Below are 144179 nucleotides of genomic sequence, written 5' to 3' on the forward strand. Positions count from 1 at the left end.
ACTGAGACAGATTTTCATTGTTATTTTTAGAAAGATTTTTTGCTAAGAGAAATTTAAACATTGACATATTTTTCATTTTTATTTCAGATTTTCTTTAAGGAATGCTTTCTCAACCATTAATATAGTTGTTTCTGGGAGAGACTTTCATATCTGGTCAATGTCATTAATATTATTTTGTATTTTTACTTGGAATAAATTAATTTTATGATGCTAATTCTTTAAAAGTTTATTTTTTTCATTTTCAGTTATTTTTGAAGCTAAAAAACCTTTGTAATATTGTTACTAAAGTGTCTAGTTTTTTGAAATGCAAAGCTTTATGTATTAACTTGCTGATGTGGTTTACAATGGTGTGAAAATGGTTGGATATGTGAAATGATTGAAAAACTGTAATGAATAATTGGGCAATAAAATTACAGAATGAAGCAGGAAAATGATGTGATATTTTTTAGAAGCTTTTTCCTTTATCAGAATGATTTAGGAAGACAATAGGGATGTCACAGTACCAGTTCGCTGTCTAGATTTGTACAACACCAATGTTAATAAAACACTGTTGCTGTTGTAATTCACTCCAATCTGTAGAAATAACAGGTCTACAATCTTGGCTGTTTAGCATCCTACCAATCTGCTTCCTCACCATTACCATGGGCACATCCAGTACTGTTGCACAGTGGGTGCAAGGATGAAAAATATAAATGGAACTACGCAGCATTAAGGCTTGGCTAAGTCACTTCTTCCGTACCCAACCATCCATCCTCTTTTTTGTTTTGTTTTTTAACTATTCCCTCTTAAATCTCTCCTGAATGGCTTCTGGGTGATCTGCCATGCTTTTATTTATTTATTAAACCTGTCTTTCATGCTGCATTTCCCTGCGCCTCTTTACATGGTAATTCAGAACAAATGGAGGAAATTGTATAGTATCTCCATAATGTTATAGTGTACCATACAGTGTAAGTTTTTCATAGTTAGTGCTATCTAATGCATGTATAGGAACCCTTATTACCTGATCTGAGCACTTTTTTCAAGCTGCTTGTATATTTCTCCCTTTCTTGTGTTAGGCCTCTTATAGCATAAGAACAGCATCCATTGCTGCTATAAAAAATAACACTGCATCATTTTTTGTAGTTCATCTCCATCTTTGCCTGTCCTTCCATTTACTGCAATACTAGCAAAACCTCTGTGTGGAAGCTGGATACTGTTATCCCTTCCTTTACATCAATGTTTCTCAGACTTGGCAACTTGAAGATACTGTATGTGGACTTCAACTCCCAGAATTCCCCAGCTAGCTTGGCTGGGGAATTCTGGAAGTTGAAGTCCTCACATCTTCAAGTTGCCAAGTTTGAAAAACCTTGCTTTAGATCCTGCAACTCAAACTGGTGTTACATAAACAGACAATACAATGGCCTTCTCCAGATACATCCGTGGTCAGATTTTTATCTGTTTTTATGAGGACTTCAGCTGAAGGGAAGCTGTCCCATAATCTCTTGTGGAAATATCTGGAGTTGGCTTTTGTAAGTTCTTTGTAAGTAATGTACAGGCAATTTCAAATAGTAAAATTTAGACTCTAGATTCTATGGTTGGAACATTCACAAATTGTAAAAGCATAATACAAGTAGAAGTGAAGGAGAATTTTTCTCAAATTCCTGCCAGAATGGAATGAGGTGAGTGTGTGCTTATACACTCCTGCCTACACGCTTGCCTTGTAGGAAGGCAGGGTTAAAAGAAAATTGTATTACAAATATGCAGTTATTACAGATTTCATTATCTTTGTTAGAGTAGTACAAAAATACAGTGCTTTACTGGGAGAAAATCTCCTATGTTAATATTTCAGTATTGTGACATCTCTACTTGCAAGATACGAGTGAAAGATTAGTCACAGATTGATTTTTTAAACTATTTTTGTTAAACCTGCCTTTTATGTAGTTGCTTTTTACACCAGTTTGTATAATGTCAGCGTTCCTTTTTTTTCCCACTTAAAAAGTTCTCTTAATTTCTACTGTTGTAGTGTTTCTGTCTTAACCATAGAGTCTGCTCTAATATTCATGCTATGATTTACTCCTGAATAGGAGAAGAGCAAGAGCTGTTACGTTGTTCTGCACATTTTAAATTTATTTAACATTGTTTAGCAACAAATAGATATTCAGGGTGCTAATACAGGAAAATCATTTCTGCTTTTTTTTTTTGCTGGTTTGTTTCTGGATGTTGTTCTGTTGGGGTATAAAGTATTAGGTATTTGTAATTTGCTGTCTAAAATAATGGAGATGAGTGTTCACAGCTAAGATCTCTGTACTTGTTTTTTTTTTTCAACTGACTAATTTTCATTGTATCATATCTTTTATTACATGTTCTCTTTAGACTGGTTTTGCTAGTAACCCTAAAAGGCTTTTACCTTTTATTTTTTACTTTTTTGGCTTGGACTAATGCTTTGTATGGAACTGCAGTACTGTGACTAAACATGAAGCTCCACGCTGCTATTGCTTACAACTGCTTCAACTTTGTAGTTTGGAATTAATTTTTTTTCTGTAATAACTTATTAAATCTAGTTGTATGAAGTACGGAAACTTGTCATCCTTTGAACATTTAAAAAAAAAGCAACGGGGAAGATACAATCGAATTAAAAATTGGAAATTTAATGAACACACATCTTTGGCTACACATTACACTTTAACAAAGTACATATTTAAATAGCGTTTTCATTATCGTTTTACCTATTGCTAGAATTCATCCAGAGCAGGCGTTACCAACCCTTCAGACCTCAGGGACCACTAAATTCATATTTTAAATCCTGCGGACCACTAATATGAATTTTTTAAAAAGATAAATAGTATTTAGTGCAATATAAAAAATACAAATAATTTTTCTGCGGATCACCAACATTTTCTCGTGGTCTACCGACCATCGATTGGTGATTGCTGATCCAGAGCATTTGACACCAAAGCTTAGTTGCCCAAATGCAAGAGGCATTGTATCTACTTACTAGGATCCTAAGAGATTATCAAGATTACCATCATTTTGTTCTCATTTCTCTTGTCAGATGAATTCTGTACATTGAGGAAAAAACCAAGTGTGTTTGTTGGAAGAGGAGGAAGATAGCATACTGCAATTTTGCAATTGCTGAGAAACATCATTCTGTTCTTCCTCAGCAAAATTTCATAACGCTACTTTATTTCTCCACCCTGGAATTCGTTTCATAGGTCCTTGTGTTAGACTTCGATCACAGAGACCTATTGAGACAGTCATGGGGCCTCAGGAGCAAATTGCCACCTCTCTGCCTAAAAGCAAGAGTTATAAAGAAAAATAATAAATGGAACCATTGAGGTTATAACAGTGAGAAAAGGCTGTAAATCTTTGCCTATCAATTCCTATAGTTGAAAAACAATATCTAAACTCTCTTAAACTGTTCTGAACTTAGACACTTGTGACTCCTATCCCCTTCTGTTAACTTTATGCAAGGTCTAATGATAATTCTGTAGGTCAAATTGTAATAATTATATTTTAAAACAATGGAGAAACACATGAAGACAGTGACCAAATGAGAAATTGCCTTGTCTATTTGTTTTAATTAATTACAATCTACTTCGCACCTAGAAGAACTGAAACAATATAGATACTAAACTTTTCATTTAACCGTTTCCACTTGGCTTTCTTAAAACTATTACTCTTAATATGGAAACCTGAACTAAAGAGTCCTAGGCAAGCAGAAACATGTTTTTACATGTTGAGAGGATTAAATAAAAGTGCATGTATATAATATATTTGGATGTTCAGGAAGCAAAATTTGGCTTTTATTTCAACTACTAATGTAATTTTTTAATTAAAAAAATTAAGATACAAACTCCTGCCTACCCCAAAAAAGAAATTTTACAAAAAAACACAACAAAATTAGACAAAAACATTTTAAAAATGTGAATTAAAAGGACAAAAAACAAAAACACATAACTATATATTGTTTACAACAATTATACCTTCCTCCCCTTCCGAATTAAGTCCAGGACTTAGAAACATCTATATTTATTTGCATCCAGTTTTACCAGTTATACATCTATTATAAATCTAAAGAAAAAAATAGTTAACAGGTAAACCAATAGCAAAGTTAAACTTCAAAGCTCTGTTAACAATCTATTATTGTAATTGACTCTCAGAAAATCTACAACAACTCCCTATCTATTATAAATCACCACAAACATTATTTCTGAACCATCCAGGATCAAATATCCTCATTTGGTTCTTAATAATAAATTTTATCCTTAAGAATTTAATTGGAAACTTTCCCAATATCTCATTTCCAAGAGTCATAAGTCTTTGTTGTAGTTTTGTAGCACCTATTGTTCAGCAAGTCTCTCTGTAAGCCAGAACACATCATTTCTTCTCAATTGTGGTCTGGTGTAAGTACAGTAAATCCGTTCTCCAAAGTTGATTTACTTTGCCAAGAAAGTCCAGTCCATCCCTCATCAATTTCATTATCTCTGAATTTCTTGTACAGATAGTCCTCCACTTACATCAGTTAACTTAGTGACTGTTCAAAGCTACAACGGCTTTGAAAAATGTGACTTATAACTGTTTTAACCTCTGTAGCATCCCCATGATCATGTGATCTAAATTCAGATGCTTAGCAATGGTTCATATTTATGACGGTTGCCATGTCATGGGGTCACGTGATCCCCTTTTGCCACCTTCCAACAAGCAAAGTCAATGGGGAAGCCCGATTCACTTAAAGCCCAGGTTACTAACTTGTCAACTGCAGCGATTCTCTTAACAATTGTGGCAAGAAAAGTCGTAAAATGGGGGCAATGTTTTTTATCTTTTGGCTGTACACTGCCCTGAGTCCCTTGGGAGAAGGGCGGTATAAAAATTTAATAAATAAATAAATAAATAAATAAATAAAATTCCCTTAACATATGTCTCACTCAACAACAGAAAGTTTGGGCTCAATTGTGGCCGTAAATCGAGGACTACCTACACTTGTGCCCCTTTCAGCCTTTTTTGACACAGCCTGCAATTCTTGGATGAAACACTTTTGCCTTCAGATTTTGCAGTTCCAATCCAGATTCTAATCCATCAGACTGCAAATCAGGTCCAACTGTTATTCTCCACCTTTGACTAATATCCTGGAATTACTTCAAAACCATTGCCTACCCGTCAAATTTTTCATTAAAGTTTTCAAATAAAGCTTTTTGAGCGAGCATTCTTTCAAAGGTTTCCCAGAGAGCTTTATCTCTTTTTTGTAGACATTGTAAAGACAAACAGGTCTTTACGAAAAGAAAAGAAAAAAAAAGACAGACATACCATAACCAAACATCCACAGAGAAAACTTGATATAAGATTTCCCAGAATATAAAGTAATAAAAAGAAATTTTCCCATCAAACGTTAAAAAAAATAAGACCAGAACTTTTGAAAAACTAATAAAAACAAAAACCCTTGCAATAAAATCCAATATAGATGTAAATCAAATTGAATAGCTTTCACTACCAGAGAGTTAGTTTTCTCACCACTGGCTTCCTTGCTGTGAAAGAGTGAAAATGGTTTAGAGTTCCAAAGTAAACAGTAAGAAAGCGAAAAAGTTTATAAAAATCCAGCAAGGGGTTAGAGGATAGATCAGCCTTCAACCAGTCAGTTCAAATGTAGATCAAAAAGTAAGAAAAGAGTGTGATTAAAACCAGGGCATGCTTGAAAAAATGAACAGTTGAAGGGAAGAGATGATAAGAGACCCGATTGCTCCTACTGAGAATTACGGTCATCGAGATCCGTCTTGTCAACTGTCCTATTCATTCATCCAGACTCTTGGGCCATTGTTTTGTCAAGAGTATACTTTACTGGAGTACTTTAAATGGTTACAAAAGAATAGCAAAGCTGGTCCTGGCAATTTCGTGTGCAAATAAAGCCATCCCCTGTATTATCAGCAAATGTCCAATTAGGTGCTGTATGCCTTCAGTTTCTTGGGCTTTTCTGCTTTTTACTTGGGTGGGTAACCTTGGCTGGCAGATGTTCCTCATTCCTTGGTTGGTGTGCTTTGGTTTCCCTTCCCCCCTCCGCATCTACTCCCTGCATTCTCCCCCGTTGCTAATGTCAGACTGTCGGTTTTTGCAAAGCTTGGCTTGGGGAATGGCAGCTGTGCCACCTCTGAAGGTACACTATCATCCAAGGGTTGTTCTGGGTCATTCCTAGAGCTCCCATTCAAATCCGGGGAGCATAAGCCATCAAATAACCATCTTTAGTGGCATAAACAGCTGTCTGGCGACAGGAGAAAAAAGATTGCCCGCTGCTCAGCACACTATTTGGAGGGAATAATTCAGCTGTTTATTATGAAAATACAGATAGTCCTCAATTTACATCCTTTGTTTAGTGACCAAAGTTACAATGGCACTGAAATCCAGATTTGCTTAACAACTGCAGTAACTTGCTTAACTATAGTAGTAAAATTGTGTGTGCCTCACTTAACACCAGCTTGCTTAGGAAGGAAAATTCTAGTCCCAATTGTGGTCATAAGTTGAGGACTGCCTATTCTGTTTCGCATAATATATTTAAAAAGGCATAGTTGTTATTCACTCAATTAAAGTAGTTAAATACAGCTCCGTGGACTGGTAGGAAAATACGGTTCATTAGATTTTAAATTTCTACAGCATTCTTAACCAATAAATCATTTAAACAATGTCAGAATACTGTTCTGCTATAATGGAGGCCATCTCCTATGATGCTTTAAAATAAATTGACTTTACTCTGGTAGGCGAACTAAAAGGAACATGGAATTTGCTTTTAATAGTTATTTTTATTTTTATTTATATACACACAGAGAACATCAGTTGCAGGTAAGAGAATGTACTGTATATATATTCTGAAACTACACACACACCTACACAGAGTGAAATGCAGTTACTAAAAGTAATATTTCTCAAACTTGGAAGCATGAAGATGTGGAAGACTCAGTCACCAACCTAGAATTCTGGGAGTTGAAGTCTACACATCTTCATGCTTCCAAGCTTGAGAAATACTGCTTTAGAGATAACTAGCTAAATTGGCTAGAGATAAAGGGGAGTACTCAAGGATAGATATTATTGAGCTCAATTACAACAGAATTCCACATGTATGTACTAGTCCAGAGTTCCCCAACCTTTCTGGCTTTGTGGACTAGTGGAGAAGTGGCGGGGGAGGGGGGGAAGAAGGGATGGTTCCACATGAACCCACCCCTCGCACACTCATGAGCTCACCTGCTGCTCCTGTGAGTGGGGATACATGTACACATTTGCCTACCACTTCTGTGGCCCAGTTCCGAAAGGCTCAAGGCTCTGTAGTGGGCCATGGCCCGGGAGTTGGGGACCCCTGTACTAGTCTATAGTTTAAAAAGAGTTGCATTTTTCCCTTGTTATCTTGTACTGAGATATGAAAATGGAGTTTAAAAGGCTGATTATCATGGTTTTGTACAGCTTCGCATGTGAAATTTCACTCTATAGTTCAGCGGTCACCAACTGATGGTCCACGAGAAAATTTTGGTGGTCTGCAGAAAAATTTCTTGCATTTTTTATATTGCAATAAATCAGGGGACCTCAAACTTACGCCCCCCGGGCCGGATACATGCAGTGAATGTTTGTGTTGCTGCAGGGAGTCTCCCCCTTCAGGATCTTCTTGTGTGGGTCAGAGGGGGGCAGAAATTCCAACTTGGGGTCTGCTTCAGCCTCCTGGTGCAGGGCTTTGGGCAGAGGCTGGAGGGAAGCGCCGCTGGCGGTGAAGAGCCAGAGGGCCTTGTTCCAGTGGGACTGCATCATGGCCTAGAACTGGCTGACCATCTCAGCCCACTGAGCCTCCAGGTGCCTGTACCTGGCCTTGCATTCCCACAGGTCTTCCCTCTGCTTGGAAAACCTATGCTCATAGTCCTCAGTGAGATGCTTCTACTGAGCCTCCTTCTTGGTCAGATCCAATTTGAACTGAGCTGTTTTGCCAACTCTTTCTTGTGGTGGCTGCTTAGCTCCAACAACTGCTTCCTATTGGGGCCCTAAGGAACCTGGGCGGGGAGGTGAGGAATTTTGGCCACGCCCACCCAATCAAATGGCCACATAGCCACGCCCACCCAGCCGGTCATTAGGCAGATCATATTAGTGGTCCAGGGGATTTAAAATTATGAATTTAGTGGTCCCTGAGGTCTGAAAGGTTGGTGACCCCTGCTATAGTTAATAGTAAAACAAGTGTGTTAATGAATACACCTTAAATGAAAAAAATAAAGCACACGGGAAGGCTTTCCTCAAGAAATGAAGCCATCGAACATCAGATCCCACTGGGACGGACTGTAATATGAAACCCTATAGGTACCATTGTAAAATCTATTCCAAACATCTAATCATTTTTTATCCGATGGAGCCAATGTAAGTAAAACAGAAGGGAATTAAGATGTGACTGCCCTTGATTAAGCCAATATAGTTTAGATCCAAAAACAGCCTGAGGCTCAGCCTTTAGAGAATAGGTTTTGCCTAACAAAAGAAATGATTCATGTTCATTAGACCAAATCGCTTCATTTCTAAAATGAAATCTGGTGTTATAATCTAGTGATCGAAGAATATAATGTGGTAACTTAATTTCAAAAGACTATTCAACTTCATGACTAGCACATTTTTTTAATATTAGTTTTTACAGAAGTTTTTTTTTTTAATGGAATAAAATACAAATCTGATTAAAAAAGAAAGTAAAGAGATAGGTAATAGAAAAGTAGTGAAAAAAAGAAAAGAGTTGCTGTCTTTTTCCTAATCAAGTCAATTTTGTCATCTTTACATATTCTGCCGTCTTCACCTGTTTTCCTCCACTGCTGGTATTTCAATCTTTCAATTTTGTGTCCATAGTAATCTTGATGAATAAGCACATCTTAAAGAAAAAGAATCCTCCACCCCAGCAACTTTCCAAATTTGCTCAATCAGCTTCCAGCAGACCCAACCAACATGTCAAAGGGGCTTATGGGAGTTGAATAGGAGGCCAAAATTTGTTTCATCCCAAATAATAAAAACAAAAGCCAGGATGAGATTCGGGGTAGAATTTCATGCTTAAAACTGATGCTGGTTTCTCTTTTTAAAAATAGACCATATTTGGTCCCCAGCAAAGAAAATTCCTCATGCTGGGGTCAGGGACGGGTTTAGGAGGCCAATTTTTTTTCCCAACCCAAATGCTAAAAAGGATGCTGGGACCAGATTTGGGGTGGAATTTCATGCTTAAAAATGGTGCTTTGTAAATTTATCCATTCCCTATCCCAAACCAAACTAGCAAGCTTCATTTTTAATACCATTTTCTTACCTGCTAGAAACAATGCCATCCCTTGGATGTCATTGGTATTTTCTGCAGCTATTTTTGGTTCCCTGCAGAGCTTGTAAAACTCAAACCTGCTGAGCTCCTGCTGGCTGAACGGAATACTAGACTTGTCTAACAGGCAGTTTCATTGAATGAAAGCATCCATGGGATAAAGGGGGAGGGGGCTCTTAATTTGCACGGGTTTAATATAACCAGATGGGTTTTTAATGGTTGAATTTTAATGTCGTAAGCCACCTGGAGTCACCGTGTGTGAGCTGAGCAGTCAAATAAAGATGTTTAATAAATGGATAAACAAACATTATAGATTTAACCATGTGCACGGATTAAGCAATCTGTGTTTTCCTGTATAAAGAAAAGAGGCATGAACCTACTCTTGTTAAAGGATAAGTTGATCAATACAAAGAATCCCAGTAAGGATTCGGTTACTTTTGCAGGAAAACATGGCCTTCACTCTTGAAAAAGTCCTTGAAATACTTCCCATAGATGATATCGGATAATGCAACAGGTACAAAATGAAGCAAATGAAGTAATAAATAACTTCAACCCATTTCATTACAAAGTCCCCAGTTAATTGTCCATCTATACCGGGGTGTCAAACTTAAGGCCCGCAGGCATGATCCAGTCTGCAGAGTGCTTAGATTTGGCCTGTGGGACTACCCTGAAAACAGCAAAGGACTGGCCCACAGTACCTCTGCCAGTGAGAACAGAGCTGGCAGAGGGTTGCAGTGATAAATAAAAGTGATTGAACAGCTAAGCCTTATTTTCATTGCAGAAACACAGAATTTAGCTACTGCACAAGCGATAAATGGTTTTGAATCTTCTAGAAGAGGGTTCATATAGAAACCGTCTGGTTTTCCTGAAAATTTACAGATTAGGGGCAGAAAAGAAACAGATCCGATCTTGTAACTCTGAAGTGTTTATAATGTACTAATTCACGTGAAATAGTTTCAGTCTCCTGGTTGCCATATGGAGATTGGGACTATGCATGGTTAGTGGCATTTTGGAGTCTCTGCTTGGCTTTGAAAAATGTTATTCTCAGTTTGGGGAAAATTAGAATTTGTAGGTATCTTGCTGGTTTGCAAGAGCCCCTATTCATTCAATTTATGCCATATTGTCCCTCTATTAAATTAGAGATGAAGATCTTGGTTCAAAAGTTACCTGCTAATTCTTCATATTTTAAAATCATACCTATTGAAAACAAAGAATAGATCACTCCAAAGTTTAATTTTAAAAGAAGTAACATCCTCCCTTGAAAGGCTCTTGCTCATTAGCAATTGCCTAAAAATTCCACTGTGGTTTAACGATGTTTCCTAGTTAGAAAGCATAAGACTCCTAAACTTGTTCACTTGTGAATACTTTTTATGATGAATTTTCCAGGCTTTCCAACAGGAAATTATGTTGGTCTAGCTGAATAAGCTTAATGTTGGATCTGAATTGCATTATCTACAGCCATTAGTTGAATGTGGATCCTAGTTAATGCAGTTAAAGGTCAATCCTTGTTTTAAGTCAAGATTAAACCACAAATGCTTTTGATGGTTTTGGTACCTTTGCAATTAACTCTACAATATGTTGCAGATAAAACTTTTTTTTACATGAATCAAATGTATAACAGTTCAGCTGATGAATTCCAGCAGAGTTGAACTTGGATTACTTTTTAAGGGAATGCTAAGTTAATATGACAGCAAAGGCTAAGAAATCATCAATTTGGTTGCTGATTGCAGTGTGTTGGCTTGTTTTAGACAGGAATAGCTTTCTTCCAGGCTAATCAAAGGATGAACTTCGAATTTCAGAATCAAAGTCGAAGCCAGTATATCTCAATTGTAGCAACTTGAAATGTGTGGATTTCAACTCCCTAGCTAGGGAATTTGGGAATTGAATCCACATGTTTTCAAGTTACCAAGCTTGAGAAACAATACACTAAACCAAGCCAGTAACTTACTCATAATTCTGCCAATACATTAGTTCAAAGGTCATTGTTTTGCTCATCCATAGTCTCCAGCCCCTACCTCCAAGAAATGGCCATAAAAACCTTGGACCTGAACAGCCACTGCATCCCTCACCCCTCACCCTTGACCAAGACAGCAGCTGATGGGGTTTGCCTGCTGCAGTAAGGGTGGGGGAAGAGGTGCTGGTCCTGTCACACTTGTCAGTCACCACTTGGCTGGAGAGACTAGCTTGTCCAATCCCTTCTTTTCTCCAGTTGTCTTTCTTGGAACCCTAGGCAGTTAAATGAATTTTGACAATGTCACCCAAAAAAACAAGTCGATGTAAATGAAGCCTTGCATCTTACATTTGTGATCTCTTTTGAGTTTCTCCACATCACACTGGTTCCACCAAGCCATAGTTAAACATGCAGGTATGCTTTGTCACCAAACTGAGCAATGCCACTTTTGTCATCCTTTCTGAAATTTACCCGTTTGAAACCCTTTGGGGGTGTCTGCTTTCCTAGCTGTCAAAAAACCCATCATTTTTCTGCTTGGAGAAACATTTTCCTCATCGAGATGTTGGATGGAAAGGCGGGTGAGAGGTAGAACTGTGTTGTTTTAATTAAACAGTTTGCATCTTTCCTTGCAGTCCATTGGATATGCCTCAAATTAGGTATCAGCATTAAGGGTAGATTATAGGCATCAACATTAACAATTCCGCCTTTATGTTGGATTATTTTTGTTTTATAAATCTCAGGGAGGCGGCCAAGCATTAATAGGATGGCAACCCTTGCTCTAAGAGCTATCAAACTTTTACACCAACCTGTCCTCTCCTGGCCTTATAATTATAGGAAGCAATCAGTGTCTGATCTCATCTTGTGTATTTGGAAATGTTTCTCTTCTGCCCAAAGCAGCAATGATTGCATTTCAATGGAAGAAACTATCTATGGAGAGAATCATTTAATTATCAGCAGAGGTGTATATGGAAGGGGCAGAGCTTGCAGCCCACAGTTTTCACAATTTCAAATTCTTGTGGATGCTGCTAATTGCAAGCCAATCTTAACTACTGTATTCACTTTCTGAGAAAGATGATTAAAGTGGTAATAGCCTTGCAACTTTGAATGCATCTTCATGCTATTGGTTTAATCCAGCTGCTTTAATTGCTGCCTTTTCTTCCATTCAATTATCAGAAAATGCTTAGACAAGTCCCTGCAGTTTTCTTTGCAAGGATTTTTAGAATTAGTTTGCTGCTGTATCTTAAGGCTGAGAGAAAGTGACTGGTGACTTTGTGTCTAAGACTGAACTAGAACTTTCACTCCCTCCTGGTTTCCTGCCTAATGCACTTAACCACTATACCAAACTGGCTTTCAGCTGTCACCTATCCATAGTATATCTAGTATATTATTGATATTTAGTTATCAATAATTCTGGTTAGAATTTGAGGAAGAAGTGACTTTGCTACTTTTCCTAGACCTCTCAGCAGTTTGGATACTAATTGAGCATGATATCCTTCTAGACCAATTGATCCTCAATCTTAGCAACTGTAAAATACTGTATGTGGACCAACTCCCAGAATTTCCCTGTGAGCATGAGCCTAGACTATGAGGATTAGGCTTTGGAAGTTGTCTTCTCCAGAGGGTTGATTGACACCAGTTTATGTCTTGTCAATTTATATGTACTGCTCCACCATGGTCCTTCTTGTTATCTTATACTATCTGCTTGGAACTGCTAGGGAGATCTGAATTTTTGGAATCAAGTTTCATCAATATACTGATAACATCTAGGGCCCTTTAGAAATTAATTTTAATGTAGTAACTAGCACTACTGAACATTCTTAACTTTGGTAAGGGGAGCAAGTTGAAATTAAATTCAGACAAAATGGAAATACTTTATGGAAAACTGATGGAGATGTTTTGGACAGAGATGTATATTTCTTGGAAGATCAGATAGAATATGAAGGATCCTCCTTGATCTTCAGTTGAATATGGAAAAGGACAATTTTTACTTGACTTGTGTACCAATTACAATTCTTTCATGGTTAGTCAGAGTTGAACAAAGTGATAGACGCCTTGGTGATTCAGTCTTAATTACAGACATATGGGGCTATTCCTCAATGAGTTTTTGGAAGCTGCAGTGCAAAACATAGTAACCAGGTTTTTAAATAGTGCAAGATCCAGGGATTACAGTTTCCCTGTACTGAAATATTGATATTGGTTGCTTATTTCTGAGTATAATTGATTGATTCTTTTAAAATTCCAATAATTTACGCTTGTCTTCTGAAAATGCCCCTTCCATCAGAAGGTTGTTTATTTGTGATATAAAGGGGATTCATGTTCTGTACTGCTCCAGAGTTATAGAATGCACTCCCAATCTCTCTGCATGTTGACATTTGTAAAGATACTTCTTTCATCAAAATTTTAATTAGCAATATTAATTTTTCTGTATTTCTGTAGGGTTTTTTAAACTTTTAGCCATTAAACACTTTGTTGAACAGGAAGGCATTGTATAAAACGAATTAGGAAAATATTGATTGGATGACTTTGAATTTTACAGCAGGGCAGAAATAAAATCTCCATTTCCATCAAATTATGCTTAAGTTTATATACCTTGCTAAAAGAATCTGAACAGTACAACATTCCCATAAAGGAGAAGTGCTTCAGTTTCCTGGTAATTTGATAGTAGGCTGGATTGCTGGATTCTACACAATCTTCACATACTTAGGTAAATAAGCAGATAAGATATTCATGGTATCATCTTCAACTATCAACAAGCCTCATTTTTCTGTATAACTGATGTACATAATAGCACACAACTTTCTCCCACTATCGTTGAAAGCCAGATGTCTAATGGTAAGGAATTCAACTGTAATTCAAAGGGCCACGAGACCATTAGGTTTCCTATCCAGAAGTAAAGTTACAACAGCATGGGCACTGGAGATAAAATTCACCAGGTTCAAAATCTCATGCCATTTCAAAGTTAAGGTATACCGTGTCCTCTGAGTTGGAGCTATTGGTATTTGTATTGTCTATTAGATGACAATTTAGGACAAAGAGATAGAGGAACAGAGAGAAAAAAATATTTTACAACTGAAAAACGAAAACTGGGAAAGCGACCAAAAACAGTAATTAATTGGGAATAACTGCAAATGGCTGTGTACAGTTTAGAATTATGTATCTCTGTCCATTGAATAATGCAACATAACAATACCACTTTTCATAGGGAAACAGATATTCCATTTTGAATATTAATGATGTGCAAATTATAAGTAACAGAACTGGTTATTCATGCACAAGAGGCTTGTGAAACCACAAGAGTGGTTTCAGCCACTCTGGTTAAGAACTAGAAAATTACTACCCACATATCGCAGAGGGTGGCCAACTTCAAACAATGGTAGGCAATGTAGAAAGAGTCAGCTGGAGGTTTGTGTTGTAACTTGCCAGCCCTCACCAAGGATGGCAATGCAAAATGGAAGCCCTCTTTCTAGCCCACCAGGGAACAGAACCATGGATACAAAGTCAAGCAAAATTTGTCATGTGCTTCCTGTAATGTAATTTTTCTGTAAGCAAAGAATTATAATAGAACAATGGTCAGGCAAACAGGAGCATCATCAGGTAAATCAACACAGCAGGAACTCCATGAGGTAAATCACAGAATACACTGAAGAAAAAGGCGGGAAAAAAGGGAAATTCCCCCTCCACACCCACAGCAACCAATCACAGTGCAGATTGCCTCACCCAGGAGCCAACACTCTTCAACCAATCAGATATAACTGTGTGTTCTGGCTCACTGCACAACCCCACTGCTCCAGCTACCAAATTTAAATATTTTAACATTTTGTAAGCATTAAAATATTAAAAGCATAATACAATATTAAAATCCACCACTAGTACTACTGGTACCTAAATTTAGACCCATTTTTATCCTACTGAACTGTTCCATAAAACGTGGAATAGAAAAGTTGGATCGCTCAAGCTGGAAAAGTGTTACCTGCTACGGAAACATAGACAAGCTATTTATCAATCAGAGACAATGTTTTTTTCTCCTTCCATGGACTTATAACATTTATAAACCAGGATGCAGGAAGAAAAATGTCACAAAACATATAAAAGATCAATAAATGCCAATTTGGCTTTTTATTTTCTTTTTTTTCCCAAGGAATGCTAGTTTAATGTTACAGTATGGCAGTTTGTATATCAGCTGAAATATGACACAGGTTCATCATTCATATCTGAGTGCTGAAAAACAATATTGCTCCATAAGCCAACAGGTTACTTTTCCTCTTGAAATCTTTAAAAATAATTACTTAAACATTTCAGAGGCCTCAAAGCTGTTCAAGCTCTGATGCTGAAGTGCACACATGCTCAAACCTTAGATATGACATCTATACATATACTTATTTATTAAAGAGTTTATGTAGGTTTGTCTTAAAATATTTAGAAAACGGCATATGCATTTGGTACAGACATCTATACACAGACATGTCACTACTGACTCCCTTTAAGAATACATTTTAAAAAATGTACAACTGTTAATTTTACTCTCCTTTATTACAGCCTCTTTAAATTTGTATTACATGATTTCAGTTCAACATTTTATTCTCTCGGATGCAGAGTATTTCTAAGAGGTGTTTTTTAAGCTATATCCCTAAATAAAACATTACTCTTTTTATTTAAGAGGATCGTGCACTAGTGCATTTGGGTATTTTTCCAGCATGGATTCTTAATTTTATAAGAACTACTGCTGGAAAAGTTCTATTTATATATTTGCTCTTTTACAAAAAAATATAACATCGAAACCTACTGCATACTTTAGATCTCTGAGCTGACTATGCTCTTGCCATTATATACACCCACAAACACTCATAAAAATAGCACCCTCTAAACAGGATGTAGAAATGGCCTGTTAGCCATTTTCGGTAATTTTATTAAAAAGTCAACTGCTCTCAAAATGTCAGAAGACTGAAGAGCACCACATACTTAAATATATAAAGGTGGGAACTGTAGCATTTGCAAAGCTCAATTAAATCCTCAGTGTCTTCCAGTATGCTTTGCTGTTATTATGTCAATGTACAACCTGAAGTGAACCAATTATTCCAAATAGCTAAACCAAACATTCCTATAGTGTACCATTAAAACAAGCTAGGTTTAAAGTAACAAAATACTCAAACTGCAGAAATGTTGAAAGGTTCAGGAAAAGGAAAATGGCGAACCTATTTTGAATGAAAGTGTAATACTTAACAACATATGCAAAACTATAAGAATTTATAATTATTCTGGAAATTCAAAGCTGAACTGCAATTTAGAATTTTAACAATGTAAGTATTTAAGACTTAACTATCCCAACAAAATATGTTGGCTTTATGCAGAATATCAGTCTTCATCTTTTTTTCATGTGATGCTAGAAGTCCACTATAAATGTTTTGAAATATGCTGAATATCAGCTGAAAAAAGAAAAAAAAACCATAAGAATGGTTATTTGAGTGAGTGCATAAATTTTTCCAGGCTATATTCTGAATCATACTGTTCTTGATCCCAAAGTTCTCCAAGATTTTCAAGGACTGACTTCATGGTTGTTTTCCCAGAAACAGAAGAGGCACCATCTGATTTTTCAGTTTTTCCATCCTTAAAGATTTGGAGGAACAACATTAAAGAAAAAGAAATTCCCCTCCACACCCACAGCAACCAATCACAGTGCAGATTGCCTCACCCAGGAGCCAACACTCTTCAACCAATCAGATATAACTGTGTGTTCTGGCTCACTGCACAACCCCACTGCTCCAGCTACCAAATTTAAATATTTTAACATTTTGTAAGCATTAAAATATTAAAAGCATAATACAATATTAAAATCCACCACTAGTACTACTGGTACCTAAATTTAGACCCATTTTTATCCTACTGAACTGTTCCATAAAACGTGGAATAGAAAAGTTGGATCGCTCAAGCTGGAAAAGTGTTACCTGCTACGGAAACATAGACAAGCTATTTATCAATCAGAGACAATGTTTTTTTCTCCTTCCATGGACTTATAACATTTATAAACCAGGATGCAGGAAGAAAAATGTCACAAAACATATAAAAGATCAATAAATGCCAATTTGGCTTTTTATTTTCTTTTTTCCCAAGGAATGCTAGTTTAATGTTACAGTATGGCAGTTTGTATATCAGCTGAAATATGACACAGGTTCATCATTCATATCTGAGTGCTGAAAAACAATATTGCTCCATAAGCCAACAGGTTACTTTTCCTCTTGAAATCTTTAAAAATAATTACTTAAACATTTCAGAGGCCTCAAAGCTGTTCAAGCTCTGATGCTGAAGTGCACACATGCTCAAACCTTAGATATGACATCTATACATATACTTATTTATTAAAGAGTTTATGTAGGTTTGTCTTAAAATATTTAGAAAACGGCATATGCATTTGGTACAGACATCTATACACAGACATGTCACTACTGACTCCCTTTAAGAATACATTTTAAAAAATGTACAACTGTTAATTTTACTCTCCTTTATTACAGCCTCTTTAAAATTTGTATTACATGATTTTCAGTTCAACATTTTATTCTCTCGGATGCAGAGTATTTCTAAGAGGTGTTTTTAAGCTATATCCTAAATAAAACATTACTCTTTTTATTTAAGAGGATCGTGCACTAGTGCATTTGGGTATTTTCCAGCATGGATTCTTAATTTTATAAGAACTACTGCTGGAAAAGTTCTATTTATATATTTGCTCTTTTACAAAAAAATATAACATCGAAACCTACTGCATACTTTAGATCTCTGAGCTGACTATGCTCTTGCCATTATATACACCCACAAACACTCATAAAAATAGCACCCTCTAAACAGGATGTAGAAATGGCCTGTTAGCCATTTTCGGTAATTTTATTAAAAAGTCAACTGCTCTCAAAATGTCAGAAGACTGAAGAGCACCACATACTTAAATATATAAAGGTGGGAACTGTAGCATTTGCAAAGCTCAATTAAATCCTCAGTGTCTTCCAGTATGCTTTGCTGTTATTATGTCAATGTACAACCTGAAGTGAACCAATTATTCCAAATAGCTAAACCAAACATTCCTATAGTGTACCATTAAAACAAGCTAGGTTTAAAGTAACAAAATACTCAAACTGCAGAAATGTTGAAAGGTTCAGGAAAAGGAAAATGGCGAACCTATTTTGAATGAAAGTGTAATACTTAACAACATATGCAAAACTATAAGAATTTATAATTATTCTGGAAATTCAAAGCTGAACTGCAATTTAGAATTTTAACAATGTAAGTATTTAAGACTTAACTATCCCAACAAAATATGTTGGCTTTATGCAGAACATCAGTCTTCATCTTTTTTTCATGTGATGCTAGAAGTCCACTATAAATGTTTTGAAATATGCTGAATATCAGCTGAAAAAAGAAAAAAAACCATAAGAATGGTTATTTGAGTGAGTGCATAAATTTTTCCAGGCTATATTCTGAATCATACTGTTCTTGATCCCAAAGTTCTCCAAGATTTTCAAGGACTGACTTCATGGTTGTTTTCCCAGAAACAGAAGAGGCACCATCTGATTTTTCAGTTTTTCCATCCTTAAAGATTTGGAGGAACAACATTAAAGAAAAAAGAAATACATGTTAAAATCTGTGTTTATGTTTATCTATGTGGCAATAATATGAAACTACTGGAAATCATTACTTAAGCAACAAACTAATAATTTAAAATTTGAACATTATGAGATATATCAAAAAAGAGCATTCACAGTTTCCTTGTCATAACGGTCTTAGTGATAAGCAACTCTTCAATGGAGAATGCCTTAAATTTCAATGGAATCATTTAAACTTCAGTGGAGAATGTCTTAAAACAGGGGACTCCAACCTTGGCAACTTTAAGACTTGTGGACTTCAACTCCCAGAATTCTGGGAGTTGAAGTCCACAAGTCTTAAAGTTGCCAAGGCTGGAGACCCGTGACTTAAATGATTAAATAAATGTTATCAAAAACAAAATACCTCTCATTATTTGTTGCTCATTTTTAGATCTATTATGAACTTTATTTTATTAGAATTATTAGGTTTAATATTTGCTTAACTTCAGGGCAACTGTGGGCAGCTTATACTTTAAGAGTAATAATATCAAGAACAGAAGACACTGTATATGTCCAGAGAGAGCACACTATATATCTTACAAAAACACAAACCGAGCCTAATTACTCTACCCCTAGAAGAACATGCAGGTTTTTAGCAACATTTGGGACTTCAACAGGATGGGAACCATGGATCTTCAAGGGGGTCAAGCAGTACAACAGATAAGAACACTTCCTTCTTTCTAACATCTGGTTTAATTGATGGGGTACAACTGTATCAACTCTGCCCACTATCTTGAGATGGGCAGAAACTATTGAGGAAAAGCAGTCCCTCTAATAACCTGGCCTTACGGTATGAAGCCAGGATAACCAGCACCATGAACTGCACATGGAAGATAATTGCTAGCACCTACAGTTTTGAACACAGAGCGGTCTCATACTGAGGCTGCCCATCACTATCCATGCTGCTACACTGAATCTGCTGCAACTTCCAAACGGTCTTTAAGGGTAGACGTATGCAGAGTACATTGCAACAGTCCAGCCAAAGGTTACTAGAGCACGTGCAACCATTTAGTCGGCTGCCCAAACAAAAAATAAAAAAATGAGGCAATTAGCACATAAGAGGGAGCTGTGCAGAGACAACTCCCAGGTTGCAAAGCCATCTCAAATGGGGAAGTGCAGCCAAGGCTAAAGGGAATAACGCCAGATCCATATAATCCTTCTCCTCTCCTCCTTCCCCCCACTCTCTCTGACAATTGGGTCTGACTCCCCATCCAGAGCCACATAGCCTCCAGACATTAAGACTAGACCTTGGTGTATCACTTTGCTGGCCTGGGCCCAAGATGTATATCTGAGTATAATTTCCATACTGATGATATGGGAGCCCGTCTTGATGGATGATCTTCCCCAAGTTTCATGCACAGGTTATACAGGATTCAGTCGCCCCAAAAATCTGTATCTTACCTTATCCAGAGTGAAGAGATCAAGAAGCTGATCTGTTCCCATGCTCTGAAGACTGGTGTTTTCTTGACTGATCACTGTATTTGCAATATTCATTTTGAATTTTTGAAGACCCATTATTTTTTCCTCCAAGGTTCCCCTTGTTATCAAGCGATAAACATTAACAACACGTTTCTGCAACATAGTTAATATTTATGTGTATTTAATGGAAATGTATATATACGCCAGCTATAAAAAAATCATTACACAGCAAAACAAGGCATCTAATTAGAGGAACAAAGAATTATTAAATAAATGATACACATGTGACGTTTATACAAACCTTGAATGTAGAAGCAGTAAGAACAACAAACTGTGCTTAAATATTTTTCAGAATCATCATTTCATTTGAGTGTTTCATTTGTAAAATATAGTTCCTGTCTTTGCTCTAAAGTCTTTCAGGTTTGATCTAGTATTTTATGACATAATGTTGTAAATAAAAGTATTTTAGTAACAAATTAAAAGAAAATAAAAACAAAAAAACAAAACCCTAAGTTCCAAATGATTCACCATGTATATGGCATTGGTTTCAGAAATTTCAGGCAATCTTTGATTAATTCAACTTATCTTAAATGAGCTGGGTTAATCTTTTTTACCTGTCCAATACGATGTGCTCGATCCATTGCCTGGAGGTCTTTCATTGGATTCCAATCATGTTCAACAAATACCACGGTATCAGCTCCAGTCAAGTTAAGGCCCAGTCCACCAACATGAGTAGTAAGCAACAGCACATCTATGGATGGGTCATTGTTAAACCTGTCAATTAAAATAAACCCAACATTGATTGCAGAGAAAATGAAGATGTCACTTCTCTATTTCTATCCTACTGTTGCTGGCTACAATGCTTAAGTTGTAGCCCATCTAATCTAAAACACTGATGTTCTAGCAGGTTGCTGTTATTATACTATCCTACAAATAAAGGTGGAATTGAATCATTCGGTTATTTTGTAGTGCATCGTTTCTAATGACAGTTCCACTTGTGAAATGAAAGATTAACAGCTGTTTATTGAAATAAGTGAAGAATTAAGTGGGCACTTTCATATATGGAAGAGAGCCAGAAAACTAAGACTATCCAGAAGATTAAGAATAAGAGAATTTTGGGCAGGTGAGTCAAGAAAGGTTAGCATTTCCCTCCCAGCAATCACCTCTGTCCCCAAATGTAGTAATGAGGCTTTCAAAAAAATTAACTGGCACCACAGAAGATTTTTGAAGTTTCGATAAGATATATATACACACACACACACACACACACACACACACACACACACATGTGTATATGTATATGTATATATACAGGTTTTGCTCTCTGACTGATAGCTGATCAATTTTTTTCCTGCCAAATTTTTTTCCTGCCAAATGATGTGAATTAAAAGTTTTCAGGTTATATGGGGAACCAACATGGACCATATTAAGTCAATAGCTCAGGGGTTGCCTATACCTGCCCTAGAAGACCTAGGGAACACCACCACCTCCAAAGCTGAGTAATATTACCCCTTTCCCCGGAAACTAGTTTTAAAAAACCAAGATAATTGAGAATAGAGACAGTGAAATTCTCTAAAAAGATATTTTACCCAGTGACACTCAAATCCATTGTCGATTAGTAGCAATGATATAAAATACGTTCAACTGTTTGGAAGTTGCCACCAAGGATTTGTGCCACCATCATATGGGCGGCTAAAGGCAATCTTTCACTTTTAATTAAATGTCAGCTTCATGAAATTTCAGCCAAGCTCTCTCAGCAGGAAAACATGAGGACATGACATTTTTTCTGCCTCAGCTTGTCTACCTCTATTGGAAGAGCTTTTATTTTTCAAATACAGCTCTTGCACTCTGAAAGCCTTGGTTGTGATGAGGGGTTACTACAAAGAGCTGAGCAGCAGGTTTCAAGGATATCATTGCTGGCTGTTTTCTCACCCTGGGAAGGATCACAGCTGGATTTCCTTCTGAGAAGGTGGGGATTTGTTTTTTTCTTAACGAAGAATGTGTTGCTCTTTCTTCCTAAGGCAGCATTTTTTAGCCCTCTTGGGAAAGAAATACCTCTACATCTCAAATATGGAGTCAAAGAAGCCACAGATCTGGATGTCCCCGAGATTAAGTTTCGTACTGAGTATAGACTTGTCTTATCCACATTCCATATAAATGGTCCCATCTATACATTCCTTTACATTAGATCAGAGGTGGGTTTCAGCAGGTTCTGACCAGTTCTGGAGAACCGGTAGTGGAAATTTTGAGTAGTTTGGAGAACCGGTAGTAAAAATTCTGACTGGCCCCGCCCCCATCTATTCTCTGCCTCCCGAGTCCCAGCTGATCAGGAGGAAATGGGGATTTTGCAGTAACCTTCCTCTGGAGTGGGGTGGGAATGGTGATTTTACAGTATCCTTCCTCTGCCACGCCCACCAAGCCACACCCACAGAACCGGCAGTAAAAAATTTTGAAACCTACCACCGCATTAGATAGTAGGGAGGAAAGATTTCCCAATTAGATACCAGTGTTCATATGGAACATATGCTGATGGAAAAGGGTAAATAATATACAGGGGCCAGGTAAGATGAACACTTTAATGTTCTACCCAGGTGAACAGCAAAATCACATCTATTTCAGTGAAAAAGGGAGCTGGGGAAACACAACTTTGAGTAGATCTAAACAATCAATGTTGGCTTTACCGTGAGACGATTGAGTGTCTCTGACCAGCCGGTATGCTGCCATCTAATCGCAGGTAGGTAACAGAGGGTAAGTGAGGCTTCAGAAGGTCATGTTCTACTATGTCCAGCATGCTCTTCAGTTGACAGAAGATGAGAATTCGGTGTTGGGCAACTATCGTTTCAGTGCCGCTCTCTGGAGAGCCACCATTTCCTAAGCCACAGTCAAGTAATAGCTTAAAGAACAACAACAACAACAAAAAAGATCAGTCAGCCAGCTTCTCGAGGCCTTTTCTTCACAAGAGTATCCAAGAAACTTTTACATACTGGTTATTGTATTTCTAGCTCATTTTGAGCTTGGTTTGGTTTACCGCAATGGTGTCAAACTCAATTCCATTGAGGGCCACATCAGGGTTGTGTTTGACCGGGGGGGGGGGGGAGTGGACGTGTCCGGGGTGGGTGTGGCCAGCTCGATGTCCTGCACCCCATATGTGGCCATTTTTGCTGGCAAAGGGCTGCAGGAGGCCGCCGCAGCTGAAAGAGGAGTTCAGGAGGGCCATACACAGCCCACCTGGGCTCTGTTTTTTATTTATTTATTTATTTTATTTATTATTTAAATTTCTATACCGCCCTTCTCCCGAAGGATTCAGGGCGGTTTACAGCCAAAATAAAAAAATCAATATAAAAGTTAAAAACCAATTTAAAAGCAAAAATTCAAAGTTGGCTGGACCATTTAAAACCAATAAAAACCCCATTTAAAACCATTTAAAAACCATTAGGCCAGTCCTGCGCGATGAAACAAGAATGTCTTTCGCTGTTTCCAGGGTGGCCCAGATCTAAGCACCTCGCGGGCCTGATCCGGCCTAAGGGCTTTGAATTTGACACCCCTGGCTTACAGGGAAAAGGCTCAAAGTCACACATTTGGCCACTTGGCCTCAGTCCAAGATCTGAAGTATTATAGGGCACTTGCAGTTACATTGTGATTGTGGAATAGTAACTCAATGACAGTGGTTTTTTTCCCCTTGACATTCTTGGTATTTAAGGACCAGGAGATTTAAAAAAAAAAAAACTCAGCTTCAGTGAGGTTCCAGAGACTAGTTTAAATGAAAACCAGCTGTGTGACCTTGGGCCAGTCAGTCCCTCTCAGCCCAACCCACCTCACAGAGTTGTTAGATGTAGAAAAAAAAATAGGAGGAAGGAGGAGTATTAAGCATGTTCATTGCCTTAAGTTATTTATAAAAATAATAAAGGCGGGATAAAAAGAAACTTAAAACTAAATGAGAATAATAATACTGGACTAAATAGACAAATAAAAAGGGACACCTTTATGTTTTACCACACCAAATTGTGAAATAGAGTTGCACTGAATCTTATATAGCAGGCTCAAAGTCTGGCATTTTTGATACTAAATATTAGCTGAGAATTATACCAAGTAGTAAATTATCTCTTCAAATTTGGCAAACACAAATAACTGAAACCTAGCTGCTATTTTTAAATAACTAAAAATTTACTATGGCAAAACTGGAACAAGACTCTTAATCCACTGGTAGCACAAACAGTTTGACTCACTTAAAAAAAGAACCTTTAAACTTAAGATGGCAACAAAGTTTTCTGTTAGTTATACATAATGCTACACATACAAAAATGTACTTGATATGCTTCATGTTGCCTCCTCCATGGTTTCATCTTAACATTTCTAGATATTCCTTTTTAACCACCAAATAATTAGTACATGGTGAAAGTTCTAGAACAGGGCTGTCAAACTTGCGGCCCATGGGCTGGATGCGTCACACGCTGGCCACGCCAATGCCCAATTAATGAAGGGGGGGAAGTCACGATACGTCATGTGACAACGCTGTGATGACACGAGTTTGGTACCACTGTTCTAGAAGCTAGCAGAAGTATCTCTTGGAATATATTTGGAAGAGTCTTTGTCTGGTAAATCAAATACACCATCAAGGATTTGTCCACCTGTTTTAAAGCAGAGAGTTTAGGTGCATGCTGGATGTCACGAAGAGAAGAATTCTCTGCTCCAAGCTTCTCCGTGATCCTTTTATGTTCTGGGTGATGAGGAGTTAAAACTAGCGCTGGATGGTTGCACAATTTCCTTAAATACTGCAGTGCCTTTTAGAAACAAGCAACAAAACAAGAAATGAAATAAGCATAAGATTTTCAAGGTACATTTACTTCCTACATGGCAGAACACAATATGCTGCTGTTAAATGTGAAACTCTTTGCAAAAAATGAGAAGAGATGGGTAGTTTGTCAATTGCCAGCCACAGTTGATTTTAATCATTAACTAGAGTTCACACTGAGAAAGAAAAAGGCTGTTGGAAGTTTTAAATGAGGGGTATTTTAGCAGAGGGAGTAAATTATTGCTCATGGCATTATTTTCCATCCTGTATTTGAGTTTGTTCTTAACTGGCTCAGAATCTTAGAAATTCCAGTGAGCTGTTTTACTACTTTATCAAAAATGTTTCTTAATCCCGTATGTTTCTTTTTCTAAGGATACAGGCTACTATATATAGATGTGTTTATGGCTTTCATAGCTAACAAAAATATTTTTTGGATGTTTTGTTGCTGAGCAATTTGGTAGGAAATCTTTTCTAGGAGCTCTTTCCAAACAGGTTTATTCCTGTTTGGTTGGTTCTGCTTCTGCATTAATCTGAAGTTTTAAGCAATTTTACACTTATACACACATGCAAAAGTCTCTTGTTTAAATATGTCTTTTTGAAGTATTCTGTCAAAAGATGCTTTTCTTTTTTCTCTTTCATAGGTGCTCTGAAAGCTCATATTTATAAATATATTTTATCTTTAAATCTTCAATTTTACATTTATTTTAATATGTTTGTCAAGCCTTTTGCATTAAATATGAAAGGTTTCAAGCTATTTTCATGAGGTTGGGTCAGTCTGCCATTCAGAGTGGAAAAAAATCTCATGAAAATAGCTCTCTTTAACTTGATAATCATCTTTTGAAATCAAGCCTCCCCTCTGCTCACAGGCTTCAAAATCACACCTGTGGAAGTAATAGCAAAATCAGTAGCCACTGGTAGTGAAACGGAGAAGTTAGATATTTATGACCAAACTTCAAAGCTTTAGTTCAAACCTGTTACTGCCTTTTCTGAATTTTAGAAGGTGGACACTTAGTTACCTCTTTTACTTCCTTCTTTTATGGAGCCAGACTGTCCCCAAGAGTCTAGAAGTCTCATTGCCGTTCAAGGGAGACCTTATCTCCATCCAGAAAATGTAATATCTTGCAGTTTCTGACCTAAATGTTAGTCCCCCTTAATGGCATTGGTGGCTCAAGGAGGAGCCAAAGGGAACACATCACATGATCACTGTATAAAAATAGATAATGGTGCCGAGACGAACATGTAGTTTGGATTTAAATGAGAGGGAGTTGTGCAGAGTCAGCCTCATCCTCTCTTCTCAATTCCCATCTGAGTCCAGTACAAGACAGAGTCAAGACAACTGGATATAGGACAAGGCACAGTAGACGCTTTGTCCTGCTCTTCACATTCTATGATGCTTCATAACCATTGGACCTTTCAATGGTCCGACCTGGTCAAACTACCAGAGTCTGTTGTCACATGCCTGGATAAGCAGCTCCCAGTCTCACCTAAGGTTTAAGACCCATCAGCTAACCTCATCTGGTTCAACTAGCAAGATAAAATAGGGTTAAATTTAACTGTCAGGGTTTAATCCAACTTGAGGAACTTTTAGCTTACAAAGGCTTTCCATCTGCACTATTAGGGCCAGGATGCAAGTTAGATTAGCTATGTTTCTCTGCACAGGGGCGCTATGTAGGGAAAATATGTCTATGCTGAGAGGTTGAAATTTCACTCAGGCTGAAGTTCGGGGTTTTGCATCTCATTAGGTAGCAAAATAAGCAGATGCATTTCCAACCTGAAATACGTGTCCTGTAGCTTTAAGCTTTGGTTTTTCAGTCTCTTCAGTGAGTGAAGCTGCTGAAACTGTTTCATCAACATCACATTTGGCACGAGACTTGGCAAAATCTTCATAAAGTTGAACCTATCAAAAGAAACAAATGTACCAGTATGTATTATTTACAGTTACAGTTATTGGAGCCAGGTTGATGTAGCGATTAAGGATGGTTGGACTAAAAAGCAGGAGACGAGTTCTCCTTTTCCTTCTCCTTCAGGCAGAGGGAGTGCTGCCAAAAGGGTGCTTGGGCCTTTGGGCCAGTCACTCACTCTCAGCCCCCAATTCACAGAGGGTTTCTTCAGGGAAAGGAAGGGGTAACAGCATTATGTGCACCCGCTAAATTGTACAAAAGGAAGGTCAAATTGGTATTTTAACACTTGCAGCAATCTCTACTCTTTGAAATACTTGCATACTATGGGTTAACAATCTCTTTATATTTTGCCTTTATTTGCAGAGAAAGTTAAATTATTAAAATTAAAGTTAAACTATCCTACAAATGCCACTTTCTATCAGACTATTGTTTTTACAAGGAGGATTTTTGGTTTGCATCAAAAAAGATGAACTGTCGTTGGATGAGTCTTTTAAAAAGCTAAACTGATTGTATCCTCCCACTAGCAAAATGTCAAATCCTAGTTTAGCAACCAAATGCTACATCAACATGTATAGTGACACTAATAAGCTAAATTAAAACTGTAAATGTTTCTATTGTATCCTACAGGTTACTTTCATGTAGGATTCAGTGAAACCACATTTCAATCAAAATACTACCGCATTTCCAAGGAAAAAGCCAATGCAGGGAATCGCCATTTCAATTTTCCAACAGCAGAGAAGCTGCATTTACAAAATGCATCACTTTTGCTACTGGTACCTATCTCTATTTCATACATTCCCTCCATTCTCCCAATCAAACTCTTAAATGAGGTATGGGGCTGCAAAAAGAAGGAAGAAGGGACAAAAATCACAGCCGCCCCCATTTGTCAGAAAAATATAATGGATTCAATCTATCTTTGGAGGCAAACTGCTTCAGTAAATAGGGGCACAGTGGCCTAGCAGTTAAGACACTGGGTTTGTGTTCCATGTGCCTTGGCATATAGTCATGACAGACACATGACCATGAAAGCATCTTCCGATAACAGTGGCGTCTCGGCAATGAAATGGAGATGAACAACAACGCCCTAAAATCGGACACGACTGGTCAGGGCAAACTTTTACCCTTTAAATCAATAAATATAGCAGATTTTGACTTCAGAGGCAAATGGTTGCCAAGCACACTTTCAACAGTATGGGGAAAGATCCATTTAGAGCAAGCAAAGGATTTGAGAAAACCCACAAGTGATTCTTCTCTTCTGTTTTAAATGTCAATGTGATTCAAATTAAGTAACTTGCCTGGAGGGGGCTGAGAACACAGTAATAGTCTTGAATGATTTTTGGTGGAAGATCTTGCAATACATCCTCTTTCATCCTTCGTAATAAAAATGGCAGGACTTGCCTGTGTAATGCCTCCATTGCAAGGACACCTACAAAGGCCCATAAGAAAACATTATCGAAACACCTAACGTTCTTCCATTAAATCAAGAGCAGGATTCATGACTTCCTCCAAAAGGAAAGGAATTTTATTAGGCGGTGTTTCTTACCTGCCTCCTGTTCTCGACTAGAGCTCCGAGCATCTCTACTTGCCAATATGGGCTTGCCATAACGAGCTGCAAACTGACGCTCAGTACCCAAAAATCCCGGCATAAGAAAATCAAATAGTGACCACAATTCTAAGACATTGTTCTGAAAGAAAAAGATAGAAAAAAAATGTAACAATAGCAAATTGGCCATTTGCAGTAAAAATTATAGTGAATTTATTGCAAAATAGAGAAAGTCATCATTGACTGCCCGTTTGATTCCACAAATATTCTTTATTCTGACATGTTTTGCTTGGGCATGAGACATGCATTAAAAAATTAGTCCACATAAATTCAAACTATAAAATCAAAGCATCCGAAAGGAGCGCTCTGCATGAATAGAATAGAATTTTTTATTGGCCAAGTGTGATTGGACACATAAGGAATTTGTCTTGGTGCATATGCTCCAATATATAGTAATGAATAGTAATGAGAAGGTAGACATCCCTTTACAACAATTTAAAGGCCACCACAATCTCTGGAAAAAAAATGGTACAACTGTTTCAAAGATTTTCCTTACTGCCTGCATGGGTAAGTGACAGTTGTTCCACTGAGGTGGCCCATGATTCTTGGTACACATCCCTGCGTGCAGAGCTGGGAAAAACTTCCCAAAGAGCTCTACCAGCTCTTGAGGAGGGGTATCTCATTCATGCTGACATGCTTTGCACAGCAATACTTAGTAATCAACATCATGCCTAGAATTTGGCAATCAAATATGTGGATATCCAGCAACCTCTGATGAGAGATGCTTACACTATGTGATCCCGAGGTTTTGAAGGTAATCTCGCCTCTCAATACATACCCTTGGCAGAATTAAACAAGTGGTTTTTAGAAACGGAAAAATCTATTTCTCCATTACCATGAGCCTATTTAGACATGGATTACCTGGATTGGTGTCCCAGAGAGTATTATTCTGTAATTGGCAGCCAACTGCTTTATAGCTTTTGATAGCTTTGTTTTTCCATTTTTGATGACATGTCCTTCATCAAGAATACAGTAATTGAATTTAATATTTCTAGGAAAGAAGATGCCATTAATTGATTTTAGTTGTTTTAAAGCAGGAGTGTCAAACCCGCTTGCATCGCGGGCCATATTGTGATGTATCACAATGTTTTTTGCCTTCATGGAGCTGGAGTGGGCGTGGCCTGCGCAGGGCATATCGGGCTCCTGGCCCACCAGTTTGACAGGCTTGTTTTAAAGCATATAAAACACCTAAAATTAAAAAAAAAATAGCTCTCACCTGAAAAAATCAATGTCATTTCTCACAACATCATAAGAAGCTACAATTAGGTTATGTTTTTTTACATGGTGTTGTAACCTGAAAGAGACAAATCATAAATGAATTAGGCTTTTATATAGAGCATAAAACCCTACAAGCTACAAAGAAGATTTTAAAAATTCAAATAATTCCAAGAAAAGGAAACATTTCCAACCACCAAAAGTAACATTTTTAAATACATTGCTTACCTTGCCCTTTCGGTTGGAGGGCCAGTATAGTGCAAAGGATTCAAAAACTCCTTGGAACAAAATTTGCCCACTTCATCCACCCAATGACCTGTCAGAGTGGGCGGGCACACAACTAAGGATGGGAGTGGAATGTTATCAGCCATCTTAGTTCTTGCATATTCTTCGGCCCTTTGGAGAACAATAGAAGAATATTCATTCATTTATTTATTGTACTGGGAAAAAAACATTTGGAGAAATATTGAGCAGAATAACAATGCAGTCTACCTGAGATAGTGATCTCCTGCAAGAATACAGATGGACTGCAGGGTTTTTCCTAAGCCCATATCATCACACAGGATACCGTGAAGTTTGTATTTGTTGAGAAAAGCCAACCAGTTCACACCTTCCTGTAAGATATGACAAAGATCCTAATAATGTGAGAGCTGAAAAATATATATTGGACTTTTATTTACTGTTATATTTACATATGCCTTTCACTCTTAATAAAGACCATGAAGCAGTTTCCAAGTTATATAATCTTGACCATTTAAAATGTGGCAACTGGAAAATGAATTGAGAAATAGAAAATTTCAAAAAGACCAATGAAACGTGAACAACTTAGTTGCCAATCTAAAGCATTCTTCTTCAAATGGATCATTTCATCTTTCCTATCTGGAGAAGTTTTATAATAGATACATTAAAAAAAAACATAGATGAGAGCAAAGGCCTCAAAACTGTTTAACAAATGAAAACTTGTTTAGCAAATGAAAACTTACCTGCTGATATTTTCTGAGTTCTGCTTTAATTGGTACCGGAATTTTATAATTTTCTAGTTTTTTCCCATCCAATAATTGTTCCAAGAAATGGCGCTCTTTGGCTTTTATTTTAATTAAATCTTCAGACATATTTGGTGGATCTGGAATACCAGCCTGAAAGAAAAGATAGAAGTACAAGTTCAAAATTAGGGATGCGGTGGTTCAGTGGCTAAGTCGCTGATCTTGTCGATCGAAAGGTTGGCAGTATAGCGGTTCGAATCCCTAGTGCCGCGTAACGGGGTGAGCTCCCATTATTTGTCCCAGCTTCTGCCAACCTAGCAGTTCAAAAGCACATAAAAATGCAAGTAGAAAAAATAGGGACCACCTTTGGTGGGAAGGTAACAGCGTTCCGTGTGCCTTTGGCATTTAGTCATGCCAGCCACATGACCACAGAGACGTCTTTGGACAGCCCTGGCTCTTCGGCTTTGAAACGGAGATGAGCACCGCCCTTAGAGTCGAGAACGACTAGCACATATGTGCGAGGGGAGCCTTTACAAGTTCAAAATTGTATACTTTATTTGGCCAAGTGCAATTAGTGTATTTATTATGATCTACTTTCTGCTAAAAAGGCAAATTAAAGTCACGCTGTTTTCAGAGTTTGTAAAATGCACATAGTCTCAAATTTACATTAGTCAAATATTAAAGCAAACTTGCATAGTAATTTACTATCAGACTAGCTTGTAATTTAGAATGAAAGAAGGGGTGTTTTGAATGGCCAAGCAATGATGGAGAATTGAAAAAATGATAACTCTAAATGAATAACTCTTTGAACAATGCAGAACTGTGGCATCTCCATGATCATGTGATCACCAATGCCTCCGGGGTTTGCGCCGATATCCCCCCACCCAGGGGTCCGTCCGAACTTTGGATCAGACCATAGCTGCCTCGAAGGGGCAGCAAAGAGTGGGTTAACCGCCGGAGCAAACAGGGAGTTGGCAAACTCCCCACAGCTCTGGATCCTTTCCCCCGACCCATCGGGGAGGAATGCAGCACCATAGTCCATCATGGCAGCTGCACCAAAGCCGCCGTGGTTACAAGAGTGGGCAGGAGGAAGAACCATCAAGAAACAAATTGTTGAAGTTGGGTGAGTGATGATCTCACGAAGGAACAATAAGAATTCAAGAGAGGCACAAGCCTTGGGGAGAACTTGTAGATTGGCGACTAATTGAATAACAAGTGAAAGTGAAAGTCAATTTGGAGTATACACATTCGGGAAGTGAAAGAGAGAAGATAGGGCTTGGATGGAAGCAGAGCCCCATTTAAATAAAGAAAAGAAAAATAAACTTTTCCAACTAAATAATAGTTTGGAGACTCTTGGAAGTTTTAATGGATTATATTGGAAATTAAAGAAATAGGAGAAAAAAGTAAAAGAAGCTATTGAACTGTTTTTTATCTCAAATAAAATATCTCAAATCCCTCTGTTTTAAATTTATGGAATACTAAAGATATCAATAGGGTATAAGAATCTGGAAGATATAAATATAACTAAGGGAAAATCCTGGAAAATTGACCTCCACGTACCAAGGCATTTGAGAACAAAGGATCTTTGTCACCAAAATGGCTACTTATCATCTGTGAGCAGTAACTGTTTCAAAAAGACATCTAGAGGCAGAGAAAGACAGCTACAGGATTGGTTGCTGGGACTACACAACAGTTTTAGAAGAAAGTTTCAGATGGCGTGTCTTTGAATTATGGAAATTGAATTCCCTATTTAAACAAGAATCCAGAGGCAAAGAAAGTTGTAAGAATGGAATAGTAGACTATTCCCCATGGAGAAAGTTCTGTGGGTGTGGGCACACAACATTTTTTTGGAAGGAACTTATGGCTGCCTTTATAATTAGAGGCAGAGGAAAATAACAAGAGTCGAATAGCTTTCTTGTGACTATTCCCATGAGGACTGGTGTCGTTGAGACCATACAACAGTTTTAGAAGAGACTTCTAGATGGTGTCTTTGGATTATTGATTTAAGCGGAGATTCTTATTTAAGAAGAACTCAGAGGCAAAGAAGGAAAGTAAGAATGGAATAGTGGACTATTCCCACGGAGAAGGCGCTGCTGATGTAGATGCACGACATTTTTTTGAAAGGAACTAATGGCTGCTTTTAGAGTTATGTTAAGAGATTCATTTTAAAAAACGTTAATATTTATATTAAAATATGAGTGACTACTATGATAAAAATAATTGAGGTTTTGGGAAATGGAGGGAAAAATACTAGATTAAATTGAAATAAGAGGGAAATGGGTGTATTATACTGAGGAAGAATTTTTCTTTTTTTTGTTTTTGCAAATAAGTAAGGTAATGAAAGGATTTGATAAAACTTCTAAGGAAACAGTTAATATTCTGGGAGAATAACTGGGGGAAAGAATTAGTGATTACCTTTGAAAATGTTAATGTTTTACTTGATATTAAAATGGATTAGATGGATATTGATTTAGAGGCAAAGGAAGATGAGGGAAGAATGGAATTGTCTATGTGATCTCTGGGCAGTTTTAAGAAAGAGATTTTAGATAGAATGACCTCTGATTAGTAATGTAAATATAAAGCTGAGAGTGGTGAAATTATAAAACGTAAATAGAATTTATTAATGATGTTGAAGGGAATTAAGCACGGGGACTAGACTTCATTTAAATATTCTCCTGAATGGGTTGAATTTGATTTACTTCTATAATCAGATTGTGTGCAAATAAATAATTGAATTTAAAGAAGAAGGGAAATACATTGCATTAGATTATAATGTAGATGAAACTTGATATGTTTAAAGATGTTCCTGGCCAATAATTTGTTCACAATGATTTTTTTTATTATGCTTGTAAAAAAATTTTTTAAAAAATTGGCAAAAAAAAGAACCAATTCAGGGAACAAACAAGCAAACAAAGGCGGCATGTCTTGAGATACAACAGGAAAGGGTCTGACTTACCTCAAGTGGCATTAATCTAATCAGAGTTGCAAAGCATTGGGTAGCCATGAAACGGACACTGTCTGTCTGATCACTCATTCTGCCCAGAACAGGAACCACAAGCAAAACTATATAGGGAATAATTCCAACATCTAATTGCTCCATTATAGCTGTAGATTCATTGTTAAGGATTTCTTTCTTATTAGCAATAAGAAACGATTCTAACATTTCCCCCTCCCTCCCCACCAAACTTTTGCCCCTCTGGTTCCAGCTGACCAAGGAGAGGCACCTCCCTACTGAGCTCTGCAGTTTATCTACTTAGTCAAGATAAAAGGAGAACATTCCTTTCTTTTATTTACCTTGGAAAGTTATTGCTTTCAAGCAGCCAATTTCAGAATTAGGTTTTATTTAGACAAAGCTAGCCTTCGGTGGACATCCTCACACAGACAGGTTAAAAAAGAATTTAGCAAGGATACCACCCAGAGCTTCAATTGCTCCTTCTTGCTTGGTACTATCATCTATCGCTCCCAGCCAAGGAAGAACCTTTTCTAGAAAAATATGAATGGTTTCCACGGTAGCTATTTTGCTCATTACACCCACACAACGGGCAGCCATGTGCCTCACTGCAGTGCTGGGGTGTTGAAGGCACATACAAAGGTAAGGCAAGTGCTGTATTAACTGAAAAAAAAGAAACCATGGGTCAGTCACAGGTATAGTAGAGGCTACTCAAGATACTCTTTTACTCTATCAAAAGACAGCTATTCTTGTTCATTCTTAGTGTGAGTTATTCACAATACTGAATACATGATTTATCTACTTGCAATGGAACAAGGACAGGAGAATGTCAAGGTGTATTTGAAACAGAAACAGGCATATGATGGTGCATGACACAGTTATTTAGAGCCTTATTTTAAAAGACATGGTCCAATCATTGTTATGCCAGGAAGAATGGCTTTTAAAATAGCTTCAAGAATGGTTGTCTGTTAAGCTAAAACCACAACAACTCTTAAGAATTCTCTTTCAAAAGAGACAATAAGGTCGATTTAAATATAAAAATAGAACAGAATAAAAACTTTATTGTCACTTTAAATGTATACTAATCAGCATACACTAAAATGAAATTTTTTTGCATTCAGTTCTCAAAAGACAACCATTATGCAATATGCATATACCCCCCCTCACACACACACACACACATATGACACAGAGAAACATCACAGTTTAATTTGAATTTACACATATAAATGTTGAAAGAAAAAAGAATCCTGTGAGTTTACATAAAAATCATAATAATATTTTAATTGCAGGTGGCACTTTTAACCATTATTCCAAATTTAAGAAAAAGCAAAAACAATTATTATTGAACCTCAGTGAAAATGTTAACTACTTCTAAACAAAATTCAATACCAGAGTGTGAAGTCGAATATCCATAGAAGCTGCAGTTATTTCAAAAACTTGTAGAGAATTCACCAGTTCCTGGGCTGGTCCATCTCCTTTTTCCAAGAGTAACTTTCGATCTATTACAGAAAATAGTATTAGATTTTTTTTTAAATTGAAATTTTAAATCAGCCAAGCTTTTAAGAAATATACCTACCGAAGTTATTTATATCGATACTGTTCTTTAAGGACCCGACCATAGTATCCCAAAGATGTGGCAAACCGACTGCCATTTCATCACCAAAATGCTTTGCTATAGTGGATAAGGCAAATTCTGCTCCTCTCCGCTGTACAATGTAAGGCTTCTGAGCCTAGAATTTAATAAGAGTATAATTTAAAAGCAAATAATGTAGCATATTGGTATCTAATGCAGTTACTCCAGGAAAAAAAAATAAGGTGCTTTTCCAGAGTTTCCATATATCAAATAGATAACGAGAAACTGAAGTGGGAAGTATACCACAATATATCAAATACTGATCCAAATGAAGGACCAACATGGGGGAGCACTTCAGTGATATATTCTCAACTTTAAAACTGACCTATAATCCACAATGTAGCTTAGTAGATTAATATGGTATAATCAATATCAGGATTATGGCTAAAATTTTGTTTCCCATTGTTTTCTATTCACGCATGTTTCAAACTCAATGTGAAATTCAGGGCTGTTTTTATATGAGATGCTCAACAATGATGAGAAAAGGGATCAGTAAAATAACTAACACTATGATTGCTTCAAATCACAATGTTTTTTTGGTTGTTGTTGTTTTTAGTACATTTACTGTAATTTCCAAGATTTCAAATCGTCAAGCTGGGAGATGATTCTTTGTGAACGGGCTAGCAGGATTAAAAAAAGAAACACAACAATATTCACTAGCAACCTTGTTCTTTCCTTCCATTCTTGCCCTTCTCGTTCTCTTGTAAAATTGATCCTACAATTTTACTAAGAAACAAATGTGTCTCATTTTCTCAGGAGCAATGAAAGTGTGAAAGGACTGCCAGAAGGAGGTCAGTCTAAGCATGCACAAAAGCTTCCCTCATTTCCATTTTTAAAAAAAAGAAAAAAAGAAAAGAGGGAATGGGAGGGAAGAGTGTTATGGCCAAGGAAAGAAAATAGGACAATCTATTTTTAAAAGGCTGCAACATCGAGGTTTCTTTTTTACATAAACGCCATTTTGATTAGGTGCAGTTTAGCTGATGTTGACTTTCAGCAACTGCATAGGCTTTCTCCAGGATACCCTCCCACCCCGCAGCCTGATCTTTCTGGTCTTTCAACTCTGCACCCATCAATGCTATAATCAAGTCCCTGCTGATCGTTATCCTCTTCTCTTTCCTTCCACCTTTCCCAGAACCATGATATCTCAAAGGTGCTAAGTCTTCACATAATGTATCTAAGATATATTATCTGCTAATTTCAGCCTGGTCATTTGTGCATTATGAGAACTCTGGGTTGATTTGCTTCGTGATTATTTTTTTTCTTGGCTATCCTAGGTATTTTCATTAGACTTCTTTGATGCCCCAGTTCAAAAGCATTAACACTTTTTTCTTTTTTTTGCCTGCTGAGTCTTTTACCTCCATAGAAAGCCAGAGATAACCACTGCCTCCGCAATTCTGATCTTTGCAGGTATGGATACGTCATAGCATCTGAAAATCTTTTCCAAGGCTTTCATTGCTAAACCTAATCATATCTCTACACAAGTCTAGTCTATGACGTATTTCTTGACTGCTACTTCCTTTACTCTTAATAGTTGATCCTAAATGAAAAAGCTATCCACTACTTGAGTATCTTCAGTGTAAATTCTAAAGCTGATTGCTGTACTTGTTGTCTTTCGTTTGATGTTTTGGATATTTAAGGTATCTATTTTTCCTTCACTTTCATTATTAGGTAGTGAAAATCAATGAAAATTATTAGCATTCTCTAATTGTAAATCAACAGTGATCATCTTTGGAACCAATCTCCCTAATATACGTTCAGTATACAATGAAATCCCTTGTATTCAACCTTTTTCTCTGCTCCTCGATGTATACCATTCTCCCCTCTCACCACCAGAGTAGCTTGGTGCATTTTTCTAAGACAATTCAAGTTACCTATCTATTGATATTGGAGCACTGTGTAATGTTTGCAAAACTGAAAATTAAACTTTGTACCCACTTCATCAAGCTCTGCTGTTACATTTCCACTAGTGCTTGCAGGCAAATCTCCAATTTGGGCTTTGGTGGCCTTTGGTGTTGGACCCCGTCGGCTTGTGATGGCAAATGCAGCTTTTTGGTGCCTATATAGTGTAATTATACCTCTGTGCTTGGTGACTGTATGATGCATCCCATCTCTTTCAGAATTAGATCCTACAAAAAAGGTGGCAATTAAAAACACTCTGATAGAAGCAGCAGGGATGGTCACAAACATGTTCTCTTCTCACAAATTGTAATGGAAAAGGAAATTAGAGAGAAAAATCAATCTCTAATATTAATTCTTTAAAAAAACCGAACTTGAAATTCTAAGGGATTATGATCACTAGAATATTTGGTTTAAAATTCAGAGCAACATGCTGGCAGGATAACAATGAAAATGTAGGTGGCCCAGAGTCACTTGTTTTGTGAGATGAACAGATGAATGAATGAATGAATGAAGAGAGAGAGAGAGGGAGGGAGGGAGGGAGAGAGAGAGAAAGATCTGAATTATTCTGAGACAGACATAGAATTAGGAAACACTTATAAAACTTAACAAATTAGTATGAAACAGTAATTAAGAATGCTGCAACAAAAGTAGAGACACAAATTCAAATTCCTGCTTGTTAATGAAGCTCACTGGATGACTTATAGATCAATCTAATCTTTTACAAAGGGATGTGGTAGAGATTAAATAAACTAAGGAGTATCTCTGGGTAAAATGTGGGAGGTATAAAGAAGCACAGTAATGTATTAATTTTTTTTTCTTTCCTTGGCTTTACTTCTCCCACTGTTTTTGTCACGGAGAGGAGTTAATGGCTAAGTCATAGTGATTAGAAAAGGCCTCAACATGTAAAGGCTTTCATTTCACAGGATGATGGATCTGGAAAATAATGATTATTTTTCTGAGAGTATAAGTAAAAGAAAGCAGTTTCAAATTCAAAACCTATAGTCAATGGTGATTCACAAAACCAAAAGCATTCCAAAAGAAGTCAGTGAATGTTTGAGAAACATGAAAAATATTTTAAAGTGACACTTCTAAATGCTGAATACATTCATTATATGAAATAGTGTAATCATGATGTACCAATAATATGTTGAAACGACACATGACTTTACCAAACTTGCAGAACATATGTGAGATTCTAATTTTATCTTAGATTCACAGATTGTGCAAAGCAACAATGTGATCTTTCAGGTTTTGACTCAGATAGCAAACTAATTTCAATTTATGCCACAAACCCCAGTTTAGCAAGATGTGATGAATGGAGCCTAAGAATACGGAAAAATCTCCATAAGCAATTATAAAGTGAGGTTCTTCTCCAAAGCAGCTGGAACAAAATGGTGAGAATTCATCAGAGATTTTTTAAAATCATAAATTACTAAAAAAGCTTTAGAAAGCATAAAATGCTATAATGTATTTACAGTAAGCTGAGGACGTCATCTGAACTTGTTTCAACTTCTATAGCAATGTTCTATAGCAACTTCTATAGCAAGCATTGGCCACTTGAAAATGTGTGGACTTCAAGCCCCAGAATTCCTTAGCCTGCAATTTTTGGAGTTGAAATTCACACATCTTCAAGTAGCCACAGTTGAGAAGGAAGGAAGGAAGGAAGGAAGGAAGGAAGGAAGGAAGGAAGGAAGGAAGGAAGGACGGACGGAAGGAAGGAAGGAAGGAAGGAAGGAAGGAAGGAAGGAAGGAAGGAAGGAAGGAAGGAAGGAAGGAAGGAGTTTGTTTCTTTCTTTGTTTTTAAATTTATTTGCCACCCATCTCTCCATTGGGCTCCTCTGGGTAGTTTACAACAGTAGAACATAACATTATAAAAAATGTAAATATAACAATATTAAATCACTGATGCAATAAAAATAATGAAAACACAAGATGAGTGGGCAGTGGGTAATTGGGGTCAGTTATTAGTCCAATAACTCCCTCATGGAGTCCCCAGGCCAACGAGCAGGCCTTCAGGCTCTTACAGAAGGACAGAAGGGTGGGGGCAGGCCTCACCATAGGAGGCAGGATGTTCCAGAGGGGGGATCTGGAATCCCACCAGACTGAATTCCTTTACTGACTGGATCTGCAGCAGGCCTCCGCTGCCAACATGAGTAGGTTATATGAAGCAAACTGAAGATTAGCAGTTGGTCAACATACCTTTTGAGTTTTCATGGCTGCTCTGTGGCTGTGCTGGACAGGATGCTGAAGGAGTAAGATGGGGATCCACACACAGCGAGGTGCAAAGATTTTTAATGATTTTTGAATTGGGGCAGGGAGATCTTGCAATACATTGCTGAAGCAATTTTGCTATGCATAAAGCTGAATAATTTTGTACTAGTGTGTTTTCTTCTTTCTTCACAGCCTCCATCAAAGGCTTTATAACCGGATTTATTTTTTCTGGAAGCTGCTCCAAATTGACAACAGCACAAGCAATAAATGTATGCACTCTCAGCTGCAATGTTTGCCATTCCAGATTTGTTTCTGTGACTGTCATCTGAACTTGCTGTCGCTTGCTTTCCAATTGCTGTAAAACTTTGGGATTTAGGTTTTGAGTTGATGTAGCTTCATTAAAAACAGTAGTAACCTTAATAAAAAAATGTAAAAAAACCCAACGTTACTATTTTGGGACATTGAAGGGTTTTAAATCACTAGAAGCTGGTACAAACCCATATTTATTTTTATAGATGCTGATCTCTGTACTCAAAGTAATAAAAAATGCAAATGAAAACACAAAATAAAACTACACTTATGAGATTAAAAATAATTGTGGGAAGAATAGTAAACATTCATGCAATGCTCCAGATATTTAAAAAAAAATCACGACAAAACAAGTAACAAATTACTCTTAAATTACATGCAAGTGCCATATGGAAAGTGCAACCCTGTAACTAACTAAATTTGGAAAATCCACAGAGATGGAAAATCCTTCAATCTAAAACTACTTGTGCCTTGCGATGATCGAGCTCAAAATCTATTTCTTTCCATCCCCAACCCAAACACTGAAGAGGATGTCAACCGATGTTTTCTGAGTTTACTGATTTCAGTATGTGATTATCAGGAATGCTTTTTATCTACAGTTATTAATATTACAATTGACTGGGTGACAGGAAGTGGGCTAAGGCGGCTGCGGCTTCCAGGGTGTGGCAAGCAGCTCCAGAGCCATGCAGTTCTGGACCTGCTTGCTGCACCACAAGACAGGGTGAAAGGGGGGGGGCAAAAAGGCAGAGATGGGGGTGAGGGAGACAGGCAGGCAGGTGGGGGAGTTGGAGTCAGTCTCTTACCTTACTGAGACTCAGGTCTGTGAGAGACCAAGACTGGAATGACTTGGATTGGAGCGAGTCCTTAACTAATGACCAATAAAATTTACTTAATGAGAGCTGACTGTCAGGATTGCAAAATAATGTGGTCACATGACATGTTGCTTTACAACCACAACACTTAGAGTGACCCAAATTGCGGTCTGAACTGGGGTTATAAACTGAGGTTTACCTGTATGCAAAAAGATCCTACCTATTTTGGAGGATCAACAGACTTATTTGAAAAGTTAATTGCAGAGACTGGGGAACACTTTGCCACCAGAGTGGTTTCAATGGAAGTGTGAAGACTAATCTTTTTTTTTTTTAATCTACTCACCAATTCATTAGCTTGATCTATTGTAAATATGCTGCAGTTTACTTTGCTGGAAATATCAATGTTTGCATCGGTGAACAAAGAGGTAAGTTGTTTACATTCATTCTGCATCCGGGTGAAGGGAACCGCAATTTCATCATAATAAAGATGCTCAGAAAGAACTCCAAGTAAGCGTGACAGGACAGCATCGGCTACTATTTTATTTTCCTGCAAACAACCAAAATTTTACATTTTGAATGAAAATGACCTTAAAGGTGCACAGAGGATTAACTTATTACAAGTACTGAAACACCTCTAAATGATTGAACTGGTGTTTATTTGGTTTCATGATTTAAAATAAAAGTACAATGCAATAAGTCTTATGGAACTGAATACTTAACAGTAATGCACATCTAAATAAAAAAAAATGGACTTAATCCCCCAAATATCCCCAAAGCAATGTTTCAAATAGCCACCTGCTGGCTTTCTAATCTGAAGCAGTTTTTGAAAACACATGGCAGCATAGTAGCAAAGTCTATTCTTCACATGCAAAATTTAAAATGCTGCTATGCGTATTCTTAGAAGACTGTTCGGGTACTTTCAGTCTCTGCAACTAAGATCATGAATTACAGAGGTGAAGAAGCTACTTGGATGAGAAGTTGCCTCTTGAAAAAGCACCTTTGGGACAACCATGACCTGGATGACTGAGAATCTCCATAGATGACATGAATTACAGTTCTGTCAATTCCAGTCAATCTGAAAATTATCTTGCATATGGACTGTTATCTGCTGATAGGAAAAGGCATTATATCTGAAAATTATAAGCTTTATTAAACAGAGGTAGAAATGTTTTAAGTTGGAGAATATATATTTTAACGGCTGTACTGTTCTCCTACCTTCTGCAAGGCAGCCCACTCACAGATTACTAATGCCACACTAAACCTCTGCAAAGCTGACTTGGAATTCAGGTGGAAAAGCAAGAGTTGGGCAAGTGATTCCGCTGGCTTGATTTCTTGGGAAGCAGCATTCACGCTGGGATCACAAATGCAGCAGCAGAGGGCTCCAAGTAATCTGGAACAATATATTTCTGTTAGTTGGTTTACAGTGTTTAAGGCAATCTAATTCGAATCACGTATCTTAACTATAAGTTCTCTCTTGTTTAAAACATAAAGGTTTTCAAGAATAAACTGACTTAGCGGCCATCATCCGAGCTCTTATAACAACAAAATCTCTAGTTGATGGATCTTCAATGACGCTTTCGGCACCAGCTATGTATTCTTGGACCACTTCTTTGGTCTGGGGTTGAGTTGGACGCAGCTTCCCACCTGACTTTTCCTGTGAAAACAACACACCCACTGTTAAGATAGGTTCTATGTTTATGTATGTAAAAAACATATGTATGACACAACAGTGATTGGTCTCATTCGAGACAATGACGAATCTGCATACAGACGAGAGGTCGAACGACTAGCCTTGTGGTGCAACCAAAACAATCTGGAACTGAACACACTCAAAACCGTAGAAATGGTGGTAGACTTTAGGAAAAACCCTTCCATACTTCCACCTCTCACAATACTTGACAACACAGTATCAACAGTAGAAACCTTCAAATTTCTGGGTTCTATCATATCGCAAGATCTCAAATGGACAGCTAACATCAAAAACATCATTAAAAAAGGACAACAAAGAATATTCTTTCTGCGCCAACTCAGTAAGCTCAAACTGCCCAAGGAGCTGCTGATCCAATTCTACAGAGGAATTATTGAGTCTGTCATTTGCACCTCTATAACTGTCTGGTTCGGTTCTGCAACCCAACAAGAAAAACACAGACTTCAGAGGATAATTAGAACTGCAGAAAAATAATTGCTACCAACCTGCCTTCCATTGAGGACCTGTATACTGCACGAATCAAGAAGAGGGCCGTGAAAATATTTGCAGATCCCTCGCATCCTGGACATAAACTGTTTCAACTCCTACCCTCAAAACGACGCTATAGAGCACTGCACACCAGAACAACTAGACACAAGAACAGTTTTTCCCCGAAGGCCATCACTCTGCTAAACAAATAATTCCCTCAACACTGTCAGACTATTTACTGAATCTGCACTACTATTAATCGTTTCATAGTTCCCATCACCAATCTCTTTCCACTTATGACTGTATGACTATAACTTGTTGCTGGCAATCCTTATGATTTATATTGATATATTGATCATCAATTGTGTTGTAAATGTTGTACCTTGATGAACGTATCTTTTCTTTTATGTACACTGAGAGCATATGCACCAAGACAAATTCCTTGTGTGTCCAATCACACTTGGCCAATAAAAAAATTCTATTCTATTCTATTCTATGTATGTATGTATGTATGTGTATATATATATATATATATATATATATATGTATATATGTATGTGTATACACACACACACACACACACACAGAGCTTTTCTTTTTATATTTGGAACAGTAATATTTGAAATGTGCATTTTAATCAGAGATGAAATCTATGCAGAAATATAGCAGGATCCTAAATTAAATGTAATATAAACATTTTCTCCAATTTTGGAGAGGATAATTTCAAATCCAAGCATATGCATACAGATCTATAAGAGCAATAGGCTTGTAACATTAGCTGTCTCCAATTCCCACCTCTGCTCTAATGCTCTGAAATTATAAAACAGCATTTGTTATTCAACCGCAATTGCTGGCTAAAAGGCACTTATAAATATGCTGTCTTGATGCGCACAACAGAGAAAGAAATGCAGGCACAAGAACATTATCAGACAAAAGGCAAATAGGGATTTTCTTTCCATTTCCAAAGTATAAAGAGAGATGAAGCTTCATTTGCCCATTTGAGATACTTATTTCCTTCTTCATAATTACAAATGCTTCAGACTCCTCTCCTTTCAGAAAAATTAAAAGCTGTGATACTTGACTTTTTTTATCTGTTTCATCCTATGCCTAAAGAAAGAACCTATTTTTCTTCTTGTTTGAAGCTTAAAATTTGACAAATGCTAAGATTTTTAACTTGGATATGCATTTGAGTAAAATCTGTATAACATAATGAAAATATAGTATTGAAATATAGTAATGTAATTACTATATTATTCTATATTATAGTAATATAATATAGAAAATATAGTATAATTTTTGTTAATTTCAGAGGAAAGTGACAAGGGGGCCAGGAGATATCTCCATTCAAATCACTCCTAGTCTCATCTTTGGAACCAACCAAAAACTGGACAAAATTGTATCGTCACATCTGACTATTTCACTGAATTTTTGGTAGCACCATCTTAGAGTGGAGGGTGCACCCAATGGTATTACAAGATAGCAAATAAATGCAAACGCTCCTCAGTCAACTCAGCCAAGAGGCAAGCAGAGAAAGCTTTTGATTTGATAAACAAGAACCATCAGGAGGTAATTACCATGTAATTACCAAATTACATGGTAATTAATGGCATAAACTTTCTAAAGATATATAGAAATTGATTTTTTTCACCGATAGTCTGTATATAGTCTGATATAGTGTGGGAAAAGTTTTCCATCCTCTTTCTCCTCCCTCTCCTTTTCTGCCCTGAAGTCACATAAAGACCTATTCCTCGTATAGATTGCCCAGAATACTTCTAGGCAGTGACTCAAAGCAGGTCACTGCAGCAGTTAGCTCTTGAGGTCAACAGAGATGACCCATCAGACTGGCCTCTTAACTAGGTAGCTGCAAAATGGGAAGCCAAATGATGACTTGATTTCCCTAAACTATTTAAAATACTTGCAGTCTAGTGGGCTTCTACAAGCAGTCTCTACTCACATAGATTAGGTAGTGCAAATCCTAGAAAGTTAGGGCTATGGTATCACAAACTCAATTCTGAAGGTAATGGAATGGAAATGAACCTGCTAATTATTAGTCCATCTGTTTGCTACTTATTACAAGTCAGCTAGATGTAAGACATAAATCTAAGAATCTACTGAATAGGCTGGGATAATGTAACAATGGTGCATTATGGAAGAGGAATAATATGGTTTTAGGGCAGGAGGTTAACGGTTTTATGTATTATTGATTTATTTGGCATATGGCAAGTATCTTATAAAATACCACACAAGAGGCTCTGCACATAGAGATGGATGGTAAAAGAAAATGGACACTCTTGATGGGCTTCGGTTAGTGGGAGTACCAGAAGGATAAGGTCAAGCCATTAACCAATGTCATCTGCCCCTCCCACTGACAAATGACCGTCTCTCGGTCTGTTAGGATACACAGGAGAGATTTGAATTTTAAGACTTAAAGCTTATAGTTGGCAGTTGCTGCTTTTCTGCTTTATTGGGGCTTCTTTGTTATCTGTAATAATAAATTAGCTTCTTAAAGAGCTGCATCCTTGATTCTCTTGTCTTCTAGTCTTTCAGTTCAGATAACAGTCTCCGTGCAGCTTGACAGTTGCTATGGATTAAGATGTCGTACAAAAATAACTTTAGATATTATGTAAATAATCTAATCAGATCTCAAATCCAAAAGATTAAGCAAGGCTATGCATTAACTTCCCTTCTGTTTAACTTTTTATACAAATGGCATCTGTTTAAGTGAGCTAGGTATACTCTTTGTATCCAGATGATGCAATTCCATTGACAAACCTGGTAGGCCAAAGAAACGTATACTCCAAAAATGTGAAATGTTAAAATTAAAGCTGGCACAGAAAGACGGGTCTAACGCTTGTCCTGAACCATAAGTAGCAACTGCATTCTAGTTGCCCTCTAACCAAGGTATTTAATGCCAAGGTAACCATGCAAATATTTTTTCTCTTTTCAAATTTGTTTATTTGGTTAGGCAAACTGTTCAGCCCAAATTTATACAAGCAATTTTAAATACCCAGTTGTATTTCAAACCTCCATGAACTTGGGAATGATATCCACTGAGACCAGAACCTACCTATGTTCTTTAAGTTACTGACATAAACTAAGATATTTTTTTTCAACCAACCCCTGGCATTTCTAACCCTCTTTTGTGGTTTTATTTTATCCTTGGTGGGAAGGGGGGGGGAATGGAAGGAAAAATATACAACTGCAATTTTCTTTCAAAGTTTCGATCTCATTCCACCTACAGAGCTGGGATAATCATCAGAGGACAGAGATCAGATATATGAGTAATCAGAATGTGTCTTTTCTCCTGACAGTTTAGATAGAAGAGGCTTACAAATGGTCAGCCATTTATTCTTACAGGTGTAAATCAAACATACACTTTTATATTATTGTTGTTCAACCCTTTGATCTTGGATTCTACTGGAGGGGAAGGTCAGTAGTGTTCTAGTGATCAAAATGCTTCCCATTGTGTGTATTAAAAAAAGAAAAGAAACAGTGGGTTAAATTCTATTCCCACATCCTACAGGGTATTGTGATCAATTTATACAACTGTGGCAAGAACTCAGCAGGAGATCAATTTATATAACTGTGGCAAGAACTCTTATATTACTGAGAACCAATGCAGTGCAGTGATTCAGCTGTTGGATTAGAAGCAGAACATCCTGGTTCCAATCTACTGTCAGCAACAGGAGCTCACTGAGTGACTTTGGACCAGTCATTTTCTCTTAGCTGAGCCTATTTCATAGGACTATTGTGAAAAAAAATAGGAGGATGGAACACCGTGTATACTTTCTTGAGCTCCTAAATGAAAGGCAGGATACATATATAATAAATATTACTTCTCTCCTATTAGATCAATGTGTTATCAAGGATGTTGCTGAATTCAGTCATATAAATGAAGCACAGTTACTCAAAATTCATTGGACTTGCATGAAAAAACTCCAAGGTGCGCAACAGGGGATATGAAATGTTTAGGAAAAAGTATCTGTATTTCTGAGATGAAGTACCTAAGACAGGGAAGACTGGTGGGAGAGAGGAAGGGCTATAAAGATTGGCAGCCATGATGGAACTGGGCAGGTTGATGGGAAGGAAGGAGAGAAACAAGTGGTTATGAGTATCCACAGGGAAGTTGGGAGGTGTGTGGTCTCAAGGGGTTTGGCTTTTTATTTCACTTATTTCATTAATTTTTTGTTAGTTTGTGCTTATTGTAAATTTTGTGTATATTGTATACATATGTACACATGTATGTTTTCTAATTGAAAATGTGGTTCAATGTGGATTAAATACAACATGGAAAATGGGAAGGTTTTCTAAAAAAACTAAAGGGGCATAACACCAAATAATTAGAGATTACTTCTTTCCAAATATTAATTCTTATTTTTTCTTATTCTTTCTCCTCACTTCCAATACTTCCTAGTAAATAAGTTCCTGTATTTCATTCTCATCTCAAGCAATTTATTTTTTGAAAAAGGAGAAGACTAGCTACAGTCCAACAAGACAGATGCAAAATAAGCAAAAGACAATTCTGTTTGTCGCTGTTTTCCTCAATCTTAGTCCAAACTTTTAAGTCGCTTGCAACAGGCCGCCTTCGGATATTAATGTGTCTATGCCACAAAGGAAGAACAAAACACTTTTGGCTTTCTAGAATGTGAGTGACTCTTAGACAGAACATAGGAGCCCAAAAGATGAAGGGGGGAAAAAACAGGGAGTGCTTTTAAAAAGAAGCTTTTCATAAAATGCATAATCTATGGACCAGATGCTTGTTTCTTTATGCTCTGCTACGCTGTGAAGTGAAAATAATGTAAATTTTCAAAAGTACAAGGGACTTAGTCTTATTCTATGTGAAAAAATAGGTTTCACATTGTTAGACTCAAAGAAAAAAAACCCACTTGGCACATAATGAAAGACACTGTATTTTCTTCCAGTAGATAAAAATATTTGAAAGTTGTCCAGCACAATTTTAAAAAGATATGTGCTTGCAATGAATACAAATAACAGCAACAAATAAATAAAAAATAAGTCATTCAATATTATGTCAACAGTACAATTTACAGTAAAGAAATGTAGAGGAAACAAAATCAGGTAGTGTAGCCCCCAGAACAGGGGTGTCAAACTCTCAACACATTGTCATCACGTGACATATCACAATTTTCCCTTCACTAAAATGGGGAAGGGCATGGCCAGTGTGTGATATATTCGGCCCGCGAGTTTGACACCCCTGCCCTAGAACCTTACAGACACCGCGAAGTTAGTCTGAGAGTCAATAGCTACCGTATGGCAGTATCTCAAACAACACAGTACATGTGAGCGTGATGCTACTGCCCCCTCCCAAATCAGATACAAGTAAGATAATTGATTTATTTAGAAATAAATAAAAATAACACTATATTTATATACTAATTATTGTTTCCTATAGTGTATCCATACAAGCCATTTTTAAGGGACCAGAATTACATGTCCAAGCATTAGACCGGTGTTTTTTCAAACTTGGCAACTTTAAAGACATGTGGACTTCAGCTTCCAGAATTCCCACAGCCACCATGTTGACTAGGGAATTCTGGGAATTAAAGTCCACAAATCTGAAAGTTGCCAAGTTTGAAAAACACTACCCTAGGCCTTGGGAAGGAAAACATTAATTAGTGAAATACTGACATACAGGATTCTTCAGTGCAAAATTGGGAATCTCTACAAGAAAGACAAAGCCTGTCCAGCATTGCAAACAACCCATTCAAATAGGCATATAGTAGTTAAAGTCTGACCTTTAGTTTAGCTTTCACCTCCAGCAACATATTTAAATCAATAGGCAAATGAGAAGGCTGCATCATCAGGCAGAGCCAAGCTCCCATCCATGGACATGCAGCAGCTACCACATACTGTAAAGAAGCTTTGCTCAGCAGTTCAAGCCACACCTATTAAAGAGAAAGAAAGAAAGCATACATAGTCAATTTAAAGATACTTACTATTCTTAATAAGTCAGCAGCTTAAAAGCAAAACCTCTAGCAGAGGGGTGTCAAACTCAAGGCCCGTGGGCCAGATTCGGCCTATGAGGTGTTTACACCTGGCCCATGGGCCCGCCCTGGAAACAGCAAATAACTGGCCTGTGGTGCCTCTGCCAGTGAAAATGGAGCTCAGGAGGGCCACGCATACCCTCTGAGTTCCGTTTTTGCTGGCAGAGGGTTGCAGGAGGCTGTCACAGATGAAAACAGAACCTGGGAGGGTCACACAAGGCCTCCCTGAGTTCTGTTTCCGCTGGCAGAGAGCTGCAAGAGGCCGTTGTGGCTCAAAACAGAGCCTCGATGAGTGATGTTGAGTTGGCCACCCCCATCCTGGCCATGCCCCACCGGCCCCCAAGGTCAAACACAACCCCTGATGCAGCCCTCAATGAAATCGAGTTTGACACCCCTGTTCTAGCATATAACAATTATTTTAATGTGAGTTGTAGCAGGGTTTTTTTTTCAATGTAATAGTCAACTTTGAATAGAAAAGCTAAGGGTCATATCTATAATGCCGTCAATCCTAAATTATAATTAACATTGATGGAATATTTTTCTTTCTCTTTTCTAAGCCATTTAAATAATAGAATGTTAATAATTTTAAACAAATAATAGAAGCCTTTATGTGGAAATAGGAAAATGTACTAAGATTTATAATAAAGAGGAGAAAAAAGATACTTGTTATTCAATGCATGTTCTAAAACTATTGTAGAACATTATTTGTTCTTCAGTGAACAAACTATACCCAGACCCTTCCAATTACAATTCCACAGAATTGCATTTCATGCATGGTGCTCATAAAATCAAACAATTAATGCTAAAACTCAACCATCAGAAAAGATACACAGATTAATAAGGTAAGGCAACTGTAAGGCCTAATGGGACACATACCTTATGTATTAATTCTAAAATTTCTTGGTTACTTTCCAAAATGCAGAACTGAAAGATATGCCTTAACATGTCTTGCAAAATGGGAGTTAGCCAGCTTGCAGAAGTCTAATAGCAAAAAGGAATACATAAAAATTATTTTAATTAGCAGCAAATTGCTATACAAAACAGGTCAGAATTACCATACTGCAATACTTCAAGTTTAAATCACTTAAATTACTCATCTGCATTATATTAGTTGTATTTTTAAATACTGGACTGTTGTAATAATGAAAAATGCTTTGAAAGGGCTATAGAGAAAACAAAAGTGAAAAATAGGATTTCTACATAATCACAAATTAAGTCCAAGCCTTGCTCTTATACTCTAATGCAGGGGTCCCCAATCCCTGGTCTGTGGACTGGCACTGGACCGCAGCATGCCAACAACTGGGCAGTGCAAAAAAGCAAAACCCCATCTGTGAGATGCAGGCAGCATACAAAATCACACCTAGTCCAGTCCACGAAAAAATCTTTCTTCATGCAACTGGGCCCTAAAGGTTGGGAGCCACTGCTCTAATGATAGCAATTACTCACCTGATCTTGTGTAGACAACAGAGTAAACAGAGTTTCTAATGCTGCTTTTCGGACAGAAGATATTGTGTGATGAAGAAATGGCCACACACGTGGTACCAGAATTGTAAGTGACTGCTGAATACTAAAACATTGTGGAGGAGCAATAAAGATAAAAAAAATATGAGTCCATAAATTAGTCAATACATTTTGCAATGTATATTCCTATTTTTCAGGTTGAAAACATCATTATGTTGATACAAGTCAGCTTACATAGCCTACTAACTGGCAATAAGTGGTTCAAACATTTGCCTTATTACTATTTTTAAAAGCCTATTTTATGCTTTGGGAAGGTTCCTCCTCCCAAAAAACTACTCTAAAGATGTATAGAAATGTAAAAGAATTAGATAAATTTGGAGAACTAGATCTTAATTCACTGTCAGCCATGGAAGCTTTTTTGATTTGGGTTCTCTCTCAGTCCAATGTACCCCAAAGATTGGTTGTTCCAGGGAAAATGGACTAGAGTGCTATTTTACCTTGAATGTCTGGAGGAAAGGCAGGATACATATCTAATGTACAATGAATGCATTTTTATGTAAAACCAAAATGGGAATATTTATTATATTATTCAAGGATACAGAAAATAAACAACTGCAGATCATAGGAATCATGGTTCAAAGCAGTATGAATAAATTTTGCACCCATTCCATTTAGCCACGGTGGTAAGCTAAGTTTTTAAAGAAAAGCATTCAGAAAGAATTAAAAAATAATTGGATTTCACATTTAATTGAACAAAACTTGATAGGGCAGGGATTTACAGGGGAAAAAGAACTGTTCAAGGTGGATTCCCAATGTTTATGAAGAATGAAACTATTAAGCACAGAGCTGATGTTTAACTCAGATATAAAAAGTTGTGAGAAGCATGGGTGAATCCCCACACCCCCACAATACCCCAGATAAAATCGCATGTATTAAGTAGTCACAAATATAGATGACTTTTAAAGAGGAAATAAAAAATGGACAGGAGGTGACCTATCTCATGGGAGGAAGGGGTTTGGCTGAAATGATAGTGAAGAAAAATTCTATACATCATAGCATTTTATGGAATATACACGTGCCGCTTTCTCCCTGTAGGAAAGAAAGGATTCTATCTTTCCGCCACAAAAAGTCCTCCAGAAATTATCTTGATCTTAGAGCTGGCAGCAGGGTTACCATCTTGAATCATTCTGAATAGTTGAACAAGCCCTCAGTACGCAAAAGCTTGTATCATGGTGCAATACATCTCTATTGTTTATTATTTTTTACTGAATCAATTTACAGTGACTGTGGGCAAATGACAAAATAAAAAAGGTGACTGAAATAATAAGATATATCGCAGCTGAGGGCCATGCAAACACAATAAAATATTTGCGATGTGACTCCTTAACCTCCTGATTTCTCCCCACCCCACATGTCCAGGATCACAGCCAGCTTTTTAAGGGTTTCTGGGATGACAGCAATGTCCAAAACATTCCCAAAGAATCCATGTAATTTAAAAGAAAAACATTAAATTTTAAATATTTTTGGATGGTCTTGGGTACACTTATGCCGAGTATAGGAAGATGAAGTGGAGAGGAGACTGAACGCATCACATCATGTATTAAAGCAAACCTATTATCACTATTGTTCCTATCACACAATTCAAAAGTTTTTTAATTGTCGTTTTTAATCTGTATTTATATGTATTTTAACTGCCTGTGAACCACCCTGAGTCCTTAGGGAGATAGGGCGGTATATAAATTTGAAAAATAAATAAAAATAAATAAATAAATAAAACAGCTTAGGAAAAATATGCCTGCGCAAATGTATTAAAAATATTCTAAGATCCATTTTGACAGCTGAACAATAAATAAGGTTGGTGATCAAGATAAAACAAGGATATTCAACTAGAAAAATTACATAGATTACCTGCATCTTTGGACCTGAGAATAAGTTAAAAGGGATGAAAGAAGGGTCATGATGCTGTTTGTGGAAGCTGTCAGGTCATCTAAATCTAGAAGAGCATCCCACAGTATATTAAGAATAAAAGGTACCTAAAATATGAGCAGAGCAATGAAAAATGCATGAGGTCAAATATGGCACACCTGGGACTTTCTCCAGAGCCAAGCCAATACGTACAGAAATATTAGCATTTCTACTTACTTTCTCCGGCTGGAGGTGGACAAGACTCTCTACGACTGGCACCAGAGATGCTGCGGCAACGGCTCTAACATCATCATCCAAATCTTGTAGTCCTTCTGTGATTGCAGGCAAGACTTTAGGTAGCAATGTTTCAATCAGATCCTATAAAAGTAAAATCTGTTAAGCTTAGGATCCAAGGGTAAAAGAGATTTTGAGCCTGTGGAGAGAATTGTTTTCCAGTCATGTCCTCTTTCATGCTCATATCTTTCTATTCAAGAATAAGACCAACATCTTGAAACTGATAGGCCAATCATTAAAAGTAAAGTGGAGCCACCTCAAAATAAAGTTTGGAAGATATCTCTTTATGCAGTAGCTTATTCATTAAAAACAACAATTCCTTCCTTCCCCTCCTCTAAAAGGCTTGACGAATGTATGTCAACTAAGTTTATACAGTAGATTAGTTGTGGCAGTAAAATGGAAATTGAAAAATGAAGATTTGGGGAAAAAACCCTCAGATTATGACAGTCTAAAAACTTGCTCTATGCCTGATAGCAAGACAAAATAGTAGAGTGTCAGCTGGAAAAAAAGAAGAAGAAGAAAGCAAACCAATTGTTCCATCTGAGAATTTAAAGCAAATATCCCAGAAGTGAAGAATGGGAGGGAGATGAAAGTCGCAATAAGAAAATGAATAGGGAAATGTTTCTGTTTTTGTGTAAACTATCCCACAAATATGAAATCAGCTTGGGACTTTGTGGGATAGAATTAGAAGACTATTTCATATTTCTTCTCAAATTAGAAATCCTCTTATCTAAAGCTGTCTGATTAGCCGGTGTACATTTCCTGCTGTTCCATTGTTGCTTGAGCTCTTAACAAGAACACTTGCCCTAGAGGTACATGACAAATTGTGCGATTGGACCTGTTTATTTATTATTAATAAGGCAACCATTAATTTATGGTTAGAAATGATTTATGTGGCTCATCTGGAATATTAGAGAGAATTTTAAAACAAACTGAAGCTCTCAAGTAAAATAAATGTCACCATAATTATTCCCCTCTGTGAAATAAGGAAACGTTTAGGATACTCAACATATGAACCCAAGCTCCTCATATTGTATCTCCAAAATTTAGCAGCAAAAAGTGGTAATATGTTTCTGTTTTCAAAACTAAGTGAAAGGGTCACAATAGAACCTCCACATTTCCTTTTTTCTTCTTCTTAAAACATCCCAAACTAACATTTTAGGCCAGTTCTGGTCTTTTCCATATTTTAAAAAGGAATTTTGAAAAGGATTTTAAGAGTGAAAATGTACATGGAAAGTAAATTGTTCTAATTCTCACACTTAAAATGTTCCCTCCAAATGGATGATTTCAGGGTTTTTGTTTGCAAACAAATTCATAGCATGGTTTTTAAATCTTTGCATGATTTCAGATTTTAATATCCAGTGGAACATGTCCTTCTATGGGCAACATTCACATGTTAAAATAATTATTATATACAGAATAATGATGTTTTTCAATACCTCCTCATCCAACTTTGATATATTCTTCCTAAGATTTCACTCTTTAATTTCAAGCTTTTTCTTTTTCCATCTTTAAATATTTAATATTACTCAGAACCATTCTGAATATAGGTAGTCCTTGAGTTATGGTTGTAAGTTCTAATAGTCACATTTTACAACTTTTTTGTGGTAGTTGTGAAGTGAATCCGTTGTTTACTATGGTGGGATTTTGCTGAAAAACCAGAAAACTGGTATAAAATGTAGTCACATGATCATGGGCTACTGCAAATAAATGCCCCCTTTACTGAGTGCCTGAAGTGTGGTCACATGACCACAGAAACTCGTCTCAAATCATCAGAACTTCAGATCTCGGTTATAAATCCCCCTTTTCAGGTAGGTCATAACTTTGGTCATAAGCAACCGATTATAAGTCAAGGACTACCTATAGTTTAAGTTTTGTTACTTCAGTTTTGATGGTGCGAGGTTTTTTTAAAGCTTCCATGTCCAATGTTTGGCATTAGTATTTATCTGTTATCAAGAAATTCACGTATTTTTTAAAAATGGGTTCCTTTCACATAACTGCAAAGGTCAAGCAAAGCAACAAAAATTTGAAGAAAGTTTAATAGTTACCTGACGAACTGCTAAAGCATACTTTATCCCTAGAAGGCCTCCATGCCTTACTTCCCACTGCTCTTGTGTAAGTAATTTTAGCAGGATAGCAACAGTTTTATGAACTCCACTCTCATTCATATGTTTCAGCACTACTCCCAAAGTTTGAGCACAAGTTTCTCGCACAGGTGCCACTACCTGAGGTTAGAGGAAAACAACACTCTTGTAGGTGCAGTTTAAAAAAACTAGGGTGTGCATAGAAGCATTGAAGGTGCATACTTACTTCATCTGAAACAAAATCACCAAATCTGTCTAAAGCAAATACACAAAGAAGTCTGATAGCCAGATCTTCCAGCCAATCTTGATGTTGTTGAATCATCTGTTTATCAAAGAGATTTTAAATTGATGAGAAATTAAAGTATTTCCCCTTGGTATGAAGGCTCGTAAAAGCATTGTTAGAGATAACCAATAATGAAATAGGGAAAATATAATTCTGTGTTTTTTTATTAAACTGCTTTATTATAACGTGCACCATGAAAGATCACTCTGTTCCTGAGAAATTACATTTATTTAAAAAGATAAGGGCATTTATATTATATGAGAAAAGATACTAACCAAACTCCATTAATGAACAGTGCTAGAGAATTAGTGCAACTCTGAAGTGAAGACTAGATGCATACTAGTTGAAGAATTATGTTCCCCAAATTAAAAGAAAAAGAACAAAGAGGAAAAGGTCTTCTACAGTTGCAAGAAAAAGTATGTGAACCCCTTGGGATTACATGGAGTTTTGCATGAATTGGTCATAAAATGTGCTCTGAACGTCACCTAAGTCACAACAATAGAAGAACACAGTCTGCTGAACATAATACTACACAAACATTAGATGTTGCCATGGTTTAATTGCACATAACATGTAAACATTCACAATGCAGGGAGGAAAAAGTATGTGAGACCCTAGCCTAATGACTTCTCCCAGAGCTAATTGGAGCCAGGAGTGAGCCAACCTTGACTCCAATCAGTGTGATGATATTGGATGTGTTGCTGACAGCTATGCTGCCCTTTAAAAACACACAACTGTTTTGGGTTTACTGGTTTCAAGAAGCACTGTCTGATGTGAACCATGCCTCACAGAAAAGAGCTCTCAGAAGACCTACGATCAAGAATTGTTGATTTGCATGAAGCTGGAAAGGGTTACAAAAGTATCTCCAAAAGCCTTGATGTTCATGTGTCCACGGTAAGACAGACTGTCTACAAATGGAGAAAGTTTAGCACTGTTGCTACTCTTCCTAGGCGTGGTCGTCCTATAAAAATGACTGCAAGAGCACAGCGCAGAATGTTGCATGAGGTAAAGAAGAATCCTAGAGTGTCAGCTAAAGACCTACAGAAATCTCTGGCACATGCTAACATTTTTGTTGACACATCTACAATAAGGAAAACATTAAACAAGAATGGAGTACATGGGAGGACACCACGGAGGAAGCCATTGCTGTCCAAAAAGAATATTGCAGCATGTTTGAAGTTTGCAAAAGAGCACCTGGATGTTCCACAGCACTACTGGCAAAACATACTGTGGACAGATGAAACCAAAATTGAGTTTTTTGGGAAGAACACACAACACTATGTGTGGAGAAAAAAAGGCACAGCACACCAACATCAAAACCTCATCCCCACTGTAAAACATGGCGGAGGGAGCATCATGGTTTGAGGCTGCTTTGCTGCCTCAGGGCCTAGATGGATTGTTGTCATAGATGGGAAAATGAATTCCAGAGTTTATCAAGACATTTTGCAGGAAAACGTACGACCATCTGTCCGCCAACTGAAGCTCCGCAGAGGATGGGTGATGCAACAGGACAATGACCCAAAGCATACAATTAATTCAACAAAACAATGGCTTCAACAGCACAGAATACGCCTTCTGGAGTGGCCCAGTCAGAGTCCTGACCTCAATCCGATTGAAATGCTGTGGCATGACCTTAAGAGAGCGATTCACACCAGACATCCCAAGAATATTGCTACACTGAAACAGTTTTGTGAAGAGGAGTGGTCCAAAATTACTCCAGATCATTGCGCAGGTCTAATCTGCAACTACAAGAAACGTTTGGTTGAGGTTATTGCTACCAAAGGAGGGTCAACCAGTTATTAAGTCCAAAGGTTCACATACTTTTTCCTCCCTGCACTGTGAATGTTTACATGTTATGTGCAATTAAACCATGGCAACATCTAATGTTTGTGTAGTATTATGTTCAGCAGACTGTGTTCTTCTATTGTTGTGACTTAGATGACGTTCAGAGCACATTTTATGACCAATTCATGCAAAACTCCACGTAATCCCAAGGGGTTCACATACTTTTTCTTGCAACTGTATGTACAGCTTTCACATTGCCATGCTAGCTTCCATATGAACTTGTTTACTAAAAAACTCAATGAAAGGAAAGCATAAAACTTTACCATCTGCTCACCTCCCAATACACACCATGATATATTCGATTTCCATCACATTGTACTTCATGTATAAAACCAAGTAATAGATACAGAATCTGTATCAAGTTCAATCATCTTATGAAAAATTCCATTAACACAGAAACATTCTGAAGATCAGGACAAATTGATATATTGTTTTCCACTAACAATAGAGATCTTAACAACCAAAATGGAACGTTGGGTTTGATGCACAGAGCTTAATCCTGCAACAAGAGGTCCTATTTACTTTTTTGAAAAGTTGAAGACATCACACTATGAGTGTACAAATTCTGTTTCAAGCTTACCTCTTCTACAGTGCTGTCTCCCATTTTACCGCCACTTTTCCCATGAGCTTTGAGTACCTCTCTCAGTCCAACACCTGCACCATGACGGATCTAAAAGACACCGACAACCCCCCGCCCAATATTTTAAGATTCTGGAATTATAAGAACAGAATTTTTCATCACACAAGGTTTATACAAACATATATACATATACACAATCCTATCTTTTTTTTTTTTTGCTGTTAGAGCATCTAATCAGAGTTTGCTAGGATATCAAGAAAACACTGATTATTCCTACCCAAAATCTTACCTTCCATGTGATCTGATTTGGAGTTATTTTTAATGTCTTTCCCTTAAGTACTCACATTAAACAATGCAATGAAGATACTAAAGGGAAGATATGTTTGACATAATGATGCACATTTGTCATTCTATTGTCATTGTAATTAGGAAGAGATGCCTATGTTTATAAATATATGCCTATTTTTGTTAAGGGATAATTCTTCCTACAACAAATATGCAAAGGAGCAAAACAACAGCAACAGAAGAACAGATCAGATAAAATTGAGAATTTGTCAAAAGTTAAAATCAAATGAAGGCATAACAAAATAAATACTAGAACTCTCAAAACAAATCTGGAACTTAAGTGAAATCAGCATGTAAAAAGAGTATTTGGCAGGTCCAAGACTGCACTTTTTTTCCAATACCCAATCCATCTTTTGATTTAGACATATTTTTTAAATCTTAATGTTTAAACCACTAAAACTTGCATGAAAGTAGTTTGAAGTAGTGGTTAAGGGCATCCAGTTAGAAACCAGGGAACCATGAGTTATTGAACTTTCCATAATATGAATACAGCTCAACCACTGAACTGCAATGACCAATAAACAAACTTGTTAAGCAAACTAAAAATGAATTATGTAAGAAAAATATGCATATACTCCCGAAGTAATAAGGTAATAATTTGGACTGATGTTATGCCGTGGAGACAGTTTATGAAGGGAATACTCATTTATAACTGGTGGTGTGCTTCCATTATTAGAAACACTTGTTATAACTTGTTAGCTATGTTATTAGGATATTTATGTGAGCAACTGCTCCAATTATTTCACCACTTATTTTAAATTAGATTTGATCAAGTGTGTGTATATTATTGATTGATGATACAATAAGCATAAACAATTTATAGGTTGTTGTTTCCCAGCTGTGGTGCTAAAAGAAGGAATACCTGAATGCACCCATACTGTAGATTCATCTCTTCATTACAATCCAGTTATTATCAAGAATGGAGACTTACCTCCCAGGATGGATCAAAGAGATCATTACACACTTCTTCACAAAAACTTTCCAAAGGCCATTCGTTGCTCTAAAAGGAAAAAAAAAAGACTTATGATTGTAATTGTGAAGTTATGCTTTAAAAATTGAGGTGGTAGAGTGATGTATTATCATTTACATTTGGCGTAATTTGGAAAAAAGCAATTCTATACAATAATGAAAGTAATTAATGTAAGGGTTTAAGATATGCTTTGGGTTTAAAAATCCTTCTCTAGTCCCAACCTCTTCCTGCCTCAAGTGGACAATTGAAGCAAGATCTGTCTGCTCCCCGCTCTCCATCCTGAGCCTCTTCCTTACCTCTAGGTCTTGAATCTAATGGTAGGCCCAATAAGGTAGCCCTTCACTTACATTGTAATTGAGCCTGAAATTACGGTTATTAAGTCATTGCTGTCATTAAACAGGTCACCATATGACTGATTTTACAACTGTTTCATAACAGAAGTAAATACTGGTAACTGGAAAAAAAGGCTGAAAATCTTACTTACATGATGCTGCAAATGGCCATAAATGTGAACTACTTGTCAAGCATTCAAAATGTGATCATGCGACCAGAAGTCTCTCTCTCTCTCTCTCTGTGTGTGTGTGTGTGTGTGTGTGTGTGTGTGTGTACTGACTCGTAAGTATCTTTTTGGGGCTCCAGCATAACTTCAAGTGGTTGCTAAGCAACCAGTTGTTAAGCAAGCTTTAAAGGATCTGAACTGGCATGGCATGAAGATGAGCCATTCAAAATGAGAAAGCTTGCATGCCACACTTCAGCATCTTAAATTTGTCTACTTTGCTTTGATTACTATTGCTTTTAAGCGAGAGAAATCTAATGTCTACAATGAGCAGGATTTAATGGACAGTGTTATATGTTTTAAAAAGAAAATATTTCATTTCAAGTAATGAGGATGGATTTTCTGTTAATTAAATCTATTATGAAGACTTCCTGTACCTCTTCTGGAACATTATCAACTAAAAGTTTGGAGTCAGTTGCAGGTTGACTGATGATAACATTTCCAATTTTTCTTCTTTTTTCTTCTGGTTCACCATCAGTGCTGTCATTGCTAGAAAAGATATTGAAATATTTGTCAAATACTTCCATAATGATGGTCACATTATGCCAGGGGGTCCAACCTGGCATAATGTTTTAAGACGTCAACTCCCAGAATTCTCCTGGCTACGGAAATCTGGGAATTAAATTCCAGAAAGCACTGTCTGTATTTCTATTCTAAACAAATTTGCTATGATGCTATTAAAATGATTCTTATTAGGGAAAGTATTTTTTATAAACACATCAAATTATATTAGCAAATGCCATAATATGGATAAATCTGATATAAGTATTGAGAATATTCCAAGATCAGAAATTTCTAAAACTTGAAAAAGGAGAATTATAGCAATAACAGCAACAAGAATAATAATTCTTACATGCTGCCTTACTCAATTTATGATTTATCATTACACTTCTAATATTTTACTGCAGAAAATTAAACAATACCATTGGGAAAATATGGTAATAATGATTCATGTTCCAATGCATGATTCATTAAGCTAAAACATACAGAGAATAGGAGGTTGCCTTATTAGTGGAATGACTATTGAAATGCAGTGACCTGGATGTATATACTATAATTAAAGTCAGGGAAATAAGGCAAACTGAGATCAAGATCAAGAATTTTACCCATGTTGACTAAAACAGTCAACATGGCTAAAATTATAATATGCAGGGCAACGTGCGGAATTGAGAACAATGAAAGTAAATGGACAAGGTAGCTTCCCATAATATGATATCTTTAAAAGATACAAAATGAAATACAGATAGTCCTCGACTTATAATCACAACTGAGGCTGGAATCTTCAGTTGGTGAATGAATTGGTTGCCAAGTAAGATGTCATGTGACTGACTCACTCAACAATCACAATCCCAGCACTCCCAGCTGTGGTTGTTAAAATGATCTCCTGGGTCATTTAGACCAGGGGTCTCCAACCTTGGCAACTTTAAGACTTGTGGACTTTAGCTCCCAGAATTCCTCAGCCAGCTGGCTGAGGAATTCTGGGAGTTGAAGTCCACAAGTCTTAAAAGTTGCCAAGGTTGGAGACCCCTGATTTAGACAGAATGAAGTCAATCAATCAATTTATTATTACAGTCTTAGATCAGAAACAAATAAAAGCACTCAGTATATACAGAATTCTAGTATAAAATAATAAATGACAACAAAATCTATAATAAAATCCAGTGTCCATTATACATGGTCTGACTATACGACAGTTGCAATCCCTAAACTGTGTGGCCTGTTGTAGGTTCAACACTGAAAGGGAAATGACTAAACAGTGCAAAGGGTTAGCCACAATTGTTATATACGTTGCTATGGTGAAGAAGATTTGCGACAAATCCCCAGTGCTGCTGCACAGAATCTGGCCACCTGTAGTTATGGACTCTTCATCCTTAAGCAGCCACTGAAGATAGGTAGTGTCAGAGTGGCCAGGATACCTTGCATTTATTAGCAGAATATGTTTTTTTCCTAATCTCCATATAAAAGAAACATCTAAGGAGCATGTGACCCACAGTCTCAACCTCTCCTGAGCCGCAGGGACAGAGTCTTTCCATGAATGGTATCCTTTTATACTTGCCATACAGAACGGCCGATGGAAGTGCATGGCACTGTGCAAATGCAAGCACTTTCTGGTGGTTTGCTGATTCCAATGACTAAGATAGCTGGCAGGAACAACAACATATCTAATGGCATCTGGAGTCAGAAATAGCAGAGCTTTCCCTAAGTCTGCCTGCCTCTCAATGTCCTCCACCCTTTGTCTCAAGGTTTGTCTTGCTAGTTCATTGTCCATCTTGAGTATTAAAACTAGGGAGAAACCTAATTTGGCAAGTTGGACTCGACAGCCTTGATCCATGATGAAGAGAATTTGTCTTGGAGGATTAACACAGCAAGACCTTGTGGAAGAAATTTAAGCTTTAGCCAGAAATTTAAGGACGCTATACAGATTCTTGCTTTGACTTTTATCAATCCTGTCTCCAGGCACAGAAGTGCATTTGAGACACAACGTGGCATCTGGAGAATTGATCTAATGAATCTGGGTTGAACTATTTCTAATGATGTAAAACATGAAGCTATTGGTCCGAGCAAGGTCCCATAAAAGAGCTGAGCTAGTGACTTGGCCACAAAAAGCTTAATAGCAGCAGGAACATAGTATATTCCCTTTGTGCGGAAGAAATTAAGAATGGTTCTTGTTGATCTTTGGCCCAACGCAGCTGCATATTCTCCATGTGCTTTTCTTGAACCATTGGCCTGAATGACCACCCCCAGGTATTTGAAGGCTACTCTATTTTGTGGTCATTTAGATACCAGAATAAAGTTTTGGCCTTTTTGCAAAGGCCATGATCTTTGTTTTCTCATAATTTATGTCCAATTAATTGTAATTACAATACTGGAGAAGGGCTTGCAAGGCTCTTTCAAGGCCTACTGGTGTCCTGGAGAGGATCTGCATAGAGCAGGAGGGCAATGCTTCGGTACCTATTTTTTTTGGTGTGTGTGTGATTTGGTTTGTTTAGCCATTTTACCATGTCATTTATGTAAAAGTTGAAAAGCAGGGGGGCCAAAATGCACCTGTTTAACCCACTTTTGAGTTTTAACTGACTTTGAGAGGGACCCTTGCATATTATACCTCACCTTGAGGGATGTTTAAGTATGTAGGGCACATAATAGATGAAGAAGCCTGTGGTCAATTGAGGCAGCTTCCAGCTTCTCCCGTAGCTTAGTCCTAGTAACTGTTTCAAAGGCTGCCTTGAAATCTATAAAACCGCATAATGATACAGGTCTATTTGAGATGCATTTTTCAATCAGGTGATGAAGAACTAAGCACTGATCGGTGGTGCCTCTTCCCTCTCTAAACCCAGCTTGCTCTTTAGTGATCAAATTCTCAAAATCCAGCTACTCCTTTAGTTTATCTTGGAGGTGTTTGGCATAGTTTGCCGATTATGTTTAGCAAACTTATTGGTCTATAATTGGCAGGGTCATCTCTCTTTCCCTTTTTAAAAATTGGGACAATTGCCAAGCCCCAATCTTCTGGGACATAGCCAGTGGAGTCCATATAACTGAATAGCGCTGCCAGAACTGGTATCCACCACTTCAAATTGTTGTTCAGTAATTCAGTGGTAAATGAGTCAGCTTCTGGGGCCTTCCCGGTCCTGAATTGGCCAACGAGCAATTTGATTTCTGACTCTGAAACCGGGGGCCATTCAGGTAAGTCCTTCATTGTATACCTTATACTCTCATTGTACGGGTCTTTGTACATTCTCCGAAAGTGAAGTTCCCAGGTTGTAGGAGGTATGTGGACGTCTAATGGGGTATGAATTCTGTCAGAATGTCAGAAAGGCTTCTACACAATCCTTGTCAAACCATGGTTTGGAGGCGATACAGGGTCTCTTAGCTGAAAAGTTCCAGTCATGTACTAGTATTGGTTGCTGCTTACGAACTATATTTTTATATGGTTCTAGTAAATCTTGGGAAGGGTTGGCTGTAATAAAGGCTGAGCGAAGTTTTTGAAGATTGTCTTCTGATAGAGCTCTTCTCATCTTCTGGTCAAGTTGTCGGGACCATTTGACTCTACATCTTGTTGGGCCTGCTGGAGAAATTGCAAGAATAAATTGGTCCCTGAAGGGCATCTGCCAGATGAAGGGCTTCATGTATATACATAAAGATAGATGATCGCTTTCCAGGTAAGGTAGGACTTCAACATTTTCTACATAATGTAGTAAGTCCATAAAAGTTAGGATATAATCAATGGTGCTAGTTTTGGACCCTGCCATAAATGTAATCTCGCCAGGATAGTCGCCAGCCCAAGAGCCATTGGATATATATAAAGGTTGAGTTTATTCGCCATCTTTGCAAGACAGAGGCCAGCAACATTTGCTCTCTTGTCTTTAGAGAGTGTGAGGGAGGAGCTGGTTCTTATGGGAACCTCCGATGGTGGACAATGCTGGTATTTCCTATATAGTGTATAATAATCTGGTCCCAATCTAGCATTGAAGTCTCCCCCCAGTAAAATCCTGGCTTTTGGATGGTCTGTGTGGAATTTACTAATATTTGAACTCCATCCATACTGCAGTGATTTCAGCTTTTCTTACCGCTGGCGGAAGATAAACATTAATTATTAAGAGCAGGACTGAGTCCATCTTGAGTAGGGTCATAGCCATATGTTTTAGTGGGGCAATAAGAGTGGGCTCTGCTCTCAAGTTGGTAGAAATGAAAATACCCAGCCCTCCCTTCAGTCTTCCTGGGCCTCTGCCTGGCCCTGCTTCTAGCTTATGCGAGTGATAACCATTTAACAGAAGGTCATCCGTGGTCCAGGTCTCTTGCATCAAAATGATATCCTTATCTATCAGACGATCAGAATAATTTAGGCCTCTAAAATGATACCACCCAGCAACATTCCATGACATAATACTTAAGGTGTTTTTCTTGTACTGGTCCCTCATCTTTTGCAACTCATCAGGAAATTTGATTTATACAAAGGGAAGTTGTAAGGTTGTTGCAATGGATTGAGGTGTCATCACATGAAATTGGCCTTCTCTAAAAGGAGGGAAGTCCCATCTAAATCCTGTATAAACTCCTGGGAAAACTGTTCAAAGTAAGGGGTTTTAACACCAGCTAACAAAGTTTGCCATTCCAGTGCTTCTTCTCTAGATGTAGAGCAAGGGGTTATTAGATCATGTTCCATTTGGCTTTGAGATGATGACACTGATGTGGTTCCTCTCTCGATCTCTTGATTTAGTGCTGAAGGTATCATAGGATAATCACATAAGAATGCTAGCATCTCCTTCTCTACTGGGTCCTCTAATGGCCCCTGCATATCTTGGTTTCTGTTTTCCATGATCTCATATTCATGCAAACCTTTTCCTCCTGGGGGAGAAGTAAGAGGCTCAAATATTGGGGAACGAAGTAAAAAAAAAAAAAGCTGGCTGAAAAAGGTCCAAGCAGGATTTTGACAAGAGAGTATTTCCAGCAACATGAGGCATTTATAGCCAGTATCCAGAAACGAGAGGAAGATTTCTTGTCTCTGGCAGTTGGCTGCGAATGCCCCACTTTAAAAATTCTGCTGGGTTTTGGGATGAATCTTTTTCAGTCATTCCCCCAGAAGACCCGAGGAAGCTGTCTTTAACAAATTTTAAAATAATAAGATTTACATTTTTATTTTTATATATTTATTTTATAAATACAAATCAAAATATTTATAATTTTTTAAAAATTTAAAAATAAGACATCGTTGTTGTTAGTTTTTTTTACAAAATAAGAAATAGATTGTCTTAGCAGGCGGCAGTGGCTTGTGAACTTCACTTCTGGTTTCCCAATTTTGCGAAAGATGGCAGGGAAGATTGCAAATGCAGTTCACATGATCATGGGGCGCTTAGCAACCTGTCATATATAACATAACATAACATAATATAATATAATATAACATAACATAACATAACATAACATAACATAACATAACATAACATAACATAACATAACATAACATAACATAACATAACATAACATAACATAACATAACATAACATAACATAACATAACAAGAGACTTGGAAGGGACCTTGGAGGCCTTCTAGTCCAACCCCCTGCCCAGGCAGGAAACCCTACACCATCTCAGTCAGATGGTAATCCAACATTTTCTTAAAAATTTCCAGTGTTGGAGCATATGCTGTCTTATGGGTTGTCAAGTGCCCAGATCACAATCATATGAGTCTAGGACTGCTGCAACAGCTGTAACTCTGGGCACAGAATCATAAGTCCCTGGTTGTATTTGTCAGGAAAAGATTCAACAAAGTTTCCCCTGATGCCTTTTGATTTAAGGAGGTTGGACTAGACAGCTTCTAAGATCTTTTCCAGCTCTTGAATTTTTAAAATTCTATTTACAGTACCTTTTTTCATTGGTCTCTACTGCATCTTTCGATCTTTGTTTTGCAAACAACTTGGCCATTCTTTTAGCCTTATTTTTTTGTCTGCTACTCATTCCAGCTCGAAATTCTGAATCAATCAATTCCGCAGCTTGGAGGGTCTGAAAAGGTTCATAAATTTAGATATATCTGAGAGCAGCAGAATTTCATTCTGTTCATGAAAAACAACTTTCCCCCCACTCCACCTTTTGCTGCAGTTACTTATATTTCTCCCAAACTCGCTGTGCCACCAAAGAAGTTGTACGGCTTTTTAGAAGAATAGAGGCTTGAGATGCAAAATTACCCTTGGACTAAAGCTTACATCAGTGCTTTGATCTCACCAACCTGTTCTTCAAAAGAACAGAAGATGTCCCTTAATCTGCAAAATCATTTCTAGTGATAATCTTGATTGACTTTTCTAAAACAGTATTTATTGGCAGCTTGCAAACAAAGAAAAAAAAATCCACTGCATACGTCCATGCAGTTAAATAGCCTGAAGTTTTACCTACAGGTTGTTTGTGTACCAGAATCGATGAAGCTGGTGTGTAGTCCAAATCCTCATCATTGAACAAATCTTCTGTACTCATTCCAATTGCAGCTCCCATATCGAGACCAAGTTTCTTTTGAAGCAATTTCCTTTGTCGGGCTATTCTTTCTTTTGGATCCACTTCACCTTAAAAAGGATAACAGCCTATGTTCTTACAAAGCAAGTCTATATTTTTCTGAAATAAAGTACTGAACACATCTTAAATCTAAAAGCCCAAAAAAACCCTTAATAGCTTAGCTTCCTCCAGTGATCTTTACAACAAAGGAATTTTGTGCAAAGTACACCAAATAGTTCCTGATTATTGTTATGTTTGGTTTGCAAACTATATTCAGCTTTTATTGATAGAACACTGTTTGAAAAGAAAGACTCTATCTCTTTAGGAGTGCTATTATATAAGACCTGCACAATAATTTATTTTGCTGCTACGTTATACTTTTCAGGCAACTAATATTTTCAAGGTCTTATTCCATTATTAACTTTCAGTAACTTACCCACTACAGAAAAACACAAAGTTTTGAAAAAGCTTCTTCACCAATTCATACGCACCTAGAATACAGCTTGCAAAATATACCCAACTAATTAATTCAAAGATACAGGCAGAAGATTATGTTTAGAGTCTATTTTCTATGAAATGAAAGTCTCCTTCCAACGGCAGAAAAGTTTTTATACAGAACATGCATCATTCCTTCTCTGTTGTCATTCTTGGATATATCTGTTCCCCTCCTCTCTTTGAAAGAGCCCTGAAAACCTGGTTCTTCCCCCAGACCTTGAGCTTGGTCCTATGTTATTTTATTGTTTTTGAATTATTTTTCTTCTGCATGTTTGGATTTTTAATTGTATTTTACCCTTGATTTTATTGTCTGACACCCAGAGTTGTATGGCCTTATAAACTGAATAATATCAAAAAATAAATATTCTGGTCAGTAACCATAACAAGAATATTCATTCATTCAAAAAATAAATAAAAGAACACCTCCAATGAAAAATTCATTAATTCCTCTCCCTCAGCTGCCTTCTGTGCTGCCCTTCTCTGCTCAAGAGAGTTCTGGAACTTTCTAGAACCCACCAGGGCTGAAGAGAGAAGAAAGGATTGGAAAATAAGGCTTATTTCTCTCTTCACCAGTCAAGCCATCTCAAGAGCAATTAAAAAAATAATTCTGCTAAAAGGAGAAATTCTCAATCTACTCTGGTATTTCCATAATATATAAAATCAAATTAATGCAACAAAAATAGAAGACTCAATATTATTTCAAGGGCATAAATGTATTTCAAATGAAATAATTTCCTATGAAGCAATGAAAAATTACTGAGCTTTGAAAAGGAATATTCCATGGACTGTAAAATCTGTGAAGAGTAATTCTGTCACCAAAATCAGGAGCAGAAAAGGATTATTTATTTTCTATGTGAGCAGGGTGAAAATTAGTTTCACTCGCTTAGCTGATAAAGGTAGTAAGATTCTGGCAGATGTGATTATCTGAATTATTAAAGATGAGATAATGATTCAGTTAGCTGTAGAAGCACCTAAATAAAGGTATTAAATCACAAAAATAGAATTTTTAAAAAAAATTTTTTTTTTACAAATACATGAAAATAGAGTATTGCTAAGTATACAGGACAACTTGAAATATTAAGGGAAAAAATACCAGATGTATCATCCTGAACTTCAAATTCAGCACCAGCAGACCCAAGAAGAGAAGCGCCATGCTTTAAAAGTCGACAAATATCAAATTTGTCAAAACGCAACCGATCAGAAGTAGAGGTGTCTTCCACCTGATTTTCACAGCCACGTTCTAGATAAAAGTTAATAAAACTTAGAATGAGATCAGAATAAAGGACATGGCCAAACATAATTCAGGCGTTTTCTATTTTAGTTACATTGTAAAGAACTAAATATGCAAGCACAGCAAAGAAAGAGATAATGCTCCTATCAAATAACTCCTCGTTTCCCAATATTTTATGCCCAAAGAACATTTTTGATACTTGCTATACTTCTTGCCCAATTGATTTCATTGATTAAAATTTAAAAAGTAAACAGAAAGACAGCAAAGAAAAGCAGTACACCTGTGCTCCCAATAAAGCTTTAGGGACTCACATAAACACCCAAGGTGTTGTTAGAAAATGAAAGTGTCAGGTTGCATCATGCTTTTTTTTGGGGGGGGGGGAGCATGCCTACCTGCTCAGAAAAAAATAAAAAGGTAGAGGTAGAGGAGGCTTGGGGGAAACAACCTTACTGATTTGTTTTCTGATAAATGGAAGCTGAAATTAGCCACCTGCATTATTATGTCAGTCATTCTGCGAGAAAGCATCTATAGTATTTTCTCCATATTCCCAATTTGTTCCAGAGTCAAAAAAGCTGTAGATCCCTTATTATATAGAAGAGAAGAGGTCCCTTGTATTGTGTTCTTCATTAACTTGCAAGCATATTATATAGTTAAAAAGATGTTACAGGCAAGGTCTAGAAAGATTCTTGAAGTTGAAATCCATATGCACACTATATACATATATAAGCAGAATTTTGTATAGCTCTCTTTAAAGCACCTTGCTTTGGCTGTGGAGTTGGATTCCACTCCGGTATATTTTTTACTATGGCTTCCACAGCTTGTCCAGCTGCAATGCGGGAATCCCAGTTTGTGCTCCTTAAGTGTACCAATACCTTTAAGAAAATTTTTAAAAAGAGTTATTTATATTTCTTATCTTAAATGCACTTCATTTAATTCCTGACTAATATTGTGGAATTTCTGAAGAATAAAAAGCTAATAGTTCAATAAATATATAGCAAACCACTTTTAAAGATCTCCCATAAGTTAGCATTATCCATTTCCCCCCAAAAATAAGACTGGGTCTTATTTTCTTTTTGGCCCCAAAGTAAGCATTAGGGCTTATTTTTGGGAGTGTTATTTTTTCCTATGTACGGGTGGCCAACTTCTTCCGCTTGTTCGTGGCAGGGCAGGATGCCGTGTGGCATGTTAATGCCATGAGGCAGGATGGATGGAGGTGGCCCTTGCACCCTGTACCACCTTACCTCAGGGTCCCCACAGCCAGTCCATCCACGCCCCAACACCTGCCTCGCCTCACGGCTGCGGCACCAACACACTTCTCGGCCTCCTGTTCCATTGAGGCTGTGAGCAAGAAGAAGAAGTGGGCCAACAGCCACATGGGCTCCTGCTGCACATGGCTCCCGGTGCTGCAATCATGCGACAGGTGTCGGGGTGTGGATAGACTGGCTGCGGGGGCCTTGAGATAAGCAGGTGCAGGGTGCATGAGGCAGGACCACTACTCCTCTGCCTTGCCTCATGGCCATGGCACCACAACCAGACAGAATGGGCAGGCAGCCAGCTGCGCAAGCTCTTAAGTAGGGCTTATTTTGGGGGTAGGGCTTATATTAAGCACACAGGTAAAAACATGCTAGGTCTTATTTTTGGAGAAACGGGACATCAAATGCTAGATTGGAAGTGTCAATATTGATTACTAAATTTAATAAGACATTTTTCTAATTATTTGGCTTGAACGAAAGTCTCTATAGAAACCTAAACATTTTATGATTATCATCAATTATATGGTTTTTTATATTTTGTATTATTTGTTACCAAAAACCATTTTAATTAACTTAATCTTTTAATGATTTATAAATGGACCACCAAAGAAGAATCACTGTCTTTTAAAAATACTGATAATACTATTGATTAGCAATAGAAATGACTCAAAAATGAAACACAGTAGCCCAATAAAAACTTCTAGGTAAGGTTCAGCACATTCAATATCAGTTTCAAGACAAATATGCATGGTGTCTAAAAAACTATGTTCCCTCCTCAAATGGATGGGGCAGAACATTCTGTATTTTGAGAAACATTTATGGAGAAAATAATGCCATATTATTTGCTTAAACAGCCATATGATCCCTTAAGTTTTTCTGAATCTAGCTCCCCAACAGACTCTAATCCCACCCATTTTAGAATATAGCTCTCACAAGGCCTAACACAGCTCTCAAGTTACAGAAATTCTGCACTCATAATAAATAAGACCAATGTATAAATGTGTAAATATTTCATTAAAATCTCAATGCGCTCCTCAATGCTTAGAACGTTCGTTCAGTGATAGAATGCTACAGAAAATACAATCTGGCCTTTGAGTGGGAGGAATAAATCCAACACTGTTTTTTTTCTGTTCAATCATATCCAATTCTCAATGCTATCAGGACAACCCCTGTAGTTTTCTCAGCACGGCTTTTTAAAAGTGGTTTGTCATTGCCTCCTTCCAAGAGTCTAGAAAAAGTGACTGATCCAAGGTCATCCAACTGGCCTTATGTCTAAAATGGGACAAGAATTTATGGTTTCCTGGTTTCTAGCTTGATGACTTAACCATGACATCAAACCAACTCTCTTAGCATCAACATTATATTGCTTATAATAACAAAGCATTTACCTTAGCCAGGAGATTATTCAATTCATGTGGATGAAGTTTGACAACCTCCCCAAGTTGCTGGGCAGCTGCTTTCCTTGTTACCGGTGTCGTGCCAGTATCCAATAAGATAAAAAGGCGATCAAGCCTGGCAGAGGGGCAAGATAAACTCTATAAAATATATATTTTGCCTCATCGATCTTAAAACAAAATACAATCATGTTTAATTAATCTACTACAATTGTTTGAACCAGAGTTTGAAAGAACTCCGGTTGCTGTTTTTCTTACGTTTCATAAAAGTATCGTTTGGAAAGCTTATGAGAAAAAATTCACGCTATTCAAGTCAAAGGGCATTTTTTTTGGTTCCATGTTTAATCATCAAGTGGCAGTAGAAAGTGGCAATAGCGCACACTTTCTATTATTTCATCTCTTTCCAACTTATTATACAGAAATAGCTTTAGAGAAAATGTTTCATTTGCAATAACGAGATCCAATATCTAAAGTTGATATTGGGACACGTGTAATTGACAAGTGCAATTCCCAGTAAGTAACAGTACTTGTTGTTAGCTAATCCTTCCATTCCTACTTGCCACTACGGGTAGTTTGTTTAGTGACCGTCTGAAGTTACAATGCCACTGAAAAATGTGACTTATGACCCTTTTTCACCCTTAAGATCGTTGCAGCAGCCTCATGGTCACGTATTCAAAATTCAGACCCTTGGCAACCGACTCCTATTTATGACCTCGGCTCATGTGATCACCTTTTATGACCTTTTGACAAGCAAAGTCAATGGGGAAGCCAGATTCACTTAACAACCTTAGTACTAATTTAACAACTGCAGTGTTTCACTTAACAAGTGTGTCAAGAAAGGTTATAAAATGAGGCAAAACTCACTTAACAAATATCTCACTTGGCAACAGAGCTTTTGGGCTCAATTGTGGTCGTAACTTTATATGTGAGCGCTTGCCTGTGGCAATTTATGCTAAAGAAAAGAAGCAGTCTCTCTCTTCCTTTAACATAACTATTATAAAAACAAGATACGTATATAATACCCCACACCGAAATTTTTGGGAACAGTTTTTTAAATTTCTGCTGTTGCGATATCATTAAGCAATCTAGAACCAAATATTTGGAGTATCATTGGGGAAATAGATCATAAATTTAGAGGTATCTCTATTCCATTCCAAAACAGGTAAAGATTCTGTATTTTTTGTCTTCTATTTACTGTAATGATGCTTGATTTGGGGGGTTTTGTTAACAATTTTTTTTAAAAAAGCTGTCCGGCTTTTCCATCTGGAGTTTTTGGCTTCTGAAATGAAAAGGTAAAGGTGCACTTAAGCAGAGCACAGCTACTGTGACACACGGATAAAATCCACGTCATTTTCTTGGCATAAAACATGTCTCTAAACAGAAAAACATCTGACGATGGATCTGTCTCAATAGGGTAGAATTGTCCTTAGCAGAGCAAGATTTGAACAGCTGGATTCTAAGATTAAATATACACAATTTCACCAAATGTCATCCTCTGAGTATCTGTAATTGTAACATCAAATATAGATGATGTTGTATATGTCTTTATTTGCCAACTAAATGCCCCAACAAGGGCTCAGTATTTACAGATATTATCTGACAGAGTAAGACATTAGGATCTCAATAATAAACTGTTTTATAAGTAGTCCTCAACTTACAACTGTTCATTTAATAACCGAAGTTACAACGGCACTGAAAAAAGCAACTTATGGCCATTTTTCACACTTATGACCATTGCAGCATCCCCATGGTCATATGATTTACATTCGGATGCTTGGCAACTGACTCACATTTATGATGGTTGCTGTGTCCTGGGGTTTTGTGAGCCTTCTGACGAGCAAAGTCAATGGGGAACCAGATTCACTTAACATCCGTGTTACTAATTTAACCACTGCAGTGATTCACTTAAACAAATGTGGTGAGAAAAGTTGTAAAATGGGACAAAACTCACCTAACAGATTTCTCACTTAGCAACATAAATTTTGGGCTCAATTATGGTCGTAAGTCGGGGACTACATGTATTTCATGAGAAAAACATCAAAATACAGAAACATTTTTGAAAATAAGGCTCTCAATTGAGAACACATTTTATAGAACCTTACGGGGATAGGACATAAAGGTGATGCATTTATCTGGTTACGTCTCGGTTGGATTACTGCAATGCTCTCTACATGGGGCTGCCCTTGAGGTGCACCCGGAGGCTGCAGTTAGTCCAGAATGCGGCTGCGCGAGTAGTAATGGGAGCCGCTCGTGGCTCCCACGTAACACCACTGCTCCGTAGTCTGCACTGGCTTCCTGTGGTCTTTCGGGTGCGCTTCAAGATTTCGGTTACTACCTTTAAAGCGCTCCATGGCTTAGGACCCGGGTACTTACGAGACCGCCTGCTGTTACCCTATGCCTCCCACCGACCCGTACGCTCTCATAGAGAGGGTCTCCTCAGGGTGCCGTCCGCCAAACAGTGTCGGCTGGCGGCCCCCAGGGGCAGGGCCTTCTCTGTGGGAGCATCGACGCTCTGGAATGAACTCCCCCCTGGCCTACGTCAAGTGCCTGATCTTCGGACCTTCCGTCGTGAGCTAAAAACATACTTATTTATTCAAGCGGGACTGGCATAATAGTTTGATTTTAAATTGGGGTTTTATTAATATTCTTAAATATTTTAAATTTAATTTTAATTATTAGCCGTTTTTGTAATTTTGATGTGTTTTAATTTGTTTTAATTGTACATATTTTGTATTTTATCTCCGGCTGTACACCGCCCTGAGCCCTTCGGGAGAAGGGCGGTATAAAAATTCAATAAATAATAATAATAAAAATAATAATCTGAATATATCGTTTCTATATTTCAGCACCCATTTTATCTTTTAGTATTCTTTTGTTATTCTATTTTATCTTACATTACTTTATCCTCCTCTACTTTATGTTTTATCACTTTATTCTATTTTACCTTACCTTATACTCGATTACATTTTGGCTTAACTTATTCTATTTTATTCGGCTGACCCTCATTTCTTGTTTAAATGTTCAACTGACTAAGCAATAAAGGGACAATCGCTATTACAGTTTTCTTGGCAACAGTGTGGAAGTACAGGCGGTCCTCGCTTACTAACCATTCATTCAGCAACCATTCAAACTTATGATGGTCATGGACGAGTGGCACTTAGAGCCAGGTCTGAACTTGTGGCTGTTGCGGCATTTCCTTTGTCATGTGACTGTGATCCAGGCGCTCAGCCACTGGCTTACAGTCACAATATTGCAGCATCCTGCAGTCATGTGATGACCATTTGTGGTCATTCACTACCAGCTTCCAACAAGCAAAGTCCATGGGGAAGCTGGCAAGAGGTCAAAAATGAGAATTACGTGATGTCATGCTTAAAGGCGGCAATTTTACAATGTGCCACTTAACAATGGAAATTCATCCCAATTGCCATCATTGTTCAAGGACTACCTATAGTTTCCTGTTGTTACTTTTAAGGTGGGTTTATTTATTTATTTTTTACTTCCCAGTGGGTTACAGGCATGGAATTCTCCGAGTATTGTTCAACACAATACTGACCAAACTCAAGCCTGTTTAGCTTCTGAACTCAGACGTGTTTAGCTAGGTGCTATTACATGCTGAAGGTCTATGGGATGTATTTTATTATTTCACATATTTCCTTTCTAAAGCTTTCAAGAAAAATTCGGCCTGATCTTTTCAAATAAAAGTTAAATGCATAGCTGCACACTAGTGTGCCATAAATTGAACCTTTCCAGTATTCTAAGCTTTAGAAACACTTGAATACTGTTCACCTTTCCCCATTTTTTTCTAGTCTTTTTAACAGGTTGGACTAATAAAAGCTTACACAGAACAAAAATTATGTAAGAATGAAAAATTAAACTGCTACTAATGTTGCTTGTCAGTTTTGAATGCCAGGAATCAATTACCTATGTGATGTAATTTCTGCAGACTAAAAGCTTATTTTAGTTTTGCATTCAACATTCTTTTGCATTTCTTCATACAAAAAGAAATGCAATTATTATAATTACTGTTCTTTTAAATTCTTTAAACTCTTCCTGTGGAATGTATTCACTTTTAAATAGTGTAAGTATTTCCCTTTTTTGGCTGTGACATGTTTTAAGATTGGGATGGTTTTTGGTAGAAGATACTCAAGTTCCTCTTTGCTACCAAGCAGTTAAAAAGAATCTTACATACATCCCATACAACAAGTCATGAATGGAAATAAGAAGTGAGGTAGGATTACAGTTTGCTTGTTCCAGACAGGAAACAAATTAAACATACCATAACACAATTACATACTGAAACAGGGGTTGACAATATATATTTCTTTTTAACAGAGATTTGAGAGCCTATTGCTATTCATATTAATATTATTAAAATATATTGGTCCTTGGTTTTGTATACTATTTATTGCTTCAGTATTATTGCATTTTTATAAGAAACTCAACATTCATTTAACTTGAAATCTCATTGCATCAATATTATATCTCATATTCATGCATTCATTGTAGTATATTTGTAATAATCCCAGTAGAAAGTGAAATTATATACTTGACAAATTTCAGATGCACTATCTTCAAATCATGTCATAATAGGATTTTTATGGAAAAGTAGGCAAATTAGATACAAAGTTCTTTGTAAATTTTTTTGTTATGATTACACAAGAAAAAACTAGAGGAAAAATTAAACCGAGAAACTAACTTCTATGTACTGCTTAAGAGGGTATCACCTTATAGAGTGGATACAAATAAAATTAAAAATGCATTACAGAAATGACAGAAGCATGGGCAATTTAGAATTACATGGTTTTAAAAGATAAGATGCTGAAATATGCATTATTCAAATGTTTACAATAAGCCTATTATGTCAATCCAAGCCACAATCTCAAGGAACAATGAAACGCTGTATTAAACAATAGACCACACAATCACTTTTATTTTAGAGAAGTAATAAAGACACAGTCATATAGGAGGGGAAACTGTATGCTGCCTTGAGCTGTCTCAATAAAAGGCAAACAATTAATAAATGAATATTTTAAAAAATTAAATGTATTAAAATGCCTGCATAAACTATTAGTCCAGAAAAAATATGTGGCTGCTTTAACAGTTTAAACAGAAATTCTTCATATGTACTACTGTACACTCTGAAACAAGTGTTTTGAAAGATTTGCACAGCTCTATTCTCTATCTATTGTATCATCTGCCAACCGCTTATTATGGGGAACAGTTTGTGCTGTGTATTATTGGAATAAAGACTTGCTTTTTGGGTTACATTTATCAAATGGTGTTTATTTTCCCAATAGTGATCCTTATTTGCTTATATTATAAAAATGTTTCCATTTAAGTATTATTATAATTTGATTTTCAATGTACAATAAAAGGTATAAATTTATAAGACCAGAAAAGGCGCACATGAAAATATTTACAAAGTAAATATTATACACATTCAGTACTAACATGACTTGCAATTCTACCACGGACTTTTGCTTCCCTAAAAGAAATGCAACAGGAGACAAAACTAAATAGTCCCCTGCTTGGATGATCTAATCACAAATTCTTAAAAAGGATGAACACTATATAGTTTTTTAGCCAGAGGGCTTTTGGTTGGACTTACAGAAACAGTTAAATGTTTAATCTTATTTTAAGCTCCATAAAAGTAATTCTTGAATTACAACAGTAATTAGAACCAGAAATTCCATCGTTAATTGATGTCCCGCTAGGACAAGCCTGTCCTATTTATGCTAGCAGGGAGGGCCTACTTTGGACCCTATCAGTCAAAGAACTCCAATTCTCAAGATCCAGAAGAAACGCCTTCTCTGCTGCAACACCTGTCCTTCGGAACATCATGCCCTCTAAGGTAAGATCCTTCCCCACCCTCCTATCCTTCTTCAAGAGCCTGGAGACATGGCTCTGACAGTTTGCCTGGGGACCAAATAGGGGAATTACACCCTGGAGGTGGTTGCTGGATTGAAGGCCAACTCTACCTCCCCGTCCCCTTGCTCTCTGCTCTCCACCCATTCACTTTTCTGGTTATCACATTGATAACCACATTCTGGTATCATTCTCCTTGTGCTCCTTTGTCATTGTTTTACTGTTTTATTATTGTACTTCTGTCCTGTTTACATTCCTTTTATTTTCCTATTATTTGAAGCCATCTAGAATAGTGCATGGTGAGATAAGCAACAAATAAATTTAACTAATAGGAAAATGTATTAATCCTATAAATTTATCAATTTCCATCTCAGTGCCAATGTAAAAAATTAAAAAAGTGAACAAACTTGTATATATTATACATTCCTTGTTCTTCTGTAGTCTTACAACGAAATTCCTTTTTTCTCATTTCCAGTAATTCCAAGTTGTCCAAATCTTTCTATTTATAACTCTGGCTTACTTTTCGAGCTCATGGCACTGGTGCCATATGTTCACCATCACGGCTCTAGTTAGACTAGCTGTTCTAGTGAACCTTTCTGTCCTTCTAATTTGGCAGTTTTTCTTGTGGTTGCCATTATAAGAAAGTGAAAGTATGTCAATTACAACAGTGAAAGTAAATGGATTCCTATTTTTTTGTTTTGCTTTGTCTATCTGAAACACTTTAGTTCCAATTAACTCTCTATAGTTACAGTCCCATAGGTTAGCTTATTTTATCCTTATATTTTGTTAAAAATCCATCAATTATCTAATTGTTCTTAATAATAAACAATCAGCATTCTCACGAAGATCTAATTATTATAATTATTAGACCTTTATGGGAAGGTTAATCTAATTATTTTTGCTATTTACAAAGGCATTTTGTACAAAGAAGCTTCTTGAGCTCTGGCAGGATAGTGACAATCTTGGATGAGAAGTGAAACATCTTCAAGGAAAAAACAAGTAAGTCCAGTTGCCTCCTGAAAAGGCACCTTTGGGATAACCATGACCTGGATGACTGAGAATCTCTACAGACTTTTAGCTATACAGTCTTTGAATGGTATGGGAATAGGAATGGATTTTCAAAGATAAAATTGCAGATTACAGGAACCAGAAGCATTATTCAGGTGACCCTGAGGACACAGGTAAACCTCCAAGTGCTTCAATGACCCTGTAAAAGGATGCAAATGACCAGCTGTCTGCAAGGAATATAAATCCTTCCATTCACCACTATCCTGTCAGAGCTCAAGAAGCTTCTTGGATGAGAAGCAAAAGGTCTTCAAAGAAAAAACAAGAAAGGACCTTTGGGAAAGCCACAGAAAAGGACTCCATGTTGGGTGATAAAGGTATTAATTTTCCTAAAGTTTGGCCTAATTTTGGATTATAAGTGCTTATCGTACAATATAAATGGAACAATTGCTTCTGAAAAAAAGAAATTTTTTTTTAAAAAAAAGATGAAACAGGATGTTATTGCTTACAAGACACATATAAAGGGAGAAAAGATACAAAACATGAGTCACAAAAATCTAAGTGAAGAATTTATTTCAGCAGGAATGAAATAAAATTGAGTTGTTTTGTACATCAATTGAAAACAACTTAATTGATGATCATGGCTGATATGAAAGGACACAAATTAATCTACAGGTGCCAAGATTTTGATACTAGGAATTTATACCCCAAATGAAAACAAAACACCGTTTTATAAAGGACTTATGGACAAATTATTGGATTTTTCATATGAAAACTGTTGCCTTCTGGGAGAGTGGAATGGTTTCTCTACAAAGAAATAGAACTTCGGGGAAAATATTAAAGCACAGGATCAACTATCAAAGATTTGTTTGTTATTTAATGGATAAATTAGAGCTTTTTGATAAGTAGAGATATAAAAATCATGGCTCAAAAGAATGCACTTGTTTTTTAAAAGACAAAGACCTTTTTCAAGAATGGTCCAAGATATGGTTTGGATTTTTAAGATTTTGGCTATTAATGTTTATAAACTGGAGACGCTACCAAAGACTTTCAGATCACAATCCAGTGACTTCAACTTTTAAAAGGAAGAATGGATCTTTTAGGTGGAGACTGAATGAGATGTTGTTACAAAAAGAAACGGTAGTGGAGGATTGTAAAAAGAAGGGATTTTCTTGAGAACAATCTCAATAAAGGTACAGAATAAAGAATGGCTTGGGATGCAGTAAAGATTTGGTAAGAGGATATTTTATACAATGCAACAGTAAATTCAAAAAAGAAAGGCAAGATAAAATACAAATGATTTTGTATGAAATACAAAAAGGAAGAATAATTTAACAATCCCCAGGGATAACAACTATTACTCACCAAAATAAGCTTTTAAAGAGGCAATTATCTACAGTATGTTAACAGTGAGAAAGATGGAAATAAAGATGAACTATGCAAAACAAAGAAAGGTTGCAAATAGGGAAATGGGTGGTATACAAGTTGAAAAAAGAAAGCAACATTAAAGTTACAACAAGGAAAGTCTGTAATAACACATAATGCAAATATACAAAATGTGTTTCATCAGTTTATACAAAAGTCAAGAAATATTTTTGGAAAAATAGGATGAATACTTGCATAAACAAAATTTATGATTATAAAGAATCAAATTTTGAATGGACCTTGAACAATAAGGGATCTGTGTGAAACTTTTTCTTAATGTGAAACAGGAAAGGCACCTGGTCCAGATGGCTGCCAGCTTCTTACTATAAATGTTTGAGGATAAGCTTTTAAAACCTTTAGTACAAATGAATATTATTCAACAGATTCTTGATAGCTGGGAAGAAGCTAATATAGCATTAATACTTAGGAGAAACAAGGTTTGACTTTAATAATAAATTATTGACCAATATCCTTATTCAACAAAGACTAAGTTATTTTGCCAGAAAGGTTGAATTTTATAGGACCTTAGTCTTAAAGACCAGTATCAGTCTTGACTTAAGACAATTATGAGATATTAGAAAAGTTTGGAATATTTTGCAGTACTCAAAGCTACATAATGAAAAATAAAGCTGCAGTGATATACTTAGGTGCAGAGAAAGTCGATGTCGTGTCCCACTCCTCCGCTGACGGCCGGGTCAGGAAAATCCGAATCAGGCTTGCCTCTGCAGCTCTGCCCAAAGTCCTAGCAAAGTCCTCAGAGCAGGCAGGAGACCGGTAAGTGACTTCAGCAAGATAAGTTCGACTTTGCCTGACTCAGAGACTGCCAGAAAGCAGATCCTTTATATAGGCCATGGGGTGTGGCTCCATGACTCAGCACTCATTAAGGCCTGCCCCTCCCTTCCTTCTTTTGCCTCCGCCTATCCAATCTTCTGATGCGAGGGTCACTCCAATCAGTTGTTGGAAGTAAACTTTCCTCAGGCTCACATGCTGTGGAGGAGGGGGAGGGGTCTAGCTGCTCCGTTTGCCTGGGCATGGAGCCAGGGCTGGGGCCGGGGGATGCTCCCTCCTCTGCAGCCTGCTTGGGCATGGAGCCAGGGCTGGGACCGGGAGGTGCCCCCTCCTCTGCAGCTTGTCTGGGCATGGAGCCAGGACTGGGGCCGGGAGGCATACATTCCTCCGTGTTCGGGAGCAGATAAGCAGACCCCGGCTGCGGTGAGAGCGGACAAGACACAACAGTCTCTGTCAATTTGAATTGGATTTTCTTGTTTTGAGTTCTGGAACACAGGAACCTTGGAGATAATTTTATTAAATGATAAGATGGATTTATACTTCACAAAAAGTACAAATAATTGTTAATAGAGAACTAAGAAAAAATTGACTCCTCCTCTTGGATGAGAGCCAGAGAGTGGGATTGGTAATTGGTGAATGGAAGGGAACCCTTTAACAGATGTTGGGGGAATCAGGTGAGGGTTCCTACAAGTGTTAGTGTGCATCAATGTATTTGCAGTAATGTATATGTGCTTTGGTAAGTGGGGTGAGCAATAGCTGGGTAATCTGATGGCACTGAGAGCTACTGAAGCTTAGGTGGCCTTGGGATGCCCAGCTTCCCCTGCCAGAGATGAATGAAGAGGAGAGGTTCCTGGTGTTGATGCAATAAGACTTCAGAATAGGCTTGCCATGGGGTATGTGTGGAGGTTATGGTTGTGATGGGCAAGGGAAGAGATAGAGGGAGACAAGGAATGGACCATTCCTGGGAAACACGAGACTATTGTCTTACGACAGTTCCACCTTCTAGCTTCTTGGTTTTAGCCTTAGGGCCCAGACAGACGACCTTCAGAAGTTCTGGCTTCTGGCTGTTGCTTCTAAATGCCAGGATGGTCTGTAATAAGGCTTTCCTCAATAGTAATGTAATCATTGTTGAGAGGGCCAACTTGACATACATCACCAAGACCTGATTGGGTCAGAAAGGGGGAAGTTGGTCCTTTTGGAGATATGCCCAGCTAGAGTTTGGGTGTGGCATCAGCTGAAACTCTATAAGGGTGTGTGTGTGACGGGGGGGGGAGGGGGAGGGAGGGGGAGGGAGAAGATTGTCCTCTGCAAATCTTTATGGCTTACAGGAGCACTACATCACAAGTAAGAGTATTCTGAAACTTCAACTGTTGCAAAATGCAGCAGTGCAAGCAGTTATGTGTGCCTCTAGAATGGTACATAATCCACCACTGTTCCACCTGCTACACTGGCTGCCAGTTTGTTTCTAAGTGTAATTCAAGGTGCTAGTTTTGACCTTTAAAGCCCTTCATGGCACTGGACTGCCTCTCCCTGATTACATCACCCTATCCCATTAAATCAGACAGGGAAAGCATGCTGAGGTTTGCATCACAAGGGACTATGTTTGATGGTGGGTCTTCTCCGCTGTGGCACCTGCTTTATGGGCAATCTCTCACCCACCTAAACTAGATTAACTCCAACCCTGTTGATATTTAAGAAGTCCCTCAAGACTTGGTTACATGCTGGAGCTTAGGGATTCCAGTAAACCAGAAACATTTTAAGCTGATACCCATATTGTGGCTGATGTATATATTATCGTATATGTTTGTGATACTGTATACTTTAATATTGTAACTAATGATTATCCATATTTTATGATTATTTTTATAATGACTTTTATATTATTGTTTTATTTCATTGTTAAACTCCCCAGTCATTTTCTGGTGACATGGGCAGTGGGCTATGCAAATGTAATAAAAAAATAAAAATAAAAAGAGTCAAGGAAGGATGCCAGCTGTCTCCATTCTTATTTTAGTTCTTGAAGTACTCAATAGAGACATATCAAGAGAATTAAGAGAATTAAATTTTAAAAAGAGAATCAAGAGGGTTAAGATTTAAAAAGAAATTTACACATTAAGGGCATTTTCAGATGACCTGATATTAGTTTTGGATGATCCAATAGAGGAAATAGAAACATTAAGGGAAAAATTAAAGGACTTAGCAGGTTTTAAGAATAATAATCAAAAGATAAAATGTTAACAAGTAATATAAAATTAGAAGATCAAATAGAACTGATGGAGGAATTGGTTTTAAGAGTGAAAAAAGTAAAATACTTGAATGTAACTATGATAAATATAAATTGCATGTTATTTCTAAATAAGTATAGAATGAACATGACTTGTAATATAGAATGATATTAAGGAGGAGATTTTAAGATTGGAGAAATTAAAACTGTTACAGAGAATCTCTGATAAAAATGGATGTCTTGCCAAGAATCTTTTTGTTTCAGACAAAATCTGTTTTGACAACTGACAATTCAAACAATGACAAAAAGATATATTTAAATTTATATAGCAAGGGAAAAAACTCAAGAGTTAATTATATTACAAGATACAAAGGAAAGAGGAAGACTGGGTTTACCGGATTTGAAACTGTATTTTGCAGCTGGATGAAAGAATGGATGTTGCTGAGAAACGAGACTTTGAGTTAGAACGTTATGACCTAGGTTTTTATGGCATAGATATTTGACGCACACTAAATTAAAAACAAAGGTGACTTTAAAACCATTTTATTAGATATGCCATACTGAAAATATGTAACATAACATAACATAACATCAGAGTTGGAAGGGACCTTGGAGGCCTTCTAGTCCAACCCCCTGCCCAGGCAAGAAACCCTATACCATCTCAGTCAGATGGTTATCCAACATTTTCTTAAAAATTTCCAGTGTTGGAGCATTCACAACTTCTGAAGGCAAGTCGTTCCACTTATTAATTGTTCTAACTGTCAGGAAATTTCTCCTTAGTTCTAAGTTGCTTCTTTCTTTGACCAGTTTCCACCCATTGCTTCTTGTTCTACCCTCAGGTGCTTTGGAGAACAGCCTGACTCCCTCTTCTTTGTGGCAGCCCCTGAGATATTGGAACACAGCTATCATGTCTCCCCTAGTCCTTCTTTATGTTAAACTAGACATACCCAGTTCCTGCAACCGTTCTTCATATGTTTTATCCTCCAGTCCCCTAATCATCTTTGTTGCTCTTCTCTGCACTCTTTCTAGAGTCTCAACATCTTTTTTACATCGTGGCGACCAAAACTGGATGCAATATTCCAAGTGTGGCCTTATCAAGGCATTATAGAGTGGTACTAACACTTCACGTGATCTTGATTCTATCCTCTGGTTATGCAGCCCAGAACTGTGTTGGCTTTTTTAACAGCTGCTGCACACTGCTGGCTCATATCTAAATGGTTATCCACTAGGACTCCAAGATCCCTCTCACAGGTACTACTATTGAGCAAGGTACCACATATACGGTACTGGTGCATTTTGTTTTTGGCCTAGATGTAGAACCTTACTTTTTTCACTGTTGAATTTCATTTTGTTAGTGCCCAATGTTCAAGTCTGTCAAGATCCTTCTGTATCTTGAGCTTATCTTCTGGAGTGTTGGCTATTCCTGCCAACTTGGAGTCATCTGCAAATTTGATGAGTTCCCCATCTATTCCCTTGTCCAAGTCATTGATGAAGATATTGAAGAGTACTGGGCCTAAAACAGAGCCTTGGGGTACTCCACTGCATACTTCTCTCCATATGGCTGTAGTTCCATTGAGGTCTACACGTTGAGTGCGGTTGGTCAGCCAGTTACGAGTCCATCTGGTGGTGGTGCTGTCTAACCCACATTTTTCTACTTTATCTAGTAGTAGGTTATGGTCTACTTTATCAAATGCTTTACTGAAGTCCAAGTAAATTATATCGACAGCATTCCTCTGGTCCACTAATTTTATCACTTTGTCAAAGAATGCAATAAGATTAGTCTGGCATGGTCTGTTTTTGACAAACCCATGTTGGCTTTTGGTTATTACTTTGTTTGCTTCTAGGTGTTCGGTGATTCGTTGCTTGATTATCTTTTCCAGAATCTTCCCGGTATTGAGGTCAGACTGATAGGTCTGTAGTTTCCTGGATCTGTTTTTTTCCTTTTTGAAGATGGGAACTACATCAGCTCTTTTCCAGTCCTCTGGCAGCTCCCTGTGCTCCAGGATCTTTGAAAGATATAGTTCAGTGGTTCTGAGATCACGCCTGCCAGTTCCTTCAGAACCTTGGGGTGTAATCCATCCGGTCCTGGTGATTTGAACTCGTCTAGGGTAGACAGGTGTTCACTTACCATTTTCTTCCCTATTTTAACTTGTGTTTCTAATCTGTTTTTGTAGTGCTGTTTTTGATAGGTTGGATTGTTTTTCCTTTTGTGTAAAGACAGATGCAAAATATGAGTTAAGTAGATCTGCTTTCTCCTGTTGCTTGTCATCTTCTTGCCACTTTCTCCCAGCAATGGGCCAATTGTTTCCTTGACTTTTTCTTGTTTTTAACATGTTGGAAGAAGCTTTTTGTTATTTTTACTTTTGTCGCTAGCCTTTGTTCATTGTGAGCCTTAGCTTTCCTCACTTCATCTTTACAGGCTCGGGCTATTTGCTGATATTCTGCCTTAGTTATTTGCCCCTCTTTCCACTTTTTATATTTGTCCTTTTTGTCTTTCAATTTGTCAGATAGTTCTTTATGCATCCATGCTGGTTTCTTTTGAGATCTACTATTTTTCTTCTTCATTGGTATTGTGTTAGACTGTGCTTTTATAATCTCACTTTTCAAAATTTCCCAAGCTTCTTGAGTTGTTTTCCCCCTGAGGATTCTCATCCATTGAATCCTTCTCAAGCTCTCTCTAAGTTTATTGAAATTAGCTCTCTTAAAGTCCAAGACTCTAGTTTGACTTTGTTCTACTACTTGTATTTGCTTAATGTTGAATTCCAATATTGCGTGGTCACTTGCCCCAAGGTTCCTGTAGCTTCAACACCTTCTATCATTTCATCTCTGTTAGTGAGAATTAAGTCCAATATGGCTGATCCTTGTCGCCTTCTCTATTTTTGGGAAACAAAGTTGTCTGCTAGGTTTGTTAGGAACCTGTTGGATCTTCCACTTGGTGCAGAGTTTGTTTCCCAGTTGATGTCAGGGTAGTTAAAATCCCCATTACTACTGTGATGTGCTTCCTACATACCTTAGTTAGCTGACTAGCAAAAGTTCATCTACTTCCTCTGTTTGGTTGGGTGGCCTATAGTATAGACCTATGGCAATATCGTTTTCACCCTTTTATATTGACCCAAATACATTCAAGATGATTTTCATCATTGTTGTGCTCTATTTCTGTAGAGATGTAGTTATTTCTTATATATAGTGCAACTCCACCTCCTCTTTTATTTGGTCTATTTCTTTTAAATAATTTATATCCTCTATCTGTATGTTCCATTTGTCAGTTTCATCCCACCAAGTTTCCGTAATGGCAACAATATCATATCTACCCTCATTTACTTGGATTTCTAATTCACCCTGTTTATTCCTCATACTCTGTGCATTGGTGTATAGACATTTGAGTCCATTTGGATTGATCTTGTGTTTACTATCTACATAACCTGTGTTGACTGCCCCTACTTTCTTGCCACCTGTTGGTTTAGTGCACATGGTACGGCACTCACTGTTAAATGCTTGGTTTTGCTTGATAGCATGGTTGATAGTCTTACCCATACAGACATCTATGTTACATGCACTGATAACCCTTTTAGTTTTCGATTGCTGGGGACAGAAATTTTCTATATCAGTTAATTCTCTGTCCCCACTGTTCAGTTTAAATGTTTATCCAGAAAATCTGTGAGTGTATTGCTGAGTAACTCAGTCCCTTTCTTTGATGGATGCAATCCATCTCTTTTGTACAATTTTTCATTGGACCAGTTGCAGACATCATGACTAATAAAACCAAAGCATTCCCTTTTACACCACTCCTTTAGCCACACATTAAACTCCACTACACGCTGGCCTTTGCCTTTTTGTTCCTTATGTACTGGTAAAACCTCTGAAAAGTTAAGCCTACAACCTATGCTATTAAGTTCATACCCTAAGCTCTGGAAATCATTCTGCACAGAAAGCACATCCTTTTGGGACAGATCATTTGTGCCAAGATGTATAATAGTGCCAAGATGTATAATAGCATAATGTAATGTAATAGATTACATGTAATAGATATTAACCCAGATAGTGTCCAAAAACATCTCTGTGGATCTCAGCTCAAGAAGCATATTATAAAAGAGAAACAGCAGGCAAAGATGGTTCATGTACTGGGAATGATAGAAAAACCATCAAGAAGAATTTAAAATTAAATCAAAGAAAGAACTAACAGCAGAAGAATATTAGTTGTCAATGGTTTCTCATCAGAAAGATTTAAAGTGGATAACAAGACCTATGGTACACAATGAAGTAAGACAGAATTCAAAGTATAATTGTGTGCTGGTGATGAATGTGCAATTGCTAAAAGTTTGCATAAACTTTTGCTGAAATGTAAAACAGAGGAAGAGCAGTTTAAACAATGTATGACAAATGGACTAAGCATTTTGGTTATAACATACAGATGGATCAATGGGAAAATTTAGGGTTAACAGGATAAAATTTACATTATATTATGATCTTGAAGAATTTTAATTTTTAATCTTAAAGAATTAAAGGCATGCAGAGATCTGGCCCACAGAATCGCCAAGAGTTGGGCATGATTGAATGGATAACATCATCAACATGATCTTAATGAGAATTGTTTATAAAATGAGGTATATTTCAGAGATAAGATCTAGAATGCATAAAGGCTTTTTTTTCCCCTTTCTAACATTTTTCCTGCATCTGCAAAGTTTGCTTTTTTGGATCAAATGAACATTGATCATTTGGTTGTGATAGAAATTGACCAATGACTTTTTGTCAAGGTTAAAGTCATGGGCTGAGAGTGGCTGGACTGAAGCCACCAAACTGGCTTACATCCCTAAAGGCAGGACTAGAACTCACAGTCTCCTGGTTTCTTGCTGGCAGTTTAACGATTATACAAACCTGGCTCTTTATAAAGGCAGTTCAAATGAATATTGGAAATGTGAAAAATATGGACATTCTATCATGCTTGGTGGATATGTAAAAAACAAGTTAAAATATTTTTTTGAATTTATAAGACTTGTATGCCATCCATCTTGCCATTAGGTGGCTTACAGACATAAGATGTCTGTATCAATAAAGGCAAAAAATCAATAAAGTCAATAAATAATTTTAAAAAATCAATAAAGATCTTAAATTTAAAAATTCAACTAAAATTCAAATACATATACTAATACAGAATTTTAAAGATTAATCTTCAATTGCAGCTAGATCTTTTCCTTTTAGAAGAAACTTGAGAGAGGTTGAAATGTAATCGTAATGCTGTGAAAAATCAGAAGTCACTTTTTCTTTTCTGTTTCTTTGCTTTTCTTACATTTTAGCTCTTTAATTCCTTTTTGTTACATTAGTTTGTATTAGTTTTAAATCTTGCTTTTTAAAAGTTTGAATACAATCACATATGAAACCTTTGTATAAAGGTGTTTAGAATTTTGCACTATGGATTCTCACATTAAAATTTATAATGAAATATTCTACTTTATTACACCAAACACAGTATTCAACACAAGTTGTTACTTTGTAAGCAAGTAAAAGATTGGAACATTACAGCACTTCAGCCAACCTATTATATTCATTATGAAATATTACATTAAGTGAAAAGGCTTACGACAAAAATGTGTAATGCAGTCATTCTACCTTGAAAATTATATTCAACAGAACCTGTTCTGGTTTAGTCAATACAAACTTTTAATGAAATATAGCCTCTGTATCCATAACATTAAAATGCTAAGAACAGTTTTTGGTTAACTCAAACCTGAATGCTATACCCTTAGCCTATCTTAAGTCATCACTATTTTCACTTTTGGTTATTGAAACAGACAAGGCAATTGATCGTGGCAACGACACAGTGCAGCCCATTTTCCTGTCTATATTAGCAATTAAGGGCACCACAGGCTTCAAAAAGATCTTCCCCTGTTTTAATGAATAAGTGAAGACACTAGAAGACTGAATTTAACAACTTTTAATGCCACTCAGCAATTAATTTCCTAAAGTCACTGTAGTAAGCTACAATAAAGGCATTAAAAGGCATTAAAATGCATTAAAATGCATGTAAAAACAAGAACTCATAACATACAAAAATATAGCATAAGAGGAATTTAAATGGTCAGAAACAAACTTCATTAATTAGCTCTATGAAGGAAAGCTATGAAATAGCCTTATGGTTCAACATAACTAATCAGAAAAAAATAATGATCTTCAAACAGGAGGTTACTAGAGCATAATTTTTTAAAGCATACGTAATCAAGCAGCAGCACACCAATGTTCAGAACAGACTGTAAGTAAATGAGGACCAAGGTCAGATATTCTACCTGAGATATGATGCTCAACCACTTTAAATGTGACAGAACAAAAAAATGGTTTTATATTAGAACCTAAATTGCAACACTGAAGCTGTCCTATAGCTGACATTGCCGGCTACTTGAATCCAAGCATATTTACCAGCTTTATATCAAAAGGAGTCTGGTAGGATATTTTCCAACTAACATGCTTCATTAGAAGGCATAAGCATGTCTCAGCTACAAGCTCTCTTAATCAGATGCAAGGAGCGGCTTAACTGATGTACGTGCTACAAGACTCCCAATTTTTGGTTTTCATAAATGAACACAATTCTCTTTCCTCCATGATCAGCTTCCCGGTAAGCTTATTTTCCAGCTAACGAACCATTCAACTCATATTAAGGAATGTGTCAAAGCAGAACGCAGTTCAGATTCCCTCTGAACTTAGGTATTGACAGTATGAACCAGCAAACAAAATGGTATTATGTAAAAAAAAATCTTCATTTGTAAAAACACTGTTGGCTTGGAAACCTCAAAAAGAGGTATAAGCAAACCGAATGAAACTGAAACTTCAGCAGCTTAAGAGAGATGAACCACCACATTCTGCAGCAGGAAGGATCCCAAGTTCAACACAACTCGAGGAGCATGGGCAGGGCGAGAGATGGAAAAAGATCATTCTCACACCACCTTCCTCGATTATATTGGGAAAGGGGGGGGGAAATAGATTAGGGCACCCTCCAAAATCCGGACCACCGTCGTTTCTCAGGATATGACACACACCAGCAGCTTAAATACAATGAACTCCCCCGGGCTCGATCATCCCATTTCAGTCCGCTGTCCTTTTCCCTAGAAGACACTTTCCAAAGTTAGGCTACGGGGATCACCAAGGGATGCCACGCGGGGTTGATCCTTCGGGGCTGAAATAAAAGCGGAAGGCCCCAAAGCCCGTAAAACAAAACCAATTTTCCCCGGTTTTCCAAGGCGTGAGGAAAGCCGGGCTACACACAACCCAAATGAGGAGCCTTTCTCCCCCCACCCCATGAGGCCTGCCCCACTCGTAAGAAAGAAAATCAGGCGCTGAGGGCCCCGACCCACAAGGCCACCTCCCACTCCCCTAAATCCACTACCTGACACCAACCTGGAGACCGCCATGGCCGGAAGGAGATGTAGCTACAGCCCGGCCCAGCAGGGAGAGAACCCCCAGAGGCTCGGGGAGGAAGGAGGTGGCAGGACCCCGGCCTGGCCTTAGGAAAGCACCCCTCGGCCCCGCAAGCCAAGGGGCGACCAGAGGCGGCTGTACCTAGCGGCGGCCTAAGGCCCCCTCCCCTCTTCGGGCGCCCTTCCGAGCAGCAGCGACCTATAATACGGGCCGCGCGGATTAAAGCCTCTATTCCTCCATCACCAGGGAGAAGCCCGACGCCTGGTTTTATATGAGCAGCCATCTTGTATTTATTCCCTTCCTCCATGGAAGCCGCTTCCTGATTGGCATGGACGCCAGACCGCAACCAATAGGAGGCGCCGTTTGAAGGAAAGAGCGGGGGCGGGCACACAGAGGGGCTAAATAGGAATCTACCATTAGAGTTCACAAAAGTCCGTTGAGGAGTTGGAAGAAGAAGAAGAGAAGGCGGCGCTTGGCCGCCATTACGGGAGAGGGCAGTACCAAGTGTACAGTTGAACGGAAAGATGAAGTCACGCGGGTTTGTTGGTTTTTCAGCCTCAGAGAAGGAGAAAAGGAATCATTTCCCGGCCGCACAGTGCGCTTAATTTGTACAATGAAGTGTTCAACGCATTAAACCAAGAGGAAAATAATACCGTAAACACCCCCCCCCGAACCTGTGTAATAGGAAAAACCTTTTTTTCGTGGGTGGGGATGATCGAAGAAATTTGCCTGGATGGGAAGCTGGGGAACTACATCTCCCAGCGTTCATTGCGGTATCGGCACTTGGTGTACTTGATTTTTCTTCTGCCCATCCATAAAGGGAAGCGGAGGAAATTGTACGTTGCTCTTTCGGTAATTCGAGTCTTTTGAGGCCAACTTCTCAAGAAATGTGTCTTGTTTTCGAAAGAAGCAGCTCGTTCTATAGAGAATAACATATTCGTCTGCAATTTTATATAGCAAGCTAACGAGATCTAATTCACAAGAACAACAACAACAAAAGGACAGCACAGTACACACCGTGCAATTTAGAAAAGCTTCTGAGCTACTTCTCCAAATCTGAATGATCCAGTGCAAAGAATGCCTTCCAAGAGGGACTCGAAAGAGCTGTATTTGATAAGTACCTGCACCAGATCATGTCTGCATTTGCACAGCCGATCCATGGTTAATTGAATGGGAGTTTACACGAGATGGGGTCCTTGGGTCGCACGTTATGCTGAATTATGTATAAATCTCATGAATTGGATTTGCAACTGAGCAAAAGGAGCTAGCTCATCTGAATTGCAACCAGTACATTGCAGTCATCCATTTGCTGCCATCTGGTAGTCTTTTTGACAGCTCTGCTAGCAAAAGCATGGATTTGTTGATAATTCCATAGGTTCATACAGTGCAGCATGATACAAACTACAATTTCTCTGGAATGTACGAATCAGACTGTTAAATTGGCAGTTGTTTCTATTGGAAACTGCCTTGCTTATTTTTCTTGTGCTTCTTTAATATTCTGTTCCCATGCCTGAAACTCACTTTTCATACAAATCTATTTTTCTGGGTCGTTCATTGCTGTAGACATACTAATACTGTACATAGGAGTTTCAGAAATAGAAAGCAGGCAGACTTTATTAAGTAGTCCAGATGTGCATCATTAAAATATTTGACCAAATTTTAAAGAAATAGAATCTAAAGGTTAATGATTAATCATTAAGAAGTTTCTGTAGAGAGTGACTAATGCATTTGCATTCTCATTGCCTGAACCATTAAATATTAAATATTATTATCCTTTGTGAAGTGGGGAATGCCATGGCCTATTATCAATTCATCATTTTAATGTACATATAATATTTAAACCTCCATATGGAAGAAATTTAAACTAGTATAGAAGTTGGCAAAAAAAAAACCCATTATTAATTAGGAACCTTTAATAAATTCACCACAAACAAAACAGCACTGAAGAAAATCTGTAATATACTCTCTTACCTTTCCATTTTCCAACTAAAATTAATAATTTAATCTATTCTGCAAAAAGTTACCATCCGTACCTCTAGTTTGAACTACACTGACTCACTATTGGTTCAAATATTAAACACATACACAATAACACCAACTGTACAATTCACTCATCAATTCACCGTTGGTTATTTATATTTAGAGATTACATATGATTTTTCCACAAGTGTCAATCGCTACAACTGGGGTGGGGTGCACAATCATAGAAGAGATTTGGAAAAATAGCAAAAAATATTTTCTTGCAATTTGTTATGTGATAACATTAACTAGCCAAATAATCTTATCACAAAAAGTTTTTAATTAAGATTCCTGATTCATAGTGTCTTGATTTGTCATAGGTGACTACATCTAGCTTGTAGGCATTCAAGATTATGAATCTTCCAGGTCTGCAGAGAGAGGATAAACCAAAGCCCAGTTAAAGAGAAGCCCATGTGAAGGTGGATGACAGGATAACTATGCTAGTTAATTTAGTTTTGCAATTTATTCATTTGTAAGACTTACAAACTTATGTCAGTCTAAAATCTCTAGGTGATGTACAAAATAAACAGTTAATGGTCGCAGTCACATAATTTAAACTAACCTATGGTTGACCTAATCTGATTTATTTAATTTTCCAGGATTGCATGATTCCTTGAACTATAAACTAATCTTATGGGTTGGGTTTGTACAACAACTAAAATACCATTAGTTAATTTGTGTTTCAGCATATTCTTAAAAAACAACAACAGCCAATGTATTGGCTGGATACATTATTATAGGTAGTATGTTCATACAAGACTCTGATCCTTAAAGTAGCTAAACTATTATGTGTTTATCCATGGTAAATGTAAAGGTCTGTAAGTTGTGTCAGACTCTACGACCGTGATGGTGAACCTGTGGCACACGAGCGTTGCCCTAGCTCAGCTCCAGTGCTCACCGACCAACTAATTTTCAGGCCTTCTGGGCCCACCAGAAGTCAGGAAACTGGCTGTTTCCGGCCTCCAGAGGGTGGGGAAGACCAGTTTCACCCTCCCCCTGCTCCTTGAAAGCCTCTAGAGCCTGGGGAGGGTGAAAAACGGGCCTACCATGCCATCACATGCCAAAAGCATGGGGAATGGGGGGGCTTGTATGAATGTGCAGAGTTATGGGGGGCATTGAATTATGGGGGTGGGCACACGTGTGCACAAACCCCCCCCATGCTCCCCTTGCTTTTGGCACGCGACTGCAAAAAGGTTAACCATCACTGCTCTAGGACGTGGTGCTCATCTCTGTTTCTTGGCCAAGGGAGTCACCGTTATCTGAAGAAAATTTCCATGTTCATGTGGCCAGTATGGCTATATGCCAAAGGTGCACGGAATGCTGTTACTTTCCCATTGAAGTGGTACGTATTCACATTTGTATGCTTTTGAACTGCTAGGTGGGCAGGAGCTGGGAGAAGTACTGTAATTGGAGTTCACCCCCTTGCATGGAGCTCGGGTGTTGAATCCAGACTCTCAGCTCTCCAACTGATAAGTTCAGCTGAGCCATGGTACAATGGCCAAAAAACAATGGTAGGTTGGCTTAAAACAATCATGCTAAGTTATGAACCAAGATTTACAAACCAGTGTGGCTGGGTTTGCCAAGGTGAAGCCAAACACTTGTTATGCATTGTCATAATAAGTATACCTGCCTTTCATTATGGAGTATACCATTAAATAACTATGATGACATTGTGGCCTTTTTCTTTTTGGCACTTTTTAAACGTTACCAATAGGAGTTCACATATAACTACAGTGATGAAGAAACAATGCCGTTCCTGCATTGATGCCGTCGTTCAAACTCTGTCCTTTAATTCCTGAGTCCTGATGTCAGATTAGTCACCAAGATCACATGGCGATGTCATGATGTGTCTCTTGATCTCACCTTCCCTCTCCACAAAGACAAAGTTATCTACTTTTTTTTTGGATTGAAATCACATACTCTATGCGTTTTCTGACTAGTGGCTACTGCAATGTATTGGATATGATTAGGCAAAAAGCCCCACCCCTTTCCCTTTTTCCCAAGAAAATGAGATTGTTCAGTTTTACCCGTTAGAACTTCCCAGAATGTTTTCTACTGTTTCAGTTCCACTTTCTTTTTTTTCCTCCTAATTTGGAAAATAGAAAAAAAAAGCGCCCTCCTATCCTTTATATTTCCTAGGAATTCCTGGACTCTATAGATGAAGCCAAAAAACATTTGTGGAAAATGGATTACTCACAAGGTTTTTGCCGCGCACTAATTTCCCTTTTAATTTAAAAGTTTCGAAATCAAAAATAAAATCAGTTATAGAATGGAAAGTGCTACCTCATACAGAAGTGTCCACAAGCAAGTTGACATCTGTGAATTGAACACATGGCACAGAGAGGACGTTATAAGAAAAACAAGAGCAACTAATTTTAATTATTCAAACAGAATCAACCCAACCCTATAGCTTGGTGTTGCCTTTGTGAACTGTATTAATCTGGAATGTTTATTTAATCTATGCTGCAAGTTGACTTCTGTCATTTTATTTTCTCTTTTTGAAAACAACAGCTTTGGGAAAGAGCTGAATTAGATGTGTAATCTCTGATCCTGTTTATTCAGCAGTCGAGTTTATTTCTTATCTGCCTGATGACAAAGGCATGTTCACTTTTTATCTTTTGTTCACATGGGGCGGATCCGGGCTTCATGGAAAAGCTGTCCCAGCTTTTCATGCATGAATAGTACTTTCATAAAACATACTCACACTTTAAATTGTGCCTTGCTTACTGTCTGTGAGCATGGCTTTTAATGTATGAGCCAAAGGGAAGCGTATCTAAATCAAAATATAAATAGCTTCATCAGATGAATACTTTGGGCCTCTTGACTATGTAAGAATAATCTTCTATGCATGTGGCAAAGCTACTTTTCTGAATCTGAGGCAACTGGAACACAGATTGTGCTAAACAATAATGGGAGACCAGTGATAGAATAGAGAGATCTAGGATCAAGTCCAGCCTCAGCCAAGGAAATACAGTGGGTCCTTTTGTCTCAAACCAACATACCCCCTTGGGTTTGTTTATATGGGGGAAGAATGGGTGGGGGAACATTATGCACACCCTCTGAAAATGAGGTATAAATCTAACAAATTAGAGAGCCATTTTGGTGCAGCAGTTAAGGCTGGAGTGGCAAACAAGACATTGTTAGTTCTCTAATTCTTCTCTAGTTGCTTTCAGTTCAACCCATTCCCAAGATGTTGGAGCCTCTGATGAATGCCATGCTAATGACTTGACTGACCAGTAAAACCATAGAAAAATGTCTGCTCTATGTGTCCTCTCTCTTAACGTTTAGACTATTTTAGTGGGTTTATAAAGATCTCATAATTTTAAATGCGACTTACCATCTAATTTGAACTCACCAAAAATAAATTCAGATTACTTATTTAGGATTTATGGTGAACTAAGCTCTATTAAGATAAATATGAGTTTAGTTTTATTTGTTTTCCAGATTTGATGACATAAATCTTGGAAATATTCAGGAATAAAGAAAGCCCTAAGTGAATTTCACAGTATTTCACATTTTTCTAGGTACTTTAAAATACTGGGGTAGCCAATGCAATTGTTTTTGGTTCGTGTCTGTGTCTGTAAGGAGATTCTTTATTATGGTCAATGAGCAACCTATAAAATATATTGCATAGGTTAAAGTACAGTAATATTAATTTATTAGCCAAGCATGTTACATGACATTTAGCCACATTTAAAGAAATAGTCATTGAGTCTGAAAATAAGAGTTTTAAAAAAATCAGTGATCAAAATGACCATGAAATTTGGTTATACGTGGAGACAAGAGCATATATCAGCATGAAATAAACAGAATAAGAAGACATGTTTGATGATTTTAATGACTTTTCTGCATATATTATCTACATTTGAATGTATCTCCCCTCTAAAAGTGCTGATGGGAAGCAGAGCCTCCTTAATCTGGGGACAGTAATTCTAGAAAGCAAAGATGATCTGGATGGAGTTATACCAGCTCCATTGTCAAGATGACAAAACATATTTTAAATCTGCCACATCAGTTATTTGGAAAGGGCTCAGATTAACAACTCTCTAAATTCATTGAACTGTATATAAAAGACTTGCAAGAATCTGTTATCATAATTACTCAATAAAACAGGTAGTCCTTGACTTACAATCACAATTGAGCCCAGAATTTATATTGCTAAGTGAGAAATTTGTTAAGTGAATTCTGCCCCATTTTACGACTTTTCTTGCAACCATTGTTAAGTGAATCACTGCAGTTGCTAAGTTAGTAACATGGTTGTTAAACGAATCTGGCTTTCCCATTGACTTTGCTTGTCAGGTCACAAAAAATAATCACATGAACTTGGGACACTGCCACTATCATAAACATGAACCAGTTGTCAAACATTTGTATATAAAACACATCACCATGGGGATGCTGCAAAGATTGTAAGTGAAAAATAGTCATAAATCTGTTTTTTTCAGTGCTGCTGTAATTTTGAAGTCACTAAATGAACTGTTGTAAGTCAAGGACTAGGTATAATCAACCAATGCTTTAAGGACATCAATATTTCTCTCTGCAGATGCACTTCAAAGTAGCCTTTGCTCCAGGGGTGAAATCTAAAAATTTTCCCTATCGGTTCTGTGGGTGTGGCTTAATTGGTGGGCGTGGCTTGGTGGTCAGATGACTGGGTGGGCGTGGCCAATAACAAAAATAATAAAGTATACAAAACAAGAGGTACCAAAAACCAACTTTCATACTTCACACACACACACAAACACAACACAACACACTCACACACAATGTAAAAGCAGTTGCACTTCACCCAAAATGGCCCTTGCAACAAGCAGGAACCTCATACTTTCACTTACACACACGCAACACAACACAACTGACTCTCTCTCACACACACACACACAAAATGCTACATACAGCTTTGTGACATTTTATGTGTTTGTGTAGAGTGAACACTACAGAAACACACCAAATCTCAGAAAGCTGCACAAATACTTTATTATTTTATTTTATTTATATTTTTTAGATCACAGGTCTCCAACCTTAGTAACTTTAAGGTTTGTGGACTTCAACTCCCAGGTCCTCAGCCAGGAAAGCAGGCAGATTGAGTTGCTCACTGAGATGGATTGCAGGCAGGCAGATTCAGTGGCTAGCTGACGCAACTGATATAAAGCATGGCTTTGCCAGTCCGAAAGCAGCAGCAATAAGTTAAGTGGGGAGGGGGTGATTGGGTGGCCATGGGTGGGGGCTCTTGTAAGAGGTTATTGAAAAATGATTTTAAAAGCCTGTGATGATCAGGAAACTCAGCTGGGATCGCCAGAGGAAAAAAAGATTTTAAAACGCTCCTCTGATGATCCCAGCTGAAGTTGTCTCATCGCCAGAACCTCTTAAAAGGATTTTTTCTACAAGCTCTTAGGCTGAAGAGCTTGTAGAAAACATATTTTTTAAGGTTCTGGTGATGAGGAACTCAGCTGGGATCGCCAGAGGAGCCTTTTAAAACCTTTTAACAACCTCTTTGGCTGAAGAGGTTGTTAAAAAGAGTTTAAAAGGTTCTGACGATAGCTGAGCCACGGGATCATCAAAGGCTTTTTTTTTTTTTACTTTTAAAGGCATTTTTTTGGCTGACGAAAAAATGCTTTTAAAGGCAAAAAAAAACAAATCTCTGATGATGGCACTGCTCAGCAGGGGCAGGGATTTTTGCTACCGGTTCTCCGAACCACCCACCATTGCTACCGAATCGGGCGAGCTGGTCTGAATCGGGAGTATTTCATCCCTGCTTTGCTCTTCTTTCAGTCTAACTGCACAAGGAGGAACAGAACAAGAAATCAGTTGTCCAGGAAAGCTAACTACTGTATGTTCTTACCCTACCATAAGCACTTGAATTAAAAAATTAAGTGTTCCATTTTTATCACGTATTGTCTTGGTCCATGAGAAGACAAAATTATCAGCAAGTATCTAGGAAATTAGACCTGCTAAGGAAAAGAAGAGTTTAACCCGATATGTGAAAATGTGTATGAAGGCCCTGAATTTGCGTGTTGATTCCAGCGTTGTGAGGTAGAATCACATCTGAGATGTATTATGGGACTTGAATTATGGTCCTAAATTTGAATTCTTTCCAAAGAGGCAAAAGACGACTATGGATGCAAATAAGAACAAAATAATAATTGTGCCCATACTTGAGTTGAATGCACTTGTAGTGCAGATGGAATAAACAGTGCCCCTTTAGTATAGAATATTTGCAGGGCTGAAGCAGGACTTTGACATTTCATATAACATATTCCATGTGCGCCCTACTTGTGGCTGGGATGTGAAATACGATATTGAGATACTTTTTTTGTCTAATATCCAAGAAGCTAGTTAATCATCTGAGAAATTAGAATGGTAATGTTATTTTTACTGTGCTTAAAAACTGAAACGTAAACTCTGAATTCAGCAATAGTTATTCAGAATGCTGTAAAAGCACGCATGGGCCGGGGAATATATGGAGCGGAAGGAAGGAAGGAAAGAGGGTGGGAGGGAAGGAAGGAAAGGAAGAAAGGAAGGTTTGGTTGTTTGTTTTTAAATTATTTGCCACCCATATTTCAAGGAAGGAACCAAGTAGCTGATTTCTAATTATCTGGTCTCTCAACTAAAAAGTGAAATATTTTTGATATAATATAGGTATAATAACCGAACACAAATCTCAAGTTTATTATTTTTTCTAGTGTGACAGGTTTTTTTTTCTGAAACAATATTTACATGCACATTTTCCAAAAGAAATATTGAAAATTCTAGATTATCAAAAGAATAAGCCACATTACTAGAACTGATTTATTTTATCTTTATATATTTTTCTTTCCTTTCAAAGCCAACTTTAGAGTAACATTCTATCAAAATCAGTAATCCAATTGTTTTATTACATTTTAGCTGAAACATTTCAAACATATGTTGAGGAAAGCAGGGAGAACCATTTGCAGTTATTCATGGGTTGCTCAATCTCATGAGTGAGAGAACTTAATTTGATTTTACATAAAAGGCATTATTTTCACCAATTATTTATCATTTAAAATGTGAAAAAACAGAACTAGACTTGTAACAGATTTTTGTAATGTTGAATGATAACGAAGCTTTTTTTAAACTTTAGAAGTAATTTGGTCAATATGCAGGAAGATGTTTATAAAGGAATGCATGCACATACACAGCCAATTCAATTCAAAATGTAGCGCTCTATTGCATGTGAATTATAACGAGCTCTTTCTTCTTCAGAAGCATAGTCTAAAGGCAAGCCATAATTATAATCAATTGTTACAACTGGAAATCTTTTCCCCTGGCTCATCTCTCTCTTAATTTCATACTGATGTTCCCTTCCACTGCGCAATGAGATTGAACTCAATTCCTGATGTGAAGATGAAGAGTGAAGGGTTGGGTAAGAAGAATATGGAGCAAATCTAGCTTTTCCTCCTCTGTTAATTACCTCCAAAGGATGGATTGTCCTGTAATCGTCAGGGCAATCAGATCTATAATATGAAAACAATTATTAATCAAATATAATGAGCAAAATACTTTGTAGCAATGAGACATACAAACATTGGTTTTACTTTATTGAAACAACAAATAGCTAATTCAAAGAAACATCAGAATGTACATGATTTCACTGAACATTTGTTAGAGAATCTTTCAGAATAAATGTAAAAAATGCCTTTTTTTCAAATTATACTAATTACAGGTTCTGTGTGGTAGTCCTTTCTCATTGGCTTTCTAATATCAAGCTGTTTTACTGAAATATGTGATAGGACAGATGCTCAAGTATGGAAAGATTCTAATTTGCCCAGTATCCTCTCTCGAATGATTCTTAATCTTTTTAATAACATGGCATGTTTCATATACAACATGTCTTGGAAAACATCCCTTAAATCTTCTCACACAGAACTGTAGATTAAAAGTAGTCCTCAACTTTCAACTAGTGACTGTTCCAAGATACGATGGACTCTCCAAAAGTTAGTTATGATCCGGTCCTTAAATTTTGACAGCTGCCCCCCCCCAATCACATGACTGCATTTGGGTACTTGGTAACCAGCCTGCATTTATAGCCATTTGCAGCATCTCAATGTCACATGGCTGCAATTTACAACTTTTTGCTAAAAAACAAGTTTAATTTCTACTTTTGGCAAAACTGGCCCATAGTGAACTTAACGATCCCAGATTCACTTAATGACCGTGATGATTTGCTTAGTGACCTCTGCAAAAAAGTCATAAAACTGGGTCTGTCACATGGTAGCCTGCTTTATGAGTGACATGATTTACAATTGTAATGGGCAGGCTCTATTACAGTCTTAAGTCAAGAACTCCTGTATGCAGTGTTTCAGAGCAAGCATAACATACTTTTTTTTTTCTCAGATTAGTACACTTTGAATAGAAAGTACTTATGAATATGCCAATATGAATATGACTATATTGCTAGAATTTAAGTTATGGGGTTATGCATTTTTTGTGATCATACCTCTTTTAGGAATAAATATTGCTCTCTCAGATTAAATTAAAAATACATCAAAACGAAACTCAATAGTTAAATGTTAGCTAAAGTTTTCACCTAACCAGAAATAAGTCTTTCAAAAGTTGTATCATGTTCTTAAAAGACTGTCGTCTTGTTAAAGTTGATACAGAAGAACTATATATAGTTTTATGATCATACAATGTATATAATTTTTCAGGACTGGGCTACATTAGACCTTTGAATAGCATACCTGGAGCCAATTTTAATTAGTGGACTAAAACAATAATACGTTTTGTATGAACTCCTGTGAAAATCACAATTTTACCTGCAAGTTCTACTATAATTATCTTTATCAAAGCCATAATCTCTCTGAAGTAAGGGAGATTCTGCGTAGTACTCATGAGAAGGAAAACAATAGCTTCTGAAAGGAAAAAAATAAACCTTTTCAGCAGAATATAATACTCTATAATCAATAAACTACCAAGGGAAAAAAAATCACATCTCCACCACAGTGGCTGAAAAGCTATTCTATGAAAAGGGAGCATATCCCACATTCACTAGCTTTGATGATGTAACATGTAAACATATTACAGTGTATAGATGCCCTTTTAGGTTAACCAACATTTTGCAAAGTGTGGTTGGGAAGTAAGAAAATACAAGGCAAAGAAATGAGATAAGTAATGAAAAGGAAAGTTAGTACCTCTAATTTATGCCAATACCATCTTAGCTCTCTAGACCTATTTGCTTCCATAATATTCATATACAGCTTTATACATTGTCATTTATTTTTTAAACTTTTATCTAGAAAGGCAATTTGGTCTAGTGGTTAAGGCTAGAAGCAATGAGAAACAATAGTCCCACTTTAAGCATGAAAGTTGTGTATCTGATTTTGGGCCAGTCAGTTTTTCAGTCCAACCACTATAGAATTATTGTGGGGAAAATAGGACGACGAATGAATATGTATGTATGTATGCATACTGCCGAGTTACTTTACTATCCCAGGAGAAAAATCAAATTAATAAACTTCCCACCTTTTTAAAAAAAATCATTAATTTCATCCAACATAACTTATTCCGTGATTGATTCATTCTTCTTTCATATATTTTGCTCACAATTCGCTCCTTCTATATGATCAAACTTCTTCAATATGTTTCTTTCATACTGGTAATTCAATTTAGTAGTCAATCTACATTCGTTCAGTACCCATTCATTCCTGTTCATGTTTTACCACGTAATTTCAGTAACTTATTCCCATTCCATTCAACCTTTACATTTCTTCTGTTATAGAGTTTTCAGTAAATATTTTAATAACAGATCACACAGTGTCTATCACCTTTCTACTAGTAACTGCATATCTTAAAATTTCTCCATTTCCCTATCTTTACAGAACATTCTAGCAAAGGTTACAAATTCATCTACATGCATTTTTTCCACATTTTGCAGTCATTCATTTCAAAACTTACTTGATATTTAACACCTTAATTTTTAGAAACATCTTGTTGTATCATACTATTTACCTATCATTAGCTACAAATTATATAGGATCTCAACAAGGCATTTTCTGCATATAAAATTTCCCGTAATTCATGTCCCCAATTAGCACAACTCTGCATCATCACAAGCATTCCTTATAAATCCATGAATATGTGACACAGCCAAAGAGACATAACACATCCCTTTTCATTCTCTGCTTGATGCTGAAGTTTGTGCTAAGTATTCAATTTATTCTTACATTTTATTTCGTTATTTGTTTATAAATAATTTAGATTTTGTAACTTGCACTCCAGTGATTCTGGTGGTGCACAAAGAAACAGAAAAACACCAGACAACAAAAAAGGAAGATGAACATAGAACAGATACAAAACTCTTCACAAAGGGCAGCCACATCCCACCTTTGCCCAAAGTCTGGGAAAAGAGCCAAGACTTTCGGGCTCATTTAAAGGATAGCAGGGTTTAAACCTCTGGCAGGATACTAGAATGAAACCAATTCCCAAGCACAGTTGGTTTTGTAAGCAAAGCATATTCATATTTAAACATTTCTTCAGTTACGTCATCTGTATCTATCCTATCCATACCATGAGCCATCATCTTCCAGAAATGCTCTTCTGGATTCTATTTGGACAATCTTTGCACAAAATAATTAATTTGACATCGAAACTCAAAACAAAGTTAAAGTAATATCAGAGCATTTTAACTTCCCAGAACCTTCCATAGCAGACTAAAGAAAAAAAAAGAATTAAAATAGCACCATCAAGTGAGAACTTGTTGAACTCGCATCCAATAATTCTGGGCTCAGAAGTTCTCAACAATGGGTTTTTAACACATTACAATTATTAATTGATAGGATATTTCAGGGGTGAAATCTAAAAATTTTCCCTACCAGTTCTGTGGGCGTGGCTTAATTGGTGGGCACGGCTTGGTGGTCAGATGACTGGGTGGGCATGGCCAATAATAAATAATAAAAATAATAAACGAAGTATACAAAACAATAAGAGATACCAAAAACCAACTTTCACACTTTACACACTCACACAACACAACTGACTCACACACAATGTAAAAGCAGCTGCACTTCATCCAAAATGGCCCATGCAAAAAGCAGGAACCTCACACAGCCACAAAAAGCTCAAAAATCAACTTTCACACTTTACACACAAACAAACAAAAACCAACTGACTTACACACAATGTAAAAGCAGCTGCACCTGACCCAAAATGATCCCTGCAACAAGCAGGAACCTCACACAGCCACAAAAAGCTCAAAAACCAACTTTCACACTTTACACACACACACACCACACAACAGACTCTCACACACAAAATGCTACATACAGCTTTGTGAGATTTTGTGTGTTTGTGTAGAGTGAAACACTACAGAAACACACCAAATCTCAGAAAGCTGCAAAAATATTTTATTTTTTTATTTATATTTTTAGATTAAAGCAGTTAAATTTAAAATGTCCCGGTGTCTGGAGGCCGTGCGGGTCTGGATGAGGAGGAACAGGCTTCAACTCAATCCCTCCAAGACTGAGTAGCTGTGGATGCCGGCATCCCAGTACAGCCAGCTAGTTCCATCGCTGACTGTTTGAGCCAAGTCATTGGCCCCTATGGAGGGGGTTCGCAACTTGGGCGTTCTCCTGAATGCTCGGCTGTCGTTAGAAGAGCATATGACGGCTGTCGCCAGGGGAGCTTTTTATCAGGTGCGCCTGATATGCCAGTTGCGCCCCTTCATAGCCCATTCCCTATGCACGGTCACTCATGCCCTCATCACTTCCCGCCTGGACTACTGTAATGCTCTCTACATGAAGAGCACCCGGAAGCTCCAACTGGTCCAGAATGCGGCTGCGCGGGTAATAGAGGGAGCTACTCGTGGCTCCCATATAACACCTCTCCTGCACAAGCTGCACTGGTTGCCGGTGGTCTTTTGGGTGCAATTCAAGGTGTTGGTTACCACCTTTAAAGCACTCCATGGCATAGGACCGGGCTATTTACGGTACCGCCTGCTGCCACTGATAGCCTCCCACCGACCTGTGCACAGGGAGGGTCTCCTCAGGGTGCCGTCAGCCAAACAATGTCGGCTGGTGACCCCCAGGGGGAGAGCCTTCTCTGTGGGAGCACCTACCCTCTGGAATGAGCTTCCTCTGGGGTTACGATTACTCCCCGACCTCCGGACCTTCCGCCGTGAACTCAAGACCTTTCTGTTTCACCGCGCAGGGCTGGCCTAATACACTATGTTTTTTAATTGGGGTTTTTATTATTTCTCTATTGTAGTTTTAAATGGGGTGAGGCAAATTGAATAAGATTTTTAAAATGTTTTTAAATTCTATTTATAAACCTGTTCTTATGTTGGCTGTAAACCGCCTTGAGTCCTTAGGGAGAAGGGCGGTATAAAAATCAAATAAATAAAATAATAAAATAAAATAAATTTAGATATAGCAATTTAAAGTTAATTGTTATGCCTAAAAAAATAGAACTCTTTAAAAAAAACACCAATTAACTATTTTTAAAGCTCCCCTCCCCCATTACTTACCCAATTCAAGGGACAAGGCAGGCAGATTGAGTGCTCACCGATGAGATGGATTGCAGGCAGACAGATTCAGTTGTTAGCTGATGCAATTGATTGCAGCAGCTGAAGCAAAGCAAGGCAGGAGTGAGCCCGAAAGAAGCAGCAAGTAGGCAAGCAGGGACCGGGTGATTGGGTGGGCATGGGTGGGTGGTGGGTGGACAGGGATTTTTGCTACCGGTTCTCTGAACTACCTGCCCACATCGCTACCGGATCGTGTGATCTGGTCCAAACCGGGAGCATTTCACCCCTGGGGTAATTGTAATCTAACTCATGTGTAACCTCTATTTGCAAAACCACTAATCTTCCCTTCCCTTCCTCTCCAACTCACCTCAATTTAAATCCGACATCAGTGTAGTCACTCCATACATCTGATGAAGTGAGCTGCAGCTCATACAAGTTTATGCTTTCAAAAAAAATTGTTAATCAGAAAAGGTGCTAGACTCCTGTTCTTTTGCTACCATCTATGTATGTGTCCAACAATTTCACAACATTTTTTCCTTTCATTCTCCTTTCTTGAATATTGACATTTACAGCAATTGTTTCAATTTCATTTTGACGTGTCATTATCATACAAAACTCTAAAATACAGTATTCCTTGCAACAGTCTTGTTTCAGTTTCACTCCCAAGAATTCCATGACTTTTATTTTTAATTCTACTCTGGTGTGTAAGGTCCTAGTTTAACCTTCTTCACTCTCTTTCAAAACAATTATGCTTTACATTTAACTACATTCTTTATGACAATCTTTTTCTCTACATGTACACTAAACAACATTTTCATCATTTTGTAGCAACAGCCCTTTCACATATAATTTATTTTAAAATACAAGATTCATATGTTTTTTTTTTAAGTTTTATTTGATTTTTTAAAAATATACATCAATATCAGTATATGAACTGTGTGGCCTCTGGGTATAATTCATTTTGATACAAACAGCAATAATAGTAATAATAATAGTTGTTGCATTAATCAAGCTTATGTAATCCTAGTATTGATATACATGATTGTTTTTTAGAGTAGTTGTTCAATATTTCAATGTTCCATTTTACTGCCAATGATATTATTAAGCATACATAGTAATACCATCTTTCAACCTCTTAATATTTCCATCTAATTATTACCTATCTGCCAGGGGTGAAATGCTCCTGGTTCGGACCGGCTCGCCCAATCCGGTAGCGATGACAGCGGGATGTTCGGAGAACAGATAGCAAAAATCCCTGACCCTGCCCCCTGCCTCTGCTGAGCCTTGCCATTCATTAGTTTTTGTTTTTTTTTACTTTTAAAAGCAGTTTTTCTTCAGCTGAAACAAGCCTTTAAAAGGAAAAAAAAGCCTTTGATGATCCCATGGCTCAGCTGGGATCGTCAGAACCTTTAAACTCTTTTTTTTAATAACCTCTTCGGCCGAAGAGGTTGTAAAAAAAAAAGTTTTAAAAGGCTCTTCTGGCGATCCCAGCTGAGTTCTTCATGACCAGAACCTTAAAAAACATGTTTTCTACAAGCTCTTCAGCCAAAGAGCTTGTAGAAAAAAGCTCCTTTTAAGAGGTCCTGGGCTGCAATGAAGCACTTATCTAATTAACTGCTCCTTTTGGGCTGGGAAAGCCATGCTTTACATCAGTAGCATCAGCTAGCAACTGAATCTGTCTGCCTGAAATCCATCTCCTCCAGTCAGCAATCTCTCTGCTTTGCTGGCTGAGGAACTCTGGGAATTGAAGTCCACAAACCTTAAAGTTACTAAGGTTGGAGACCCCTGATCTAAAAAATATAAATAAAATAAAATAATAACATAAAATATTTGTGCAAGTTTCTGAGATTTGGTGTTTCTGTAGTGTTTCACTCTACACAAACACACAAAATCTCACAAAGCTATATGTGGCATTTTGTGTTTTGTGTGTGTGTGTAAAGTGTGAAAGTTGTTTTTTGGTACTTCTTATTGTTTTGTATACTTTATTATTTTTATTATTTGTTATTGGCCACGCCCACCCAGTCATCTGACCACCAAGCCACGCCCACCAATTAAACCACGCCCACAGAACTGGTAGGGAAAATTTTTAGATTTCACCCCTGCTAATATTCCCTATTTCTTATTTCTACCTCTATTCTAGTTTTTAATCAGGCCATCATTGCATTGACAACCAGTCTCAAAAGACTATGGTATTGAGAGAGGTCCTAAAACAGCATCTGGTGTGACTAAAAAGGCCAATTCGAGAGTGGCAGTCCCTTCCACACTGAGGGCAGATACATTCTGTCTCCTGCCCAGCCCCCAGATTTCGCTGGTTCCAGGCCTGCCTCTTTTCCTCAGCCTGCCAAACAAGTGTCTCTTCAAATTGGAAAAGGCATGCTGCGTCTTTAGCCTCCAAGCTGAACAATCAGAGGTCAAGGTTTCCCAATTGTAATATCTGTTCCTAAAGCCTTTTATCGCAGCTGTGGTCTCCCTCTAAGGTGCTTTCCCTGCACTAATTCTCCATACAGGAGATCTTTCAGAATCCGACCATCAGCCATTTTCAAGACATGCCCAAGCCAGCAAAGACGCTGCTGTTTTAATAGTGTATACATGCTAGAAATTCCAACACGTTCCAAGATTGCGCTATTTGGAACTTTAACATGCCAGGTAATGCCAAGAATACGTTGGAGACAGCGCATATGAAAGGTGTTTAACTTACTCTCCTGCCATGCGTAAAGGGTCCAAGACTCACTGCAGTACAAGAGTGTGCTTGGGACACAGGCTCTATAAACCTGGATGTAAAGCTGGAGTGTCCTCTCCAGTCCACGAAGCCTCGGTATATTAATATGGAGGACAGACTGTTACCCAAGCAACAGATCCCCCTCTCCACATTGCTGGAGTAGTCCAATGGAACGGCAGAACTGATACGATTAGTTCCAGCTACGTCACAGGAGTTATCAGGATGTGATTGTACACAATCACGAACTGCTTCCAGGACTCCGGCTCCGGATTTTGCCTCAAGATTAACTCCTGAAGCCTTTTCCATTAGAAGATATAGCCACAAGGCGGTGGAGGTTTGTATTCAGAGTTTTCCTTCTCCTAGAATATGGTTCTGCCATTTTATCTGCCTTTGGGGCATAAAGTCCTCTTTCACTATCAAAAACCATTGACCACCTTGTCCTGTAACCCTGGAAAGGGGCCCTTACAAGGTGCTACCAGCTGGACCAAGGTTTTTTTTTTGGGGGGGGGAGGTATTACTCATTATATTAACAAAAAGAAAAAAGAAAAAAAAAAAGAAAGTGATGATAATTCCTTTCTCTCCACCATCTCTTGCCCGTTTTAATACTTCAATTCTTATTCATTTTTTGGCTTGCCGCCGATATGCCTCTCTTGAATCTTTGTCTCTATCAGCATCTGTGTCTTCATCATTCAATCTGAATATGTCTCCCATCTCTATCCTCCTAAGCTGCCAGGTCTCCCAAGTGTCCACCCAAACCCCTATCACCCTTTCAAAAATATCTTCCAGGTTATCCAATTCCATTTTTAAGTCTCTTAAAGTACTTTTTTCTTGGTTTATTTCATCAATCGTTATTATCTTTATCACCTTCTCATCCTCTTGCTTTGTTTTCTGTTTTGTCTGTTCTATCTTTTCCTCCATTCTTTCTACTGTCTCCTCTCTTTCCTGGACTCTTTGATCTTCATTCATTATCAGTTATAGTATATTTTATATTTTCCCATTTATGTTTTGTATTAGGTTATCTCTCTGTGATTTTTTTGTCATAGTACCCCTAATGCTTTAAACATCAACACCTTCTCTTGAAATATCATTTGTTTCCTCCTGATGAAGCATCTTGTTTTATTTTAATAAGTCCTGCTCTTACTCAAGTCCAAAAACAATGTTTTCAAATCCAATGTTGCATTGCAGAAGGTTCAATAATCATAGTTCTTTATATCTCAGAATTATTAATCAGTTCCATTTAAGTAGTCCAGGCAGCCTCCACAAATCAAGAGTCACTTTACTTTACTTAAGAGTCTTCCTTATTCTTACAATAGAGTCTCCAGTAATCATAAAGTGGATAGTTATAGAACAGTAAGTATCACCACAGTCCTCCAGATGAATGTTATTTCTGTTAAGAATTTTCCTAGTTTTGTAGGGGTATGGTATATTTTTCATTCACCAGTAGATGGTGCCCTCAGCTTAGGTTTTAGCATTGTTTCAGTTCTGATAAATTGATTAATCCAAATTTAGTTCAATTTATGGAAGCAAAATCAGCTATTCAAGTAAATTCAAGTTGATAGTTCCAGCATTTTATAATGCTTTTCCAAAACAATGCCTACCCAGTTTAAGAATCCAATTTTCTATCTTTTAAAAGGCCTTTAGCTTTTCTTCCCTTAGTTCCTTTTTTTCGGGTCTAGAATTTTTCTCCGTTTGGTCGTTCGCCGTTTTAAAAAAATAGTTCTAAGAGTCTCTTTTCCTGGATTTTCCTTTTTCTTTTTTTCTTTAAAGTTAGGGTTTAGATAATCTTCTCACCCAGCTCCAATCACTGTTCATCTGCACCACTCCTGCACGTTTCTTTGTTGCCTCGGCTATCCCAGCTTTGTGGCAGCCATGATGGCTGCCTCTTCTCAAGGGAGAGAGAAGAAACCGTGAGTCCAGCAGGAGAGTTGCTATTCTCCCTGAACTACAGGGCGCCCCTCTTTTCTTCACCACCCCTTCAGGGTGGCTTTAGCTCCTTTCGGAGCCCTCCAACAGGGAGACCTCAGCATGGGAGTGCGGAGATTCACTCCTCACGTCCAATATTGCCGCGACATCAGCTGGAAGTCCCTGTTCTCTTTCTGTAGTTGTTCTACTCCATTCTAGTTTATTTCATTTTTCCTTTTCTTTCATATCCACTTCCTCCCAAAGTCATTCTTCACTCTACCATCTAATGGTCTCTCCTGCATTTAGAAATACCCCTCCTTTATTGTTAAACTTTCAACATAATCAAAGCAGGCAGCTATTTCAATTATATTCATTCCTTTTTTATTTGTATGTATGAACAGGTTTATGCTTAAGTATTAAGCAAAGAGATATTTAACAAAACAAATACTAAGCCACCATTTTCATTAATTTGTGGATGTCGAAAGTGATTGCGCTGTTTCTATATTCTATTTTCTTATTCCCATTCATTCAAGTCCACTATCAGAATAATGCAGACCTGTTCTCACAGATACCCAACCTATACTTTTCCTTTCTTTCATTTAATTTAAACTTCATAGTGTTTATATTTAGTCTTCCATTCTAAGTTGAAAGCATCTACAGAAGGGGTGTCAAAGTCGTAGGCCAGATACGTCACACACTGGGCATGCCCACACCCAGTTTATTGAAAGAGAAAAAAGACACCACCATAATGCGAGTTTGATACCACTAATCTACAGTATACAGGTAGTCGTTGACTTACAATAGTTCATTTAGTAACTTTTCAAAGCTCCAATGGCATGAAAAAAGTGACATGACCATTTTCCACACTTACGACCGTTGCAGCATCCCTATGGTCAAGTGATCAAATTCAAACACTTGGCAATTGATGGTTGCCAGTTCCATTAATATAATCATATATGAAAAATGTAAATTGGCTAGTATGAATGGATTTACAGAAATGCATAAAAAATCTGCATCTGGTTCTGTATAACATATAATTCAAACTATTAGTAACAAATTAAAAGGCAATGATTTATATGAACTTCAGTTTTGTTAGTTAAAGAAAAAATGAACAAATAATATAATATTATTGAAGCTAATCAATAATTCTTCTCACCTTTCAGTATATTCCTCATATGGCTCATTAATGTGAGTTGAATTATCATTAAAAGAATTCAGCCTTTGTTCAGGTGCCCTGTTTTGGAAATCTTTCAGCTGTGACTCCTTACTAAAATCACAGTATGATTGATTATCAAGGAATGGTCTACTTCTTCTATTATAATCTTCATCATCAAAATCTTCTAATGACAATTTTCTTCGTAATTCACTGTGATGCTGCTGGTCAAGGAAAGGTACCATTCTTTGTCCATGTCCCCTAGTCACATACTCAAAATCTCCCACTGGTGACTGGACATCATCACGAACAGGACAGTTCTGAAACACTCTTAGTCTTTCCACAGGTCTCTTGTTCAGGAATGACTGATTTTTGTCCTGCAAGGGTGACTGAAAATCACCACTAGACTGTCGATTGTAAAATGGTCTTCGTCTTCTTCCTCGGCCTCCATTGAGCTGGCTATTTGTTGGTCTATGGTTATAAGAAGTGTCAGGAAAACGTCTGCGCCTTTGACTACGGTTCATATTAATGTCCCTACTTGATACATTTCCTGGAAAGTCATCATCAAGCTGGTCGTCTTCAAAAGATTGAAATCTGTGCCCTGTTTCTCTTGTACTAAACTTGAAATCTTTAATTTCCATTTCTTCTTGGCAGTCATCATGAAACTGGTGGTCAGGGAAATGCCTTCGTCTTATTTGTGGCAGTGGTGGCTGCATGTCATCTTGAAACGGGTGATCATGATATGGTTTTCGACGTTTCCCAGGACCCTTATTAATAAAATCAAACTCTCTCAATCTGATCTGTTCTGGTAAGTCATTGGGGCCATCATCATAAACTCTTAGTCTTTTACCATGCCTACCAGGAAAAAAATGTAAGTATTATTTCTTAAGACAATCAGGTGATAATATACACTAACAAAAACAAATTCTAAAAGGACAAATGTAAATTTATCAAAATTGTTTAGAATTTAGTTTGCCCTTAATGAACATCTTCTCTGACTCATATGGTATATGTAAATACACATGCTTAGGGTCTAATTCTCACTCCCCTACAAAGCACATTAATAATAATAATAATATTTTAATTTGTATACCGCCCTTCTCCCGAAGGACTCAGGGCGGTGCACAGCCAGAATAAAATACAAAGAGAACAGTACATATAATGTTAAGAACAACCCCTTAAAAAACTTATTCAATTGGCCAAAAATTTAAAATACAGCAACACCATATAAAAAATTTACAAAAATTTAAAACCCATAAAAGCAAATTAAAAATTTTAAAATCAAGCCAGTCCAGCTAGACGGAATAAATAGGTTTTAAGTTCGCGGCGAAAGGTCCGAAGGTTGGATAGTTGACGAAGTCCAGGGGGAAGTTCGTTCCACAGGGTAGGAGCCCCCACAGAGAAGGCCCTCCCCCTGGGGGCTGCCAGTCGACATTGCTTGGCTGACGGCACCCTAAGGAGTCCCTCTCATGCGATACTCCGCACATGAACTCCTCTGCCTGCGAGGTGCCCCCGCCTCGCAGGAATGGCCCTCTGCACTACCAAGGGCCGGCCTCAATGACGGGTTTTGGGACCCACAGAGGTGGCATGCGTCGAGGAAGAGCCTTTGGGGATTTTTAAATAGGGAATTTTTAAAGGGGGGGAGGGCAAGGGCGGGTGATGGGGGAAACCCGTCGGGGAGGGTATGTCCAGTCCTAGCGCGCGCTCACGACATTATTTTAGCTGGTCCGAAGACAGGAGGGGAGGGGTTTGAACAGAGCAGAGAATATCATTCCATCTGTACGGTAAGTGGGAGGGGCAGATATGGCGGAGGCAGGGGGCCGTATCGTTCTTTGGGAGCACGTGGTCGATGTTTAAAGGCGATCACGTGCTCCGGCCCCCCAGTCCCTACTCGTTCCCCGGATGGTCAAGATCCTCAGAGCTCGGGCCTACGGCTGATGCTCTGCAATGCCCGGTCCGTGGTTAATAAGGCTCCCCTGATTTGCGATCTGATTCAGGGGGAGTCCGCGGACCTTATGGGCATTACAGAGACCTGGTTGGGCACAGAAGGGGGTGTACCCCTGGTAGAACTGTGCCCGCCGGGTTTCTGTGCATTCCATCAACCGAGGCCCAGGTAGGTGGCGGGGTGGCGGTTGTGATTAGAGAGTCTGGAGCCAAGGGAGTCCACTGTTCCTCAGATAGCTGGCTGTGAATCCTCCTTGTGAAGTGGGGCCATCGTAATCAGATGGGGTTGTTGATCACGTACCTGGCTCCTTGCTGCGTGACTACAGCCCTACCTGAGCTACTGGAGGTGCTTGCTGGCGTGGCGGTTGAGATCCCCAGACTTTTGGTCTTGGGAGATTTCAACTTGCCATCGGCCGGCTTGTCATCAACAGTGGTTCAGGAGTTCCAGGCCTCCATGACGGCCTTGGACCTGATTCAAGTAACTGATGGCCCTACACACATCGGGGGAGGCACGCTAGACTTGATTTTTATCTCTGGTCAGTGGGTTAATGATCTGGAATTAGGAGATATAGTGAAAGAACCATTGTCATGGTCGGATCATTTCTCCTTCGCCTAGACTTTCGAACCGCTGCTCACCACCGCAGGGAGGCGGAGCCGATCGTTGGTTCCGTCCCAGGCGCCTGATGGACCCGGAGAGGTTTCTGACGGAGCTTGGGCGTTTCCTGAGGATCTTACCACGGCACGACTGAAGAACTAGTTGCGGCTTGGGATCGGGCCGGCTGGGGCTTTGGACCGTGTCGTGCCTTTGCGGCCTCTGACCCGGCGCAGATCTCAATTGGCTCCCTGGTTCTCCGGGAGCTGAGAGAGATGAAACGCCGGAGAAGCGCCTAGAGAGTGTTTGGAGGTCCAGCAGGTCCGAGGCTGATCGGACACTAGTGAGGTCCTTTACCAGGACTTACCTAGTGGCAATGAGGGAGGCGAGACGCTCCTACGTTTCCACCCTCATTGCGTCGGCAGATAACCGCCCGGCCGCCCTGTTTGGTGACCCGTTCCTCCTTCAACAAGAGGGCGGGATGACCCCTGCAGGGTCGAGCCGAGAGTTTAACGGTTATCTATACGATAAAATCGTTCAGCCGTGATGGTTTGGACCATGATTGCGATGATTCAGCTGAGGTGACAGAGACTCGTCTTGTTGAGGTTATTTGGGATGAGTTTGATTCTGTGGCTCCGAGGGCGTGGACAGGTTGCTGGGGAGGTTGCATGCGACCACGTGTTTACTGGACCCGTGTCCTTCCTGGTTAGTACTGGCTGCTCAGGAAGTGACACGAGGCTGGTTCAGGGATTATAAATGCTTCTTTGGTGAAGGGTTTTCCCACCGCCTTGAAGGAGGCGGTGGTGAGACCTCTCCTGAAGAAGCCTTCCTGGACCCAGCTATTTTGGGAAATTATCGTCCAGTCTCCAACCTTCGCTTTTAGCGAAGGTTGTAGAAATGTGGTTGCATGGCAGCTTCCCGGCACCTGGAGGAAGCTGTCTATCTAGACCCGTTCCAGTCCGGCTTCCGGCCCGGTTATAGCACGGAGACGGCTTTGGTCGCGTTGGTGGATGACCTCTGGAGGGCCAGGGACAGGGGCTGTTCCTCTGCCTTGGTCCTATTAGATCTTTCAGCGGCTTTTGATACCATCGACCATGGTATCCTGCTGCGCCGGTTGGAGGGATTGGGAGTGGGAGGCACCGTTTATCGGTGGTTCTCCTCCTATCTCTCTGACCGGTCGCAGTCGGTGTTGACAGGGGGGCAGAGGTCGTCCTCGAGGGGCCTCACTTGTGGGGTACCCCAGGGGTCGATTCTCTCGCCTACCCTGTTCAACATCTACATGAAGCCGCTGGGCGAGGTCATCAGTGGGTTCGGGGTGAGTTATCATCTGTACGCTGATGACACTCAGCTGTACTTTTCCACCCCGGACCACCCCAACGAAGCGGTCGAAGTGCTGTCCCGGTGCCTGGAAGCCGTACGGGTCTGGATGGGGAGAAACAGACTCAAGCTCAATCCCTCCAAGACGGAGTGGCTGTGGATTCCGGCACCCCGGTACAGTCAGCTGCATCCGCAGCTGACTGTTGAAAGCGGTTAGTGGCCCCAAAGGAGGTGGTTCGCAACTTGGGCGTCCTCCTGGATGGCGGCTGTCCTTTGAGGAACATCTGGCAGCCGTCACCAGGAGGGCTTTTACCAAGTTCGCTTGGTTCGCCAGTTCGTCCCTTCCTTGACCGGGATGCCTTATGCACGGTCACTCACGCTCTGGTTACGTCTCGGCTGGATTATTGCAATGCTCTCTACATGGGGCTGCCCTTGAGGTGCACCGGAGGCTGCAGTTAGTCAGAATGCAGCTGCGCTGAGTGGTAATGGGAGCCGCTCGAGGCTCCCACGTAACACCACTCTGCTCCGTAGTTTGCACTGGCTTCCTGTGGTCTTTCGGGTGCGCTTCAAGATCCTGGTTACCACCTTTAAAGCGCTCCATGGCTTAGGACCCGGGTACTTACGAGACCGCCTGCTGTTACCGTATGCCTCCCATCGACCCGTACGCTCTCACAGAGAGGGCCTTCTCAGGGTGCCGTCCGCCAAACAATGTCGGCTGGCGGCTCCCAGGGGTAGGGCCTTCTCTGTGGGAGGAACGACGCCCTGGAACGAACTCCCCCCTGGCTTACGTCAAGTTCCTGATCTTCGGACCTTCCGTCGTGAGCTAAAAACATACTTATTTATTCAAGCAGGACTGGCATAAATAGTGATTTTAAATTGGGGTTTTAGAGATTTTAAACATTTGTAAATTTTTTTAATTTTTAAATTATCGGCCATTTATTAATAGTTTCTTTTAATTGTTTATACTCTGTATTTTATTTCGGCTGTACACCGCCCTGAGTCCTTCGGGAGAAGGGCGGTATAAAAATTTAATAAAACTATAAAAACTATAAACTCTCTGTGAGAACGCACCGGTCGCTGGGAGATAGAAGATGGCAGTAGACGGTCCCGTAAATATCCTGGTCCTAAGCCATGGAGCGCTTTGAAGGTCGTCACCAATACCTTGAAGCGCACCTGGAAGACAACAGGCAGCCAGTGCAGTCTGCGCAGGATGGGTGTTACATGGGAGCTCCGGACCGCTCCCTCTATCACCCACGCAGCTGCATTCTGGACTAACTGGAGTCTCCGGGTGCTCTTCAAGGGGAGCCCCATGTAGAGAGCATTGCAGTAGTCCAAGCGAGAGGTAACGAGAGCATGAGTGACCGCGCATAGGGCATCCCGGTCCAGGAAGGCTTCTTGAGGAGAGGTCTCACCACCGCCTCTTTCAAGGCAGCGGGAAAGACCCCCTCCCACAAAGAAGCATTTGTAATCCCCCGGAGCCAGCCTCGTGTCACCTCCTGCGTGGCCAGCACCAACCAGGAGGGGCACGGGTCCAGTAAACATGTGGTGGCATTCAACCTTCCCAGTAACCTGTCCATGTCCTCGGGAGTCACAGGGTCAAAACTATCCCAAACGGTCTCAACAAGACGAGTCTTGAAACTCTCGCCTGGATCTACCCAATTTTGATCCAATCCATCCCGAAGCTGAACGATTTTATTGCATAGATAACTGTTAAACTCCTCGGCACGCCCTTGTAATGGGTCCTCCCGCCCCTCCTGTTGAAGGAGAGAGCGGGTAACCCTAAACAGGGCGGCCGGGCGGTTATCTGCCGACGCAATGAGGGAGGAAACGTAAGAACGCTTCGCTTCCCTCAATGTCACTAGGTAGGTCCTACTATAGGACCTAACTAGTGTCTGGTCAGCCTCAGAACAGCTGGATCTTTAGGCACTCTCTAGGCGTCTTCTCCGACATTTCATCTCCCTCAGCTCCTTGGAGAACCAAGGAGCTGGTTGAGACCTGCGTCGGGTCAGAGGCCGCAAAGGCACGACATGGTCCAAAGCTCCAGCCGCGGCCTGTTCCCAGACCGCGACTAGTTCTTCAGTCGTGCCGCGGGCCAGGTTCTCGGGAAACGGCCCAAGCTCCGTCAGGAACCTCTCTGGGTCCATCAGGCACCTGGGACGGAACCAACGCATTGGTTCCGTCTCCCTGCGCTGGTGAGTAGTGGTCCGAAAGTCCAGACGAAGAAGAGAATGATCTGACCATGATAAAGGCTCAATAACTAAATCATTTAAAATCAGATCATTCGCCCACTGGCCAGAGACAAAAATCAGATCTAGAGTGCCTCCCCCGATGTGGGTAGGGCCGTCCACTAATTGAGTCAGGTCCATGGCCGTCATGGAAGCCATGAACTCCCAAGCCGTCGAGGATGCCACGCCAGTTGATGGCAGGTTGAAATCCCCCATGACCAACAGTCTAGGGTTTTCAACTGCCAACCCGGCCAACAACTCCAACAGCTCGGGCAGGGCTGTTGTCACACAGCAAGGAGCCAGGTACGTGATCAACAAGCCCACCTGAGTCCTACGACCTCACTTCACATAGAGGGATTCACAACCAGCTATCTGAGGCACAGTGGTCTCCCTCGGTTCCAGGCTTTCATTAATAATAGCCGCCACCCCGCCATCCCTACCTTGGGCCCTCGGCTGATGGAATGCTCGGAAACATGGTGGGCACATCTCCACTAGGGGAACCCCCACCTTCCGTGCCCAACCAGGTTTCCGTAATGCCCATAACTTCTGTGGTCCCCTCCTGAATTAGATCTGAGATCAGGGGGGCTCAGGGGGACTTTGCTAACCACGGACCTTGCATTGCATAACATCAGCCGGAGGCCCAAGTCCCGAGTACTCTGGCCACCCAGGGAGCGGGAAGAAACAGGGGGGCCGGAGCACGCAGTCGCTCTTAAATAGCGAGGGCGTACTCCCAAAACCTGATGTGCCCCCCCCTCCGCCATATCTGCCTCTCCCGCTTACCGTGTCAATAGCACAACCCTGATAAGCTGGAACGAAACCCTCCCCCACCTCCCTCGGACCTAACTTAACGCCGCGAACGCACATTGAACTTGGCTATGTAAACCTTACTTTCCTGTTAAGGTTGGGACAGTGAGAAGGCTGGTGAATGTCAGTAAGGATTCCAGCTAACCAAAGGGAAACTACAAAAAATGGAGGAATGAAGTTTCTTACTCTTGACCCATATCCCTGCTTACAGTTTTCTGCACTACTAATAGCAATTTTCTGCACTACTAATAGCAATTTTCTGCACTACTAATAGCAATGTGAAAATACGAAATAAAGCTTCACAATGAGTACGTTAATATTTTTAACATGTTCAAAAATAATTATTATTCCCTCAGGGTTGAATAAAATATGTAGATTATACAAGTTAGTTTTATACAATTCTCCTACCACATGAAGACAAATACATTTTTGGCAGTTACCTAGAATATTCTTCATTTGGAAATCGATCCATAGGTCCATCTATATCATCTGGCGGTGGCACAATATCTCCATCAGCATCCCACATATTCATCCCCAGGTTGCTAAGGAATTTCAAAAAAGAATATAACATATTTTCTGCTGAGGACACAATGAAAAAAGACAAAGATAGTGTGATTACAGTAAATCTAGTGAAAGAAGGGAGAAGTTCTCAGGAGGATGTATAGCATAATTCTATTGATTATAGGATACTTTTCTATAGTCTCTCCCTGAAACGGCTGTACTCTTCTGGGTATTTTCTATAAGCATATCAACTACCTAAATCTTTTAGGATTCACCATTTGTTTCCCACTTTCTCAATTTGGGGTCTATTTATAGAATGTTAAAAAGGCAATGATTATGCTATTTTTTGTGATCAACTTCAGAAAAAAACAACACTTAAGCTTATTTAAAATGTGTCAGAACAGAAAAGGAACATATTCTACAAGAATAGGACTAGACGCTACCTAATTGGGAATTGTACTATCAAGCAGCAAACTTGATGTGGATTAAAGAATGGATAACGCTAAGAAATAATAGAATATTGATTTCAGAAGGACATGATTTGTTGCTGGGATGGCATGCCTTTTTATGGTACGGACAAGCTAAAACACAGGAATATTTTAGAAGACATTTAGTAAGAGAGGCATTGTTATCAAACTGGGAGAAGATAAAAAAAAGTCATTTTTTAAAAATTCCAATTTGGGTATCATCTATTGAGGCATTCTCATATCCAATAACATTTAGAAAGAACAAATTGTTAGGTACAATGAATTGTTGAATGAAAAGGGTGAGTTAAAAACTAAGCTAGAACTAGAAGTAGAAGGCATAAAAATGAATTGGTTTTCTTATCTGCAAATGCACTCCAGATATGATAAAGATTCTAATAATATAATGAGTTTTGATAAGATTTTAACAGGTACAGATGATAATTTGATTAGGAAATTGTATGGATATTTATTAGAGGTTAAATTGGAGGAAGAACAAGTAAAAGAGACAATTATTGCTTGGGGGAAGAATTTTGGTCATGGGATAGATTTAGAGGCATGGCAGAAATTATGGATGTATAACTATAAAATGACAATGTCTACAGCATATAAAGAGAATTTGTATAAGATGTTTTACAGGTAGCATCTACCCCCGACAAGAATTGCTAGAATGTTCAAGGATAAATCCGAAAAATGTTGGAAATATCATCAGATACCTGGATCATATTACCATATGTGGTGGACATGCGTTGAAGCGAAAAGATATTGGACTAATATACACACATGGTTGGAGAAAATGATCAAAAAACATATAGACTTTAAGCCAGAAGTTTTTTTGTTGGGAATTATACCTGAAATAGATACTAGAGATTTAAAATATTTGATTGTGAATATTATTACAGCAGCCAGGATCGTGTTTGCTAAAAATTGGAAAAATGAGAAATTACCTTCGCAAGATGAAATTATTAGGAAGATGATGGAATGTGCAGAAATGAGTAAATTGACATTTGAAATTAGAGAACAAGAAGATAAGCAATATTATAAAATATGGGATCTATTTTATCACTGGTTAGAAGGAAAGATATGTTAGAAAAGATTTTAAAAAAGAGGTGAAGATTAAGAGGAGTAATTTGAATTAAGCTAATTTAGGAGAATGGAATGAATAATGTTATTAGAAAGAATACTACTGTTTAATTAAAATTGATGAGTAAGAGACCTGGACAATGTAAGACAGATGTATGAAAGAGATGTTTATTTTGAAATTGCACAAGAAGATATGTAAACACCCCACCAACAGATTGTAATTGGTTTGATGAGATTTTTATGTTTGTTTGTTGTTAAAAAAAAAAAAAGAATAGGACTAGACTCACCTTCTCATTGGCTGAGTTTTAAGATCTGTCAGATATATATGACCATCCATATGGTGACCACGTGCTTCTCCAAAAGCTAAACAGATGGCAAGAACATGAGTTATGTGAAACAGGGCTCTTGGTGAAAAATGGACAAGCTATTGAGGAAAAGTTCAATAATAGCACATAATTCTAGAATCTGACTTCTGGTATTTTGGAATTTTGATAATATGCTGATATAGAAATCACCCTTTCAAAACCACAGCAGCAAAAGGATGCTTCTCATATAAATGTTCCTGTCAGATGAGGTTAGCAAATGAAGACCAAGACTCGGTGCAGCTCCTCCTCCCCAAAAGTATTTTTCTCCTGCTAAATGAGACACTTGTTGAATTGTGCCCCATTTTATGACCTTTCTTACCACAGTTGTTAAGTGAACCACTGCAGTTAAATTAGTAACACAGTGGTTAAGCAAATCTAGCTTCCCTATTGATTTTGCTCATCAGGAAGCTTGCAAAAGGGGGTCTCATGACCCCAGCAACTGTCATATATATGAGTTAATTGCCAAGTTTTTGAATTTTGATCATGTGATCATGGAGATGCTGCAGCAGTCAGAAGGAGCGTTGGTCCTACCTGATATGATCCTTCTTGTTGAGTGGAGGCAGCATCCAGGAATGGGTTGTCCTCGTCTGTCAGCCAATAGGACTGACTCTGTCAAAGCTGCGAGGACATGCCTTCTGTCAATGGTCCCCAGCTTTTGGCAAAGATGAAGGGATAGACTCGATGTGGTCAGCTCCAATGTGATCCGAGGGCCAGCCCTACTCTAGGGTGGGGCTGGATGCTGCCTCCACACTCAATGAGAAGGATCGTATCAGGTAGGATCAACGCTCCTTCTCCATTGTAGTGGAGGCAGCATCCAGGAATGGGACACACCAAAGTGGTCGTGTCCTTACGTGTGGGCCACAGCCTGGTCTGAGGTCCCCTCATCTGCATGCACTCTCTGTAGGACCCACCTACCAAAGGCTGCCTCAGCCTCAGCATAGCTGTTCAGTTTGTAGTGTTTGATAAATGGGGACAGTGAGGACCAAGTTGCCGCATGGCAAACCACTTCCAGAGACCTGCGTCGCCCACACCACACCTGGGGCCGCACTCTATGGAGTGTGCAGTTATACTCTTGGGTAATGGAATGGCCCTAATCCAGTGTCCCATGGTTGATGGAGTGACCCTAAAGCCTAAGATGGCGGGCTGAAAGGATACAAAAAGCAACTCTGTCTTCCAAAAGGAGGAAGTTTGTTACAACATAAATCCGGAGTGCCCGTTTAACGTGTGCCACTTCCTTTCCAGTGAATGACTGGATTGGGGCAGAAATCAGGTAGGATAAGTTCTTGAGCCCTGTGGAACCATGGATTTACTTTTGGAATGGAAGAAGGGTCTAAATGTAAAACCGCCCTGTTAGGGTGGAATACACAGAGGAAAGTGATGGAAAGTGCTGCCAACTCCGAAATCTGTGTGGATGATGTTATGGCCACCAGGAAGGCCACCTTGCAGGTCAGAAAGCGCAATGCGGCCTCTCTCAGTGGTTCAAATGGGGCCTCGGTCAGCGCCTGCAGTACCTTAGTGAGGTCCCAAGTAGTGTAACGGTGAACCACTGGAGGCCGTAGGTTGGCCTGAAATGGCTCTTGTTGGTATTTATTGAAAACCCGTGATCCTGAAGCACCTGGATGGTGCGTCTGAGATCCTCACACACCTGGGGAACCGAGGCAGACTGGATCAGGATATCATCGAGATAGCACTGGACACGCACAGGGAGAGCCTGGAAGTGTGCCGCCAGGGCAGCTAATACTTTCATAAACGCCCTGGGCACCAATGATAGGCTGAATGGCAATGCTGCATATTGATAATGCCATCCTGCGTAAGAAAACCTAAGGTATTGCCTATGTCCTGGTAGAATGGGGACATAAAGATAAGCTTTGGTGAGGTCAGTAGAAGTGAGGAAGTCGTCCTCCCTAACGCCGTCCAAAATGGACTGAAGAGACTGCATTTTGAACCGCTTGTAGATGATAAGGCCCTTTAATTACTTTAGGTCTAGAATTGCCCTCTACCGCACCCCCACCCCAAGGATTTTGGAATTACAAACAGGATGGAATAAAATCCCAACCCCTGCTGGTCCTCTGGAATCAGCTGAATCGCTTGGATATCCAGCAGATGTTGAATAGCAGTTTCTATGAGGACCCGCTTTGCCTTGAGCCCTTAAACAGGGCAGCAAATGAAAAACCTCAGGGGTGTGGAGAGCAACTCTAAGGAAAGGCCTGAGCAGAATGTCTCCAAGACCTATGCATCAGATGTTATGTACTCCCATTGCCTGGGAAAATGTGCCAGGCGTCCACCAATGGGAGGGTTGTTGGTGCAGGTACTTCTGGTGCTTGAAAAAACGGTTTCCTCCCCCTCGAAAAGGCTGTTTAGCTGGAAACTGCTTAAAACCACCCGTCCTTTCTTGTTTCTGGTCCTGCCTCTGGTAGAAGGGATGTCGTGGGGTGCAGTGGCCCAAACCCACTGGTTGAACCCCTAAAGGATTGGCGTTGGAAGCAGGTTGACAGTCGGGCCTCTGCCTGCCCGGAGAGAGATGGGAGGATCTTACATTTATCATGTGATTCCACCAGAAGAGGGTCCAGGGAGGCTCCAAATAATTGCTCCCCAGAGAAAGGTGCGGAGGCCAGTCTCCACTTGCATTTGGCATCTGCCTGCCATTGGCGGAGCCACAGGAGCTGCCTGGAATTCATATTTGAGGAGATGGCCTTTGACGCAAAACTTGCAGCGTTCAGCGTCACATCTACGGAAAATTCCAGAGCCGCCTGCAACTTGTTCAAGTCCTGATGGGTCCTGGTATCACCCATCGGGATTAGATCCTGCAGCTGTTTTAGCCAGAGGAGAGATGTTCTATTAAAGAACAAGGCTGCCGTGGAGGCCTTGATGGCCCAGGCAACCGCCTGGTGCGTCTTCCTCAAAGATTGCTCCACCCTCCTATCCTCAGGTCAGAGAGCTTCTTCTGGGGCCTCAGAATCATGGCCTGTGCAGTCAGTGCGGTGACCGGGGCATCAACCATAGGCACCTTAAGCACCTTTGAGAGTTCAGGCCTGATGTTGTACAATCTTTTATCCAGTGAACCAGGGTTAGGCCCTGTCGCAGGTGCGGCCCACTGCCTTTGCACAACATCTAAAAGTAGTGGGGGATGGTACCACTTCCACCTCACTAGTGGGCTCAGAAAACAAGGAGCCTGCAGAATCAGATGGACCTGGAACAGGATCCAAGGATGGTGGGGTGGACATCATGTTGGTGGAATTCTTTGCCTTGAAAAGCAAGGACTTAAATAATGCTAGTCTGAACAGTCCTGCAAATGTAGGCTGATCTGGTTGCAAGCCCTCATCCTCCGATAAGTCCAGATCCTGGCCTGCCTCATCTTCAGACACTGATGAACTGTGTGAAGGGCTCGGGGGATAGTGACCCTGTGTCTCGCAAAACTCCCCTGAGGTATGAGTCACTGGGAGGAAGGAATGAGGCAAGGGATAATCAGAGTGAAGAGAAGTAGCTCTTTGACTCTGCTATATGCCAGCTGCTATTCCCTTCTGGATAGCCTCAGAAATTGGGTCTTCCATGCTGGCCGACATCTGATGTAGCTGCAATCCTGCGGCTGTAGGAATAAAGATGGTTTTAAGCCAGTAGCCTCTTGCCTGACAGGCTATTGCCAGGCAGAACTTGAGTGAGAAGCCTGTGGAGCTAAGCTCAGCAAAGGCTCTCTGTTGCCAGGCAGATCAGCTAAATGTTGCATGCTAGCGCCATCTGGCGACCATTGCAAGGCAGGGCGGCTGTCAAAGTCCCCTAGCAGCTCCAATGGCTGCGAATTAAAAAAGTGGGAACTTGCTGCCTGATCCTGGACCATCTGAGGAGAGTTCCTCTGATGGTCAGTCTTCTTTAAGGATTTTTCAATCTCCTGATCAATAGCCTTCTGCCACCTGACTGCATCAATCGCCAAAGCCTTAGAGGTTTTATTGGAGGCTCCGTGGTGCTGGAATATCTTTGCCATGGCTCTTGCCTGCTGGCCTCTACCCAGAGGGTCCTGCTCAACCGTCACCTTCAGGGATCAAGAGAGCTGGATTATTGCCACCAAGTGCGTTCTCTGTGCTAATGGCGGCAGCTGCGGTGTCCTGGGCCATTTCACAGCTGAGCAGACTCAACTGAATCAGGCCCTGCTGATCACAAGCGCGGCAAAAGCCTGGTGCTCCTTCAGGAGTGTGCCCAGGGGAGGAACTGGAAGTGTCACGGCGATACTAGCTGGAAATAGCAAGCTCTGATGAGCTTCACGAAAATCCAGCCAGACAAACCGCTGTCAGGGGATCTTCGGACTGGAACCGTCTTGGAGGGATGGGGAAGAAAGAGAGACGCTTTGGAAGACCAACAGGAACAGGCAAGTTCCTCAAAGGGTCGGAGGCAGCTCTTTGATCCAGCAGCGGGGACGGTGGCCACTGAAACGACCGCTACAAGTTGGGGCAACCGGACTAAGATTTGCTCTGGAGCAGTGATTGAATGGAGTATTGTTACCGAGTCAGCGATTGGCCAATTCACAGGTAAGAAGAAAAATCTCCTGAAAGCTTAAAAGTGGCCCCAATGTGAAATAAGCAGCTAATTGGCACTTGGGAATTCAAAGTGAAGGAAAAAAACAAACAGAGGAACTTAGAAGATTAAAGCCCAAAAAGGAGAACTTTTTACCTGGATTTAAGATTGGATTTGCAGGAGTTTAAAAATAATACAAGAAAAAGAAAACTGAGGGAAAGCATTCTTTAACAAAATAAAGGAATTGATGGGAGAAAAACTACTTTCTATGTGGATTTAACATTGATACTTTGTTGCCTGGGGATTTTGAAGAGAGACATCTGCTGGTGGAAAAAAAGCATTGCAACGATTGTTTTGGGAAATTTTGAGGACTGTTTGTTTGAACAGCTGGAGCATGACTTCAAAAGAAGTGGAAAAAATAAAGCTTTAAATTGGAATGGTCTAAATGAATATTTGAACTGGACAATATTTGGAAATAAAAAAAGAAAAAAGACATTATATGGACTTGAATTTGGACTACGCATAAACTAAAATAACAATAAACTTAAAAGATTTTTTCTCTTTGAATTGACAACATGGAAAATTGGGAGTATGAATATGAGGAACTAAGGGAGATGCTTAAGGAAGATTCAAGAAGTGTTTAAAGGAAATAAAGAAGCAGAGGACTGGTTAGAATACAAAAAAAGGAAAAAGAAAATACAAATGAGAAGCAAGAACATAATGTTGAAAAGAAAATAACTGAAGATAAAGAAACGGATAATTATACTGGGATTGACAGTGACAAAATAAAAATTGATAGGGGGGAATATTCCTCAAAAAAGAAGGGACGAGAAGGAAATGGGAAAAGATTGAGGGGGAGAATCAAGAGGGTAATAATCTTAAACACTAGAGAAAGGATTCAGGAAGAAAGATACAATAAATATAAAAAGAAAAAGAAGGAAATAAGAGAATGGGAGAAAGGGAAAATATCAAGAAATGGAATTCTTGAGACCAAAAAGAAAATGGGTAAAAGGGGAAGAATAGTGGATAATAGAAATGGAATTAAAGCATTAATTTGTTCATTTAAGGGAATGGTATTAGTGGTAGAAAATATATGTAAGAAGTAAATTAGAAGAAGTATACAGATTACTGTAAAATGGAATAATTAAGATACAAAACTGAAATGTTAGTAAATGATGCATGTAAAGATAAAATGTAATGTATATAAGAAGCAAAAAAGTAGTATATTGTTTATTGTAAAATGGATCAGCAAATGCAATGTGAAGAATAGAATGGTTTAAATGTGAAAATAATTGAAACAGATATAAAATTGAAATGCTAGTAAATGAGTAAAACAATTAATTGATGTGGGAGTAAGAAATTAGGAAAGAAAAGAAGAGGTGGAAAGTTAATTTAGTTATAAGGTTTTAAGGTAAAATGAAATAAGTTGAAATACACTGTTAATAATTAAAAATGTGATGGGATTCTGAGAAATATATTCAATAAATGGAGAAAAAATTTGGGGTTGCCTAGACACCATAGTGGAAAATATTGAACTGAAAATGAATTCAGCAATAGAGAGAGAAAGGAAGGAGTAGGGAGATGGAAGGAAGGGAGAAGAGAGGAATGAGAGAGATGAATAGAAGAAAGGGAAAAGGAGAGGAAGAAAGGAGGGGAAATAAGAGTAGGAGAATAGGTTAGACAGGGAAGAAGAAAGGAGGAGGGGGAGAAAGGAAGGGGAAGTAGAGAAGGAGTAGGAGAGGAGGAAAGAAGAAAGTAGGAAGGATAAAAGAAGGGAAAAGAGAAGAGAGGGAGAAGGAGGATTGCTGTAAAACAAAAAAGGTGAAAGGGAAGAAAGGCACCCCCGAACATGTTTAAACTTATCAGGATGAAGAATGAATTACTATGAAAGTTAAAAGAAAATATATATGATTAAAAATGGAGAAATTAGAATTTGAGGGTGGAAGATGTTTATATAATAAGCATAGAAGTATTAAGATAAGATTAAAAAATATTGAAAAAGAACATTTTGGCAGAAATTGTAACTATGTAAAATGCATTTAGATATGACAAGTTGTATAAGATACAATATGGTCAATACTCTGTTCATAAAATATGTGGGTGTGTGTGAAAAAAAAATCAATAAAACTTGAGTCAAAAAAAAAAAAGTGTGTTCCTGGGACCCGGACAAGGACTCAGCTGCCTGTGAAGACAAAGGCTGGGCTGCTGGAGTGTCACCAGACAGCAAAACTCACAATCCGACGATCCGGAAGGCTTCAGGCAATTGGCGCTCTCTTGGCTGTCAGTGGGGAGCCCGCTGTGCGCTGGAGAGAGAGAAGTGCCAATCGCCAACATCTAAAGCAGCCCAAGGGTCAGCGGCACTGAGCAATGCTGCTGCTCGCTGCCCTGCCAGGAATGTTCCATGCCTGGCTTGCTGCCATGTGGCCTTCAGCAGGGTCGGGCTAAAGCACTTCACACTGGAAAAGCCCGGCTCCACCAGTCAAGGCTGGGAGCTGGTTAACAGCTCAATGTGTATTGAAGAAGATGAATAAAAATATCAAATGCAAGGAGAAATGATCCAAGAATAGATTAGCTAACGAAACCACTGCCATTGACAAAGACTGAGTCAAAAACTGGGGACTGTTGGCAGAAGGTGTGTCCTCGCAGCTTTGACAGACTCAGTCCTATTTGCTGACAGACGAGGACAACCTATTCCTGGATACTGCCTCCACAATGGAGAAGTGTCCAAACCATCATAAGTCACTTTCTTCAGTGCCACTGTAACTTTGAATGGTTGCTAAACGAACTGTTGTAAGTCGAGGGCTATCCATAATAAGGGAATTGCTTATTTGCTGGGCATTTTTGCAGGGAGACGATGCCACAAAATCAACTTTCCACAAATGTTGCAAGCAATATTGGGTCTGGACTACCTAAAGAAATTATATGAAACATTTCTCTTTTTGTTATAGATGTGCGAAGTGCTTTTATACATATAGGAAGGGAGGGCATTTCCAATTTCCTGCTGGAATTCCATGAAGCTCATTTTTGTGATATGAACCTGAGAGCGAAAGCAGGGGAGAAAACTCTTCAATTCACATGTGATACTTTGGGAAGTGATCTTTTCGATCTCGGTACAACAGCTTATTCAACCAAACAGTATTGCATAACCTGGGATTCTGTTAAAAAAGACACGCAAATACCTTGGATTGCTGTTTCTGGATCCCAACCTTCAACATCAATAAGATATCTAAAGGAACATAAATACAATTATGGATTACCGAACTTTCATTGGTGTGAAAGTACTGTAATTATTTAATGTTTGCTGTGACACTTACCTGCATATAAGGTAACCTGTTCTATTGATTCCATTAGTACAGTGTACTCCAATGAGTTTCTCTATTGGAAAAGCAAAATGAAAATTAAACAATACAAACATATAATGTTAATGCATGATACAAAGAACGGCTTTAAGAAAAAGAATATTGGTCTTTAGTAGATTTGTGCAATTACATTTCTCCAAAACTTTGATTCAGAACTGGAAAAAAATGGGAATTCAGGAGCAGATTGTGTGACCCTGCTGCACATGTAAGGTTCCTGCTAAATGTGATCAAGAAGAGGCAAAACTGATAGAGCTAAACACTTAGATTATGAGAAGGGTGGTCTAAGTTTTAACCCAGCTTTTTCTTTGGTTTACATGAGTTTTATGCTATTAAAGTTGACACCAGGTGACAGCTTTGTTGATCGGCATGCAGTTTGGATAGCCCTTGACTTAAGGACTGTTCAAAGTTACAATGGATCCCCCAAAAGCTACCTGCAATCATGTGATCGCATTTGGCAACTCGCCCGCATTTATGGCCATTTGAAGCACTCCGTGTTTATGATAGCGGTCGAAGTGGTCCCGGTGCCTGGAAGCTGTACGGGTCTGGATGGGAAGAAACAGACTCAAGCTCAATCCCTCCAAGACGGAGTGGCTGTGGATGCCGGCACCCCGGTACAGTCAGCTGCGGATGCGAGTTAGTGGCCCCAAAGGAGGTGGTTCGCAACTTGGGCGTCCTCCTGGATGGACGGCTGTCCTTTGATGAACATCTGGCGGCCGTCTCCAGGAGGGCCTTTTACCAAGTTCGCTTGGTCCGCCAGTTGCGTCCCTTCCTTGACCGGGATGCCTTATGCACAGTCACTCACGCTCTGGTTACGTCTCGGTTGGATTACTGCAATGCTCTCTACATGGGGCTGCCCTTGAGGTGCACCCGGAGGCTGCAGTTAGTCCAGAATGCGGCTGCGCGAGTAGTAATGGGAGCCGTGCGTGGCTCCCACGTAACACCACTGCTCCGTAGTCTGCACTGGCTTCCTGTGGTCTTTCGGGTGCGCTTCAAAATTTTGGTTACCACCTTTAAAGAGCTCCATGGCTTAGGACCCGGGTACTTACGAGACCGCCTGCTGTTACCCTATGCCTCCCACCGACCCGTACGCTCTCATAGAGAGGGTCTCCTCAGGGTGCCGTCCGCCAAACAATGTCGGCTGGCGGCCCCCAGGAGTAGGGCCTTCTCTGTGGGAGCATCGACGCTCTGGAATGAACTCCCCCCTGGCCTACGTCAAGTGCCTGATCTTTGGACCTTCTGTCGTGAGCTAAAAACATACTTATTTATTCAAGCGGGACTGGCATAATAGTTTGATTTTAAATTGGGGTTTTATTAATATTTTAAATATTTTAAATTTAAATTTTAATTATCAGCCGTTTTCGTAATTTTGCTATGTTTTAATTCGTTTTTAACTGTACATATCTTGTATTTTATTTCTGGCTGTACACCGCCCTGAGTCCTTCGGGAGAAGGGCGGTATAAAAATTTAATAAATAAATAAATAAATAAATAAAATAATAGTTCTGCCAGAAACTGGTGTTACTCCTGGTTACTGGCAAAAACTGGCCCATAGGGTACAATGGGTTTGCTTAATGTCCACAATGTTAGCTTTAAGTTGCCATGTTTGCTTAAAGACTACAGCAAAAAGAAAAGAAAAGAAAAGAAAGCTATAAAATCAGGTCGGTCATGTAATGACTCACTTTACGATTTACAACTATAATTGTCAGGTCATAATTTGAGGATTACCTGTATATTATGTAGAAAATAGCATTCTTTCATAACCATGTGTAGGTACAAGACATCCTATTCCATCTTCTGTATAGAATGTAGAAGGTTATGTTTGATGTTTCTGAATTAGAATAATATGTATATGTAGTTTAGTTTTAGTTTAGTTTTATTAGATTTTTATACCGCCCTTCTCCCGAAGGACTCAGGGCGGTGTACAGCCGAAATAAAATACAGAGTATATACAATTAAAAGAAATTAAAAGAAACTATTAATAAATGGCCGATAATTTAAAAATTAAAAAATTTACAAATGTTTAAAATCTCTAAAACCCCAATTTAAAATCACTATTTATGCCAGTCCTGCTTGAATAAATAAGTATGTTTTTAGCTCACGACGGAAGGTCCGAAGATCAGGAACTTGACGTAAGCCAGGGGGGAGTTCGTTCCAGAGCGTCGGTGCTCCCACAGAGAAGGCCCTACCCCTGGGAGCCGCCAGCCGACATTGTTTGGCGGACGGCACCCTGAGAAGGCCCTCGCTGTGAGAGCACACGGGGCGATGGGAGGCATACGGTAACAGCAGGCGGTCTCGTAAGTACCGGGTCCTAAGCCATGGAGCGCTTTAAAGGTGGTAACCAGGATCTTGAAGCGCACCAAAGACCACAGGAAGCCAGTGCAAACTACGGAGCAGAGGTGTTACGTGGGAGCCTCGAGCGGCTCCCATTACCACTCGCGCAGCTGCATTCTGGACTAACTGCAGCCTCCGGGTGCACCTCAAGGGCAGCCCCATGTAGAGAGCATTGCAATAATCCAGCCGAGACGTAACCAGAGCGTGAGTGACCGTGCATAAGGCATCCCGGTCAAGGAAGGGACGCAACTGGCGAACCAAGCGAACTTGGTAAAAGGCCCTCCTGGTGACGGCTGCCAGATGTTCCTCAAAGGACAGCCGGCCATCCAGGAGGACGCCCAAGTTGCGAACCACCTCCTTTGGGGCCACTAACTGCTTCAACAGTCAGCTGCGGATGCAGCTGACTGTACCGGGTGCCGGAATCCACAGCCACTCCGTCTTGGAGGATTGAGCTTGAGTCTGTTTCTCCCCATCCAGACCCGTACGGCTTCCAGGCACCGGGACAGCACTTCGACCGCTTCGTTGGGGTGGTCCGGGGTGGAAAAGTACAGCTGAGTGTCATCAGCGTACAGATGATAACTCACCCCGAACCCACTGATGACCTCACCCAGCGGCTTCATGTAGATGTTGAACAGGGTAGGCGAGAGAATCGACCCCTGGGGTACCCCACAAGTGAGGCCCCTCGAGGACGACCTCTGCCCCCCTGTCAACACCGACTGCGACCGGTCAGAGAGATAGGAGGAGAACCACCGATAAACGGTGCCTCCCACTCCCAATCCCTCCAACCGGCGCAGCAGGATACCATGGTCGATGGTATCAAAAGCCGCTGAAAGATCTAATAGGACCAAGGCAGAGGAACAGCCCCTGTCCCTGGCCCTCCAGAGGTCATCCACCAACGCGACCAAAGCCGTCTCCGTGCTATAACCGGGCCGGAAGCCGGACTGGAACGGGTCTAGATAGACAGCTTCCTCCAGGTGCCGGGGAAGCTGCCATGCAACCACACTCTACAACCTTCGCTAAAAAGCGAAGGTTGGAGACTGGACGATAATTTCCCAAAATAGCTGGGTCCAGGGAAGGCTTCTTCAGGAGAGGTCTCACCACCGCCTCCTTCAAGGCGGCGGGGAAAACCCCTTCAACTAAAGAAGCATTTATAATCCCCTGGAACCAGCCTCGTGTCACTTCCTGAGCAGCCAGTACTAACCAGGAAGGACACGGGTCCAGTAAACACGTGGTCGCATGCAACCTCCCCAGCAACCTGTCCACGTCCTCGGGAGCCACAGAATCAAACTCATCCCAAATAACCTCAACAAGACGAGTCTCTGTCACCTCAGCTGAATCATCGCAATCATGGTCCAAACCATCACGAAGCTGAGCGATTTTATCGTATAGATAACCGTTAAACTCCTCGGCTCGACCCTGCAGGGGTCATCCCGCCTCTTGTTGAAGGAGGAACGGGTCACCCAAACAGGGCGGCCGGGCGGTTATCTGCCGACGCAATGAGGGTGGAAACGTAGGGGCGTTTCGCCTCCCTCATTGCCACTAGGTAAGTCCTGGTAAAGGACCTCACTAGTGTCCGATCAGCCTCGGACCTGCTGGACCTCCAAACACTCTCTAGGCGTCTTCTCCGGCGTTTCATCTCTCTCAGCTCCCCGGAGAACCAGGGAGCCAATTGAGATCTGCGCCGGGTCAGAGGCCGCAAAGGCACGACACGGTCCAAAGCCCCAGCCGCGGCCCCATCCCAAGCCGCAACTAGTTCTTCAGTCGTGCCGTGGGTAAGATCCTCAGGAAACGGCCCAAGCTCCGTCAGAAACCTCTCCGGGTCCATCAGGCGCCTGGGACGGAACCAACGCATCGGCTCCGTCTCCCTGCGGTGGTGAGCAGCGGTTCGAAAGTCTAGGCGAAGGAGAAAATGATCCGACCATGACAATGGTTCTTTCACTATATCTCCTAATTCCAGATCATTAACCCACTGACCAGAGATAAAAATCAAGTCTAGCGTGCCTCCCCCGATGTGTGTAGGGCCATCAGTTACTTGAATCAGGTCCAAGGCCGTCATGGAGGCCTGGAACTCCTGAACCACTGTTGATGACAAGCCGGCCGATGGCAAGTTGAAATCTCCCAAGACCAAAAGTCTGGGGATCTCAACCGCCACGCCAGCAAGCACCTCAGTAGCTCAGGTAGGGCTGTAGTCACGCAGCAAGGAGCCAGGTACGTGATCAACAACCCCATCTGATTACGATGGCCCCACTTCACAAGGAGGATTCACAGCCAGCTATCTGAGGAACAGTGGACTCCCTTGGCTCCAGACTCTCTCTAATCACAACCGCCACCCCGCCACCCCTACCCTGGGCCTCGGCTGATGGAATGCACAGAAACCCGGCGGGCACAGTTCTACCAGGGTACACCCCTTCTGTGCCCAACCAGGTCTCTGTAATGCCCATAAGGTCCGGACTCCCCCTGAATCAGATCGCAAATCAGGGGAGCCTTATTAACCACGGACCGGGCATTGCAGAGCATCAGCCGTAGGCCCGAGCTCTGAGGATCTTGACCATCCGGGGAACGAGTAGGGACTGGGGGGCCGGAGCACGTGATCGCCTTTAAACATCGACCACGTGCTCCCAAAGAACGATACGGCCCCCTGCCTCCGCCATATCTGCCCCTCCCACTTACCGTACAGATGGAATGATATTCTCTGCTCTGTTCAAACCCCTCCCCTCCTGTCTTCGGACCAGCTAAAATAATGTCGTGAGCGCGCGCTAGGACTGGACATACCCTCCCCGACGGGTTTCCCCCATCACCCGCCCTTGCCCTCCCCCCCTTTAAAAATTCCCTATTTAAAAATCCCCAAAGGCTCTTCCTCGACGCATGCCACCTCTGTGGGTCCCAAAACCCGTCATTGAGGCCGGCCCTTGGTAGTGCAGAGGGCCATTCCTGAGAGGTGGGGGCACCTCGCAGGCAGAGGAGTTCATGTGCGGAGTATCGCATGTTGAAAAGTAGAGACAGCGAGAAAGACATTTCCTCAGAATGGACAAGGCAAGAATAGCTGGTCCAACCAATGGGAGGCCCTTTGTCCGATGGAAAGTCAAAGTCAAAATAGGCCAACACCCATATGGCAAGAAGGTGAGAGGCGCCATCGTCCCCAACCATCGCTGGCACTGTCAATTCCCGGAAAGGGAAACCCCCGACAGCTCTTACAAGACCGGGTGGAATCCCCTCCCCCACCTCTTCAAACAAGGCGGGGGGAGTTCAAAACCCGTCGAAGCAACAATGACCCAGCAAGGAGCATAGTATATGGGATCGAGAGGGGCGCCGTTCTCAAAGCTCACCCCCCCCCGCGGCCTTATGTCCATGCCGCGGTCTCGTCCAAACTTCCGACACCGATGATGAGGGTGGGCGTAGATGTAAACTCAGCAGACCAGGCGCCGATAGACAAACGCGGGCGGGGGCCGTGTCCTTCCACTGTATGTGTGTGTTTGTGTGTGTATTCCTATATGATAGCTGGAATCTAAAGAAATACACAACTTCCAATTGTTCTGGTTCTATAGTATGAAATGATAAAAGCTTTATTTACCATTGTCTGCATTTTCCCATAGGAATTTTCTGACCAATTTTTTAAAGAGTAGAATAGTAGGATCATCTGGTACTTCAAGTCCTACAGTAAAAAGTTTCTTATACTCCATATTTTTGGGCAAATCCTAGCAATGAAAAGACGAATAAATATTATAGTTAATATAATAATTGATTACTAAATATCTTTTTCATTACTTTAATATTCATTTTTTAAAGAAATTAAGTGCACAATGTCATTAAGTGAACAATCCTATTTTTGTATGTTGCTGCAATCTCAACTTGTGTTAGTACAAGTTGACCTCCAAATACAGAATAAATGTACGATCTATGATGGAGATCTTTACAATTTTTTCTTTCTTGCTACATTGCAATATTTAATAGGAATAGCAACAGCAACAGGAATAGCAACAGCACCTGTGAATAAAGCCAAACTGTTATATTGTGGCATGTAACAGCACAGTTAGTTTATTAGTTTTAAAAGTGTTATCACAGGTTTGTCAAACTTGCAGCTATGCCCACGCCCGGTTTAGCGAAGGTAACTTGGAAATAAAATAACTTGTCTAAAGAACTACAACACAGTGGGTGCTGCACATACTTCTTGGGGAAGACCATTCCATAAAGTCGAAGATGCTACAGAGCAGTGATCTCTAACCTTTCTGGCTCTGGGAATTGGCAGCGTCGAAAGTATGATGGTGAGGGGGGAGGGGATAGTTTCATGTTTGCCACTTGTGCAAATGGAGCTTCATGAGCTCACCTGCCGTGTGTGTGGCCCAGTTCTCAATGGGCTGCAGACTGGTCCCAGGCCATGGACTGGTGGTTGGGGATTCCTGCTATAAAAAATACATACTCTCTCTCTCATCCCTATTAACTTTCTCTTGATGAACGGGCCAAGTGGGTAGGTTCATTTCTGGCGAGGCGTTGTCTTTATTATAGAACAGTTCTTCTCATGCTGAAGACTGAAAATTCCGTAACAACTCAACCTATTTGTAAATTAGTTATTGAAAAAAAATGTTTTTATTATTCCCAGTAAATACTAATTTACAGTTACCTTGATATTATAGTATCTTGTTGTATATGTTAAATCAATGATTAAACCAAGCTCCTTATTGAAAGCTTTCACTGCAGCAATGAGATCTTTTGGTGTAAACTTTTGAGGTTGTGGAAGTCGATTATTGATTGCCTAGAATGGAGAAAAAAAAGAAAGAAAGAAAAGTATGGAAAGATATTTTTATGCAAACAGAAAAATCTGACTCATTAATTTTTAAAAAAAATAGTCAAACTGAAAACAAAACACAAGCATTCAGAACAATTAGGTAGTTTCTAAGCAAATAAATAATTTATTTAAAAATAAATAGTACAGCTAGCAGTCCTTTAAGGACTGAAGTTGTTTTTCTTTTTACTCTAGTTGTATGTGTTGTTTTACTACAGGGTGACACTGCATAGGGATAACAATAATAAATACTTCATATTTTATATCCCCAGACTGAACAAATGCATAGACTCTGAAAGCATTCGTCCAATGCCATGATCCTGAATTAACCATGAATAAGTGAAGTTACTTGTTGTTCTACAGAGAAGTAGGGAAGCACTGTCTAGGTGGAGTAGGTAATTGTGAAGTAAACATATTTGCATTTCCAGCTTTTTGAAGTATACTTCACAATTTAGAACTCTGTATATTGTTAGATAATAATACTATTTATCAGATAGAGTTGCTTCAGCAGTAAGATGGGTAGCATATAAATTTAATAAATAAATATATGCCAAACAGAAATACCCTTTCTTCCATTTTTGAGGAACATCATCCATAGTAGAACTAGGAACAGTGCAACCCAAATTGGAAAAAAATGTCTGTTCCACCTATTATGTTTTCAAATTAATTCATATGTGAACCTTTTTATCAGCTTTAATGAACAAAGACTAAGTCACATGAATAAAAATATGAGGAATAAATGTACAGCATGTGTGTACAAACATATGTATATGTATAAACAAAGTAAATTAAATAAAAGAGAAAAATCAATATGTTTGTAAAAATAAAATGGGGAAGAATGTAATAACATCTAAATAAAAGTAGCTTGATGTTGAAGTGCTTGAAATGAAGCTTGATGAATATATGCATGAAAGTACCGGTTTAATTATTAATGGAAAGGTTTATAATGTATATGAAAATTATGAATTGATGTCACTGAGGTTGCTGTGGGTGCATTTGAAAGTAGAAATCCATTATTTGATAACAGTGTGGTGACAGTTGCATGTTATGTTTCAGCGAAAGACAATAATGGAAGAACCAGGGGGTGAATTAGAGGAAATTTTGTGCAATATTCTGAATGAATCTGATCACAGAAAAATGTGCTATTATGGAATTGAAGATTAGCTGGGGTATTTTTCGGAGTATAAAATGCACTGGATTATAAGACGCACCGTGCTATCTTTTTTGGTGAGGAAAACAAGAAAAAGAAATCGGATTCTGCCTCCCAGCAATTTTGCCTTGTTGCAGCAAACAGCCTGCTTTACTTTCATTTTCATTTTCAGCATAGCTTCATTAGCCCAAGAAAAAAAAAATTGCTTCCAGCAGTTTACCTCCTTGCAGCAAGCAGCAGAGGCCGGTGCAGCAATAGGCAATGGCAATCCCTGCAGCCTAAAACAGCTGTGAGTCGGGACAATCAACTTGTGCTAATTAGGCTGTGCTGAAGCTGAAATGGGCTTTCTTCTTGCTGCTTCTGCAAAGAGGTAAATTGCTGGGAGGCAGAGGCCAAAGGGTGGGGGCCAGTGGGTGGGCGGGGCTACATTCGGTGTATAAGACGCACCCAAATTTTCACCCCTTTTTAGGTGGGAAAAAAGTGCGTCTTAGACTCCGAAAAATATGGTATTTAATGCCAGAGTATTAAGCTTATTACATTTGAAAAAACAACTGAGGGAAGATATGATTCCCTCATTAAAGTGAATGCTGACCATGCTATCAAATATTCCAATGTACAGGTAGCACTGATGACAGATGAACTGTGTGAAAACCATATAACTGGTCTTATTTAACAGTACATGAAAGGCTCTTATCCTCTGAAGGGAAAGTTAATAGTCAACTGTCCAGAAGTTGAAACTTAACTACAAGGGTGCTACATTTTTGGCCAGTGTACTCTGAAACACCTCTTTAGAACTGAATCTGTATTATTGCAGAGATTCTACTTATAGTCAAATATTGATTATATAAAATGAATCTCACTTTATTTTCTTTTGTAGTTAATATAACTTCATAGAAATAGTTTTATACATACCCTTTTTAAGGGTACTTTAAAAGCAATGAATCGAGTTCCTGGTATAGGTTGTCCAACTGGTGGTACATTCCTCCATCTAATAAAAAGAAAAGACACCTTTAAATATACAAATGTTGAAATTTTTTTTGACTGCTTTATGGAAAACAGTAATGCCCTGATAAAGCAATTCACATTACTGAAATAATCACTCATGGAAAGAACTTGGGAGTCTGAATTTATAGAAGCTATACTGAACTGAAAGCTGGGTTCATCCAAATCTTAAGTCTCCAATCAAAATGAGTGTTTCTGCTGAAATTGGTAATTTAAAAAAATCATCTACATGCATTTCTCAGTCGTATGTCACCAAGCTTTCGGGGCCTTATGCACATTCTTTTTCATGCTGTTTGCAAGTATGCAAAAATGTTTAATCAATCCTCCTCCATGATCTGTCACTGCTATTATGCTGGGCAAAAGGAGTTTCATTCCGAATAACAATTCTCAACTTCTGTAACATATTAAGTCCTTTAAGTTTTCAGGAAATGACAGTAATGCAAAGAAACAAACATTCCCACCCCAACTAGACATGTTTTTTTTTCTCTCAAGCAAAAGTACCATGTTTTCCCGAAAATAAGACCCAGTCTTATTTTCTTTCAGGCCTGAAAATAAGCATCACGTCTTACCCACTTACCTTAGGACCACCACAGCCAGGCCTCCCAAGCCCCAACATGTGTCATTGTGTGTGCGAGCAGCGGCACTGCCGTGCTGTATCATGCGACCTCCTGGCAGTGGCAGCATACCATATGTATACTTGGCTCGCATTCTTTTCTGCCTTCTCAGAAGCGAAGCAAGAGTGAGAGAAAGTGCAGTTAAGTGGAAGTGGTTGGAGTGAACTTAAAAGTTTAGCCAAAAGGAAAAGGATAGCTGATGGTAGCTTTTTAAAACATTATTTTCTAAAAAAATAAAATTAAAAAAAAAAATCTTCCAGAAGTTAAAACTGTTTTAATCAGCTGCAAAATAGTTTGGAGACAGCTTTACAGCTCAAAGACAGTTTGCACGGGCTGCGCAATAAGTCACTTGGCGTCTGGCCATGAGTGGTCACAGAAGTCAGGCAGCAGTGCAACAGGTGTCGGAATATAGGAGGCCTGGATGCGGTAGTCCTAAGGTAAGCAGGTGCAGGGCCCATAGGCTAGCTCCACCCCCCCCAGCTTGATTTTTACACATGCGCCTCATCCCACCTCGTACAACCAGATGGTGGGTAGGGCTTAAATAGGTCTTATTTTGGGGACATGGCTTATATTAGGCACATGCATGAAAATCGGGCTTCTTTCCGAAGTAGATTGTATTTTCGGGGAAACACGGTAGTTTGACTACGGTATAAACTAGTGAGGTTTGTATATCAGCCTTTGGAAGCATAGGTGTATGGTGTATATATCTTTGTAAATAGAAAATGCACTGGATCTAATGAAAACTTAATACATGATCCAGCCACTTGTGAATTCCACCAACTTCGGCCTCATATAGAGTACTGTAAGATTTGTCCTTAAAGTTTTGCCTGATATACAACAATCTGAGACCTAGAGCCTACAAGCAGCCCTCCCAAATCTTGGCTGTTTCCAGAGCCCCTCCAAGAATTCTGCCAACTTCAATTTTTTAATGGGACAAATCAGGGAAAAGATTAAATGTATGGGGAACAATTACATTCAATTTAAATGAAATTCAAGACAAGGGATTTGTGCCTGGTCTCATCAACTTCTACACCTGGCCCATAAATTTCATGAAGAGTGTTTCTTAGAAAAGTGTGGTTTCATCCTACACATACACAAAATTAATTTACAACAATAACACAACCCAAGAATGTGGTATTTACATTTCCAGATTTTACATTTCTTTTGTTTTTTATGGGGACAAAGGCAATGAAAGGAAACATGTTCCAGGAGTGGAATCTAGTATAGCATTTGTTAGCACTGAATTATATAAATAAATGCTAAGAAAAGTATATGCATATTCTACATTTTCTTCTTTAAATAAAACTTGTGGAAATACAGAATGATTTGCAAAAATTATTTAATATATTACTCATAACTTCTTTCAAAAAGATTATCTTCCGATAAGTCTAAACTATATTACACAAAACATTTATAAAATTTAAAAGTGCAAGAAGTTATATTAGTCCATTGAGAAACCTATTAAAACATGTATTATCAAATGAGTCATTCTGTTCTAGCATAATTACTGTAACCTGAGATCCTATGCAGCAGCCACAAATGTAATAATGCGCAATTTTTTTTATCAAGATATATGGAAATCCTGCCATATCACATATATACGTATGCATATGCTTAACACAAATAGTGAATTGTTAAATAAAAGCACCAATCTGTCTGCAAACTAATACAACTCAATAACAATGCAATTATTAATTGAAATAATTAATTTGGAATTGGAAACTCTACTGGTTATGGCTGAAATAAAAGACTGTGTATTGATGAGATTATGAGCTAATCATCTCAGAATGTACAAGTAGTCTTCAATTTACAACCACACTTGAGCCCCAAATGTCTGTTGCTAAGCGAAACATTTAAATAAATTTTGCCCCATTTTATGAATTTCTTTGCCACAATTGTTAAGTGGATCACTGCAGTTGTTAAATTAATAACATGGTTAAGTGACTTGGCTTTTCTTATCAGGTGGCTGCAAAAGGGGATCACATGACCCTGGGACATTGCAACCATCATAAATATGAGTCACCTGCCAAGCCTCTGAATTTTGATCATATGACCATGATGCTGCTGCAATGTGAAATGTGAAAAATGGTCATAAGTCACTTTTTTCAGTACTGCTGTAACTTCGAATAGTCACTTAACAAACTGGTCTAAGTCAAGGACTACCTGTATGTGAAAGTTTTCATGAATAGTCTCTTTTTGTCCATTCTTTTGTAATTAGTATATTTCTAGGACATTTGATGATAGTTGTAAGAGGTGAGGCAAGAAAGAGTTCCACTGAGCTCTGGAAAAAAATTTCTGGAATGTTTTTGTGGGTTTAATAATTATTTTTTTAAAAAATCTTTTCAGGGAACTTTCCCTTAGAGATCTTGATGCTAATTCCCTGGGAGAGGAAACACCTGAACCAATTTCCAGTAGTGGTGCCTGTTTGTTTGCTTTCCTCTTCTTCAGAGATCCTTCCACTAATCCCTATGGGAAAGCAGGTGAGGTGATGGACCAGCCCATCTAAGCAGGTTTTCAGGCTTCATAAATGTTGCCTTTATCAAAAGTAACTAGTTCTTCTAGTTTACAGATTGTTTGTTTTCAAAACCCACAAAAATCTCTCTATAGTGCTTATTGTTTTAATTAATTATGAGGATGTTTATATGCTGCCCAGTAAACCTAGCAAATTAAAAAGAGAAAAAGAAAGTTGGACTCAGGTAGCAATTGATAAAATACAGCAATGATGGAATTCTCTTTAAACAATAATTTTATACTGATTTTAAACTGAAAGATTATGGTACTTAAACGTTTATTTTTTAAAGTTTGGCATCACAAGTCTATCTGCAGAAGTCATTCCTCTGCATGGGATACCATCAAAAATGTACTGATGTAACTTTAGGAAGAGAGGGAGTAAAACAATTTTATTTCATCTTTTTGGCTCTGGGATCCAACACAAATTTAGTCTTGTTATATTAGAGCCTGAGAGGCAGTCAAAATATTAAATTGTTGGCACCACCAACAGAACATGCTGCATAGAAGGAAAAAGAAAAGAGCCCCACTGAATAGTGGCGTCAAAGGTCTTAGTGAACTTGGCTCTGTTTTATTAGATACATATGAAAGGAGATGATTCCGTTGCTAACTTGATTCCAAATCTTTAATCAAAATGTTTAACTGGGTCTCAAAACAGACCAGAAATAATGAAACATTGATGTATTGAATCATTACATGATTTTATGATAACAATAACTGTATTTTGGAGCACCGTAACTGAAATTTCTGTATTATTTTCAAGGCAGACTCATCATAAATGCATTGTAATAACTCCAATGGATAACTATTTATAAAAAAGGAAAGCAAATCTATCAGTTACAGTTCTTTGTTAAATAATAATGGGCAGGATTTAAAAAAAATCCAATATTCATTGATAATCGTTTTGATTTTAAATTGAAATCTAATTGAGTACTGGAAAATAGAACATAAAAATTTAAAAATCTGGAAACTTTTAACCTAGTAAGACGCAGGAATTTTCCCTTTCCATTTTCAGGAACTTAAGACATCATATTTGGACCCTATTCTTTGTGCAAATCTAACGGTTCTCTGCTTCATATAACCTTAGAGTAAATTGCAGAAAGATTGCACTTCCAGTGTCAATTATTTCCTATTATTCTATATTAATTAAAGTAGTTTTGTAAGGAAAATATTTAGTAATAGATGCATCATAATTGTCAGGCATGAAGATCAGGTCTACATGTGAAAGGCCAATTAAACTGCTTTATTACTTGTGTTACACCTATGCACAAGAATATTCTCAACTAAGGGTTAGAACTTGCTAGAAATAGGATAAGGAACAACTGATCCAAGGGGTTTGGACTTAGCTTGCTAATGGCTATATAGATTCTAGGCCAAGGATGTCAAACTCACATTGCCATGGCGGTATCACGTGACGTATCGGGACTTTTTCCTCCTTTGCAAAACTGGGGAAATGGGTGTGGCAAATGTGTGACGCATCCAGCCCTGTTCTAGGCCAACCCCTCTTTTAACTCCGCCCCCAGATTCTGTCACTCCTTCCCTTACAAAATTGCTGAAATAATCTCATAAAAATGTAATATTTTGGTGAGCTAATGTTACTGAGTGGCTGAAGTAACAGTTCATTTAGATTGCTGAACACCAACAATATATGTCCGATCCTTAATATGATTAAAATTCAATGTATTCTTTATGTTTTAATCATATTATACATTTTTATTTTTGGATGAGAATGTTTATAAAAATGGAGTATATTATTCACTTACAGCTGCTTTAATTTTGTAATTATTTTATCCTCCAATCAAAACACAACACAAATAATAAGATATAAAGTTAAAGATGTACTAGAAAATGACATGGTACTCTAAGTTTATTAAATTTAATGGACTAATTTGTTTTTCATCACTATACCACTGAACCAAAGTAGAATATGTAAAAGTATTTAATATGTATTTTGTCAGCAGTATCAGAAAAAAAGAATGCGAAATTGTCTATTTCTTAAAAAATAAAAAACAGTTCAAAATTCACAATTTTGCTTTGATATTTTCTTGTTATAATTATGGTGAAAGGATTCACCCAACCTATTATCTGACAAAAAGCTATTATTTAAAATGACTTTAATACTATTATTTTTCATATGTGCTTACAAACATTTACCCCAGGTGTTCAAAACTGATTAACTATAGCTGACTAGTGAAATAAAGAAACAATAGAACAGTTGAAAATTTTTATTGGACATTCTAGTCAGAAATACAAATAAGACAAAGCCTTGAAAGCTAGTTAAATTCCAGGATTGATGGGTGGTCTGAAAAATATGTATGTATTTGATTCTATGTGTGGTACTTATATAAAACGACAACAAAACAATGGTGGTTCATAAAACAATTAGCACCTCATGTAATGATACCAGATCATTAACATAAACAACTCATATAATATTGCCAAACAATAAAGACATGTTATATAACAATGCCAGATAGTTGAAATCATTAAATTTTTATTTTCACAGGATATTTTGAAATTGGTTGCAAAAAAACAGATTTAAAAAGAAACTGACTTAAGTACTTATTCAAGCAAATTCCTGTGCATATAGAAATGTTTTATAAGATTGGCTTTTGACAAAATAATCCTTTTGCAAGAGATCCTAAAATCTAAGAAAACAATGAAAACTTTTCAGTATTATTACAAAAACAATTATATAAAAGCATATATTTCAGCTATTATGGAAATAATGGCTTCATTAACAATATAGAAATTGAAACTGAAATGTTTGTTAGCTTCAGTTATTTATGAATAAAAGCTAAAGATCCTTTTTTAGATTTTTATCCCATATTTATTATTTAATAAGTAACTCAAGGCAGCAAACATAGATAATACTTCTTCATCCTTCTATTATCCCCACAACAGTCCTGTGAGGTAGGTAGAGCTGAGAGCGATTGCCCAAAGTCACCCAGCTAGCTTTCATGCTTAAGGTGGGAACAGAACTCATAGACTCCTGGTGTCTAGGCCAGAACCTCAACCACTACATCAAACAGGCTCTCAAATATATAATATGATAATTATATTACATTTATTATATATTACATTTTATTTCTCATATAAAAATAAGAAAAAATTATTAAAATAACTTTTGCAATAAAAGACAAAAGTGTATATACTTCCAAATAATATATCCACTATAAAGAGATATTTTAATTACAGAATTGCAACAATTTTCTTTCACTTTCATTTATTAAGACAAAGTACAAATAATTTAACAGGCATGGGATGAATACTATAAATTAGACGTATCACACTTATGAATACAAATGTGCAAAAAATCAAGTACATAACCACAGAACAAACTTCAATAAATTAAGTGATATTTTTCTGTTCCACCTGATTTACCCAATTCATAGAAGAATATATATATATATATATATATATATATATATATATATATATATATATATATATATATATATATATATATATATATATATATATAAAAGCATCAAAATCTTAAATACTCAATGTGTATTTTTACTCATATGCTATTTGCACATATCTACTAGAAATACAGAGAACAGCTAAGTATGAGATTAATAAATAAAAAAGACAAATGAATTTAACTCTTTAAAAGCTGCTACCACAAACCTCAACAGTAATGATTTCGAAGCTTCAATATGCACTAAAATGATACATGAGTATCAGTAATGTATACTGAGCTTAATATAATATGACATGTTATAATTATTACCATGCGGAACTTATGCATAGCTCAATGTAGAATAGTAACCATCACAGCTATTATTTTTGAACAAGTTACTTAATAAATCTGTCTTCGTCCATAATCTTATTGTGGGTGAGGGCACCAACCTGATTTGTATTATCAAGACCTGGGTAGGCCCAGAAGGGGGTATTCCCCTTTGGTTAATATATCCGTTGTGATTTTAGATTTTGCATCAACTGAGACTCCAGGGAAGGGTGACTATTATTACCCAAAAGTTGTTGAGGGTGCTCTGAGGCTCTGCTCTGCGAAAGACCAAATGAGAGAATCTCTGGTTGAAGTTAAGGCTTTCAGAAATTACTGTTACTGAACTGCCTCCTCGCTGCACAGCATCATGTTTGCTTGAGTTGCTGTATTCCATTGCTGGGATTGGGATGGAGTCACTGAGATTGGTAATTCTCAGCGATTTTAGCTCATTTCCTTGGAGACACTGAATCCAGAGTGGCTTAAGAGCTCTTAGCTTCCAAACTATAATGCACCAATACTATACTATGTGAGGGCTGAGTGGGAATTGTACATTAGAATTGGTTTTTGTCTTGGGCAATTATGATCTAGTGTTGGAGGATATTACTCTCAGTCCATTAGTGACTGATCACTCTATGGTTGCTCTCTTGCTCACTGGTGCCAACCACTCCAGCAGGTGATAGAACCTGTCCAGTGATGCATCCAAGTTGACTTGATTCTGATTAGCGTAGCTTAGAATTTTCCTTGAAAATCTGTAGGCAGCTCAGCCAGGGTATTGTTTGCAGCATGGAATAATAGCCCAGTGACTGAGACCTTGCACCCATAGCTCCTTTGTGGCCCAAGTAATGATGCCGAGATGTACTTTGATTTCTTAGGAACTCTGGAGATGACATGCCAGAGATGCCTAGAAAGTTGATGGAGGCAGAAAGTGCTAAGTGCATCCTGGACATAAACTTTTTCAACTACTACCCTCAAAATGACGCTATAGAGCACTGCACACCAGAACAACTAGACACAAGAACAGTTTTTCCCCGAAGGCCATCACTCTGCTAAACAAATAATTCCCTCAACACTGTCAAACTATTTACTGAATCTGCACTACTATTAATCTTCTCATAGTTCCCATCACCAATCTCTTTCCATTTATGACTGTATGACTATAACTTGTTGCTGGCAATCCTTATGATTTATATTGATATATTGACCATCAATTGTGTTGTAAATGTTGTACCTTGATGAACGTATCTTTTCTTTTATGTACACTGAGAGCATATGCACCAAGACAAATTCCTTGTGTGTCCAATCACACTTGGCCAATAAAAATTCTATTCTATTCTTTTCTAATTGTACTAAACATGATTAACAGCCCATATTTGGGTGAGGGAGGCAAACCAATATTTCTGTCCTTTTTGTGTTTACAGATGCCTGACTTATCTAGAGTGATCCATTTTTTACTGGGAGACACATCCCAGGAATATCAGGAGCTATGT

The 144179-nt window shown here is 38.7% G+C and overlaps 2 protein-coding genes across 8 annotated transcripts in view; both read right to left on the reverse strand.

The window, feature by feature from the left end:
* Nucleotides 1-17890: 17890 nt before the first annotated feature.
* Nucleotides 17891-89452, reverse strand: BTAF1 (B-TFIID TATA-box binding protein associated factor 1). Of its 4 annotated transcripts, none has more exons than XM_058187885.1 (38): nucleotides 89127-89451; nucleotides 70427-70550; nucleotides 68543-68657; nucleotides 67648-67794; nucleotides 65982-66130; nucleotides 65443-65579; nucleotides 59462-59573; nucleotides 58490-58558; nucleotides 57214-57303; nucleotides 54732-54827; nucleotides 54470-54646; nucleotides 52365-52505; nucleotides 52131-52255; nucleotides 50208-50328; nucleotides 49638-49742; nucleotides 48513-48662; nucleotides 42092-42234; nucleotides 41796-41970; nucleotides 40924-41127; nucleotides 39448-39874; nucleotides 37285-37475; nucleotides 35293-35446; nucleotides 35106-35215; nucleotides 34175-34376; nucleotides 33720-33868; nucleotides 30764-30916; nucleotides 30273-30394; nucleotides 30009-30176; nucleotides 29782-29859; nucleotides 29427-29556; nucleotides 28506-28647; nucleotides 28258-28388; nucleotides 26833-26958; nucleotides 24898-25050; nucleotides 22951-23162; nucleotides 20884-21043; nucleotides 20252-20422; nucleotides 17891-18797 (listed from the first exon to the last, which is right to left on the reverse strand). In XM_058187885.1, exons 1-38 carry the CDS (start codon nucleotides 89138-89140, stop codon nucleotides 18648-18650), a joined length of 5523 nt encoding a protein of 1840 aa, XP_058043868.1. In that variant the 5' UTR covers nucleotides 89141-89451; the 3' UTR covers nucleotides 17891-18647. The 4 variants fall into 4 exon arrangements, 3 of the variants coding, with proteins under 3 accessions (XP_058043868.1, XP_058043867.1, XP_058043869.1); XM_058187884.1 differs by having other exon boundaries at nucleotides 65967-66130; XR_009155693.1 differs by lacking the exon at nucleotides 17891-18797 and adding an exon at nucleotides 20571-20696 and having other exon boundaries at nucleotides 20287-20422; nucleotides 65967-66130; nucleotides 89127-89452.
* A 7335-nt stretch (nucleotides 89453-96787) lies between these two features.
* LOC131200957 (uncharacterized) overlaps nucleotides 96788-144179 on the reverse strand; it is a 51213-nt gene continuing 3821 nt past the window's right edge. Inside the window, exons 3-12 of one of the 4 annotated variants that reach the window (XM_058188415.1) lie at nucleotides 135748-135823; nucleotides 133524-133655; nucleotides 132477-132600; nucleotides 126531-126591; nucleotides 126396-126442; nucleotides 118633-118708; nucleotides 116738-116839; nucleotides 109419-110270; nucleotides 99941-100036; nucleotides 96788-98638 (exon numbers count right to left, since the gene is read on the reverse strand). In XM_058188415.1, the coding sequence (XP_058044398.1) occupies nucleotides 98329-98638; nucleotides 99941-100036; nucleotides 109419-110270; nucleotides 116738-116839; nucleotides 118633-118708; nucleotides 126396-126442; nucleotides 126531-126591; nucleotides 132477-132585 (1653 nt within the window). In that variant the 5' untranslated portion in view covers nucleotides 132586-132600; nucleotides 133524-133655; nucleotides 135748-135823 and the 3' untranslated portion in view covers nucleotides 96788-98328. The remainder of the gene's footprint in view (nucleotides 98639-99940; nucleotides 100037-109418; nucleotides 110271-116737; nucleotides 116840-118632; nucleotides 118709-126395; nucleotides 126443-126530; nucleotides 126592-132476; nucleotides 132601-133523; nucleotides 133656-135747; nucleotides 135824-144179) is intronic. The other 3 variants (XM_058188412.1, XM_058188413.1, XM_058188414.1) reach the window with 3 other exon arrangements.

This window comes from Ahaetulla prasina, chromosome 6, assembly GCF_028640845.1.
Source record: "Ahaetulla prasina isolate Xishuangbanna chromosome 6, ASM2864084v1, whole genome shotgun sequence".
NCBI classification, from domain to species: Eukaryota; Metazoa; Chordata; class Lepidosauria; order Squamata; family Colubridae; genus Ahaetulla; species Ahaetulla prasina.

Excerpts from the sequence above, each read along its gene's own strand:
- BTAF1 (XM_058187884.1), bottom strand. Across the intron at positions 34,377-35,105 it reads ATATTCGACTTCACACTCTG|TTAATACAGCACTTGCCTTA; the intron begins GTATTGAATTTT and ends CTTTTTTTTCAG. Across the intron at positions 18,798-20,251 it reads ATCTCTTCACTCTGGATAAG|GATGGAAAAACTGAAAAATC; the intron begins GTAAGATACAGA and ends CAAATCTTTAAG.